The sequence below is a fragment of the Salmo salar genome, chromosome ssa01 (genome assembly GCF_905237065.1).
Source record: "Salmo salar chromosome ssa01, Ssal_v3.1, whole genome shotgun sequence".
Taxonomy (NCBI): domain Eukaryota; kingdom Metazoa; phylum Chordata; class Actinopteri; order Salmoniformes; family Salmonidae; genus Salmo; species Salmo salar.
This window is the reverse complement of record NC_059442.1, coordinates 69,025,219-69,165,736: the sequence shown is the minus strand read 5'-3', so window position 1 is coordinate 69,165,736 and position 140,518 is coordinate 69,025,219. Positions and strand designations below refer to the sequence as shown.

The 140,518-nt window shown below is 40.8% G+C and overlaps 3 protein-coding genes across 6 annotated transcripts; all 3 read right to left on the bottom strand.

Annotated features, from left to right (window-relative positions):
- Positions 1 to 1,318: 1,318 nt before the first annotated feature.
- On the bottom strand, positions 1,319 to 3,597 carry LOC106607859 (2-aminoethanethiol dioxygenase-like). Its single transcript, XM_014205301.2, is given in 2 exon segments — positions 1,319 to 2,667; positions 2,670 to 3,597. Coding segments are annotated over 2 exon segments (756 nt in total). The 5' UTR covers positions 3,304 to 3,597; the 3' UTR covers positions 1,319 to 2,545.
- Positions 3,598 to 16,758: 13,161 nt separating this feature from the next.
- On the bottom strand, positions 16,759 to 21,781 carry LOC106607841 (protein ZNF365). Of its 4 annotated transcripts, XM_014205259.2 has the most exons (6): positions 21,570 to 21,672; positions 21,208 to 21,262; positions 19,663 to 20,439; positions 19,231 to 19,402; positions 18,813 to 18,856; positions 16,759 to 18,491 (listed from the first exon to the last, which is right to left on the bottom strand). In XM_014205259.2, the coding sequence occupies exons 1-6, from the start codon at positions 21,598 to 21,600 to the stop codon at positions 18,311 to 18,313; spliced, it is 1,260 nt and encodes a 419-aa protein (XP_014060734.2). In that variant the 5' UTR covers positions 21,601 to 21,672; the 3' UTR covers positions 16,759 to 18,310. The 4 variants fall into 4 exon arrangements, with proteins under 4 accessions (XP_014060734.2, XP_014060755.1, XP_014060763.1 ...); XM_014205280.2 differs by lacking the exon at positions 21,208 to 21,262 and having other exon boundaries at positions 21,628 to 21,781; XM_014205288.2 differs by lacking the exon at positions 21,208 to 21,262 and having other exon boundaries at positions 21,570 to 21,711.
- A 22,746-nt stretch (positions 21,782 to 44,527) lies between these two features.
- On the bottom strand, positions 44,528 to 123,060 carry arid5b (AT-rich interaction domain 5B). The gene is made up of 10 exons (XM_014205248.2): positions 122,930 to 123,060; positions 122,400 to 122,654; positions 113,646 to 113,880; positions 96,452 to 96,682; positions 64,656 to 64,786; positions 63,960 to 64,200; positions 58,166 to 58,218; positions 56,522 to 56,619; positions 47,389 to 47,602; positions 44,528 to 47,246 (listed from the first exon to the last, which is right to left on the bottom strand). The coding sequence occupies exons 1-10, from the start codon at positions 122,948 to 122,950 to the stop codon at positions 45,324 to 45,326; spliced, it is 3,402 nt and encodes a 1,133-aa protein (XP_014060723.1). The 5' UTR covers positions 122,951 to 123,060; the 3' UTR covers positions 44,528 to 45,323.
- Positions 123,061 to 140,518: the final 17,458 nt, after the last annotated feature.

The following is a 140,518-nucleotide window of genomic DNA, read 5'->3' as shown; positions in this document are numbered from 1 at the left end:
TGAGATGTTACCCCGCTCTTCCACCAAGGCACCTGCAAGTTCCCAGACATTTCTGGGGGGAATGGCCCTAGCCCTCACCCTCCAATCCAACAGGTCCAAGACGTGCTCAATGGGATTGAGATCCGGGCTCTTCGCTGGCCAGTATGAGCAGTATGGCTGGTGGCATTGTCATGCTGGAGGGTCATGTCAGGATGAGCCTGCAGGAAGGGTACCACATGAGGGAGGAGGATGTCTCCCTGTAACGCACAGCATTGAGATTGCCTGCAATGACAACAAGCTCAGTCTGATGATGCTGTGACACACCACCCCAGACCATGACGGATCCTCCACCTCCAAATCGATCCCGCTCCAGACTGCAGGCTTTGGTGTAACGCTCATTCCTTCAACGATAAACGTGAATCTGACCATCAACCCTGGTGAGACAAAACCGCGACTCGTCAAATAGCACTTTTTGTCAGTCCTGTCTGGTCCAGCGACGGTGGGTTTGTGCCGATAGGCGACGTTGTTGCCGGTGATGTCTGGTGAGGACCTGCCTTACAACAGGCCTACAAGCCCTCAGTCCAGGCTCTCTCAGCCTGTCTGAGCACTGATGGAGGGATTGTGCGTTCCTGGTGTAACTCGGGCAGTTGTTGTTGCCATCCTGTACCTGTCCCGCAGGTGTGATGTTCAGATGTACCGATCCTGTGCAGGTGTTGTTACACGTGGTCTGCCACTGCGAGGACGATCAGCTGTCCGTCCTGTCTCCCTGTAGCGCTATCTTAGGCGTCTCACAGTACAGACATTGCAATTTATTGCCCTGGCCACATCTGCAGTCCTCATGCCTCCTTGCAGCATGCCTAAGGCACGTTCACGCAGATGAGCAGGGACCCTGGGCATCTTTCTTTTGGTGTTTTTCAGGCAGTAGAAAGGCCTCTTTAGTGTCCTAAGTTTTCATAACTGTGACCTTAATTGCCTACCGTCTGTAAGCTGTTAGTGTCTTAACGACCATTCCAGAGGTGCATGTTCATTAATTGTTTATGGTTCATTGAACAAGCATGGGAAACAGTGTTTAAACCCTTTACAATGAAGATCTGTGAAGTTATTTGGATTTTTACAAATTATCTTTGAAAGACAGGGTCCTAAAATAGGAACGTTTCTTTTTTTGTCAAGTTTAGGTCAAGGGAAGCCTATGCTCTATACAGTATTCTACTAGTCACATTGTCCTTCTCAGGTAATACTCAGTATGTCCACAAGAGGCCCCTAAGCTGCAAGCAATGAACTCAATAGCGCTCTGCCAAATATGAGCTAAATTCCCAAATTGATGAAGCAAGCAAAGTTATTATGGGGATTAAGTTTAATTGGTGAAGCTCGATTAACTAAGCAATGTTTAAGATAATTATTCAGTAACCCATGTCCCAATCTCAAAGAATGTAGTTTGATCCAATCAAAACATACCTATAGTAAATTATGACTTGTCATTTGATTAATCAGATTAATCAGGCTGTAATACACAATTACAGCCCCACCCTGAAAGTAATGCCTTCAAAATCATGTAAATGTTCCATACAAGCCAGAATGTTTAATAAAATTACATTTAAACTTACTCTACCGCTTGTCTGTTAGGTTTGTCCTTCAGTTGCTTAACCAATCTTTTTAGAGAGCCAGTTGATATATGGTTCAGGTTCGGCATAGAGGTCAAGTTAGGCAATGACAATTGTATATTATGGATCAGGGGAGGATGGAGGACATTGCACACTATATTTTTGTTGAAGGCTTGAAATCTGAATATAAATAAATAAAAATCTCACAAAGGTGTGGATTGCTCTCCATCTTCCCGATTCAGAATATAATTTTCATTGTCATGGCATGCTTGGTTCAACAGCTATTGACTAAATAAAATGGAAAATCCAATGTAAACTATTTTTATCTCAGTGCCCGGAACTGAACAATATACCTTCCAGCTCTTTAACAAGTTGGGTAAACAACATTTCCTTTGGATATTGTCTCAAATTTAGAGCAGCCGAAGAATAAACCTCACAGACAACTGGTTGAGTAATTTTAAATGTTATTTGATTCAACATTCTGGCTTGTAAGGAACACTTACACAATTCTTCAGGCATTCGTTTCAGGCTGTATATACCAATTAGTTGTGTATTACAGCCTAGCCCATTTAGTGAATTCTTGAATCCCTCATGATTTTCTTCTTAGAAATGTTGTTTTATGTATGATTTCAGTTCATTTCAAGACATGATAAGCTTGGTGTCATTTAAAATACATTAGAGATGATGTACAAAGATCACAATTTATCAACTGAGTAACTACTTTCATTACAGGCTAAATGCATAGTGGCTGGCCAACCCCCAAACTGAAGAGACGATTGTGAGCATTTGTCCAACTTTAGTAGAAGTGCTTTTAGTTCACACATGTTCTCCCAATACACACCCCAGTGAGTGATATCCATTCCATAATAATCCATCATTGTAGGAATTATGACCATCATACATTTACACCATGTTGTGACACAGCCCTGAGAATCAATGGTTCAATTCAGAGTTCATAGTGCGCTTCAGATGTTGACTTCAGGGCCGGGGTAAGGTTCACCACCACACCAAAAATCAGAAGGTTGCGGTACTTCCATGAGCCAAACTTCTTTTTGCCCCTGAGCCACAGCCTTTTTGTCCTCCGAGTCCGAGGCAGCTCTAGAACTTTGTAATAATGACAGTCTCTACCGTCATCTGGATCATATGGTGGTGCCAGAATATCGAGGAAAGCAGTGGGTCCCTCGACTGCGTCGATTTGATGAAGGTTGTCTCGGTCAGGGGTCAAAATACACGGGCCACTCTCTTCTGTAAACTCCCCGACCGACCGGAGTATTGACGTCCTCAGCGCATCTCTTTGGAAAGGTAGCAGGGGAGGTTTGAATTGCGTGTCACTGGCCACGTTAGTTGATTTGTCCAACCTGTCAAAACAGGTGATCCTGACCTTGCCATAAATAACTTTTAACATGCCGTGCATTCCCGGGTGGTCGTGCAAGGGGATGGAAGCACCGCTCTTCAGCAGAAACACCCCCATGCTGAATTGGTCTGTCTCGCATATGTGCATGTATGTGACCGGGGGATTGTGTGGCAGAGGTGTAGTCGCGCAGTCAACTTTCCTTGGAGCAATCTTCAGATCCGCAGCTCTGATTTCGGTCATGAGGCTTTGGAGTTTACCTTGATTATCCAAAAACGCTTTATCACCTACCAAAGATGGGTTTCTAAAAGTTACAAGCGCCTGTCTACCAATTTTCTGAACGAGGGAGGTCATGTTGTCGCGAGGCATCATAAAGCCCGTGAAGTACTGTCCTGTAATTCCACACTAGTCTCGCGCTTGCTAGCTAGCGTTTAGCAGGCTGGGCTCCAAGCACAGCTGCCGTTGATCCTGTCTGTCCCTCTCTCGGTGAGAATGATTGATTACACCTGGTGAAATATATGTTCTAACTTCACATAAAAATAACAAAAATAGAAAGTCGAATACAATTTTAAGTGAGGGGTACTCTGTATGCACAACCGCACATTTCTCTCCAACTCCCCATTTACGGATATCTTTCACACACGTCCGCAAAGGAAAACGCTTCAGTTCGTGACGCGCGGCATTGTGGGAAATGTGGTTTAATCATGTAATATTGGTATTTATCTTCACCCAAACACATCGTTATTATATAAAAATATAACTCATATGAAATGTGTATGATATTTGTTATGATACTATGTTCCATCACAAGTCTTACATTTCATATCATTGTGAGAGATTATAAAAGTATTTACTTATGTACTACAATAACCAAAATACCATTCCTCACCTCCTTAAAGGGGAACAGCAGTGAGGTTGTTGACCTTTTCATACTTGAGTCTACTGACTCAGGACAATACAGAGCCTTATAAGACTAACTCGTTTATTATTCTATCAATTGAAAAAGCAGAGCAGCATTAGGTTTGAAATAATGGCAGGACTTTGAAAGAATGGTAGAATTTTCAATCTCACCCAGCAGCAAGCCCAATGCATATTTTAATTTGAGTCGTTTAGCAGACACTCTTATCCAGAGCAACAAGAGTTAAGTGCCTTGCTCAAGGGCACAACTACAGATTTTTCACTGAGTCAGCTCGATGATTCGAACCAGCAACCTTTCGGTTACGCTCTAAACACTCTTAACCACTAGGCTACCTGCCATCTCAATGTATGTTAAGCCAGCCTAATTTCCTTTAACAATTTGGCCACCAAAAAATAATTCATGAATCACGTGTGACCTGTCATGGAAACTATTTTGCATGTTCTCTAAAAAGAGTGACAGATGGTTCCACATTTGGTAATCGTTCCTCATCAGGTTGTTTTTCTGTTCTTTTCCCCCCACAATTCTCCATCATCACACACACACACACACACACACACACACACACACACACACACACACACACACACACACACACACACACACACACACACACACACACACACACACACACACACACACACACACACAAAGGATACACTCGTGCAGGAAATGACACTAACTCCCCAGTCCATTCCTTTGTTCCTCTTATTCTTGGCTCCCGGTAAAGTGTATTTCTGTTACAGATCATTTGAGGCATAGCCTAACCACATTTATAAATGTGTTTTGCAAACTTGATTAATTAGGTGGCTTCCTGTGAGATACAACTGGATGGAAGCAGGTGGAAACTCTGGAGCTAAATTGAAAGTAAAGCTTAGCAAGAAGCATAGCTCAAGCAAGAGGACTCTGTCCTGCCTCCTTAATTCTATTGTAGTGCTTCTGTCGAAACAAAACAAACAAGATTTTTATCTGCAAGAAGCTGTTTATTTGTGGCCTTGGTTCACCAGCAAACCCCACAAACCACTTGTATATTTATCACTGTGTCTTAGAAATTCCTCGAGAGCAGCAGTAGTATCTTTCAAAACATCATTGAGTTTGCATGCTGCTGGGCCTGCAATGAGCTGTAGAGCACTCCTCCATTACTCAGGGATTCAGCTTGATTTCTTGTGACACAGCAGTATGGTAATAAGGCATTGTTGCAGTTAAATTACATAGAGATATTTTGGGTTTGATCTTAAATGGATATCCACTGTGCTTTGGAGCTAGGCAAGACAAGCCTATTTCTTCCCCCAAATTCTTCACATTGAATGCTACGCATGGCCAATAAACAGGATTTATGTTTTCCAGAATCACTCTCAAGGTCATGATGGATATAATGTGCTTAGAGTTGTCGGGTCTCTCAACCCAGAGTCATTGTGTGCTCTCCCGACACTCCGCTGGGTATTTGCAGGAAGCCAGGCTGTTGTACAGTCCCCCCACATGCTATCTTATCCCTAGGGATCCATAAGGAGTGGCTAACGGCTAGCTAACAGTCTTTTTATTTTTAAACTTCTGCTTATAGCCACAATCTTTATTACTAAACAGTTGGTCCTCCCAACTAGAGTAACATCGGCTTTCTGTCTCCTGTCACCACACTTTATATGGAGCGTATCAATTGTAGATATACCAAATTAAAAACAACTAATTGATAACAAAATATTCTAGGGTAAAGGGTGCCAAAATGTTGCATGCATATCATTCTGTCAACAAAGAAACATTAAAAAAAGTCATATTTGGCATCACTGATGTCGTTTCAAGTTTAAGAATCTAGCCCACTGGTTTCATAAAGCCACTTAATGTATTATCACAGCTTCCAATGAAAACAAAGGTTCTGGCTGGAGCCTTTGATTCAAGCTGGCCTTTCAGGGATAAAAAGAGGAAGAGGGATAGAGAGAGGGTGGCGGGGAGAAGAGTGAGCTTAGGCATTGGCTTGCAAGTGCAGGGCCTCATGGCCCCCATCCACTAACAGCCCATCCTCTCTGCTTGTTTCCTATCGACATAGGGTCCCTGCACTGTGAACAGGGGACTCAGAGGACTTGGAGTCTGTTGATAATGGGCCGTTTCTCCTTTGAGAAGTTTATTATCTCTGGCAGAGGAATCTTCAAACATTCTCTCTGGCCAGGCCTGGGCCCACTGACTTCATATGCTAGATTTCATATTGTCAGTTTGAGTTTGTGTTGCTGGGTGAAAAGTTATGATTTAACAGATATTTAATATCTTAACCAAGGTGGCTTTATGAATGCTATATTCAAGAAGCCATACAGTATAGATAAAATGATCAATGCAGAGCCAAAGAGATACTGATTTAAATAGTTATGTGGCTGGGCACCCAAATTCAGGTCAACCTTTTGAGATTTGTTTATCTTCTCAAGGAAAGATAAAAACATGCTACATGCAGTATTATTACATTGTAATGCAGCTTTTTAAATCATAATGTATGATGAGGTGTTGTCTATATCAAAGATGAGGATTGTAAAGCAGAATGGAGGATGTTTGGATTATCACTTCCAAATGGACTACAAGAGTCGCAGGGGAGACGGGACATGTACACAATTCAAGTCCCTGTAGAATGTATAAAGCAGAGTAGAGTTGATGTCAACAGCAGGCATATGGTATACAAGACTGTAAAGGTCCAGTGATAAATGGTCATACATTATGGCACCACACAATCAACTTACTTTTGTCAAGCAATGTGCAGAAACATAACCTATTTATATCTTATTCCTGTCAATCAACATTATTTATCATTGGGAATGTTATTATTAGTTACAGTTGGCCAATATGTTGGTACATCATTTGTGTGTGTGGTGTGTGTGTGGGGACATTATACAAAAATATGCGTTGTGGCATCACTGGTGTTTGGTAAGAAAACAGCCACCCGATGCATAGGGAAATATTGACATCAGCCAAGAAGCAACTGCATCCATGATGCAACAATTAACAAATGTCCACATCCTTTTAATGATGACAACACAAAGTGTCATTATTGCTCGTCTCTACGAGATCAGTGTTGTGTATTGTGTTGAGAACAAACCTGTTTTGAGATGTCATTTTCAAAACAGTAGATTTCAATGAGAAATCCAGTGTGGAAGTCTAGGATGATAATATCATTCATTTATTCTACAGCAAGCCTACAGCAATCCACACAGATTTGAAAGATCTCACTCTAAATTTCCTGCCTGGACAATTGCAAACTTTCTTTATCTTTACCATGATCCATCCTAGGGCTGACCCTATTTAGTCGACTGGTCAATTGTTTGGTCAATAGGCTGTTGGTCGACCAATCATTTTTTAATTGAGCAGTTGCAAAAAAATATTTTTTTATGGCACATCTTGATTGATGCCTGTCTCAGTGGACTAATCCAATTGCGGAGGCCACGGGGATGGCACACCAGTATCACCAGTAGTATATTTACTGTTAATTCACATAATTTCTCATCTACAATGTTTGTTTGGCTGCCGTAATTTCTGTTATTAATGAATTCAATATGTTATTATTACAGTGTTTTCCAGTTGTTATTGTCGGAGTGGACACGTTGTTTGCAGAGCTCACAACCTAGGCTACACTTATGCGAAACAAGTTTGGGTTTATTTCATTCCATTAACGATTTGTCAATTTATTCATTGTGCTTTGTTTGGAGCGCTCCTGTCAATGTTGAGTAAGGAGGCACACCTGATTATGCATAGATGTAGGCTTATAAATGTGCCCATTTGGGGATCTGATAGTATTTCTGATTGTCTTAACTCAACAACACTAATGAGCTGTGGAGCTTCTCAAAGTCATTTTTACCTTCACCTCAAACAAATCAAATCAAACAGCAAGTAAACAAAGTCTGTTTTTACATCCATTGAGAATGACAATAGTTCCTCAATGTAGCCTATTTGAAAAATCTTTCCAGCTCTCTCCCTTTGATAACCACTTGGCATGAAAGGAAATAAAATGTAATGCTCTGATTCAGTGGAAACATCATAAAATAGGCCTACCTTATTACTTCTTATCCCTTGCGCAAATACAGCTGTGTCTGTCTGGAGCTCACTGGCCAGAATATTTTATACAATGTTGTAAATTTGTTAGCACAAGCTTTAGGCTGCACCAAGTTGATAGTTGATACAATGTTTCAAGTTTCTTGCAGACAGGCCATGAGTAACCAATGTGATTCATTTTTATCTGGATATTTTCTACCTGCGGGCTCCAATGTTTTTATTTGTTGGCTTTATGTAGGCTATATTGACTAGTTGGCGATGGCAATAGAAGTTACTTTTAGATTTGTATCGTTTTCATTTAGATTTAGATAGAATTTTTATTAATCACATGACAATGATTTTGAGATATGAAGACTTGATTATAAAATAAAAATGTGCATATGAAAATCAGAACTGGCACACAGATCGGTAGAAATTGTAAGATAAATTGGCACTCCAAATGTAAAAGGTTTGCCGACCCCTGATGTAGCCTATTACCGGCAACTTCGGGAGAGTAATGGCAGAATCTGTGAAGGCCAGCTGCAGTGGGCAGCGAGAGGAGGGACAGGAACAGGTTTTTGTCTTCCAGTTAGGCTATCTTGATCTCTGGCTCCCTCTTGAGTCATTTGTGTGTTTTAATGATTGAATCACAGTGTGCTTAAAGCATCAGACAAGCTCAGTAGCCTACGTATAGTTGATTTTATTAAAATACATAGGGTGTTTCTATATATGGAAAAATACATGTTTTAAAATCGAATTGGCCGGACTCTTGGTCGACCAAGATTTTATTTAGTCAGAGACAGCCCTAATCCATCCACAACACTTTAATTCATTATGAGATGTTTGAACTTGGCAACCTTTTCATAGGAACTGAGAGAAAGGAGAGGGGACTGTCTCACCCATTGCTACCCAGAGGTACAAGGCAGCCCATCATATGAGTCTCATTCAAAATACAGTTTTGTGAATGGATCAACAATTATACGGAATTCAAGGGTACATTTGGAGACAGTGTCGACAGAGATGAATCAAATAGCAAAAGTCTACAAAGGACTTGTCTACCATGCATCCTGTCTGATTATGTTCTGGTAATGTTGGCAGTATTGCGATTACAGTGTAACAACTACAGTGCATGTTGTATTATTTTATGGGGGATGGATATATATTTTCCATATATAATTATTATTTATTTTTTTACAGTCGGTAACACTTTATTTGGATAGTCCATCTGTAGATGCTCTACAGACTATCGGTAACATTTCAACTACACTGAACAAAAATATAAATGCAACATGTAAAGTGTTGGTCCCATGTTTCATGAGCTGAAATAAAAGATCTCAGAAATGTTCCTATACGCACCAAAAGCTTATTTCTGTTTACATCCCTGTTCGTGAGCATTTCTCCTTTGCCAAGATAATTAATCCACCTGACAGGTGTGGCATATCAAGAAGCTGATTAAACAGCATGATCATTACACAGGTGCACCTTGTGCTGGGGACAATTAAAGGCCCATCTAAAATGTACAGTTTTGTCACACAACACAATGCCACAGATATCTAAAGTTTTTAGGGAGCGTGCAATTGGCATGCTGACTGCAGGAATGTCCACCAGAGCTGTTGCCAGAGAATTTAATGTTAATTTGGCAGTACGCCCAACCGGCCTCACAACCGCAGACCGTGTGTAACCACACCATCCCAGGACCAACACATCCAGCTTCTTCACCTGCGTGATCGTCTGAGACAGGACAGCTGATGAAACTGTGGGTTTACACAACCAAAGAATTTCTACACAAACGGTCAGTAACTATCTCAGGGAAGCTTATCTGCGTGCTCGTCATCCTCATCAGGGTCTTGACCTGACTGCAGTTCGGCGTCGTAACTGACTTCAGTGGGCAAATGCTCACCTTCAATGGCCACTGGCAAGCTGGAGAAGTGTGCTCTTCACAGATGAATCCCGGTTTCAATTATACCTGGCAGATGATGGTATGATTTGATTCATTAGGATCCCCATTAGACGACGCCAATGGCGATAGCTAGTCTTACTGGGGTCTGACGCATAACGAAAAAGACATTACAGTCAAAAGGCAATTTACATACATTTAAAAACATTAACATGTAGTGTGTGTGTGCATCTATCAGTTACACATACATGTCAGTACATAGACACAACAAATAGGTGTATGGTGTCATGTGGCGAGCGGTTTGCTGATGTCAACGTTATGAACAGAGTGCCCCATGGTGGTGGTGGGGTTATGGTATGAGCAGGCATAAACTACAGACAATGAACACAATTGCATTTTATTGATAGCAGTTGTAATGCACATAGATACGGTAACGAGATCTTGAGGCCCATTGTCATGCCATTCATCCACTGCTATCACCTCATGTTTCAGCATGATAATGCACAGCCCCATGTCTTAAGGATCTGTACACAATTCCTGGAAGCTGAACATTTCCCAGTTCTTCCATGGCCTGCTTACTCACCAGACATGCTACCCATTGAGCACGTTTGGGATGCTCTGGATCGACGTGTACAACAGCGTGTTCCAGTTCCCGACAATATCCAGCAACTTCGCACAGCCATTGAAAAGGAGTGGGACAACATTCCATAGGCCACAATCAACAGCCTGATTAACTCTATAGCGAAAGAGATGTGGCGCGCTGGTGGTCACACCAGATAAAGACTGGTTTTCTGATCCACACCCATACCTTTAAAAATAAATTTAAAAAATGTGACCAACAGATGCATATGTGTACTCCCAGTCATGTAAAATCCATAGAGTAAGGCCTAATGAAATAATTTCAATAGACTGATTTCCTTACATGAACTGTAACTCAGTCAAATCTTTGAAATTGTTGCATGTTGTTTATATTTTTTGTTCAGTGTAACTATAACTAACCCTAACCTTTATCCTAACCCTAAACCCTTACCCTAACTATTATTATAAACCTACTCCTAGCAAGCAGTTGCTTATCAACAGACGGTCATACTATCAACAAACTATATCGAGCATCTACAGATGGAAAATCCGGTCTATCCAAATAGTGACACATTATTATAACTGTAGCAGGGGAGACACTGAGTGGCCATCAGTGAGTATTGCACTTTTTTGTGGCACGTGTGTGTTATAGGCTACAGTACTATATATTCCCAAATAAGTTCTGATAAATTGACATCAAGGTCTAATACATTCATTTCATGTTTTTAATTAATTATTAAATAAGTTAGTGACCGCTCACTACCTTTGGTCAAGTAGTGGTTGACCAAAAGCTCCAGCCACTACTCACCGGATATGAAAGGGCACTAGATAAAGGGCTGACATCAAATGAACAGAACTGTGACGCACTGTTAAAGTGAGATGAGAGCAACCCATTCATTCTCAAAAAGACAAGCCTGTCCTCTCCCTTGTCAACCCTACTCACAAATATGCATGACAGACTAAGGATTTCAATGTCCACTATACACGTCTGTGAATAATCAAACTTTAAGATAAGTACTTCACTGATGTAGAGTAATATGGTGTTTGAAGTACAGTAGAAGTAGCTTAATATATGACCATCAATAATGCTCGAGTCTCTAAATACCACAAAAGATGACTGAAAAGACAGCAATAAATACACACTACAAAAACAACAAAATATTGTTGTTCTCTCCATGCACATATGCACACAGGTTATTATTTTCACATCTGGAATATCAATAATAAAACAAAAAATGAGATTTTTTTGTATTTTGTTCTTTACTCTTCATGTCACACAGACCAGCAAGTTTAAACAAAAGTAGTATAATTGTTCACAGTATTGCATTTTGCACAGTGTTATACAGACTACAGTGTTTCAAGTGAAGGCACAAAACAAGAGGTTATTCTCGCAAATAAACCCCACCTACAAACATAAACCAGGGAGACTAAACTTGTAGATATAAGAGTAACACATATTTAAACTAACTTTATCTCTGGTCACATCAACACCTTAATCCTCCTCTCTCTTTCTGATTGTCCAGTGTTAACAATGTCCTGATGAAACCCATAAGCCCCAAAGTGCTCTTTTGCTCAATTATGCAACTCTCTCATACCATTAAAATAAACCTCTCTCCGCTACAAAACTACAAGTTACATCATTTTAACACGTTGTATTTGCTATATAAAAGGAGCATGCTCTCACAAAAGCTATGCACCTCATGCATCTAAGTCCAATTACTTTCACAATGCAAAGACCGACAAAGGTAGTGAACTGAATACCCGTGACAAAAATGTACTTGAAGCACACATATAAAATCATTAAAATCACAAAATCTGTATAAGCATTCCGTTAACCACTTTTGGTAACAGGGCCCTCTATGCATTGTACAGTCGTGGCCAAAAGTTTTGAGAATGAGACAAATATTAATTTCAGATGTTACTATGGAATACTGAAGTATAATTACAAGCATTTCATAAGTGTCAAAGGGTTTTAGTGACAATTACATGTAGTTGATGCAAAGAGTGAATATTTGCAGTGTTGACCCTTCTTTTTCAAGACCTCTGCAATCCGCCCTGGCATGCTGTCAATTAACTTCTGGGCCACATCCTGACTGATGGCAGCCCATTCTTGCATAATCAATGCTTGAAGTTTGTCAGAATTTGTGGGTTTTTGTTTGTCCACCCGCCTCTTGAGGATTGACCAAAATTCTCAATGGGATTAAGGTCTGTGGAGTTTCCTGGCCATGGACCCAAAATATCGATGTTTTGTTCCCCGAGCCACTTAGTTATCTCTGTTGCCTTATGGCAAGGTGCTCCATCATGCTGGAAAAGGCATTGTTCGTCACCAAACTGTTCCTGGATGGTTGGGAGAAGTTGCTCTCAGAGGATGTGTTGGTACCATTCTTTAATCACGGCTGTGTTCTTAGGCAAAATTGTGAGTGAGCCCATTCCATTGGCTGAGAACATGAATGGTCTCAGGATGCTTTACTGTTGGCATGACACAGGACTGATGGTAGCGCTCACCTTGTCTTCTCCGGACAAGCTTTTTTCCGGGTGCCCCAAACAATCGGAAAGGTGATTCATCAGAGAAAATGACTTTACCCCAGTCCTCAGCAGTCCAATCCCTGTACCTTTTGCAGAATATCAGTCTGTCCCTGATGTTTTTCCTGGAGAGAAGTGGCTTCTTTTGCTGCCCTTCTTGACACCAGGCCATCCTCCAAAAGTCTTCGCCTCACTGTGCGTGCAGATGCACTCACACCTGCCTGCTGCCATTCTTGAGCAAGCTCTGTACTGGTGGTTCCCCGATCCCGCAGCTGAATCAACTTTAGGAGACGGTCCTGGCGCTTGCTGGACTTTCTTGGGCGCCCTGAAGCCTTCTTCACAACAATTGAACTGCTCTCCTTGAAGTTCTTGATGATCCGATAAATGGTTGATTTAGGTGCAATCTTACTGGCAGCAATATCCTTGCCTGTGAAGCCCTTTTTGTGCAAAGCAATGATGACGGCTCGTGCTTCCTTGCAGGTAAGCATGGTTGACAGAGAAAGAACAATGATTCCAAGCACCACCCTCCTTTTGAAGCTTCCAGTCTGTTATTTGAACTCAATCAGCATGACAGAGTGATCTCCAGCCTTGTCCTCGTCAACACTCACACCTGTGTTAACGAGAGAATCACTGACATGATGTCAACTGGTCCTTTTGTGGCAGGGCTGAAATACAGTGGAAATGGGTTGTTTTTTTTGGGGGGGGGGGGGGGAATTCAGTTCATTGCATGGCAAAGAGGGACTTTGCAATTAATTGCAATTCATCTGATCACTCTTCATAACATTCTGGAGTATATGCAAATTGCCATCATACAAACTGAGGCAGCAGACTTTGTGAAAATTAATATGTGTGTCATTCTCAAAACTTTTGGCCTCAACTGTAGACAATTAACATATTAGGCTTTGATCTTGTCCCATTGACATCCCCATGATCCATGAAAACTTCCAGCGAGAAAGGCTGTCGTGTCACGGTTTCATTATGAAATGTCAGAAAAATAACCAAATAAAAAGTTATACTTAGCCACAAAGCACAGTATAGTTCAACATTCAATATCAATGCCAGAAGGGGACTTGGTCTACATAAGGGTTGGTGACAATTCTATTTAAATTTCAGTCAATTCAGGAGTTCTGCTTTAGAAATCCAATTATTTTCCTGAATTTTAACTTGTAATTGACTTCAACCCTGGTCTATACAGCAGCACCATGTAAATAAATAAATAACTATAAAAAGATTGGGTATGTTCATGTGTTTGCTACATTGCCTTAATTTCATAAAACTACATTTCACTTTGAGACATATAGTAGCTCTATTCAAAATATCAATCAACACCAATAAGAAAACATACAGTTACAACAAATACCAAAAGAGACATTTGTTTTATATTGATTTCCATTCGAATACATTCTCATGGTTTGATGGAGTGCATTGACTTGTAAACATAGATACAACATCACAGCAAATAAGGATGCACGATTTCATTCAAATTTATCCCCACGTTTCGCTACATTCACCTAGTTTCCATTTCTTTTTCCAAGAGAAAGGACGACCCGTCACACATACATTTAAATGAAAGGACATATCTGTTATCTTTGCTTGTTAGGCATAGAAACAAATTACGTGTGTTGGTTAAAAATCACGGGCCTTTGATTCAAAGTATGCATCTCTGTACATTAAAAAAGAGGAATGTGACATGGAACCTTAAAACCCGTTATGAAATATGACATAGCAAGCATGATCAGCCTGTTCTTGATGACCACAGCTTTAGTCTATGTGCTTGACAGATACAGCTGCATGCTCAGGATACCAGAATGTTTTTATTTCATAGATTTCTATTGCAAATTACTGCTGTTCCTCAGTTTTTGCAAAGCTAGGCCTACTGTATATGATTTGTTAATAATTAAATTACACTAGTATTATGATTAGGTGCAGAAGCGCAATATAGACCTGTATACCAGGGCTGGAATAAAATACTTAGCTTTGTATTAGTTGTTTTGCGCTCCTAGAGGCAGTGCAGTCAAAAATTAGATTTTCCTGTGTATGTATGTATATATACACATATATATATATAATATATACACACATATATATATATATATATATATATATATATACACACATATAATATATATTATATATATATATACACACATATATATATATATTATATATATATACACACACATATATATATATATACATATACACATATACATATATATAATATATATATATACATATATATATATATATATATATATATAACATATATATATTATATATATATAATATATATACACACACACACACACGTTCAAAACTTTGGGGTCACTTAGAAATGTCCTTACTTTTTAAAGAAAAGCACATTTTTTGTCCATTAAAATAACATCAAATTGATCAAAAATACAGTGTAGACATTGTTAATGGGTTAAATGACTATTGTAGCTGGAAACGGCAAATTTTTTATGGAATATTTACATAGGCGTACAGAGGCCCATTATCAGCAACCATCACTCCTGTGTTCCAATGGCACATTGTGTTAGCTAATCCAAGTCGATAATTTTAAAAGGCTAATTGATCATTAGAAAACCCATTTGCAATTATGTTAGCACAGCTGAAAACTGTTGTCCTTATTAAAGAAGCAATAACATCGGCCTTCTTTAGACTAGTTGAGTATCTGGAGCATCAGCATTTGTGGGTTCGATTACATGCTCAAAATGGCCAGAAACAAATAACTTTTTTCTGAAACTCGTCAGTCTATTCTTGTTCTATTCCATGCGAGAAATTTCCAAGAAACTGAAGATCTCGTACAACGCTGTGAACTACTCCCTTCACAGGACAGCGCAAACTGGCTCTAACCAGAATAGAAAGAAGTAGGAGGCCCCAGTGCACAACTGAGCAAGAGGACAAGTACATTAGAGTGTCTAGTTCGAGAAATAGGTGCCTCACAAGTCCTCAACTGACAGCTTCATTAAATAGTACCTGCAAAACACCAGTCTCAACGTCAACAGTGAAGAGGCGACTCCGGGAGGCTGGCCTTCTAGGCAGAGTTCCTCTGTCATGTGTCCTTGTTCTTTTGCCCATCTTAATCTTTTATTTTTATTGGCCAGTCTGAAATATGGCTTTTTCTTTGCAACTCTGCCTAGAAGGCCAGCATCCCAGAGTTGCCTCTTCGACGTTGAGACTGGTGTTTTGTGGGTACTATCTAATGAAGCTGCCAGTTGAGGACTTGTGAGGCGTCTGTTTCTCAAACTAGACACTCCAATGTACTTGTCCTCTTGCTCAGTTGTGCACTGGGGCCTTCCACTCCACTTTCTATTCTGGTTAGAGCCAGTCCCCCCCAGAGGAAGGTAGTAAATCTCTCACACACACACACACACACTACAAGGTTGGAATAATACTGTGAAAATGATGAAAGAGCTGTTTGAAAAGGTCGCATGAACTTTCAGCTCGTTTTGCATGGGTGGAGTTTGGCTTACCAGGCGGTATAAGTTAATAGACCGATAAAGAGTTTCAAACCTCACTGCCAATAACATCTAGATTTCAGGTTACATATCCCTTCCATTCGGCTTCTCCCATTAGGTCCTTCACTCAGACCAGACAGTCTTAGCAAAAGTCTTACTTATAAAATGGCTTTTAGCTCAGAAGCAATCTTTTTTTTTTTTACCATTTTAATTGTAAACAATCACATTGACGTACTTAATCGTTACTGATAGATGATTTGATATTGAGATAAAAACGGCTGCATTTGACCTTGAGTTTAAAGGACTCCACCAAAGGAAGTTGCCGCCACTATATTGACGTAATCTCCTGTCCTAGAAAGGAAATACACGTTGGGTTCTTCCGAAGAATGACAAAATAAATAAAAAAAATAAATATATATATATATATATATATATATATTTTTAATTTTTTATTTATTTATTTATTTAGTCATTCTTCGGAAGAACCCAACTATGAACTATTTTTTAACTATTCAAAAGATTAGCCAGCTGGCTAATTGGCTGGTTCTGGACCTGGGTTTGTCATAAGCAATGATTTATGGAAAACTTTGCCACAGACGGAAACCACTAGCCTATTTTTGACTTCACCATCTATTGTTATCTCCAAAGTTTTGGCATCTTCCATAAATTGCGTCCGTGAATACGCGATAGAAATAGTTAGAAAGAATAAGACGAAGCTCTGCTAATATGTATAAATATGAAAAGACAGCTGATATGCGTTTTTCTACATTGTAATAGACACGGTGCAACCTTTGGTAGGTACTTTAGGCTGCTAGCAGGCTTCAGTACAGCAAAGTCATGTCAGCCCATGCTCATAAAGTGAAGTGATAGGCTACAATGTCTTTGCTCATGATCATGCACACCGCAAATGACATGAAACTATAAATTCCTTTAATTTTATTTTGCGGGTGCCTTTTCATTATCTGGATAGACAATTGTGTTTTTTTATGCTATTATATCACGCAATTATACCATTTATAAAATGGTCCGATTTTAAATACAGACTAGCTAAAAAAAATATTTAAAAAAAGTGAAAATGTATGAATTATCCAATGGATTATGATAGTTTTCTGGTAAAAAAAAAGTGGAGGTGTAAACATTTGTACCCCATATTTAAATTTGCTCAATGGCTCAGGCAGCCAATTGGACACAATACTGTTTGGCTCATCTCAGTCACAAAAAGGAATAACTTTGCAGCTGTTTCTGATTAATAAAAATAAAATAAATGTTTTTATTGTCACATACACCAGATAGGTGCAGTGAAATGTGTTGTTTTACAGGGTCAGTCATAGTAGTACGGTGCCCCTGGAGCAAATTAGGCTTAAGTGCCTTGTTCAAGGGCACAGACAGGTTTTTCACCTGGCCGGCTCGGGTATTCGAACCAGCGACCTTTTGGTTCGGGCCAACGCTCTAAACAATGCCATGATGGTGGGTGGTAACATTCAAATAAAACCCAGCCCTGAAACATAGGCTGAAAATAATTTGTATGTCATATCACAGGAAGAGATACCACATTCACACAGATTTGCAAGAAGTGGGAAGTTTGGATTTGTCACTTAAAGCCCAAATATATCGTACTTTGACTAATATGACTTAAATTGTTGTGCAACATCTTGGGTAAGCTCTTTCACCTCAAAAGTGGATTTCTATTGGTGTGGGCATTTAACAATTCCATCATCTAGTTTTTTGTTGTTGTATACAATTCTGCATTTTATTAGATCTACACCCATCAATAGTATGATTTAATACTAATTAAAACATCAATGAGGATCAGAAATACCTATCCATCAAGTTACTACAGTACTTCCAAAATTGAAACTAGGACAGTAGCAACCTCTAGGACAGAATGGAGCAAAAACTAGCGTACACATGGCCATAAAGCATCCCCTGCTCAGTATTATCTATACATTCAGTAAATACATATCATATATACATTCATTTGTCGGGCCCTGGTCAGGTTACCTAGTCCTCAAATCCAGCTGATCTGCGGCGCTGGGTCCAGGCTTCATCCCTGCGATCAGGTCTGAAGTAGCCAGAGTTACCCACTCTCTCACTAGGGCCTTTGGGGAACGCCCGTCCTAACTGGGAGGGGTGCGTTCTACCCTCCTGGGGACAAGACTGTGACAGCTGATAACCTGCTGACCTAGAATCAGGGGACAGCGCAACAAACCTCAGACACAAAACCAATGCTTCAACAGGCAGCAGGTAACGATGACAGACTCAGGATTAGTGGAGAAGATAAAACTCAGAATCATTACTAATGAATAAGGACACAAAATCTAATTTGCGACAAGGGATCCCTATGTATAATTTATATGTAACCATGTCCTAACCTTTGAAACTGGAAACTCAGCATTGTAATCAAAGTGAGACACTAAAGGCACAGGCCAAAGCTCATGGGCCCCAACTACGGAAAACGTAGATCATGTATATCAATAGTAAAAAATGAAGTTCACAAACTCGCCTGCTTTTGGTTATTCTATGAGGTCCATTTTCAGCTGTCTGGTGCTGCAGGGGAGATGAAAAGATGTCAGGTATTTATACTGTTTACACCAAAGCTCAAAAGCTGATATTATGCAGTTCTGGAATGTTTGGAAGGTTATCATGTTTCCTTTTCTAGATAAATACGGAGGAAGAAAACATATCTGAATAGGCTTCCTCTCAACTCCCCAACTGAATCTGGGAGGCCAGTTACGATCAACAGTTCTCACGAGGGTTCAAATGTGTAACAATTATGATATTCTCTACTCTCCCCTAACCGTCTTTCCGTTGCCATCTAAAAAAAAGTAAGAGCAGCTGCCACAAAATACTTTGAAAAGGAATCTGTCATTGTTAACACATTGCTGTCAGTAGTAGGAAACAGGCTTGATATTGTACAGTACCATGTAATCAGTGTAGGTTGGTGGACTGGGGGAGCTCTGATAGTACTCCAGTAGCCTCTCAGCCAGGGCGATGCGTTTGAGCAGGTTCTCAATGAAACGTTGGATCCGAACTTTACCACATATCTCATGCTGGGCTGCAGCCTCCAGAAAATTCTGAATGGTGATGACTTCTCTGAAAAAAAATGAAAAAATAAGAAACAAAACAGAGATACAAATTCAAGATTTGAGGGGGGAACAATGGGGGGAGTATCTGGTAACATGCTAAAGAATGTTGCTACTGCAAAAATTATAGTAACTTCATTAGCAACAGCAACAATCTAAGGAGTTACCAGATTAGTATACTGTCTGCCATTTGACCTCATGATTATGATTTTGACTAACAATACTGTAAGGAAATGTTAAGACTGAGTTACTGGCTCAGACACTACTCACTGTTCTCTCCTCTCCAGCTCGTACTCTGACTCGTTCAGCTGCTCCTTTAGTGTGGCGATCACCATCACGGCCATGTCCACCTGGTGGCTCAGCGCCCTCTCCCGCTCCTGTACCTCCTGCCTCTCCTGGGCCAGGTGCTGGGAGTGGGCACGCTCACACAGCAGCTCTGTGTCCGTCTGGGCCAGCTCCGTGCTGACCCTGTGCAGCCTCCTCTGCATGGTGCTGTCCGCTGCCAGCAGGACCTTGGCAAGCCTGCGCCGGACCGACACCTCCCCAGCACAGACACTCCACTCTGGGGACATTGCCTCAGGCTCGCTGCCTGGGTCTGGAGGGTTGTCAAATGGAAAGGGGATATGATCTGTCCCAGGGCTGGACTTGTGGAATTTTAAATCATCTTTACGGGCCTCTTCTTCCTCTTCCTCAGTCTGTATCTCCTCCGCTGCCTGCGTCCCCACACTATGTGTACGACACCTCTCTATGCAGCTAGTGACCTCTCGTGTGTCACTCAGGGAGCGCACATGCAGGACTCTCTCTGGGTGAGAGTGCCCCCTACGAGTCGGAAGGCTCAGCTCATGCATGGTGTGGTAGTAGCTGTGGCTGTATTCCAGGTGGTCTCTCAAGGAGGCCAGGCTATGGAACCTCTCATGCTCCCCACACCGAGGGCACCTAAATGGGAGCTGGGAGTCCGCAGATGCCCCACAAGCCTGCCCATTCTCAGTGATGAGAGAGGTCCTCTTGGCGCATACCTTCGCCTGCATTTCACCTACGACCTGGAAGCTAAACACACAATGGTCACAGTCAGCTGATATATGGCTGATATACGTAATCCAACTACAGTAGACTTACAACGGCAGGTAGCCTTGTGGTTTGAGCATTGGACTAGTAACCGAAAGGTTGCAAGATCGAATCCCCAAGCTGACAAGGTAAAAATCTGTCCTTCTGCCACTGAACAAGGCAGTTAACCCACTGTTCCTAGGCCATCATTGAAAATAAGAATTTGTTCTTAACTCACTTGCCTAGTTAAATAAAGGTAAAATAAATTTTAAAAAAAATACACAGCTATATTACTGCAATTGATTAATATTCAACAATAGGCTATTAAATCAAGCCTACATTTGTAGGCTGTTTCATTTATTCATTCTGTCACCTAACTGACAACTAAGGTTGCAAAAGCCGAAAACGAAGTGGCCTGCAAGATCCTTATCAACAACCAGCCAACAATAGATGAATATGGCAATATGGTTGACGGCAGAATCATGTAAATACAATTAAAGTATTTAGCTAAGCGATGGTACATAAGGGCTCTCGACATTAACTGTGTATAACAGCTTGTCGTAAATGTAACAGGTCATTTTTAAAAGGCTAACTATTAGCTAACGCTGCTAGAATTTCTTCCTACCCCATGCATGGCTCATCACTACTAACGTTAGCTAGCTAGTTAGCCAGGCTGCTGCTGCCAATACACAGCTCCATGGTGTTTTATATTACACCATGATCTATTTCGAGCTACTGATGCATGTAATCTCGCATAAACATATAGTTTACCTGTATTTGCATGATGATGACATGCAAAAAAGCAAGAATTCCCCACACAAATTTCCTGCGTAGGGTTGTGAAAATGTTAGTCAGCTGAGAGCAATGAACACAGCCTCCCCTACTGTAGGCCTACCTGGGAATGGTTATGTATAAGCTAGTGACGATGAGCAACCAAATATCAATGTTGCTAATTCAGTAAAATAGCTACAATATCGCGTTTACTGGCTACCAATTCGAACCAGAACAGTCCCTTCATTGGGCCTGTGGCACATGATGGCATAAATATTCTTCGCCGTCAAATACATTTTTGAATGGAATTTAAAATAGTCATAATTTCCAACTAAGTTAATTAATAAGAAATTGTTATTAACTGTTTTTTGAATTGAATTCCATAATGTGCATCTCAGACAGTGGTGAGGAGGAATCTACCGTGTCCGGAAGCGACCCTTCATTTTCTGGATACAGACAGTGCGGAAGAGGCAAAGGAAGTGGCCCAACTCGACGGAAAATCTGTCTCCCTCCAGCAGGTGGCGTTTTTTTACCCCCCAAGGAAGGACAGCAGTTTCGTAATGCTTTAGGTTGTTACAAGTGTACTCATATGAGTAGGACACGTGACTTCCCGGCAATTTGCAAAAAATAAAAACACTTTGGCTGCATTCCAAACACTTAAGACACACTGGCTGCGTTTCAAACTCATAAAAAACACCCTAGATTTATGCCCTTGGGGCAATTCCCGTCACCAATTTGGACGTTGGTCCAAACAAGAAATACATTTAAAAAAAAAAGATTAGCCAAACAAGGGAAGTTCGCAACATAAGTCCTTCAGCCCTTGTTTTTGATTGAGTTTGCAATTGTATTCACTTCGGGGCCAGAAACACCCAATAATTAAATTCGAGATTATTGTACACCCGCTAAGAAAAGACCGCAAAAATGTAAAACCTCAACATACAAGTGTAAGTAAAAACGAATGTAAATGAGTTAGAAATTGTGCTACTAATACCCATGACGCACAAACACTTCTCGTAAAAGTAATGATGTTTTTGTTTTGTTAGCTTTTGGAAATTGTAGAAATAAAACATTTTCCTTCAGAAGTTCCAGCTAGGCAGGTTAACGTTAGTTAGCTAATTAATTTGCTAGCAATCATACAGTAGGAGTATATGAATAATTATATAGTTAATATAAGTAGACATGCAATCATAATTGACTGTAGAGTATATAAAGCACCCACAAGCTAATGGTGGCTGAAAACACAATGATGTCTGATGAGTATACACTTGTAGGGCAAGGGAGGAAGGAAGGAATGATTTTTAAATGGACCACCTTGCCCGGAAATTCGTCACTGTTTATCCCGAGATTATTGTGTTTTCAGCCACGGGTAGCTTGTGGGTGCTTTATATGCGCTACAGTCAATTATGATTGCATGTATACTTACATAACTATATCATTATTAATATAGGGTGTGTCTTATGAATTTGAAATGCAGCCTTTATATTGGAGTTGTCTCGTATGGCTATGCATATTCTTGGCATGAGGCTGATAGCGTAGCATTTTTTTTAATTTTTATTAATAACAAACAAAAGAGGAATAATCACATGCAAACAAGAATATATACAAACTATTTACATTGCCAGGAATACTAAATAAACAAATCATATTCATTAATAATACAACAAGTTTAGGTTTGGATTTAGACTATTTGCATTTGTGAACAGGAAATGTACCTAATATTATCAAATCAAATTTTATTTGTCACATGCGCCGAATACAACGTTTAGACCTTACAGTGAAATGCTTACTTACAAACCCTTAACCAACAATGCAGTTTTAAGAAAATACACTCAAAAAGTGAGAGATAAGAACAACAAATAATTAAAGAGCAGCAGTAAATAACAATAGCGGGGCTATATACAGGGTGTACCGGTACAGAGTCAATGTGTCAATGTGCGGGGGCCACTGGTTTCGAGGTAATTGAGGTAATTATGTACATATAGTTAGAGTTATTAAAGTGCCTATGCATAAATAATAACAGAGCAGCAGCAGTGTTGGGGGGTCAATGCAAATAGTCTGGGTAGCCATTTGATTAGCTGTTCAGGAGTCTTATGGCTTGGGGGTAGAAGCTGTTTAGAAGCCTCTTGGACCTAGACTTTATGCTCCGGTACCGCTTGCTGTGAGGTAGCAGAGAGAACAATCTATGGCTAGGGTGTCTGGAGTCTTTGACAATTTTTAGGGCCTTCCTCTGACTCTGCCTGGTATAGAGGTCCTGGAAGCTTGGCCCCGGTGATATATTGGGCCGTACGCACTACCCTCTGTAGTACCTTGTGGTCAGAGGCCGAGCAGTTGCCATACCAGGAAGTGATGCAACCCGTCAGGATGCTGTCGATGGTGCAGCTGTAGAATCCTTTGTGGATCTGAGGACCCATGCCAAATCTTTTCAGTCTCCTGAGCGGAATAGGTTTTGTCGTGCCCTCTTCACAACTGTCTTGGTGTGCTTGGACCATGTTAATTTGTTGTTGATGTGGACGCCAAGGAACTTGAAGCCTCAACCTGCTCCACTACAGCCCCATCGATGAGAATGGGGGAGTGCTCGGTCCTCCTTCTCCTGTAGTCCACAATCATCTCCTTTGTCTTGATCACAATGAGGGAGAGGTTGTTGTCCTTGCACCACACGGTCAGGTCTCTGACCTCCTCCCTCTAGACTGTCTCATCATTGTCGGTGATCAGCAAACTTAATGATGGTGTTGGAGTCGTGTCTGGCTGTGCAGTCACGAGTGAACAGGGAGTACAGGAGGGGACTGAGCACGCACCCCTGAGGAGCGCCTGTGTTGAGGATCAGCGTGGCGGATGTGTTGTTACCTACCCTTACCACCTGGGGGTGGCCCTTCAGGAAGTCCAGTATCCAGTGTCAGAGGGAGGTGTTTAGTCCCAGGGTCCTTGCCTTGGTGATGAGCTTTGATGGCACTTTGGTGTTGAACGCTGAGCTGTAGTCACCTAATAGCATTCTCACATAAGTGTTCCTTTTGTCCATGTGGGAAAGGGCAGTGTGGAGTGCAATAGAGATTGCATCATCTGTGGATCTGTTGGTGCAGTATGCAAATTGGAGTGGGTCTAGGGTTTCTGTGATAATGGTGTTGATGTGAGCCATTACCAACCTTTCAAAGCATTTCATGGCTACAGACGTAAGTGCTACGGGTCGGTAGTCATTAAGGCAGGTTACTTTAGTGTTCTTCGGCACACAGACTATGGTGGGCTGCTTGAAACATGTTGGTATTACAGGCTCAGACAGGGAGGTTGAAAAGGGAAGTTGAAAATGTCAGTGAAGACACTTGCCAGTTGTTCAGCACATTTTCAGAGTACACGTCCTTGTAATCCGTCTGGCCCAACAGCCTTGTGAATGTTGACCTTTTTTTTTTCTTCTTCTTTTATTTCACCTTTATTTAACCAGGTAGGCTAGTTGAGAACAAGTTCTGATTTGCAACTGCGACCTGGCCAAGATAAAGCATAGCAATTCGACACATACAACAACACACAGTTACACATTGAATAAACAAAACATACAGTCAATAATACAGTAGAACAAAAGAAAACAAAACGTCTATATACAGTGAGTGCAAATGAGGTAAGTTAAGGCAATAAATAGGCCATGGTGGCGAAGTAATTACAATATAGCAATTAAACACTGGAATGGTAGATGTGCAGAAGATGAATGTGCAAGTAGAGAAACTGTGGTGCAAAGGAGCAAGATAAATAAATACAGTGAGATATAATAATAGTAGTAATAATAGTAATCCCAGTTCTGATGTCAAGAAGCTCTTGAGGGTAGGGCTGCCATCTTATCGGCACTTAAACAACCATGCTATTTTGTTTGTTTTTCGTGTTGTTAATAACTTGTTTTGTACACAATGTTGCTGCTACCGTCTCTTATGGCCGAAATGAGCTTCTTGACATCAGAACTGGGATTACTCACCTTAAATTGGATGAGGAGTTCTTCTTCAATGAGTCAGACGTGAGGGATATACTACAGACACCCGACCAGGCCCAGATTGCTTTATCTTGGCCAGGTCGCAGTTGTAAATGAGAACTTGTTCTCAACTGGCCTACATGGTTATATAAAGGTGAAATTAAAAAATATTGGTAGCATAAGTATTCAGAACAATGAATTGAATGTGGTTGACATCTACCTATAACATAATCCATCTCCCTGCATTATCTGCTTCATGACTCAGTATGGGACCCTTAAAGTTGCCTTTTAAAATAGCAACACCTGCTGACCAAATGAGAGCCAAATATCATTCTCCCACTGACACTTCCAAAACGCAGTATCTGTGGAACAATACCAAAAAAAAAGATTTCCTTTTCAAAATATTACGGATTCTGCTGGCATTAATAGAAGACTGAAATGGACATTTACTATCACAGTGACTATATGAAGAATATGAAACTTGTATACTATAAATTCATATGAACCGGGATCTCACCAAATTAAATGTTCTTGCTAGTTGCAAATAAAAACTGTCCTTTGCACCATGCAGGTGGTAGATCTAAAGTGAAAAAAATATATATATATTTTTTTACCAATTGCAAATAACATCTGCACCATGCATTGGTAAAACGAACATTAAGTGTCAGTGTGAATTTCCCTGCCATAAAAAAACGAACAAAAAAAACTTGACTCACACAAATAATGCTCTTTTCCTTGGTAAATCCAGTAGCCATCAAGCTAGGCGTCAGTGCACATTTCCCTTTCATTAACAAAAGCCTTGGCTCCCGCGAAGTATGCACTTTTCCCCTCTTTCCTTGCTCTCTCAATCATCGTCCACAAACGATTCCGAGCTTCTTTATCAAATGCTGTCAGGTCCTCCTTGAACCTCAGGTTCTTTAAATAGTCATTTTTCTTTGCACTTTCAATGTCAGATCCCTCACTGTCCTGGAGATGAATCTCATGATCACTGGTCGTGGTGGCTGGTTGTTCTCCCCATCTCTCAGCCTACTCAGGCGGTGCACCACATCCAGAGAATCCGCAACAACATTCCTCCGGGACTATTGCCCTGCAAATGTCGTTCACTTTTGCTGATGTTCTCATCATATCTTTCGAAGAGGTTCCACCATTCTGAGTGACTGCTGGAGAGCATATGTCAGGTCTCTGAATAGACTGGTGTCGTGGAAATTCTACACAGGGACACTCGAAGTCAATCTTAAATGAATCATTCTTTATTAATAGTTAACTGGAGAGGTTCCAGTCCCGTTAGATCTCTTGTATACTGGTTACAGACATGTTACACCGGCATACTGTAGTTCATAGGGTTGGTTCCGGCATGTGTCTAGCACCATCTCCTATCTCATAGCTTTACCAAGCACAGGCAGGAACCAAGGATTATTTAAGACAAGATGAACATTTTCAAGGCTGTCTCTTCACAAGATAAAATGTTCCATCACATTCCATCCTCTTATTACTTGTGTGATAATAATCATTACATTAAGGTAAGCATTAGATTTTAGCCTCTGTATCTAAATACATCATTTTAATAAATCATAAAGGTTATAGTTAGATTCATGGGAGTGAATCTAATTTCCTTCATAATCATCATACTAAAGCTCAAATCTACAATCAAAGTAGCAAGTAAACAAAATCAACGCATAAAACCACAGACACTTTCAAACCCTTCATTCTGGGTTGTACAATACAACTTGCAAAACCATATCTTAAGACCTTCACTTCATACAGTTACACATATGCTTCATTACACAATTCAATTTATGGATTCTGGCAATTAAGTTTCAGCTCAAGCTTATGTCGCGAGTGGCATGTTAATGACAGATTGGTATCCCAATGCATTTCTAGTCTAAAGTGCTATACATTTTGCAGTGTGTAGACCTCCAAAATTAACCTGATACCCCAAATAAACAATCTTGAACAAGCCTAAATCCCGGTTGACCAACCCCCTCACTCCCGGCACTCATTTTTCTGCCGTTTCAGTTCATCCTCCCAATGGCACATGTTCAAAGTGGATGGCGCTTGATAATGCCCCGATTTCTCTCAACTGTCCTTTACAGTCCATTATGTCTTGTCCGTTTTCCTACCAGTGAACCAGCAGCATGAGAGAAATTTGGATGGGATCTCTCTACATGCTCACTCCACGTGGACTCATGTTGCACTCCTGGGTTGAAAATGCATGAGAGAAAAGGCAGTTGATACAGTTGAAGTCGGAAGTTTACATACACCTTAGCCAAATACATTTAAACTCAGTTTGTCACAATTCCTGACATGTAATCCGAGTAAAAATTCCCTGTCTTAGGTCAGTTTGGATCACCACTTTATTTTAAGAATGTGAAATGTCAGAATAATAGTTGAGAGAATTATTTATTTTAGCTTTTATTTCTTTCATCACATTCCCAGTGGGTCAGAAGTTTACATACACTCAATTAGTATTTGGTAGCATTGCCTATAAATTGTTTAACTTCTTATGGGCAGGTGGGACGGTAGCGTCCCACCTGGCCAACATCCGGTGAAATTGCAGAGCGCGAAATTCAAACGACAGTATTATAAATATTTAACTTTCATAAAATCACAAGTGTAATACATCAAAATAAAGCTTAACTTCTTGTTAATCCAGCCGCTGTGTCAGATTTCAAAAAGGCTTTACGGCGAAAGCAAACCATGCGATTATCTGAGGACAGCGCCCCGCATACAAACACATGAAAAACATATTTCAACCAGGCAGGTGCGACACGAAAGTCAGAAATAGCGATATAAAAAATGCCTTATGATCTTCTTCTGTTGGCACTCCAAAAGGTCCCAGTTACATCACAAAAGGTCCTTTTGTTCGATAATGTCCTTCTTTATATCCATAAAAACTCAGTTTAGCTGGCGCGCTTCAATCAATAATCCACCCAGTTTCCCTCCATCAAAATGCATACAAAATGAATCCCAAAAGTTACTAATAAACTTTTACAAACAAGTCAAACAATGTTTATAATCAAACCTTAGGTACCCTAATACGTATATAAACGATCAAATTTAAGACAGAGAATCATTATTGTCTTTACCGGAGAAAAATACCAAAGAACGCGCTCTCTTCCACGCGCTTGGAAACACTACAGCCAAAATGTGAGCCACATAGAAAAACTACAATTTCGGGCTCATTTTTCCAAAAACCAGCCTGAAACTCTTTCTAAAGACTGTTGACATCTAGTCAGGTTTGTAGGCCTCCTTGCTCGTGCGCACTTTTTCAGTTCTGCCCACATATTTTCTATAGGATTGAGGTCAGGGCTTTGTGATGGCCACTCCAATACCTTGCCTTTGTTGTCCTTAAGCCATTTCCCCACAACTTTGGAAGTATGCCTGGGGTCAATGTCCATTTGGAAGACCCATTTGCAACCAAGCTTTAACTTCCTGACTGATGTCTTGAGATGTTGCTTCAATATATCCACATCATTTTCTCAAGAAGCAAAGCACCCCCACAACATGATGCTGCCACCCCCGTGCTTTACGATTGGGATGGTGTTCTTTGGCTTGCAAGCCTCTCCCATTTTTCTCCAAACATAATGATGGTCATTATGGCCAAACAGTTCTATTTCTGTTTCATCAGATCAGAGGACATTTCTCCAAAAAGTATGATCTTTGTCCCCATGTGCAGTTGCAAACCGTCGTCTGGCTTTTTTATGGCAGTTTTGGAGCAGTGGCTTCTTCCTCGCTGAGAGGCCTTTCAGGTTATGTCGATATAAGACTCATTTTACTGTGGATATAGATACTTTTGTACCTGTTTCCTCCAGCATCTTTACAAGGTCCTTTGCTGTTGTTCTGGGATTGATTTGCACTTTTCGCACCAAAGTATGTTTAACTCTAGGAGACAGAATGTGTCTCCTTCCTGAGCGGTATGACGGCTGCGTTGTCCCATGGTGTTTATCCTTGCGTACTATTGTTTGTACAGATAAACATGGTACCTTTAGGCGTTTGGAAATTGGAGGTCTACAATTTTTTTTCTGAGGTCTTTGCTGATTTCTTTTGATTTTCCCATGATGTCAAGCAAAGAGGCACTGAGTTTGAAGGTAGGCCTTGAAATACATCCACAGGTACACCTCCAATTGACTCAAATGATGTCAATTAGCCTATCAGAAGCTTCTAAAGCCATGACATCATTTTCTGGAATTTTCCAAGCTGTTTAAAGGCACAGTCAACTTAGTATATGTAAACTTCTGACCCACGAATTGTGATACAGTGAATTCTCAATGAAATAATCTGTCTTTAAATAATTGTTGGAAAAATGACTTGTGTCATGCACACAGTAGATGTCCTAACCGACTTGCCAAAACTATAGTTTGATAACAAGAAATTTGTGTATGTAACCTAAGTGTATGTAAACTTCCGACTTCAACTGTAGCTTCGACTGGATGCTGTGTACAGGTTGCTGGCTCGGACTCAGGTTTCACGGTAGAAGTGATGAAGGACCATAGTGAATGCCATTGTCACCATTACATCAGCCGTTTAGAGGGGGTGAGGTTCACACTGTTCTCGGCCGAATTATCCCTTCCATGCATCTAGATAGCATCTGTGGTCACCTTTGCCATAACCTCGAGAGAGGACAGATCAGAACAACAGTTTAGTTTAGGAAATCCAAACAAATTATTTACTGTATGACGAATTATTACTACTACCAATTTTCTTAGTACAGATTTCTAAGACAAATGACAAAGAGAATAACAACACACAGTTTAAAAAAAAAATCCCTTCAAATTGTCTTATTCTCCCCTATTATCTTGACGATCTCACCGCAGAGTTACAAGGTCAGGGAGTCAGAGGGATAATCCTTAGGGAGAAATCCCGATCATCCAGCAGACCCAATGTTGTGAGATTTGTATTGAAGCAAGACAAAAACAAACAACACAACAACAGCGATACACTTCTTCATATAAAACTAGAGGTGGGGAAAACTTCAATCTGTTTGGAGTAACTGTCAACCATTAACAACATATATATTTTTTCCTTTTACAGGCAGGCATGTGAAGAATATCAATTTGTACATTTACCAAAGGGCCTCTGGGGACTGGTAATTCCCCCTTTGGACACATGACTCACATTGTGATTCATGCATCCAAAAAAAACAACAACACTGCCTGTTAAATCAAAATAACAAATACAATTATAATTACAATCCTTGATGACTCCATCTTAACTTAATTGTATCCCATAAGGTAATTCAAGGAATAGTTAAATAGACTAGAGATAGGTATGCTCTCTCTCTCTCTGTCCTTCTCGTGGGCCGAATCACACATAGGACTATTGCTAAATTATAAACTTCTTCTAATTACATAGCCCATTTAAATCTCACCCAATGTCTCTACTCTTTCTAGTGAGAGTGATCAGGCCTCACCAGAAAGTCAGATCAGAGGTCATTCAACCACATTAAGTGAGTGTTTCTTTCCCTATAACTCAGACATTATTTAAAGATATTTCAAACATTTTGTGTATCAGGTTTACATTGGGTTGTTCAGTACATTTCTTATCTAGAGAATGTACATGTGTGCAACCAAAACTCTGACAATAGATACTTCAGAAAATTAAATTTGTGTGCCCTTTAACCTTTTCACGTGTGCGTTCCAAATATCTCTAACCGTCGCCCTGCGTGCGTTTTTAATGCACGTGATGTCAGAATGCTCTCACTGTTCCAAAATGTGATTGTTACGTAACAGGACAGTTAACCCGCTCTGCCCTCAAACCAAGGCACACTGCCTGCTAATTATCTATAGGTTATGTTTTAACTTGTCAATTTCAAATGATTTTCTAACAACAGTTTCAATTGAGGTGTGTTCCGCCTCCTTGTTAATTTCCATAAGAAGTAGCCCATTTCACTGTTGCGGACAGTTTATGTTTGAGGCTTTACTGAGCGGACAAACTTCTCTCTTCAACGAGAGCCCAAGCACTTCCCTATTGTTTTCCCAGATCAAGTATGAAGACATTGCGCATCTCTAGTCAGAACAGGCCATGCCCAAATGTTTTCCCCCAGCACATTTTCTGGCTGGCGCCCGCATTGCCTTCCTGGTTGTTTTTCTTACAAATTGGACTTTGGAAATGTGTGCGTTCATATCAAAGTAAGTGGCTTATTTTCTGTATATCATGTTGTCGTTTATGTTTTATTTACATGTTTTCAAGTTCTGGTGACAAATCATGCATTCTGATTCTTGCATATTGTAATAGACACATATGATGTGTGTAAAATACTTTTTTTGAATGTTGTACTAATTATGATTAGCTAATGCTGAGATATTTGCCGGCTATGTGTGGTGCCATGTTTATTGACATCTTACAATGCATTCTGGTTGTCACGTAAGTGTCTGTCAGACCAAGGATGTTATAACAAGGGATAGTTCACTCGATATTCAGGTCGGAAAGTCGGAGCTCTAGGAAGAGTCCCGAGTTCCTGAGTTGGATGACCGTTCAAAACAATTTTTCCCAGTCGGAGCTCATTTTTCCTGAGTTCTCAGTTGTCTTGAACGCACTGAAGTCGGAAGTCTGAGATTTCCCAGTTGTTTTGAACACGGCATCAGACTGTAACTTTGGTACCTCAGGATTGCCAGCTCAGACCCCCCTTTCCAGGGGTTTTAGCTTATAAACTTCTCTTGTGTTTGCTCCCCATTTATTGATAAATCCCCATCATAGTAATATTTCCAGCGTCATATCCCCCCATGATACCTTCTCCCATTTCTACCCCCCATTGTCACACCCTGATCAGTTTCACCTGTCCTCGCTATTGTCGCCACCCCCTCCAGGTGTCGCTTGTTTTCCCCAGTGTATTTAACCCTGTGTTTCCTGTCTCTCTGTGCCAGTTCATCTTGTATGTTTCCAAGTCAACCAGCGTTTTTCCCCGTTCTCCTGCTTTTTGCATTCTCCTTTTTCTAGTTCTCCCGGTTTTGACACTTGCCTGTTTCTGGACTCGGTACCCGCTTGCCTGACCGTTCTGCCTGCCTTGACCACGAGCCTGTCTGCCACTCTGTACCTCCTGGACTCTGATCTGGTTTTGACCTTTTTGCCTGTCCACGACCATTCTCTTGCTAACCCTTGGATTAATAAACATTGTATGACTCCAACCGTCTGCCTCCTGTGTCTGCATTTGGGTCTCGCCTTGTGCCTTGACACCCATGGACTTGAAAACCCCCCACAAATTAAATGAACCCCCCCCCCCCCCCCCCCACAAACCCCCCTAAAATGGTTTCATCCCTGTTTAGCTTTCGCGTTATGGTTAGGCTGTGAGGTGAAAACATTTTATTCGCTTTGTGATTTGTCAAAAACGGTAAACGACTTGTCAAGTCATGTGCTCCTTTTCTTGTATACACTCTAACAAGTACATCAATATATAATATGTTGAAAAGTGGCTAAAGTTAATATTTTTCAGGCAATGAGCGCAGCCATCTTTGACTTTGTTTATTTGCGTCATGGCAGCATCATGTTGTGGGGGTGCTTTGCTGCAAGAGGGGCTGGTGGACTTCACAAAATAGATGGCATCATGAGGAATGGAAAATGATGTGGATATATTGAAGCAACATCTCAAGACATCAGTCAGGAAGTTAAAGCTTGGTCGCAAATGGGTCTTCCAAATGAACAATGACCCCAAGCATACTTCCAAAGTTGTGGCAAAATGGCTTAAGGACAACAAAGTCAAGGTATTGGAGTGGCCATCACAAAGCCCTGACCTCAATCCCATAGAACATTTGTGGGCAGAACTGAAAAAGTGTGTGCGAGCAAGGAGGCCTACAAACCTGACTCAGTTACTCCAGCTCTGTCAGGAGGAATGGGCCAATATTCACCCAACTTATTGTGGGAAGCTTGTGGAAGGCTACCCAAAACGTTTGACCCAAGTTAAACAATTTAAAGACAATGCTACCAAATACTAATTGAATGTATGTTAACTTCTGACCCATTGGGAATGTAATGAAAGAAAAAAAGCTGAAATAAATCATTCTCTCTACTATTATTCTGACATTTCACATTCTTAAAATAAAGTGGTGATCCTAACTGACCTAAGGCAGAGAATGTTTACTAGGATTAAATGTCAGGAATTGTGAAAAACTGAGTTTAAATGTATTTGGCTAAAGTGCATGTAAACTTCCAACTTCAACTGTATACTTGAATCTGCTTCAATTCTGTACACAGTTCCATGCAATGGAAACAGATTATTGATTTAGATTTACATTTACATTTAAGTCATTTAGCAGACGCTCTTATCCAGAGCGACTTACAAAATGGTGCATTCACCTTATGATATCCAGTGGAACAACCACTTTACAATAGTGCATCTAAATATTTTAAGGGGGGGGTTAGAAGGATTACTTTATCCTATCCTAGGTATTCCTTAAAGAGGTGGGGTTTCAGGTGTCTCCGGAAGGTGGTGATTGACTCCGCTGTCCTGGCGTCGTGAGGGAGCTTGTTCCACCATTGGGGTGCCAGAGCAGCGAACAGTTTTGACTGGGCTGAGCGGGAACTGTGCTTCCTCAGAGGTAGGGGGGCCAGCAGGCCAGTGGTGGATGAACGCAGTGCCCTTGTTTGGATGTAGGGCCTGATCAGAGCCTGAAGGTACGGAGGTGCCGTTCCCTTCACAGCTCCGTAGGCAAGCACCATGGTCTTGTAGCGGATGCGAGCTTCAACTGGAAGCCAGTGGAGAGAGCGGAGGAGCGGGGTGACGTGAGAGAACTTGGGAAGGTTGAACACCAGACGGGCTGCGGCGTTCTGGATGAGTTGTAGGGGTTTAATGGCACAGGCAGGGAGCCCAGCCAACAGCGAGTTGCAGTAATCCAGACGGGAGATGACAAGTGCCTGGATTAGGACCTGCGCCGCTTCCTGTGTGAGGCAGGGTCGTACTCTGCGAATGTTGTAGAGCATGAACCTACAGGATCGGGTCACCGCCTTGATGTTAGTGGAGAACGACAGGGTGTTGTCCAGGATCACGCCAAGGTTCTTAGCACTCTGGGAGGAGGACACAAGGGAGTTGTCAACCGTGATGGCGAGATCATGGAACGGGCAGTCCTTCCCCGGGAGGAAGAGCAGCTCCGTCTTGCCGAGGTTCAGCTTGAGCTGGTGATCCGTCATCCACACTGATATGTCTGACAGACATGCAGAGATGCGATTCGCAACAACATTTAGATGACATTACCTTCTTACTTAAATCATTTGTGCTACCCAAACTATAGAACTGAGTAATAATAGTTGGAAATTGTCAAAAATGTCTCTTCAATTAGTCATACCTCTGTCCCAAATTTCCCCACAGTGTCCCTTACAGCCTGTTTGAGTTCAGTTAGTACTGGCTACTATCTATTGTTCCGCAGGAAACATATCTCTAACCCAAACACCAGATGGCGGCCTCTAATTTAATATCAGTCCCAATGCTCAATCCCTCTGTTCATCATGTGACCTTATATTGAAATATTTATTCTTCAAATTACTAAGACATTGCATTATTAGTGCTATCTGAAAGCCACTAATATTACCATTCACTTTGTTACTTTCACTAGTCTCCCTATCTGTTTCCGTCAACTAGGACTCCCTTCTTCCCAGTAGGAAAACCTTCTCAATCTCTTCTGCTTATACACTCTGTTCACTCTCAAACAATGTTCTGCTTTTCCCCCTATCGCAAGGTTAAAAAACAAAACAAACGTGATACCTTTCTCCATATTGGAAAGCATTGTTTTGATTTTAGTATACCCTAACAATGTTACTCTATATATTCACATTTCTGTTGGATATTCACTTTCTGCTTCACACTTATTAAATGTCTATTATTTTAAGATGAATGTGTAATGCTCTGAATTTATAAAATACATTGGCCAATTCAGAAGGGAAGAGAAACTTTGGAGGGATTTTCCTTTTTTAAGGTAGCTCTCGAGACTAGTCTCTTTCTGGGATCAACTTTCACAATACCTGGGCTGGCGCTGTCTAGATGGCGTGCTCTGTCCAAACTAAGTCTCTACCTAGCAAGTTAAACTCTCGTAATCCATTATGCAATCATATACATTGTTACTTTATCAAATCTAGTAACCCATTATACTATTAATTGATCTTAATACTTTTTACACCACTTACGTACGTCTATGTGTGGGTGTGCAAGTTGTATATTATTATTATTTATATTGTTACTTCTTCAAATCTCTAGTAACCCATTGTACTCTTCATATGTTACTTTATCTCTAGTAATCCATTATACTTCCTTTACACTAGTGTTCTCTAGTAACAGCATATTCAGGAATAGTACTTTCTCCTTTTACATCGCCACATGCATAACGTTATACTATCAAACTCCACTGATGAGTCATGTTATCCTCGTTATCTCTAATGAGTCATGTTACCCTCTGAGACATGTTATCCTTGATTGAGATCCTGAGACATGTTATCCTCTACCTGTAGATCTGACTGGCGGTGGTGGACCTAGGTATTTACATCCACACCCCCACATGTGCATCTTCAACGATTCTATTGTTACATCCTATGCACCATATGTATCTTCAACGGTTCTCTTGCCGCTACTTTCTATACATATAAAACACCCCGTACTCAATAACACTCGTGCTAGTAGTCCCAGACTACGGTGGATGGAATCTCTCGATAACCTTAGATAACATTATAGATCGAAAAACTCAGCTCACACAGAACTCGTTGGGGTATTAATTCACCTCTTTCACACGTGAGCTAGTCCCCTGATAGCTCTCATTCACTCTGTAATTAATAGCTCAATTTCAATCCTCTTATTATCCAAATTTAAATCGAATTATTATACACATTTCAAATTAGATTAACACGTCCTTTCCACACTCACGCAACTTTCACATCCACATTCACTTAATGCTATTCCCAAACACACTCGGTAATCTCCCTTATTACCCATGCGCATCTATGCACCATATGTATCTTTCACATACATATATAATAACACCACTTGCTATTAGTAGTGGCCGCAGACCACGTAGACATTTGTCTTGTAAATGCCTACAGACAGCTGTCAGTGGGGGCTTTCCATGGTACCGTTACGCCCTTGTGCTAGTCTTCTCAGAAGACTAGTGAATAGCCTTATAGAGATAACACTATGGGTACCTTTTATGCATTACTCACCTTCATTTTATTGGTTTTATCATTTTATTTTGTTTTTAAACAGATTCATTTAAATTGACTTACTGAAATTCAGAAGACATGTCCCTCAATTGTTCGTGGATGATGTGTCTCCTGGGCACCTCGCAGAAAGGATCTGGTCTGGGCGGGTTTCGTCGTCTTTTGGTCAGACGGGAATTTCCATCATGCTTCATAAAATGCACCAACGGTTTTTCTCGCAGACCCTCACTGGAAAACTACGAAGGCAGAATCCCTAATCTAGTTCATGAAGCCAAATTGTTGTGGAAAATCTACACAGGGACACTTGAAGTCGATTTTAATTTAATCATTGTTTATTAACAGTTAACTGGAAAGGTTCCAACAAACTTGATGCACCATAGTGAACGTCAGTGAGGAGCACTCTCGGGGCAGTCCTGTTAGATCTCTTATATACTGGTTACAGACACATTACATAGGCATAGTTCATAGGATTGGTTCCGGCATGTGTCTGGCACCATCTCCTATATCTTTGCCTAGAATATGTTCTATAAGTTTTCTGCCAGATGGTCCTGAGGGGATCATGCACCCCCTTCGTATCTTTACCAGGCACAGGCAGGAACCAAGGATTATATTATGACACTAAAACAAGATTAACATTTTCAAGGCTGTCTCTTCACATAACATTTTCCATCACACTGGGTTACAATCACCAGACAGTCAACCACAGAAACAACTTTGTTGATCCTCACACAGGATGTCACACACAACACATTGAAAGAGCGTAGCAGACAATAAAGAGGCAGTGTCACGATTCTCTAAGACAGAACCCAGAAGCAGACCAGGACAAGGTGAGTAAAATGAAGGTGAGTATTTATTGGTAGTCTTGATGTGTAATTTGAGTGATCCAGGAGACGGAGCACCGACGGCCAGGCAAGGGAGTTGAATGTAGACAGAGTAAACGGGAGTGAGTAACCAGTAACAAGCACAAAACTATCTCAGGAAACATGAGGCTGATACGCTGGCACAACATACTGTTCGTTGCTAACGATCCGGCAGGGAATGGATGTCAGCTCAGGGTTTAAGAAGAGGTGAAGATCAGGACCAGGTGTGCAGAAGGTTGATGAGATGCAGGTGCGGGTAATAATAGATCTCCCGCCTAACCTCGTTGCCTGGCAACCAGACAGGGTGCGTTCAGGAACCTTAGACCACACTCAAACAAAAACAGTCATCTCAGGCAGAAACAGACTCAGGAAGCGGGATTCCTGACAGGCAGGTCTGGAGGCTAAGGGGCAATTGGACCAAAAAAAGCATTGCCATTTTATTGAGTGTACTGGTTGGGTCAAGAAAATTAGAAAGGAGTATTCTCTCAACTCTTCAAAGACATCCGATTAGTATATCAACTGTAAGATTTTCACTCTTAGCATGCACCCCCTAGAGGAAATGGAGCCGGGAGTACCCGGTGTGGGGTACTTTGCCACATCAATTTAAATATCAGTCAATACCTGCCCTTTAAATGCACGCAACCCCTGCAAGCTGATTTCAAAACTTGATCCTCCAGAAAGTGGAGAGCAACACTTATGCAGCTCCACTACACAATACATTTAAAAAAGCCATGTTCGACAGGATTGCCAACACAGACTGACGAGCTCAAATGGACAGAAGCCTTCTATATGGCAGACCATCCGAACTCATCTCTCGGCATGTCCAGCCCACTCATTATCTCAGCCAATCATGGCTAGTGGGAAGGTTGCTCGCTTTTTCTGTGGCTTAACCAACAAGGCTCATAATTTAACAATTTTATTCATGTTTACAGATGGCAGGCAAGTTTGTTATTAAGGCACATGAAAGTTCACATGTTCGAAAAGGCATTTCTGCCCAAAAAATGCATTTTTAGAAAAATATATGTTTTACGTTCAAACGGCTCTCCTGTGAAGTCATGACTTGCGACATACGCCCAGTTTCCTGAATCGGGTTACAAAGGTGCCTGGCATTATAAATCATCTATATATATATATATATATATATATATATATATATATATATATATATATATATATATATATATAAAGACAGATCCTGTTTGAGTGTTTGTTTAATAGCCTGCTGATTCCGTGAGCATCAAGCCTCACGCAACGATATGTCAAGTAAACAATTTCACAAATTCGGCTGTTTTAATTCTTTGATTTGCTCTAATAAAGGCTTTTTATCATTAGAACAGCTTCTCTAGCAGTGCGGCTTGACAGGGTTGTGTTTCAGAGGACGCATGACTCGTGACCTTCGCATCTCCGTACGGGAGTTGCAGCGATGGGACAGTACTCTCTCTACCAATTGGATATCACAAAAATCTTTTTGAAAAATGGGGTAAAAAATAAATAAAATAAAGAACACCTTCTCTGATGTTATTTATAATTTATTTAGTGTTGTTGACACTGTTCCAAATTGTCCCCAAAATTATATTTATAATAATAATAATGCTCAATTTTCTTGATCTCCTTCTTCTTCTTCTTCTTTTTATGATCATACTGTAGGTAATGTCATTATCTTTAGTAGGTTTAATATAGCAGCCTTGTATAACCACCATTGAGCTGTAGGCCTAAGAGGGCATCCTGTTTAGTCTTAATACCGTAACTTACTTTGGCCTATATTTCAATACTTATATAGGCTACTGTATCAATCATTAATTCGTTAATGTCATCACACAGCATGCGAGTCATTCATGGTTTGAACTGCAGTCAAGCATTTTAGTTTTAAAATAAAATAAAGTGAGCCTTGGATAATTAGCTTAAACAATAAATAAAGCGGAAATTGCATTCACAAATGAAAGCAACTGTTTTTAGTCTTTGCTGTAATAAGGGCTTGACAAAAAAATGCTACAACAGACTCTCTGGTACGCTTAGAATTTATTTAGTGTCTTTTACATTGTTCCAAACAGTCAAAAAATGTATATTGTAATCTATACAGCATCTATTTGGCACACATAATATGCACGCAGTGCTTGCTCCTTACCCTCCTCTTCTTGATCTCCAGTAGTTCCCATAGGTCAAATGTCTTCCATAGATCTGACTTTCCCTTTACTTCCTGACCAACCAGTAAACATTCCCCTGTTTCGAGTTTATTTGTCACTTCCTCTGCATCCATTTTGCTGTCACGTGTTACGGTGTTCAGAGTTTGTTTTAACCAATTTATTGATGTGATTATGATATGCTTTAGGTCAGGACATATTGGTCATGTGTATGTGATGCATACATGTGCCACGTAAAGAGAGTAAGGGTTGAGGGAATAGGGAATCCTTTTCCTAAACAAATGAGGGATTTTGATAACAGAACTTTTCAGTTAGAAATGGCTGTAATTATGTTTAGCAACATGATAAACATTTTGATGTTCTGTGGTGGTCGCTGCACCAGGGAGGAGAGAGACACAATGGATGCGAGTCACACAGTCACTCACTGTTTTGTTTTAACACAGGGCAGCAAGTCTGAGCCCGGCCTGGCATAATCAAATCAATTGCTGGTCGGACTTCCTGTAGTCATTTGTTTGTCTTAATTATTTAATCAAACAGTGTGCTTAAAGCATCAGACAAGCTCAGTGAATATCGTTGATTTGATGAAAAAGCAAAGGATTTGTGAATATATGGAAAAATACACTTAATTTTTGGGGGGACGAATCGATTGGTCAAAAGAACAGATGCCTCTTGGTCAACCAATATTTTTTTCTGCATTGGGACAGCCCTAAATGTTAAAATACCGATCACCTGACACATTTAGTAATGACAGCATTTGCTTTTGAAACTGTATGTTTTTTGCACGATTGTATTTTGAAATTTGGGAAAGGCAAATGACAGCTGTAACCAACCATAGGCATATAATCCATAGATGGCAGTTCCCAATCAAGTCAAGACTGGCAGCCATTGCTAGTGTACCCATGAGTTTAACAGTCAAATTGCCAGGTTTAGAGGTTCCAAAACCCTTTGATGGATTATATGTCTATGACCACAACATAACAAGCTGTTCCACAGACAGGAGAAGCAGGATGGGAGTAGGGAAAAAGGTGTGCTGCTGCTACAGGGATGGTGTGTTGCCTTGGCAAACGAAGACTTGTTTGCTACAACATCTTGCTTGTACGGTCACTGTGGGGACGACGTCATCAATGCACTTATTGATGAAGCCAATGACTGTGTGCCATCGGAAGAATCCCGGAACATATTCCAGTCTGTGCTAGCAAAACAGTCCTGTAGCTTAGCATCTGCTTCATCTGACCACTTTTTTATTGACCTAGGCACTGGTCCTTCCTGCTTTAATTGTTGCTTGTATTCAGGAATCAGGAGGATAGAATTATGGTCAGAATTGCCAAATGAAGGGCGAGGGAGAGCTTTGTACGCGTCTCTGTGTGTGGAGTAAAGGTGGCCTAGAGTTTTTTTCCCTCTGGTTGCACATTTAACACACTGATAGAAATTTGGTAAAACAGATTTAAATTTCCCTGCATTAAAGTCCCTGGCCACTAGGAGCGCTGCCTCTGGATAAGCGTTTTCCTGTTTGCTTATGGCAGAATACAGCTCATTGAGTGCGGTCTTAGTGCCAGCATCGGTCTGTGGTGGTATGTAGACAGCTACGAAAAATACAGATAAACTCTCTAGGTAGATAATGTGGTTTTCAGCTTATCATGAGATACTCCACCTCAGGCGAGCAAAACGTTGAAAATCCTTATTGATGTCAACTGTAAATCCACTTCAATCAGTGTAGATGAAGGGGAGGAGACAGGTTAAAGGATTTTTAAGCCTTGAGACAATTGAGACATGGATTGTGTATGTGTGCCATTCAGAGGTTGAATGAGCGAGACAAAATATTTAAGTGCCTTTTGACACCTTGTAGAGACCTACCTTTAGTGGTGGTGAGAGATCTAGAATATCTCTCAACTGAAAACATGTTACAAGTCATTATACAACTACTATAAATGGGAACACAAACCTTTGAATTATTAGCAACCTTCCGTTCCAGACATACTGTAAGCAAATTGCACAGTGATTAAGACTTAAGACATTGAGTTAGACCCAACACTGGCAAAATGCCTGCAATATGCCTTGAAATACAGGTAGCTGTCAATATAAAGGAAACACTTGAGTAAATGAGCAATACAAAGTATATTGAAAGTAGGTGCTTACACACAGGTGTGGTTCCTGAGTTTATTAAGCAATGAACATCCCATCATGCTTACTTTTATGTATAAAAACGACCAGTTGCCCATTATTTTGGCTACCATGGCTTGAAGAGATTGCTGTGACTTTGAAAGAGTGGTCTCAAAGAAGCATAGGGGATTTAAAGTCTGTGTGTGTCAATCACCAGATCTCAACCCAATTGAACATGTATGGGAGATTCTGGAGCAGCACCTGAGACAGCATTTCTCACCACCATCAACAAAACACCAAATTATGGATTTTCTCATGGAAGAATGGTGTCGCATCCTTCCAATAGAGTTCCAGACACTTTCTGGCTGTTTGTGATGTGACAATGCCCTATTAAGATACTTTATGTTGGTGTCTCCTTTATTTTGGCAGTTACCTGTACCTTTGTAGTTAGTTCTACATGACATTTCAATATTTCATCATGGATCTTCTTAGAAAATGAGTTATATTTTCCAACCTCACCGATCTTTGGTATAGTACCACCACAATTAAGGGGAGAAAGACATTCGTTGATAGTAAAATATTTTAATTAAATATACAGAGGATCATATAATACAAAATGTTTTTCTTCTTGTTTGCCAGCTAAATGATTGGTAAACAGATGGCACATCGTATCAAAAACACGTTAAAGATGAACAGTATGGAAACAATGTGGGAAAACAAGCAAATAAAAGTGTCCTACAAATAGTGTTCAGATCTAATATAGTAAGGTGACCTTTGACACATCTAGATTGTATAAGCAGCTTTATGCATTTATACTATTTACAGATTATAACAACATATAACACATGATAAGACTATCAGAAGTCAACAGTATTTACATTATTATTTACAGAAGATGTCAGACAGAGAAAGATGCCAGAGAATAGTTTTGAATGTTAAGGAGCCTAAACAGTAGTTACTAAAGCTGCTGAAGCAAACATGACATTCAGAACATGTAATTGTAAATTAATGTTTATCTTAAGTGTCTGCTAAATCTCTTCTGATTGGCTTCAAGACAAAATTAAACGCCTATGTGTTACCTATATTTCATATGTCCCGAATACCCATTAAAACAGTTCTGATGGTTGTAAACCCAGACCAGGTGCTATTAGTCCTCAGGCGCTACAGGGTTACTTTTGATCACTGAGCCTGGCTGTGGCACATAAATCTATTCTAGTAGCCATTCTCTACACCAGTGCTCAACTATCCCTTTGCTAAACATTAACTATGATACTATACAATTACAGTCCAATGAGTTTGCACTGCAATGTGATGATAGAATGGAACCTTATAACTGTAGTGCTGCAACCAGTAATTGAAGATTAAGAAAGGCACATATTCACAAAGCAATAATCTACAAGACACATTTTTATTTATCATACATTATGCTGTTGAACTAAGGAGGCTGAGTAAACAGCCATACATGAAAGAATAAGTGATTTTTCAGAGCTACAATGTGTCAAGATAAGTGCTGTCAGATGTCACAGTAGGCAGCATCAGTGACTCAAATGTTAAGTGTAGTACAAATACTTTCTGTTCAATATATTAATGTATCTGGGTCACCTTCCCATCTCTCAGGGGTCAACAAAACATTTTGAGAGAATGTTCCTGACAAGCGATACGACTCGCCTTAAAAAACTGATGAAAAACGTCAAATATGGTTTCTTCACAGCTTGGGTGTTCTGATGAAAATGAGCTTTTATCTATAGTACCAGTCAAAAGTTTGGACACACCTACTCATTCAGGGGTTTTTCTTTAATTTGACTATTTTCTACATTGTAGAATAATAGTGAAGACATCAAAACTATGAAATAACACATATATAATCATGTAGTAACCAAAAAAGTGTTAAACAAATATATATATATATTTTTTGATTCTTCAAAGTAGCCACCCTTTGCCTTGATGACAGCTTTGCACACTCCTGGCATTCTCTCAACCAGCTTCACCTGGAATGATTTTTCAACAGTCTTGAAGGAGTTCCCACATATGCTGAGCACTTGTTGGCTGCTTTTCCTTCACTATGCGCTCCAACTCATCCCAAACCATCTCAATTGGGTTGAGGTTAGGTGATTGTGGAGGCCAGGTCATCTGATGCAGCATTCTATCACTCTCCTTGGACAAATAGCCCTTACACAGCCTGGAGGTGTGTTGGGTCATTGTCCTGTTGAAAAACAAAATTATAGTTTCACTAAGCGCAAACCAGATGGGATGGAGTATCACTGCAGAATGCTGTGGTAGCCATGCTGGTTAAGTGTGCCTTGACAGTGTCACCAGAAAAGCACCATCACACCTCCTCCTCCATTATTTGCGGTGGGAACTACACATGCAGAGATCATCCATTCACCTACTCTGCGTCTCACAAATACATAGTGGTTGGAACCCAAAATCTCAAATTTGGACTCATCAGACCAAAGGACAAATTTCCACTGGTCTAATCTCCATTGCTTGTGTTTCTTGGCCCAAATAAGTCTCTTTTCTTATTGGTGTCCTTTAGTAGTGGTATCTTTGCAGCAATTTGACCATGAAGGCCTGATTCACACAGTCTCCTCTGAACAGTTGATGTTGAGATGTGTCTGTTACTTGAACTCTGTGAAGCATTCATTTGAGGTGCAGTTAACTTTAATAAACTTATCCTCTGCAGCAGAGGTAACTCTGGGTCATCCTTTCCTGAGGCGGTCCTCATGAGAGACAGTTTCATCATAGTGCTTGATGGTTTTTGCGACTGCACTTGAAGAAACTTTCTTGAAATTTGAAGAAAGTTCTTGACATTTTCCAGATTGACTACTTAGTAATGATGGACTGTCGTTTCTCTTTGCTTATTTGAGCTGTTCTTGCCATAATATGGACTTGGTCTTTTACCAAATAGGGATATCTTTTGCATACCTCCCATACCTTGTCACAACACAACTGATTGGCTCAAACTCCACTGCTTAACTTTTAACAAGGCACACCTGTTAATTGAAATGCATTCCATTTGACTACCGCTTGAAGCTGGTTGAGAGAATGCCAAGAGTGTGCAAAGCTGTCATCAAGGCAAAGTGTGGCTACTTTGAAGAATCTCAAATAAAACATATTTTGATTTGTTTAACACTTTTTTGGTTACTACATGATTCCATATATTTCACAGTTTTGATGTCTTAACTATTATTCTACAATGTAGAAAATAGTAACAATAAAGAAAAACCCTGGAATGAGTAGTTGTATCCAAATTTTTGACTGGTACTGTACATACAATACCTCAGGACCTTGTGGTTTTTTACAGCACCGTGGTTTAACACAGTAATTCCTAAGAATACAGATGTAGTTGGCTTATACATGAACAGAAACAGGCCAAAGCACCACACTAGAGAGCTCTAAAAAGATATTAAAAACTTGATTGAAGGTGGAGTAGCCTAATGCTTAACAGCTGCATTAACTTTTCCAATGGCAAACTTTGCGTAAAGAGTCTATTTTAGATAGGCCCCTCATGTTTTTTGTGTATTTCAACCTGATAAAATCCACAGAACACATTTGGAGGATGAGGTTGTTGCATTGCAGTGATGTAGTCCATCCCTTTGGAGACCCAGCAAATCTGATTATCCCCGGACATGCATGCCAATGGCTTTTCTCTGTCTCCCGTCCCTCCACACTCAAAGATAGTAAGAACCTGACTGTTGAGCGAGAGAAAGGACCTGGTTGGTGAACACAAACACTACAGAGTGCAAATTGAGACAAGGTAACTTAAGTGGTGATACAGCACAGTGCAAAAACAAACAAGAAATACAAAAAATGTAACTGTGTGCCTGACTAAATCCACCAGCTACAGTTAACCAGTGTTGTCATGCTAACTGAATAATAGAACACTAGATCCACTGTCCCAGGTAGAGACAGTTAAGCTCCATGTGGGTTTGTCTGTTAGAGTCTGGTGCTGGGGTGCATGGAGGACAGCTGTGGGTGGGTAAGTGTGGACAGGGGGTACAGGTGGTGCAGGAGGTCCCCGTACAGGGCCGCCCCCCCAGGGTGCCTGTAGAAGTGATGGGGGCTGGGCTGTGAGGCCATCAGCTGCCTCTGTAGCATCATGGAGTGGAAGGCTAGTGGAGGGACCAGGGGGGACACAGCTGTCTGGCTCTTCAGGTACTGGAGGTTGTGATGGAGGGCGTCCTGCATCCCGGGGTACATCCCTGGGTAGAAGGGCGCGTGGGGAGGGTAGGTGTGGCCCTCGGGAATGTGGAGGTGGATGGCGTGCGCCGGTTCAGCTGGTTTGAGCTCCTCCCCCTGTGGGTCGCCCCTGCGGACAGAGCCGGCGGGGTGCATGGGGGTCACCACTCGCACCTTGCGGTCTGGCACCCCCTCGTTCTCTAGTTCCCCCAGGCTTCTTTTAATGGGTCTGGAGGCACTGACAGTCTCAGCGTGGCTTTTAGGGTTGAAGAAGGGCTGAGGGGGGTCTGGGTTTTGTTTTGGGGTAGATATAGTCATGGGGAGGACTCTGCATGCTTTGGGGTGATAGTCTAAACTCTGATGCATCATGGGATATGGGAGGCCACAGAAAGAGGGCTTTGTGAAAGACATCCTTTGAGTGACAGGCTTGGAAATACTGAAATCACGGGGTTCCTCGTCCAATGGTCTATCCCCATGTGTTTGTGTCCTCTCAGAGAAGTGGGGAGCTCTGTAAGCCAACCCTTCTCTGTCAGGATTGTTTAAGCTGAAGCCCTCGCTGCCCTGACATTCCCCGATAAAATGTCCTTGTTTGTCTCTGTTGGGATAATTGGCCATTCGCTCTTGACTCAGACAGTTCTCTGTCTGCCGGTAGAGGTTGTGTAGGTGAGGGGAGGAGTAGCAGTCACCTGCAAAGCCTGGTGGTGCCTGACTGGGGTGCTGCTGCATCCGTGTCTCCCCTGCATTCTCCACTCCATCCTGGTGCTCAGTCCTGTGGAGGTAGTGGTGCCAGGGGGGGTTGAGCCGGTGCTGGAAGTGGCTCACTCTGCAAGTGAAAGGCTCAGACAGATCCCCCAGAGGACTCCTCTCTTGCTGGGGTTTGACGCTTTGGGCGTGCTGGATGACAGAAGGCCTGAAGACAGGAGCCATCTCTGGGCTGTCCGGGATGGAGTCCTGCCTCAGTTTCACCACCTCCTCTACGCAGCTGTCACTCACATCACCCACGCTGGCTGATGGAGTGGGAGGAGGAAGAGGAGGGGAACTGAATGAGTAATGACTTGTCTCACAGACTTGGGAGAGGAGCTTCTTCTTGGCTAGTGGGGACATGACCCCCAGGTTGTCCTTGGAGTATGCTGTTGGCGTGTGCACGTGACACTGATTTATCTCTTTGTTTTTACTGGGGGAGTCCTGTTTGTCTGTGAGTGACTCTGTAGAGTACAGCTGCAGTGGGGGTGGGCTCTGCTTACACATGGGCAGCACCTTACCCACCCTCCCACCATGTCCATAACCATGACTGTCTGTGTCTTTAGCTACCGGAGTGTCAGGTGTGCTTGGGTCAGCTAGACTGCTATACCTAGGCTTACTGTTGTTGTTGTCCCAGTTGTGTGGATATGGGGTCTTAGAGAGGGTTCCATCGGCTTGGTCCCTTTGCTCAGGGTTAAATGTGTCTGATTGTGGCTGGCTGGGATGTCTCCACTCGGGCTGTGGACACAGGTCACTGTGGAGGACAGGTGTGGCTCGGTGGCAGTCTGTGTTGGGGGGATTCAGGCAGGATACTTCCTCCTGGCTCAATGTCTCCTCTTTCTTCAGGGTGTGTTGTAACTCTTCTTCAGGCTCCTTTCTGGGAAGAGGATCCTGCTTCATCACTGCAGGCTCCTGGTTCTCCTCTTTCTCCTCAGATACCTTAGTGGGAAAACATGCCATAATGTTATTCAATACATATACATGATGCATGTGTGACGTTGGCATATGTTATCTTTCTAAGAAAGAGTGTGTGTGAACGAGAGAGTGTGAGACAGACGGGCAGAAAATGAGTAGGACTGACCTGTGAGAGCTCCCGGCTTTTTGCTGTGTCGTCGCTCTCTCTCTCCTTCCTGGCCACCTGTCTCTGGTTTAGTCCACCTTTAGGTCGTTTCGCTGTGACCCCTTTTGGTTTGGCACCCCCCTCTTGGGCCCCATGCTCCTGTTTTTTGGGTTTGGCTGAGGGGAGGGGTTTGTCCTTCTCTCCTTTGGTGTACCTCTCATAGGGTAGGAGGAGCCTGGAAAGATCAGAGGGGAAGAGACTGAGTTAACCTTAACCTAAAACAAAGTTAAGGCTATAAATGTATCACCTCTTAGGAATGCTGTTACACACCCTGCCCATGTAGCTGCAATGAAACATGTCGAAATATCAACACATTTTTAAAGATTAACAACTACGCGGTCTCTCATAAGTGGTGCTAGGAATAAAACTGCAATCAATTTATAAGAATTCCCCCACACACGATTACCTCTGCATGTGTTATTAGGTGTCAACATTTCGGGTTTGGGACCTTTTTCAAGACATGACAGTCAATAATGAAAAGGTCCAACTTAAATTGTAAGAGGACATTCACATCTAGATAAACCAGAGATGCTAGGCCTACAACTGTGGCATAGACAAAGACACAACTTGAATTAAATCTGAAATTCTGAAAGGAACTTTCAACCTTAATTTTGACACTTGACTGACCAGAGTACACTGGTGGTGGGCGTGAGTCAGTTAGTATAGACTATAGAGCATGCTTCAACACAGAGCTGGTATGTGCTGAGAGAGCTGGGAAGCCAACTAACACCTGGCATAGGGCCCGGAGATGAGGCAAGACTGAGGCCCCCAGTGAGGGCGTGTTAATCTTTACATCACATTACCAGGGAAACAGTTAACACACTACAGCTGCTAGAGTAACTAAAAAAACATCCATTCTAACTGAGCTGTGCTGTTGATGAGACTACAGGGCGGGTTCTGACACCATGGGGGTTATTATCACCAAGGTCTTATCAAATGTGTGAAACAATATAAGGACTGACGAAAATGCTGAGAAAAACATGTGGCATACTCTAGGTTAAACACCACAAAACATTACAGTATCAAATATCGAAAAGAGGTACCAGCCAGTGATGAAATGTTCAATATTATTTTGGAAAGCCTCGCCTCACCCATTCCTTTGTGAGGCCAGCTTTCATGATAGCAATCCAAATGCTATTAGGAAACAACTTAGGCATGAACACGTTCTCATGTGTGCACATTAAGTAGTTGCTCAATTCCCTTTTTAAGGGACATTGTGGTAGAACAAACAAGGAATCATTAGTGGTTCGCTTGTTCACAAACAGAAATGCCTTTAAAGTACCAGTGCAGTCAAAAACGTGATTTTCCTGTGTTTTAAATGTACACTGTATTTCCACACTATGAAGTTGGAATAATACTGTGAAATGTTGAAAATTATGATAATGCCCTTTTAGTGTAACAGCTGTTTGAAAAGACCACTTGAAATATCAGTCTGTTTTGGTGGGATGGTGTTTTGGTCTGCCTGGTGACATCACGACACTCGCCAGAGGTAGCGCACGACACTCGCACGACAGTTGCCCCCCTTGAAGCAGGGCAGTGTAAGCAGAATTGTCTCATTGAGCTATTTTTTTTGTTACCTTTATTTAACTAGGCAAGTGAGTTAAGAACAAATTCTTATTTACAATGACGGCCTACCCCGGCCAAACCCTAACCTGGACGACGCTGGGCCAATTGTGCGCCGCCCAATCACGGCCGGTTGTGGTACAGCCTGGAGTCGAACCCGGGTCTGTCGTAACGCCTCTAGCACTGAGATGCAGTGCCTTAGACCGCTGTGCCACTCAGCAACAATAATAGCTAACACTCATACAGTATAAATGGTAATAGCAGAGCAATGTTTTTTAAAAGGCTGAAATGTATGCAAATTTTCCTAATATCTGAGACTTGTTTTATTGAGTTTTTACCTGAAATTGCAGTAACAGCCTGTTACATTCTGAAATTGTTACAGTAGCTGCTGGCTGCAATGAGCCACGTAAAACTATGGAAGCCCATCCCCACCACCAAACACATGTCAAATGCAGATCATACAAATAGGATATGTTTTTTCATTGTAATATTGTGTGGACATTTCAGAGGTGGCACCACAGGTCCCTGAGTGGTGGGGGGGGGTAAATTGTTTTCCTGGGGCCCAGAGTTTTACCCGATCGCGTAGTAACCTAAACAACTCCGGACCCTGGTTGTAGCCACTAGCGGTTCTGGGGGGGGGGGCAGTGCCCCTGTGACAACAATTTTGGACCCCCTTGTGGCGCCCCTAAATGTGGAGTATGAAATAATTTGTACATAACACATTTTTGCTATCGTTCTTTTTTTACATCAGTTATTAGACAGTGGTCTTGAACATGGTCTTTTGCCTGCTAATGCCTGCAATGCAGTGAAGAAAACGATATGACAACAATAACGTCTAATGTAACTGGCCCCTCTAACAGTACAACTGGCCCCAGCTTGGCCCCCCAGTTGAAATGGTCTTGAACCGCCACTGGTTGTAGCATACGACATAGTAATAAATCATCTGTAAAAACAACAATTTTATATGGGCTATGATTGGACCAGATTATTTTTATAATCAGGTCATCTGGTAAAAAAAAAACTGGCCCTAGGGAGGATGAAAACATTAAAACCCTTTACACAGACAGAGACAACAACTGCAATTGGACAAAAACTAACTGGGCTGAGTTCGCTGTATGCAGGGTGGCATCGTGTAGGCCTTTGCATCTGTAATTAAAAAGATACTCACACAGTATGTCATCACTGTTGATTGACTTAATTCCAATCAATCATTTTGGATTAAAAAGGCCTAGGTAGCCTAGCCACCGAAGTGTGAATATAAACCACATTTGATCACATTCACATTTTCTCAGAACAGAAATAAATGGGCCTATTTTAAGCAATAAAAACAGAGCTTAGGCTATAAAAACATGACGTTACATTTCCCCTGGCCAGGCCCAGATGGGATCAGAGTGCATAGGCTTCTCTAGGCTACCTGCAGCTGTGGTTGTTATCAGGAGGCTACAGTTGATCAGACTGAAGCACAGACTAATTGTGCACGTTGACAAATCATGAGGCATTTACATTTTTGGTGGTGGGTATGGCCTTCCATATAAAACATCTTGTTGTGGTGAATTCACTTATTCTCACGGTTTCAGTCGCCATTTGCTTTTACCACATGATGTTTTATATGATATTGATAAAAATTAAGCCTAGTTTTGGGGTTAATCGTACATTTTTGATAGGCTAACGTTAATTGATGAAGACATGCTGTTAGCAACTCTGTGCTTGTGGAATGAAGCTAAAATGTAATGAGTGTAGCCTACAGATGAGAAAATAAACCCTTTGTCTGCACATATAGTACCAGTCAAAAGTTTGGACACACCTATTCATTCAAAGGTTTTTCTCTATTTTTACTATTTTTACTATACAATGTAGAAAATAGTTAAAAAAAAAAAAATAAAAAATAAAACCTGGAATGAGTAGGTGTGTCCAAACTATTGACTGGTACTGTACATGCTTGTGAATTGTTGCATTATTCAAGAGTGTAATATGGTTTGGTTGCATTATTCAATAGTGTGATATGTTTTAGAAGAACATTTTCTGTCATTGTTGAATATTTTGTGCTTACTGTGATATTTATGGTCAATTTGAGCAGTGGACCAAAAATGTTGCGTTGCCAGCCACAACGTAAGGCAAGGATGTAATGTTATTGAAAAGTAGAATTATCCTTCACCACCCTGCTCCTCAGACTCTCCTTTACACAGTATCTTGTAATGGAAATAGGGCCTAAGAAAGAGATTTCCAAACCTCTCTGCCAATAACATCTAGTTTTCAGTTTTCCCCTCCCCACTCAGACCACTCCCTGACACTCCTAGCAAAATTCTTGCTTTAGAAATTGCTCTTTTATTTGAAAACAATCACAGTAAGGTACTTAATTGTTACCGAGAAATTTGATACTGAGATAAAAACGTCTGCATTGGTTCAAGCGGCTCAGTGGGATTTCTCAGAACCAAACTGCTGGCAGCAGAGGCAGTAAAACTAAATTTCATACAGCTGGCACCGGGCCCCAGGCCAAGAAAGGAAATGTACGATTAAATGTGACTTATTTGAAAGAGGGAGAAGGAGAAAATAGAGACGGCGAGAGAGAGAAGAAAGACAGATGTTAATGGAGTGAAAAAATTATTCACCATAAACCACTGCACCATTGAGAAATAATGCGGTGAACTCGACGTGACTTACTGTATAAATAGAGTAAGGAAAATAGGGAGCAATTTCATATACACTGACATTTCAGGTCTGCAAAGATACTGTACCATCTGCTGTAAGAATGAATACCATGCCTTTCTGAGTTTGGCGTCTAGCAATACCAATTACAAATCAGTATCTATCAGCAGACATGGATGAGAATGAAATAATCCTGCATTGAGTTTTAGGAGCTAGGCTACAGACGAAGACACACAGTTCTATCGGATCAATTCACACGGGGGGGCTCAGTCGGGGGCTCAACTTACTGTTTAGAGTTAGAATAATAGAATACACAAAGTGCAATTTCGAAATTTGGTTCTGAATCTGCAGTTTTTCTATTGTTATGTCAGTCACTAACAGTCAGTCAATTAGCCCAAGTCAGCTAATTATTTCGCTTAGGGCCCCCAAAAGGCTAGGGATGGCTCTGACTGCAAGTGTGGATATGGATGTGGGTATGTAAACGCACGAGCGAATGCGGTCTCTCATGACGAAATCCAATATTTTTGAGGCCCCCAACCCCATCAAATTTGCCCTGCACTACATTAATTCTCCAGAATGCCACTGAGAGGTGGGGGTACCGTCCATACTGGTGTGCTTGTCACATCTCAGTGGAACATTCTCCTTTAAATCCATGTTACATCACAATTGTTAAACTCAATATTCCAGACAGTCTTTTATTTTATTTATTTTTGGAAATGAAAAAAAAGTAACACTGTTCTTTTAGCACGGCAGGATTATTTTCTGCTTCTCTGTCGCTGAACAGTTAACTATGAAAACTCACATTATAAATAGCACCCAGTGACTCTGTAAAAGACCGATAATAAGTACAGGGAGAGCATATAACATTCTCCTGATCACATAATACAGCAATGATAATACAATATGACTTATGTAAGTAGTAATTTCCTGAAAGCAGGGGGCCGGGTAGGGTGTGCAATCGAGAGGCCATGAAAGGAATTCAGTCCACATGTGAATGCAGCAGGGAGGCTCTTTGCACAGTGATAGGCTACATTTATGTAAATATAGGGCTTTCTCTTATATAAATCCTTGGTTGAGTTCAAAGCAGGAAATGCCTCTCAGGAACACTTCTCGTAATGAATATCACAGGCAATACCAAAATCAAATGCAGCATACTTTCCTGCACACTAGAGGGCAGAATGAGCACAACATGACATGGAAAAGTCAATGAGGGAATTACTCAATGAGGGAAGGAGAGCTTACATTTTTGTGAGGTCAATAAATACTTAACTTCCGCTCATGGCTATTCATCATTGAGCCTTTACATGAGCAGCCATTTTCTATGATGTTCATGGTAGATTTGAGTACGTAACCTATCCACTAATAAAACATTAAAAAGTTCAATAGGCAAAAGAGACAGACAGTGATTTCTCTAGCATATTGGAATGTAATTAGGCTAAAGACATTTCTTAGTATAATGTATTGTTGTAAGATTATTTGGAAATCACTACAATTGTAATTCAGTGACATAGTCAATTAAGCATGTCTGTCCCATTAAAATAATGCACTTACATGCCAAACAAGCAAATATGTTTTTATCAACAGTTAGCTGGTCTGTCATCTGAGTTAAAGGGGATTGACCTGTGGAATCCAAGAAATGCCTAAGTCACCAAAGCGCCGGAAAACCCCTATAGGCTATTTCATTCAGTACTTTTCCTGGTGCTGAAATTTATTTGAGCTGGCGTTCTGTTTAGTTCAGAGGTTTTCTTAATGCGTTAACGGAACCCTATTTTGGGATAGTTTTAAAACAACCTCTTGAAGAGAAGAAGCATAACATAAAATACATATTCATCACCAACTGTTATGTTTAGGCTGCTTCAAAGAACTGGCAAAACAATAACTTCTGTCTGTACAAAAGCAAATACCAATCTTCAGAGCTGAGTCAGAGCGGGATAAACAGACATTGTTCCCTCAGCTTTGGAAAGATTTGGCTTCAAAGCCTCTCTTTTGTAGAAAGTCAACCACTTCAAGTGATCCTGATTCACGCAGTTAAACAGGGCAGTGAAAGGCCTTTTGTCGAGTCTGGAAATACCAGATCTAAAAATGACCTTTACCATTCCCCCAAGGCTAAACTCCATTCAACTGCACACAGCTAACCTTAATCATGACAGGTGTTGAGCAATGGATGGTAAGTGTTTGTATTAACTGCTAGATATTATGTCTGTTGTTCACTGTGTAGAACATTATGTTCTTCAATCCAATCTCAACATTAGGAACAGATTTATAATATAATGAAAAGAGTCTGTTCATCATTATACATCAACAAAAATCACATGCACTGTTCCTAAGCCAAAGGCAAGAATGTTTAAAATAATACTGTGACTTGTTATCAGTATTTCCGAATGTCTAACTCTGCAAGTATGGCACAATTTGGAAGCCCCTAAATGCAAACACTAGGTTTAAAAGCCTTGTATATTTCATGTATTTCTTTGTTGTGTCAGGTGAATGAGGAGGGAGAGCAATCAAACTTCCTTCATCTAAGTGCTATCACAGCTGTAATCTGTCCAGTAGTTTTTTCCTATAGCTTGTCATTTTAGGTTCTTACAGCAATGTGTTTTTTTTTTTACTCGCGTTGTACGATTTGTAATAAAGAGACTTGAGTGTTGCATAGAGGAACAAGAAGCAACACAGAGTAAGGGCTGTGTTTAGGATTTAGTCTACTCTAACATGATCCACGGGGTGGCGACTTGCCAAGTTGTTCCAATTTGTCATGAGTCTATACACTGTGGGATGCATTTTCAATTTGAGGTGCAGCTTGAGTGAGTGCAGAGGCACACCAATACGAGGAGGAATGCATACAAGAATCAATGATATCATCTGCAATGTATGCAAAAGAAACCAACCTTGTATCCAAACCAAATAAATATTCACAGTCTAGTGTGTACATGTGGTTATTCATCAGATAGAAAACGGACATTACCTGGTATATTAACTAATATGAGTGGAATTTATTGTTATTTGTTATCCTCTGTACAACCTCTGAGAAAATAATTTTCAATTCCCTCCACTGTTGCCATGGATATTCCCCCCTGCAATTACATAAAAAATCCTATGCATGGCAGGCATTAAATCTGCATTAACACAGGAACTATCAGAGTGACAACATGTACAGTATAAATGTACTGTTTCTGTAGCAGTAGCAGCTCACACAGAAAGTGAGAGCTTAAATAACTAACGGCAGCAAAAAGCCACTGACCTGTATAATCAAAGAATCAGCATGAAGCGACATGCAGGGAGAGAATGCAGCAGTCTATTTCAAGGTTATTGATGCCATCTTTTCATGACCTCATTTTTAATTCAGGGAGCAGAGCTCTGACAGCTAATCTTGGGAAACGGTTTAAATAAATATCATTAAAGCTTTCCCAGCTGGAGCTTTAGACCTTGGGTTGGACGTTAAATATAGATTGTTCCCTTTAAGCTAATGCACAGTAGAATGGCTGCAATGAGCAACTTTCCAAATGACAAGTACCTCAGAATGAACAGAACAAAAGATAACCTATGTTCTCTACTGCCTGCTGCTCAACGCCATAAATACAGTCATTATTTCGATCTCTATCATTGAAAATAATTTCTCCAAGGCAACCGTTTCAGATGACTTCCATTAAAGAGGTAAATGGATAATGTGGATCAGTTCAAATTGCAGTCAGGGCTTGGGGACATTCAAAGTCCCAAACAAAAGACCAAGATCAGCGCGTTCAGTTAATATAGTGCAATTACAACCAAATGTTTCCACTACTTCTGACTTAGGGGGGGTAAATCAAAAGACACTAGGATAAATGTTGCATGCTCTAGTTTAAATGACTTATTGTGTTCTCAATGCTGAGTAATCATTAAGGGAAAACAACGACGCCACCAGGGACCAAACACATACTTCACCAAACCGACAAACAGGGTCATTTATCATATACTTCCAAGGGAGAGAGAATAGCTTTGTTTCCTGAGCTAATACGATGAAGTTAATTGCCCTCCTAGCTGCTGGAATAGTGAGCCTCAGCTAAAATTCTCCTCCCCTGGCCTGTTTGGGTTCAGCTGAGATTTCCCGCTCTCTTTCTGACAGGGTGATATTCACTGCAGTGGGGATATTTTGGGGATGTATTGATTCAGCACAATTTCTCAGCTTTCTGTGGCTGTATTGAGAAAGGCCAGCGCAGCAGTCACACCTCACTGGTCCCCCCCAACCCCCTGTGCTGACACTGTCTATACCAGTCCTCCTACTCATGCAGGGCTAGGAAAGGGCTTTCAAAAGGCAGAGCAAATACAGTCCCTTCTGGCTGCACAGGAAGTTTAATTAAGCTGCAGTGCTATTTGGGATAATCTAACTACTCAACCATATTCAAGTATCCAATTTGGTATGAACTCGTACATAGACAGAGCATAGATAAACCTACACATATTGACTGAGCAATTCAGCCTGGCTGTTTGTCATTTGCCTAGATCTATAGACATACTCACTATATGCATTCACAATATTGCTCTGCATGCCCTCTTTTGACACGTAATCTGTGTGTGCATGCATAATATCCTCAGGCTCCCCCAGGATCATATCCGTTTGCTGTTTGCTTTGGTTCAGACCATCTCAATAAAAAAGGCTGGTTGGAGAGAGAGAAGTGTGAATGGTTTGGTGAATATAGCTGTGCTCTGTGTTAGTATGCATGGAGCAGCAGTGTGAGAGAGAGTCTGTGGACATGGCTAAAGACATCATTACATTTGACATCATGTCAGGAATAGGAAGGAAGCCTTACTTCCCTAAGCATGGTTTACATACACCTGATACTGGGGCTGAGAGTAGCGCTCCTCTTCCTCCACTGCATTAGGAAAATGGGACAGGGCTTTGTTAATAACTCACCTCTCGTAGTGTCTTCGTGTGCATGTGGCGGCACTTGTGCTCCCTGGGTTTCCACCCAGCTCATCATATACATTTTTCCACTGTCTGCGAACTGTGATCTGAGAGAGAAAATCATTTTAATTATGCTGTATATAATTCTGTGACAACATCTTTATAGATAGTGATTTTCCTAGTGTGAGTGGTTAATACTAACAAAGTTATTAAGTGTGCCACAGAGACCATAAAGAATTGTGTCTTTTAAGCCCAGATTGGCTGGGCACCAATTGGTGTATGCCACAGAAATAAAATACATCAAATCACCACTCTCTGATGCAAAACCATCTCCATAACATGCCACCAGCTGTAGCTGGCTACTGCAGTCTCTACCTCAGCAGGGGCAAAACAGGGAAAAGTACAGTACAGTGGTAGAGATGCATTAAATGCCTCCCAAGTGGCTCAGTGGTCTAAGGTACTGCATCGCAGTGCTAGCTGTGCCACTAGAGATTCTGGGTTTGAGCCCAGGCTCTGTCGCAACCGGCTGCGATTGGGAGAGCCATGGGTTGGCGCACAATTGGCCCAGTGTCGTCCGGGTTAGGGGAGGGTTTGGCCAGCAGGGATGTCCTTGTCCCATCGAGCACTAGCGACTCCTGTGGCGGGCAGTGCACGCTGACATTTTGTGACGTTTTTATTTGTTTTGGTCTTCAGCAATGTTTTCTTTAGGCTGTTAATGCACACAGAAAACTTTCTCGAGGCAAGCTGAAGTCGTTAGCCAAAGTCTACACCCCATTGTCGGTGATTGGTCAACAGTAGGGATTCTTCAATGAAATGTTTGTTGTAATTCAACAAGAGACAAATTGTTTATGTCCATTTTTTCACTTGAGAAATACCGACCCAAACACCTTGGTTAGATGTAAAATTGCTCTACTAAGATCACCTCGGCAAAAACATCAAAATTAACAACATTTCTTGAGTTATCTTAGATTAATTCTGACTATTTTGAGGAAGTGTATACTGACTAAGGTGTCTCAAGATGGACAAATATCTATTGCTGCTCTTTTCTCATGTTCAGGGCAAACTTTTAAAGGAGTATGTGAGCACACTCATTTGGTCAAACCGAAGCATGCAGAAGACTTATGATGCCACAGAGTGATGAGTTATACCATTAAATACATACTGTAACTACACAAACCAACCACATGGCTTCCTGCTCACAAAGCAAGCATGAAAGTGATAATCAGCTGTAGATAAAAAGACTTCAAAGGAAACGCATCCCGATTAAATGACAAGTTTCCTGTTTATAGTTTGGCGGCTCGTCTCTCTGTATGACTATATGTGACTAACGAACTAACCAATATTCACAATACATTTACTCTTCACATCAAAAGACGTAACAATTTTGGAAACACTTCCCAAATTACTACTGAACAAATGTGAGGTACACTGCCAAGCGAAAGGTCCCCATTCTGCTGTCTCACTGTATCTAATAGACACCTTGATTTTAGAGCCTCAACATGGGAAAAAAATTACAGACTTCACAAATTTCCCTGAAATGGGAGGGTAACGTGTTTTCCACTTAGAGGAGGTTTAAAACAACGGTATCATTTTGCGAAATGTGGGCCTGACCAAGATTGTGAAGTATGGCGCAGGACATATGTAAACACTTACCAACTCATATCCTCCGAGTTTCTGAGCAGCTTGAAACATAGTCCAAAGGTTTACTGTTAGAGGGACAACAAACAGGGAGATCAATGGTATTCAGTCAGATCAACAAATGCAAATATACTGTCACATACACTGCATTCGGAAAGTTTTAGACATTATTGCAAATGTACAGTACCAGTCAAAAGTTTGGACACATCTACTCATTCAAGGGTTTTTCTTTATTTTTTACTATTTTATACATTGTAGAATAATAGCGAAGACATCAAAACTATGAAATCACACATATGAAATCATGTAGTAACCAAAAAAGTGTTAAATCAAAATATATTCTATAATTGAGATTCTTCAAAGTAGCCACCCTTTGCTTTGATGACAGCTTTGCACACTCTTGGCATCCTCTCAACCAGCTTTATGAGGTAGTATTTTATTTAACCATTATTTAACTAGCCAAGTCAGTAAAGAACAAATTCTTATTTACAATGACGGCCTACTTGTAAAGCCCCCCTGGCCAAACCCTCTGCTAACTCGGACGACGCTGGGTCAATTGTGGGACTCCCGATCATGGCCGGTTGTAATACAGCCCGGGATCGAACCTGGGTCTGTAGTGACACCCCTGAGATGCAGTGCCTTAGACCGCTGTGCCACTCGGGAGGCTCACCTGGAATATATTTCAATTAACAGGTGTGGCTTGTTAAAAGTTAATTTGTGGAATTTCCTTCTTTCCTTCTAAATGCGTTTGAACCAATCCATTGTGTTGTGACAAGGTAGAGGTGGGATACAGAAGATAGCCCTATTTGGTAAAAGACCAAGTCCATATTATGGCAAGAACAGCTCAAATAAGCAAAGAGAAATGACAGTCCATCATTACTTGACATGAAGGTCAGTCAATACAGAACATTTCAAGTGCAGTCGCAAAAAACATGAAGCGCTATGATGAAACTGGCTCTCATGAGGACCGCCACAGGAAAGGAAGACCCAGAGTTACCTCTGCTGCAGAGGATCAGTTCATTAGAGTTAACTGCACCTCAGATTGCAGCCCAAATAAATGCCAATACCATCCCTATGGTGAAGCATGGTGATGGCAGCATCATGCTGATTGCAGCCCAAATAAATTCTTCACAGAATTCAAGTAACAGACACATCTCAACATCAGCTGTTCAGAGAAGACTGCGTGAATCAGGCCTTCATGGTCAAATTGCTGCAAAGAAACCACTACTAAAGGACACCAATAATAAGAAGAGACTTGCTTGGGCCAAGAAACAATGGACATTAGGAATGGACATTAGACCTGTGGAAATCTGTCCTTTGGTCTGATGAGTCCAAATTTTAGATTTTTGCTTCCAACCGCCGTGTCTTTTAGAGACGCAGAGTAGGTGAACATATGATCTCTGCATGTGTGGTTCCCACCGTGAAGCATGGAGGGGGTGGGATGGTATGGGGGTGCTTTGCTGGTGACACTGTCAGTGATTTATTTAGAATTCAAGGCACACTTAACCAGCATGGCTACCACAGCATTCTGCAGCGATACGCCATCCCATCTGGTTTGCGCTTAGTGGGACTATCATTTGTTTTTCAACAGGAAAATGACCCAAACCACACCTCCAGGCTTTGTAAAGGCTATTTGACCAAGGAGAGTGATGGAGTGATGCATCAAATGACTGGCCTCCACAATCACCCGACCTCATCCCAATTGAGATGGTTTGGAATGAGTTGGACCGCATAGTGAAGGAAAAGCTGCCAACAAGTGCTCAGCATATGTGGGAACTCAAGACTGTTGGAAAAGCATTCCTCATGAAGCTGGCTGAGAGAATTCCAAGAGTGTGCAAACTGTTATCAAGGCAAAGGGTGGCTACTATGAAGGATCAAAAATGTATTTTAATTTGTTTAACACTGTTTTTTTTGCTACTACATGATTCTAAATGTTTTATTTAATCATTTTGATGTCTTCACTATTATTCTACAATGTAGAAAATAGTAAGAATAAAGAAAAACCCTTGAATGAGTAGGTGTGTCCAAACTTTTTGTCTGGTACTGTATATAAAAAAAACCCGGAAATATCACATTTACATATGTATTCAGTACTTTGTTGAAGCACCTTTGGCAGCGATTACAGCCTCAAGTCTTCTTGGGTATGATGCTACTAGCTTGGCACACCTGTATTTGGGGAGTTTCTCCCATTCTCTGCAGATCCTCTCATGCTCTGTCAGGTTGGATGGGGAGCGTCGCTGCACAGCTATTTTCAGGTCTCTCCAGAGATGTTTGATAGGGTTCAAGTCCGGGCTCTGGCTGGGCCACTCAAGGACATTTAGAGACTTGTCTGCATTATCTTGGCTGTGTGCTTAAGGTTGTTGTCCTGTTGGATGGTGAACCTTCGCCCCAGTCTGAGGTCCAAAGCTCTCTGGAGCAGGTTTTCATTAAGGATCTCTCTGTACTTTGCTCCATTAATCTTTCCCTCGATCCTGACTAATTTCCCAGTCCCATGAAGGCCTTATTCACGCAGTCTTCTCTGAACAGCTGATGTTGAGATGTGTCTGTTACTTTAATTCTGTGAAGCATTTATTTGGGCTGCAATCAGCATGATGCTGCCATCACCATGCTTCACCCTAGGGATGGTATTGGCCAGATGATGAGCGGTGCCTGGTTTCCTCCAGACGTGAGGCTTGGCATTCAGGCCAAAGAGTTCAATCTTGGTTTCATCAGACCAGAGAATCTTGTTTCTCATGGTCTGAGAGTACTAGAGGTGCCTTTTGGCAAACTCCAAGCGGGCTGTCATGTGCCTTTTACTGAGGAGTGGCTTCCGTATGGCCACTCTACCATAAATGCCTGATTGGTGGAGTTCTTCCATCTCCACAAAGGAACTCTGGAGCTCTGTCAGAGTGACTATTGGGTTCTTGGTCACCTCTCTGACCAAGTCCCTTCTCCCCCTATTGCTTGGTTTGGCCGGGCCGGCCAGCTCAAGGAAGAGTCTTGGTGGTTCCAAACTTCTTCCATTTAAGAATGATGGAGGCTGCTGTGTTCTTGGGGACCTTCAATGCTGCAGAAATGTTTTGGTATCCTTCCCCAGATCTGTGCCTCAACACAATCCTGTCTCGGAGCTCTAAGGACAATTCCTTCGACCTCATGGCTTGGTTTTTGCTTAACTGAATTTACCACAGGTGGACGACAATCAAGTTGTAGAAACATCTCAAGGATGATCAATGGAAACAGGATGCACCTGAGCTCCATTTCGAGTCTCATAGCAAAGGGTCAGAAATACTTATGTAAATAAGGTATCTGTTTTTTATTTATAATACACTTGAAAAAAAATCGAAACCTGTTTTCACTTTGTCATTTTGGAGTATTGTGTGAGATTGATGAGGATTAATAAAAAAAAATTTTTAGAATAAGGCTGTAATGTAAAATATTTTGGAAAAAGTGAAGGGATCTGAATACTTTCCGAATGCACTGTAGCCACATAAACTACTGTAGATACATCCTGACACCTAGCTAGCTCTGTAACACTTCAGCTGAAGGGGATTTGAATAAACACCATTATGAGCATCAAGTATTACTTGACATGTTAGCACTCGTTACCAATGTTGGCTCAAATGCCAATGCCATTTTGCATAGAATTTTACATGCAAAGATCCAATGACAGATGATATCACATGGATTAGAGCGGTTGTGTAGCATAGTGATTAGGCAGGTGATCAAAATCCAACAAAGACCCTTTCAGATGAATCTTGAAATCATTCCATCTATGACAGTATATTTCCCCGCAAACAATGAACCCACTTTATTGTGCGATTTTCCAAACAATGACATTTGTATCTGCTTTCTGTAACATCATTGTAACATCATTTTTAAATGAAGACCTATAAATAAGGAAGGTTCGCCTAGGGAGAAATCCATCAAAATTCAATCTTTGCGTACACAAAGGCTTGCATTTTTCAAAATGACATTTTCCTATCTCTGCATTTGACAGCATTGATTTTTCCTTTCTCCTCTTCCGTGGCTGTTGTCAATGAACAGGCAGAATAACAAAGGAAGCTGGGTGGGTTCTATTTGAACTGCAGAGTGGCATTGTGTTTTCAACTGGATAGCAGCTAAGGCCTATTAATGGGGTTGTTATGCATAGACTGTAATTACCACAATAGCAAGCAGAATTAGGAAGCACAGAAAAAATAAAGAAAATAAGAGAATGCTTCTTTCTTAGATTACTTACTGCCTGTTTTTTCTCTAATTCACTCTATTCAACAGGGCAATTATCACAGAGATAAAGATGGCAAAACAGACTAAACACAATGTAGACAAAAACAGACAAGTTCAAACAGGTAAATACTAAACAAGGCAAAAATAACCTCTCTAAAGGCAGGCTGAAATAATGTGCATCACCTCCCCTACCCAACTCCTCATTCTCCTATTTGCGACTAATGCAATTTAAAATGTGCAATATGATGTCAAACTGTACCAACACTGACACACACTCCCAGCCCCCTCCTTGTACATTCAGAATGTGGTACCAACACTGGGAATAGCTGTTTGTTCAAGTGAATGGAATATAATGAAACCTCTTTTTGTCATGTGGCTTTTCTTCTTCTGATGTTCATTTATCTTACGTCCTGTGCAGCGAGCAGGCACACTGCTAAAGCTAAATAGATGGCAAAGAAGACCCAAAGAAGCTTCCTTTCTGGTGGAACAGATAACAAACTTTGAGCTGGAGCTATAGCATTGCCCTGTGTAGAATATGCCATTACAATAAAGGGGATAGATTGACCGATTCACTTACAGTATTTCACCTGTATCTGCACTGCTCTGTCTGCCCTACATTGTGCTTTAGAGGAAGTGGAATTGGTAGCTCTGTGTGCATTTCAGAGCCAATGGTTTAGAGAAGAATATGTCATTAAATGGCTTCTGTTAAGAATCACACAAAGCATGTAGGAGGCACATTGAAAGAGGACAGGAATACATGTGTATTACCGTTCGACAAACCAGTGCTTTTAAACAGTTGTTTTCTTAATTATAGACCACTCATAAAACAAATACCAAAAACACCATTTCCATAACAGGAAAGTTTTGCTTTGATACTTGAGGCTATTGCAGTGACTGAAAGGAATCATGAAAGCTGATTGCGTCTGAGCATATTTTGTAGTAGTTCTATTTTTTTAAACAGTCAAGTTGCCAAGGACAAGTTTAAATTGCATTATTGGAAGCTTTAATGAGAAGTCTTGCTTGGTTTGTAATTCAGAACATGTACTGTATGTAAAACAGTTGGCGTTATGCTTCGATTCAAACGATGCTATGCTGTAGACTCAGTAACTACAATATGCATGCATACTGAGTCACTATCATATCATCTCAACCACATTGGCCAACTTAAGAACAGCCTCTTTGGTGTGAAGATGACGTCTCTTTCCAAATATCTATATGGGGTTTAATCGTGAACCACAGCTTACATTTGTATAGAGAGACTAACATGTAAAACAGCTCACCTCTTTTTGTATAGAGTGAATTGCACCACAATGACGCATGGCTGTGCCGAGAAATAATATTGAATGACGGTTCTTGTATGGTTCTCTATATAAGACATAATCTTCCCTAGCATGTGAAACCTCATTGTTGTGAAGTGAAACATTCGACCTACATAAGAAGCGTTTGATCTGAGCGAGATGTGCTTCCCATGCATGCGACGCTCTGACAGTGTGAGAAGAAGCGTTATGGACCCACATATGATGCTTTTTACAGGACCTGGTGTGTGAAGATTATATATCCTATATTCAAAGCTTATATGAATATAAAAGGAAGATATTTCACTCACTCTGCTTAAATCCCAGGAAGGGGATCCTATCGATAGGTGTGTCCCTCTCTTTCATGTACTTGTATAGGGCTACTAGGAAGGCCTGCTCGTCTGCACGACTCTCCTTTGATGATTCCTCGTCCTCTTCTTTCTCCTCCTTCTTCTCCCTCTCCACCTTCTCCTCCACAGATGCCTGTTTACAGATCCTGGGTTTGGCCATTGTGCCCCTGGTGGGAACCGTCACCTTGCAGTTAGGTTTTACCTGTAGGAAATATAAGAGTGGGAGTTGAAGGGTTAACACTCAACAGGAAGTGGGGGCTATTTAATGAATGCATGATTCTGTCAAAAGGATTATCATATCACTCCATATAAATCACAACCTTTACATTTTTTAATCAACCAAACTGAAATAAAGTGAAGTGAATGGCGAAGGCACTCAAAGATGGAGGAATTCAGATATGATGTCATTGTTTTAAACTACGGCTAGTGACATGGTTCAATGTGCAAATAAACCAGCATAATCTATATATTTTTTTGCAGTCTGGGAACTAGAATTGGGATCAAGTTTACTGTGCTAATGCAGATACAAAAAAAGAGTAATGGAGAGCAGTGTATAATACAACGAACTTAGCAAAATAGTTATTTGTGGTAAGTACATGGGGGCCACCATCTTTATGCATGCCCACTATTAAATCAAATGTCATGTGACTGGTGTACCTTGGTGGGAGACTTGTTCTCTGGGGTGCTGGGTTCTTGCGGTCCCTGAGGCCCCTGACTGTGGCCCTGGGAGTCCCTTCGCTGGGACACTGACAGTTTCTTCTTTCGTGGCCGACCCTTCAGGTTAGGGGCTGAGAGTATGGGGACAAAACATGTGCTGGTTAGTATCCTAGTGACAATGTTTCTGGGGAAAGAAAGACACAACCACACACAGGGCCTAGGGAAGGAAGATAAGCAAGCTAATTCTGAATTATTTGTATAATAAGCATTTAGCAAATAAACATTTCCATTCTAGGTTTCAGGAGTGTAGCATAAAAACGATGTAAATATCTGAATAACAATTCCAATCCTCTAAAGTTAAATCCATGAGAACATTAGGTGATGTTGTTGCACAACACATACACTGATCTAATCATTATTTCCATTCTTAGTTTCCTTGTAACTCGCTGATTTGAGACCTTCAATATTGTCAGTTATAAAACACATAAACCTGTCTGATTGGAGTCCTTTGTTAGAGGTATGCAGATAATTCCACAGTACACAAAGTATTTTCAAACCACCAGAGTCTTTCTATGGTCACATTTTATGTCAACCACCAACTGTATTGTAACATCTTGGCAGACTGCCTTCCACTGTAACAATAACAATGATAAACTAAAAGGAGAGAGGAGGCACTCGATTTGAGCCAGGTTAAGTCAAGTAGTTCAGAGCGACATTCCGTGTGCAATGACAATTAAATTACGTCCAAGGTTAGAGGCAGCCAGGGGAATAATTTTTTGCCGAATCAAATTCTCATCATGGTTTGAAGAAAAAAAATGTTAAAAAAACAAACCCCAATGAAATCAAGGAGGAAGTAATTACAGTTGGTGAACGCTATTGTGACTCAATGACCTTTCACTTCACATTCTTTCCAAAACAGGCAGAGAAAAAGGCAAGGAAAATTACACCATGTTCTGTAATCAGCTTGGCAACTGCAAGTTTTCACAATACTTGGCCTGATTGTAATACAGGACAGTGCACTGTATTTTATTTTTATTTTCCCTTTCTTTCTATCTTTATTTCTTTCTCCCTCTATAAAGCTGAAGTCTTACAATACCCTGAAGTCCAATCCTTTGCGTAATGGATGACTCATGACTGTTAATACAAACGAGCTGACCTGAGCGCTACCTCATTGAGATTTGTTTTTCACCATGTGACATCAGTTTAAACAAGAGATTCCATTTCTAAAACAGGCCTACGTAGGAAAAAGTGCCTAAATAATACTCTCGGGGCTCTATTTTTCAGCTGGGGTTAAGGAGGTGCTAGTGTCAAACACACGTTAAGTTTGCAATTTCGTCATGTAAAAACTGGCATTTTCCAGCCCTAAAACCAGGTTCGGGCATTTATATGTCTTATATCAGCTCGCTTGCGCTCAGATAGGCAGGGTGGGAATGTTTGAGGTGTGTCCTTAAAAACATGATCCAAAGTGATAATTTCTGGCAGCGTTGTTAGGGATATTTAAGACCAACCAAAAGCTGGTTTTAGCGGTAAAGCAGTTGGTTACAGTGCTATCAGAAAGTATTCCGACCTCCTTGACTTTTTCCACATTTTGTTACATTACAGCCTTATTCTAAAATGGATTAAATTAAAAAAAATCCTCATCAATCTACACAAAATACCCCATAATGAACAAGCGAAAACAGATTTTTAGAAATTTTTGCACATTTATTAAAAATAAAAAACAGAAATACCTTAAGTATTCAGACCCTTTGCTATGAGACTGCAAATTGAGCTCAGGTGCATCCTGTTTTCATTGATCATCCTTGAGATGTTTCTACAACTTGATTGTAGTCCACCTGTGGTAAATTCAATTGATTGGCCATGATTTGGAAAGGCACACACCTGTCTATATAAGGTCCCACAGTTGACAGTGCATATCAGAGCAAAAAACAAGCCATGAGGTCGAAAGAATTGTCCGTAGAGGTCAGCGACAGGATTGTGTCAAGGCACAGATCTGGGGAAGGGTACCAAAAAATGTCTGCAGCATTGAAGGTCCCCAAGAACGCAATAGCCTCCATCATTATTAAATGGAAGAAGTTTGGAACCACCAAGACTCTTCTTAGAGCTGGCTGTCCAGCCAAACTGAATAATAGGGGGAGAAGAGCATTGGTCAGGGAAGTGACCAAGAACCCGATGGTCACTGTGACAGAGCTCCACAGTTCCTATGTGGAGATGGGAGAGCATTCCAGAAGGACAACCATCTCTGCAGCACTCCCCCAATAAGGCATTTATGGTAGAGTGGCCAGACAGAAACCACTCCTCAGTAAAAGGCACATGACTGCCAGCTTGGAGTTTGCCAAAAGGCACCTAAAAACTCTCAAGACAATGAGAAACAAGATTCTCTGGTCTGATGAAACCAAGATTGAACTCTTTGGCCTGAATGCCAAGTGTCACGTCTGGAGGAAACCTGGCACCATCCCTACGGTGAAGCATGGTGGCAGCACCATGCTGTGGGGATGTTTTTCAGCAGCAGGGACTGTGAGACTAGTCAGGATCGAGGGAAAGATGAACAGAGCAAAATACAGAGATCCTTGATGAAACCCTACTCCAGAGCGCTCAGGACCTCAGACTGGGGCAAATGTTCACCTTCCAACAGGACAACAACCCTAAGCACACAGCCAAGACAATGCAGGAGTGGCTTCGGGACAAGTCTCAATGTCCTTGAGTGGGCCAGCCAGATCCTGGACTTGAACCCGATTAAACATCTCTGGAGAGACCTGAAAATAGCTGTGCAGCAATGCTCCCCATCCAACCTGACAGAGCTTGAAGAATGGGAGAAACTACCAAAATACTGGTGTGCCAAGCTTGTAGTGTCATACCCAAGAAGACTCGAGGCTGTAATCACTGCCAAAGGTGCTTCAACAAAGTACTGAGTAAAGGTTCTGAATACTTATGCAAATGTGATAGTTTTTTATTTTTAATGCATTTACAAACATTTCTAAAAACCTGTTTTTGCTTTGTTATTATGGGGTATTGTGTATAGATTGATGAGGGGGAAAAAACTATTTAATCCATTTTAGAATAAGGCTGTAACGTAACAAATTGTGAAAAAGTCAAAGGGTTTAAATACTTTCACGAATGCACTTAATAGTATGAATTTTGACAGCGGAAACTGAGCTCATCCAGCTGTGACGCACACTTCCCATATGCGCATGGAACGAGAGTAGCCTAATGTGCTTTTGGTGTCTGTATACTTCGTATTTAGTAACATAAAAAACGTGTTTTTTTCCATTAAAAACCAAGCATATCCTCCCCTCCTCTCAATGAAGTTTTTTTTTGGTCTGCCCATTGCAATCGTGTTCTAGTCAAAACTGTTGATAAAAGGTTTGGCTCCTGAGACCGCTTGGAAATAAATCTTAATTATAAATTAAAATATAAAGCAGTGAGCTGACGTTCCCTTTTTATTTATTCATTGCAGGCAGGCCCACATTATTTTAGCCTTGCAAGTCCTGTTTTGGACCTGCATAAAACCCCCTCCATGATGTAGGCAACGTGTCCACACCCATCATGAAATAAAAGATGAGCCCTCCCTTAGGTCTACTATAACGAAGTCTGGTTCAACAGCAATGCGTGTCTGTTTTTTATGATATCATTATATTTTAAATGTATTTATTGTTGTTGTTTCGTTTAATTTTATTACAACCAATCTTATTAGAATGATTCACCTTCCTGGTTTTATGCTTACCACGTCCGTGGCGCGCATACAATGCAACCTCTGATGTGTGAATGTGATCTGATCTGTAAGTTGGTTCTGATTATGTTCATAAAACATCCTATTTGGGAGCAGACCCTATATCAGTGTGAATACTATAGAAGCCATGCAATTACTCAGAACAATGTGGACTAGGTTCAAGTTAACTATTTATCCAAGATTGGTCTACATTTTGTTATTTCGTTTCTGTAAGCTATTTAACAAACTATAACAGACTAACATTGGAATTGGAGTTGATTCCAAGGCAACATATAAAAGACCGTAAATACACAACTTGAAGCAACCACATATATCGCCATGAAGCACGTTCTGATTGGCCAGTGCCTCGACACACACACAACTTGTTTAGTCATCAAAACCCAGCCCTTTCGCACCAACGCCAGTAAGTACGCTGATAATTGTAATAGTGAAAATAACTAAAATATTTCTGACACACCCCTGAACCTATAGAGCTACCGTCTGCGCTTAGAGTTACCATTGTGTTAGGTTTGTTAAAATAGAGCCCTTAGAGTTACCATTGTGTTAGGTTTGTTAAAATAGAGCCCTTAGAGTTACCATTGTGTTAGGTTTGTTAAAATAGAGCCCTCAATGTGGGTCTTTTTTAGAAACCCAATCCGTAAGCTCATGACATTGAGCATGTAACTCAGACGAGAGCGTATTGTGTAATAACACTGTGTGCAGTGCACATTTCACAGATCAAATGCTGCAGATGTGAAGACTGGGAGATAAATGTTACATGCTGTTTATGATCACTATGGCTGAGATTCACTGATTTCCAGATAGTGGTTTTAGAAGTTTGTTTGATTTTCACAGCAGTGTATCCTGGATGGAGGGAGTTGACACTTGATTTAGAAACTGATAATGCAATTCAGTCTCAATTTATAACGTGTGATTTGGTTATAGTGATAAAAATAAATTCTGGGGCACAACTAATCGTGTGTGTTAACTCCTCTGACTACATCAGAGGTTTGTCTTTGAGCTGATGCCATGGGTTTGACATGGATCTGTCGACATCTGTGCTAGTTTAAAAACATCAGAAAGCCCCCCTCAGACTTTCAGCATATCGACTTCAAATGAGCCTCAAGGTCAAGTGGAGGAATGTGAGGAATCATTTTATTATTCTGAGCCTGTATGCCACTGATCATGTTCCCTGATGGCAGTTACATAAGGAAACCACCTCACAATAACACACAGGCATTAGGTCTGCTCTGGCTTTTTTGGGGGTCACTGACCTGACTTAAGGTTGAATTTGAAGGTTGCTGGTTCAAACCCCTGGAGGAATACACAGCTGTTTAAATGGCCAGCTGTAAAAAGTGGCAGAGATTTAGAGTGCAGGTCAAATGCATAAGTTACCTTGAATAAAAGCTTGCTCTCTTGGCAAAGGCATACATAAAATCACACCCTAGGGAAAATCCATCATTTCTGTCATTGAGCAGCACCCCGGAGGCATGAAAGTCACAATAAATTCAGCAGTGGTGCAAGCTGACAACTTGATCTTTTGATGCAGTCCAATGCTCCTCTTAATGTCTGACAGTACTTTGTCTAATTTCTCCAATTCAATTAAGAACTAGCACTTCATTATCATTCCGCGGACGCCTTGTTTGAAAAAGCCATTACACACCTCAGAATGGGTTCTGACATTCCACATTGACAGTGTTGCCACGGGATCTGAAGAACACGCCAGCAGGGGACGTTCATCTGACAGATTCCCTGGGATTATGCAGCAATGAATATAAAGAACACTGTATAAAAGTGAAGAATAACATTCAACCTAAATACTACCATAATGATGTCTTGATAGCTTGAAATTATAGCTTCCATTCACATACTGTATGATCCTGTTTTGAACTATATGCACTATTTAAATCTGAGCTGGCATTGGTATATACTGGAGAGCGATGGTGCAATAACACTAAAATGCTTCCTTGCTAAAATACACTGCTGCTGCAACAACGTCTTATGAAATGCTACTGTACTCAGTGAAATAAAAATCCACAACCACATATAAATGAGCTGCACTCTTTACTGAATCACTACTGACGCAAGTGCCACTTTGACTCTTGGTCCAAAATAGCAACTTCTTTGTTTTTATTCCCACATGACTTTCAACTAATTATAGGGCCTATATTTCATTGACGTCCAAATATGCTTTTGAGAGTCCGACATCTTCCCAGCAAAAGGGAGAAATGGTTTCACTACAACCCTGTGACCCAAATAAGGCCAAAGTTCATATACAGAGGAGGGAAGCACAGTGAAAAATCCATCAGGCTGAAAATCCCCTCTGACTGCCAGTTGTGTGTAAAGTGTTGGGTATTATTAGAACAATACAAAGGAGCCTCCCGAGTGTGACAGCGGTCTAAGGCACTGCATCACTGTGCTAGAGGCGTCACTACAGACCCGGGTGCTTGAGGCGTCACTTAGTCCAGCGTCGTCCGGGTTAGGGGAGGGTTTGGCCGTGGGGGCTTTACTTGGCTCATCGTTCTAGCGACTCCTTGTGGTGGGCCGGACGCCTGCAGGCTGACGTTGGTCGTCAGTTGAACGGTGATTCCTTTGACACATTGGTGTGGCTGGCTTCCAGGTTAAGCGGGCGGGTGTTAAGAAGCGTGATTTGGCGGCTCATATTTCGGAGGACGCATGACTCGACCTTCGCCGCCTGCACCCGTTGGGGACATGGCTAACACAAAGGCTAACAAGGCTAACACAAGGCTAACAAGGCAAAAAATACAAGGCTAACACAAAATGTTCAGAAAACCACAATTCTAGATGCCTCTAAATTGAAATGATACGATATATTTACAAAATAATAGCAATTGTAACAGATGACAAAGTTTTCAAAATCAGAACTATAAAAGGAATGATTTATTATTACAACCTTATTATGAATTTAAGGTTTTTCAAATGTATTTCACTTCTATACATAGACTTTGCAGGATAGACATGTACACTTCAATATTGGTAAGGTATTTCAGAAAAAAGGATTTGTTAGTGAACAGGCCATGAATAATATAATGCAACCACAGCACAAGACATCATTTTGCTGCTGAGAGCTATTCTACATTTAGTGAAGAATGTGGTTTGCTTATTCTCAGTAAACACTGGGGATGTTGACACACAACACATGCACATAATGCCAAGCATGCAAACACGCGTTAGTACTTACTGTTTCTCCTTCTCACTAACCAGTGAAAGAGAGACAGAAAGACAGTAAGATGGAGGAAGCAGGGCCGGCATTATGTGCGGGCTTTAAAGGGCCTGGCCTGCCCTACCATACCTCCTTGCCCATCCAAATAAAATATTGAAATATTGATCATATATGTCACTGAGACGTGCTCCGACAGAAAGACGCATCAATCTCAGATAAAGCATGTGAGCAAGCGAAACAGCGCCTCTCTGTCTCATTATGTTTGCAGCATGTATCTGATGTTGTCTGGACAAAAAGAGTATGGCATGTCATACTATTTTTGTCCAGACAGTGTCAGATACATGGGTTACATATAGTGAGACAGAGGGGTGATGTTTCGCTCACTCGGATGCTTTCTCCAGTGAGATATTTTCAGCAGAGTGGAAGAGGCGAAGCAACAGGGCTCACTCTCGCCAAAATCTGTCCAGAATAAGCGTTTCTATGGGATTAATATGCAGACCTAAACTTGTCGTCTGCTTTCCCGCCTTTGGGACAACCACTCCCATTGTTAAGGCGGAGACATGAGCATTTCATCATTATATACCGATCTCTGGTGTCAACCACTTGCGAATTGGAAAGGAATGTTGGCAGGTGCTGGCTTCCCCTAATGTAAATTGATATTTCACCAAAATTATATAGTTACTCCTCTCTAAATAAAATACTTTATCAGAGAGCATGACTTAGCCACAAAGGATCATGAGCTTATTTAAAATAAAAATAGCTGTTGATTGTTTCAAATCGCAAGTACGTAGGCCTATGCCTATTTGAGAAGCGTGCAATTTGGGCAGCGCACGTTGCAATAGGCCTAGCTGATTATTGAGTTGCAGGTGTCAGTGAAAAGCAACAAAATTAAGTGTGAAGATAATGTGTTTTGAGTATAATTTTAAATGTTGAGACAAGAAGAAGGGGAGGAGTGTGTGGCTAAGATACACTGTAAAAATAGAAAGTCTCAAAACACCATGATTGTGTATAGAAACCATGAAAAGAAATGCACCTAAGCTGAGATCTGGTGTTTGGAGGGTGTTTGAATTTCAACCCAATGTAAGTGTTTTAATAGACAGAGTGTACTCAAACACCTAAAGTGGTTCTTCAACCTGAATATTGGTGTTTTTAAGAGAGTGTTGTGAAAACAATTTTAGGGTTTCAGTGCATGTAATAGGCATCATATAATCAATGGTTTAAAAATGCAAATGGTTTATAATCTAAATATTTATTGATGATTAGGGCCTATGGATAATATTTTTTGTGGAATTCCACCTTTATTTTTTAAATGCTTTATTTAGACAGATTAGAAACAGGAGGGGCAGAGAGTTGGAATTATATCCACTCAACCACACAGCCACGCTGTAAGAAATTATTCTGGGGTTAATAGAAATGTACAAAAAACATCTACTTAACATTTTTTGAAAATGGTGCCTAATTCTAAATGTTTATACTTTATGATTCTTTCACACAATGGTGTATGCATGTTTGAAGTAGTGATGCACCGATATTACATTTTTGGCCAATACCGATATTTTCCTTGCCAAAAAAAACGATAACCGCTATTAAAAAAAATTGCAGCCTTTTAAGCATTCTAGTACAGTTAAGTAGTTAACACACACACCTGGACGCAATGGTCTAAGGCACTGCATCTCAGTGCAAAAGGCGTCACTACAGTCCCTGGTTCGAATCCAGGCTCTATCACATCCGGCCTTGATTGGGAGTCCCATAGGGCGGCGCAAAATTGGCTCAGCATCGTCCAGGGTAGGCCGTCATTGTAAATAAGAATTTGTTCTTAACTGACTTGCCAAGTTAAATAAAGGTTACACACACACACACACACACACACACACACACACACACACACACACTGACTCAAAAATTATTTTGTTGGCATTTACGTGTCCCCAGTACCAATAAAACATAATTATAACCTATTTCTTTCACTTACTTGCAGTGCTGTTTCGTTGTTCATTTCTTCAGTCGTTTCATTCTCAACCAGGATTTCTATGGAATGCCATTTGGGTCTTTGTGTGTGAAAAAAAGATACACGTCAAATAACACTATTTGACGTGTCAAATAAGCTTGTTGACCAATCAGGATCTGATTGGTCAACAAGCAGTTATTACACATTGACTACACTATCACTTGTACTTCATATGTCACAATGAATCATCGATACGTATGCTACGATGCTGGTAAAGTTGTCTAGCACACCTACAGTGCTGGTCACAAAAAAAATCTAGCTAGCTCATGGATGCAAACAGTGTTCTTCCCCCAAAAACATTGCAAAAATGACAATCTGTTTCAGTAGCTATATAGTTAGCTAGCTAACTATACTGCTCAAAAAAATAAAGGGAACACTTAAACAACATATCCTAGATCTGAATGAAATAAATAATCTTATTAAATACTTTTTTCTTTACATAGTTGAATGTGCTGACAACAAAATCACACAAAAATAATCAATTGAAATCCAATTTATCAACCCATGGAGGTCTGGATTTGGAGTCACACTCAAAATTAAAGTGGAAAACCACACTACAGGCTATCCAACTTTGACGTAATGTCCTTAAAACAAGTCAAAATGAGGCTCAGTAGTGTGTGTGTGGCCTCCACATGCCTGTATGATCTCCCTACAACGCCTGGGCATGCTCCTGATGAGGTGGCGGATGGTCTCCTGAGGGATCTCCTCCCAGACCTGGACTAAAGCATCCGCCAACTCCTGGACAGTCTGTGGTGCAACGTGGCGTTGGTGGATGGAGCGAGACATGATGTCCCAGATGTGCTCAATTGGATTCAGGTCTGGGGAACGGGCGGGCCAGTCCATAGCATCAATGCCTTCCTCTTGCAGGAACTGCTGACACACTCCAGCCACACGAGGTCTAGCATTGTCTTGCATTAGGAGGAACCCAGGGCCAACCGCACCAGCATATGGTCTCACAAGGGGTCTGAGGATCTCATCTCGGTACCTAATGGCAGTCAGGCTACCTCTGGCGAGCACATGGAGGGCTGTGCGGCCCCCCAAAGAAATGCCACCCCACACCATGACTGACCCACCGCCAAACTGGTCATGCTGGAGGATGTTGCAGGCAGCAGAACGTTCTCCACGGCGTCTCCAGACTCTGTCACGTCTGTCACGTGCTCAGTGTGAACATGCTTTCATCTGTGAAGAACACAGGGCGCCAGTGGCGAATTTGCCAATCTTGGTGTTCTCTGGCAAATGCCAAACGTCCTGCACGGTGTTGAGCTGTAAGCACAACCCCCACCTGTGGACGTCGGGCCCTCATACCACCCTCATGGAGTCTGTTTCTGACCATTTGAGCAGACACATGCACATTTGTGGCCTGCTGGAGGTCATTTTGCAGGGCTCTGGCAGTGCTCCTCCTTGCACAAAGGCGGAGGTAGCGGTCCTGCTGCTGGGTTGTTGCCCTCCTACGGCCTCCTCCACGTCTCCTGATGTACTGGCCTGTCTCCTGGTAGCGCCTCCATGCTCTGGACACTACGCTGACAGACACAGCAAACCTTCATGCCACAGCTCGCATTGATGTGCCATCCTGGATGAGCTGCACTACCTGAGCCACTTGTGTGGGTTGTAGACTCTGTCTCATGCTACCACTAGAGTGAAAGCACCGCCAGCATTCAAAAGTGACCAAAACATCAGCCAGGAAGCATAGGAACTGAGAAGTGGTCTGTGGTCCCCAACTGCAGAACCACTCCTTTATTGGGGGTGTCTTGCTAATTGCCTATAATTTCCACCTGTTGTCTATTCCATTTGCAAAACAGCATGTGAAATTTATTGTCAATCAGTGTTGCTACTATAGAACACCAGTTTGATTTCACAGAAGTGTGATTGACTTAGAGTTACATTGTGTTGTTTAAGTGTTCCCTTTATTTTTTTGAGCTGTGTATATAGCTAGGTGTCATCATCTAAAATAACCCTAATTTATAAGTTCTTATTTGATTAATGGTGGTCGGACCCATCTATGTGAAGCTAGCCACAATAAAGATTAGCCACAATAGTGGACTTTGCGGTTAGCCTTAAAAATAAAAGTATGGTATAATTCTACTATTTGTATTCATTTGCATCACTGTCAATGAAATACTTTTATTTTGAAGGCAAACTGCAAATTCCACTATTGTGCCTAATCCTTATTGTGGCTAGCTTCAAATCAAATCAAATTTTATTGGTCACATACACAAGGTTAGCAGATGTTAATGCGAGTGTAGCGAAATGCTTGTGCTTCTAGTTCCGACCATGCAGTAATATCTAACAAGTAATCTAACAATTTCACAACAACGAAGGAATGAATAAGAATATGTACATATAAATATATGGATGAGCAATGGTCGAACGGCATAAGCAAGATGCAGTAGATGGTACAGAGTACACTATATACATATGAGATGAGTAATGTAGGGAATGTAAACATTATATAAAGTGGCACTGTTTAAAGTGACGAGTGATACATTTATTACATCCAATGTTAATTATTAAAGTGGCTAGAGATTTTAGTCAGTATGTTGGCAGCAGCCACTCAATGTTAGTGATGGCTGTTTAACAGTCTGATGGCCTTGAGATAGAAGCAGTTTTTCAGTCTCTTTCCCAGCTTTGATGCACCTGTACTGACCTCGCCTTCTGGATGATAGCGGGGTGAACAGGCAGTGGCTCGGGTGGTTGTTGTCCTTGATGATCTTTTTGGCCTTCCTGTGACATCGAGTGGTGTAGGTGTCCTGGAGGGCAGGTAGTTTGCACCCAGTGATGCGTTGTGCAGACCTCACTACCCTCTGGAGAGCCTTATGGTTGTGGGCGGAGCAGTTGCCGTACCAGGCGGTGATACAGCCCGACAGATTGCTCTCGATTGTGCATCTGTAAAGGTTTGTGAGTGTTTTTGGTGACAAGCCAAATTTCTTCAGCCCCCTGAGGTTGAAGAGGCACTGTTGCGCCTTCTTCACTACGTTATCTGTGTGGGTGGACCATTTCAGTTTGTCCGTGATGTGTATGCCGAGGAACTTAAAACTTTCCACCTTCTCCACTACTGTCCCGTCGATGTGGATAGGGGGTGCTCCCTCTGCTGTTTCCTGAAGTCCACGATGATCTCCTTTGTTTTGTTGACGTTGAGTGAGGTTATTTTCCTGACACCACACTCCGAGGGCCCTCACCTCCTCCCTGTAGGCTGTCTCGTCGTTGTTGGTAATCAAGCCTACCACTGTAGTGTCATCTGCAAACTTGATGATTGAGTTGGAGGCGTGCATGGCCACGCAGTCATGGATGAACAGGGAGTACAGGAGAGGGCTGAGAACGCACCCTTGTGGGGCCCCAGTGTTGAGGATCAGCGGGGTGGAGATGTTGTTTCCTACCCTCACCACCTGGGGGTGTCCCGTCAGAAGGTCTAGGACCCAGTTGAACAGGGCGGGGTCGAGACCCAGGGTCTTAACTTGTTGGGGCTAGGGGGCAGTATTGAGAATTTTGAAAGAAATATGTGCCCATTTTTAACTGCCTCCTAAACCAACTCAGAAGCTAGAATATGCATATTATTGTTCAGGTTTGGATAGAAAACACTCTGAATTTTCTACAACTGTTTGAATGGTGTCTGTAAGTATAACAGAACTCATATGGCAGTCAAAACCCTGAGACAAATTCTGACAGGAAGTGGATACCTGATGTGTTGAATTACCTTTAAGCCTATGCCATTGAAACACACAGGGGCTTATTAATTGTTGAGCACTTCCTATGGCTTCCACTAGATGTCACCAGTCTTTACAAAGTGTTTTGAGTCTTATACTGTGAGATCTGACCGAACAAGAGCCTTGGAACGGTGGTGGCCGATTAGACTCTGGCGCGCGAGTTCATGTTGGGTACTCTCGTTCCAATACATTTTAAAAGAGAATCCAATCGTCCGCCTTGAATATTATTCATGTTCTGCTTAAAAAAGGCACTAATGATTTATGCTATACAACGTTTGACATGTTTGAACGAACGTAAATATTTTTTTCCCCCTCGTTCATGACGAGAAGTCCGGCAGGCATAGATAATGTGCTAACAACACGGAGCTTTTTGGACATAAATTATGAGCTTTTTCGAACAAAACTACATTTGTTATGGACCTGGGATTCCTGGAAGTGACATCTGATGAAGAGAATCAAAGGTAATGGATTATTTACATAGTATTTTCGATTTTAGATCTCTCCAACATGGCGGGTAGTCTGTATCGCAAAGCGTATTTTTCTGGGCGCAGTGCTCAGATTATTGCAAAGTGTGATTTCCCAGTAAGGTTATTTTTAAATCTGGCAATCCGGTTGCGTTCAAGAAATGTAAATCTATAATTCTTTGAATGACAATATAATATTTTACCAATGTTTTCGAATAGTAATTATTTAATTTGTCGTGCTGATTGACTGACGGTTATTGGAGGGAAACGATTTCCTCAACATCAACGCCATAGTAAAACGCTGTTTTTGGATATAAATATGAACTTGATAGAACAAAAAATGCATGTATTGTCTAACATAATGTCCTAGGAGTGTCATCTGATGGAGATTGTCAAAGGTTAGTGCATAATTTTAGCTGGTTTTCTGCTTTTGGTGATGCCTGTCTTTGAATTGACAAAACATTACACACAGCTATTGTCAATGTACCAGGGGTGGGACGCTTGCGTCCCACATAGCCCATAGAGGTTAATGACGAGTTTGGAGGGTACTATGGTGTTAAATGCTGAGCTGTATTCGATGAACAGCATTCTTACATAGGTATTCCTCTTGTCCAGATGGGTTAGGGCAGTGTGCAGTGTGATTGCGATTGCGTCATCTGTGGACCTATTGGGGCGGTAAGAAAATTGGAGCGGGTCTAGGGTGTCAGATAGGGTGGAGGTGATATGATCCTTGACTAGTCTCTCAAAGCACTTCATGATGATGGAAGTGAGTGCTACGGGGCGATAGTCATTTAGCTCAGTTACCTTAGCTTTCTTGGGAACAGGAACAATGGTGGCACTCTTGAAGCATGTGGGAACAGCAGACTGGGATAGGGATTGATTGAATATGTCCGTAAACACACCAGCCAGCTGATCTGCGCATGCTCTGAGGACATGGCTAGGGATGCCGTCTGGGCTGGCAGCCTTGCGAGGGTTAACACGTTTAAATGTTTTACTCACGTTGGCTGAGGTGAAGGATAGCCCGCAGGTTTTGGTAGCGGGCCGTGTCAGTGGCACTGTATTGTCCTCAAAGCGAGCAAAGAAGTTGTTTAGTTTGTCTGGGAGCAAGACATCAGGGTCTGCGACGGTGCTTGTTTTCTTTTTGTAGTCCGTGATTGACTGTAGACCCTGCCACATACCTCTCGTGTCTGAGCCATTGAATTGCGACTCTACTTTGTCTCTATACTGACGCTTAGCTTGTTTGATTGCCTTGCGGAGGGAATAGCTACACTGTTTGTATTCGGTCATGTTTCTGGTCGCCTTGCCCTGATTAAAAGCAGTGGTTCGCGCTTTCAGTTTTGCGCGAATGCTGCCATCAATCCACGGTTTCTGGTTGGGGAAGGTTTTAACCTCTATGGGCTAGGTGGGACGCTTGCGTGTGACTAGCATTCCCACCGAACACTGCGGTGAATTTACTAAATTACTCACGATAAACGTTCACAAAAAGCATAACAATTATTTTAAGAATTATAGATACAGAACTCCTCTATGCACTCGATATGTCCGATTTTAAAATAGCTTTTCGGTGAAAGCACATTTTGCAATATTCTCAGTAGATAGCCCGGCATCACAGGGCTAGCTATTTAGACACCCAGCAAGTTCAGCACTCATCAAAGTCAGATTTACTATAAGAAAAATGTTATTACCTTTGCTGTCTTCGTCAGAATGCACTCCCAGGACTTCTACTTCAATAACAAATGTTGGTTTGGTCCAAAATAATCCATCGTTATATCCAAACAGCGGCGTTTTGTTCGTGCGTTCAAGACACTATCCGAAAGGGTAAATAAGGGTGGCGAGCATGGCGCAATTCGTGACAAAAAAAATCTAAATATTCCATTACCGTACTTCGAAGCATGTCAACCGCTGTTTAAAATCAATTTTTATGCCATTTTTCTCATAAAAAAGCGATAATATTCCGACCGGGAATCTGCGTTTAGGTAAACAGACAAAAGAAATGAAAGCATTCGGTCGACTCGGGCATGCGCCTAAGCCCATAGTACTCTGAGCGGCCACTTGCCAAAAGCGATAAAGTGTTTCAGCCAGAGCCTGCCTCGATATCGTTCAGCTTTTTCCCGGGCTCTGAGAGCCTATGGGAGCCGTAGGAAGTGTCACGTTATTGCAAAGATCCTCAGTCTTCAATAAAAAGAGTCAAGATGAAACACTACTTCTCAGACAGGCCACTTCCTGCATGAAATCTTCTCAGGTTTTGGCCTGCCATATGAGTTCTGTTATACTCACAGACACTATTCAAACAGTTTTAGAAACTTTAGGGTGTTTTCTATCCAAAGCCAATAATTATATGCATATTCTAGTTACTGGGCAGGAGTAGTAACCAGATTAAATCGGATACGTTTTTTATCCGGCTGTGTCATTACTGCCCCCTAGCCGTAACAGGTTAATATTCGCCGTGGGTACAACATCACTGATGCACTTGCTAATAAACTCATTCACCGAATCAGCGTATACATCAATGTTGTTGTTCGACGCTATCCGGAACATATCCCAGTCCACGTGATCGAAGCAATCTTGAAGCGTGGAATCAGATTGGTCGGACCAGCGTTGAACAGACCTGAGCACGGGCGTTTCCTGTTTTAGTTTCTGTCTATAGGCTGGGAGCAACAAAATGGAGTGGTGGTCAAATTTGCCGAAAGGAGGGCGAGGGAGGGCTTTGTATGCGTCGCGGAAGTTAGAGTAACAATGACCCAGGATTTTGCCGGCCCGGGTCGCGCATTCAATATGCTGATAACATTTAAGGAGCTTTGTTTTCAGATTAGCCTTGTTAAAATCCCCAGCTACAATAAATGCAGCCTCAGGATATGTGGTTTCCAGTTTACACATAACCCGGTCCGGTTGAGCCTCACTAGCCAGATGAAGCTAGCTGGCTGCTTATAACGTTAGCTTTGGGAAACAGGGTTAACTAGCTGGCTAGCTATTTATTTTCATTAACTGAAATTCAATTTCAATAGGCGAACAACAAGTGGCAACCTAGCTAAAACTTACAAGGATTCCTAAATCATTGCTAAGAATAATGAAAATGACTGCAGTTTCTACTGGTCATTGTTTTCAGGCTGGTTGTATTGGTGCTAGCTAGGTACCAAAATAAAGCTAGCTACCCCAGAAGTTGTGGTCGAACAAATTATGCTTTTTTACCAATGCGATATTGTAAACACATCGTTCGTGGCTGGTGTTTGCTTGTTTGCTGACATTTTTGTGCAGCTTTGACTGTGCTACTGTCTCTTTTTTGACACGCAAAGACCCAAACGGCATTCCATAGTATGTATGTCGTGAAGCTAATAGCAGAGGCGCTATTACTGTGTAACTCCGGTAGGGAAACATCTGAAAAATAGCGCACTTGGTAGTGTGTACCGGTGCTTGACCAGTCGGTGAAAGCCAACATCACCCACAACAGAGAATGGTTGATTGTCAAAGGCAATGAATTGCATTTTTTTTGCGTTAATGGATTTCGCATTTGAGTTGTCTTGCTGAAATTGTGTTACTCTTTCAAATGACTGCTTGACTTATTGACTGCTCGATCCACACAGCAGACATTGTGGGCTAGATTAGGAATGCTGTGTTGCACGTATAGCGCCAAATTTTACGTGGCATCATTACGTCACGTTATATACAGTTGAAGTCGGAAGTTTACATACACCTTAGCCAAATACATTCTAAACTCTGTTTTTCACAATTCCCGACATTTAAACCTAGTAAAAATTCCCTGTCTTAGGTAAGTTAGGATCACCACTTTATTTTAAGAATGTGAAATGTCAGAATAATAGTAGAGAGAATGATTTAGAAGCTTCCACAAGAAGCTTGTAGAAGGCTACCCGAAACATTTAACCCAAGTTAAACAATTTATAGGCAATGCTACCAAATATGAATTGAGTGTTTGTAAACTTCTGACCCACTGGGAATATGATGAAAGAAATAAAAGCTGAAATAAATCATTATCTCTACTACTATTCTGACATTTCACTATTCTTAAAATAAAGTGCCGATCCTAACTGACCTAAGACAGGGATTTTTTACTAGGATTTAATGTCAGGAATTGTAGAACACTGAGTTTAAATGTATTTGGCCAAGGTGTATGTAAGCTGCCGACTTCAACTGTACAAATACATACAGTACCATACAGTTTGGACACACCTACTCATTCCATGGTTTTTCTTTATTTTTACTATTTTCTACATTGTAGAATAATAGTAAAGACATCAAAACTATGAAATAACCCATATGGAATCAAGTAGTAATCAAAAAAGTGTTAAACAAATCAAAATATATTTTATATTTGAGATTCTTCAAAGTAGCCACCCTTTGCCTTGATGACAGCTTTGTACACTCTTGGCATTCCCAACCAGCTTCATGAGGTAGTCACCTGAAATGCATTTCAATTAACAGGTGTTCTTCGTTAAAAGTTAATTTGTGGAATTTCTTTCCTTCTTAATGTGTTTGAGCCAATCAGTTGTGTTGTGACAAGGTAGGGGTGGTATATAGAAGATAGCCCTATTTGGTAAAAGACCAAGTCCACGTTATGGCAAGAAGAGCTCAAGGATAGGCATTTAAAAAGTGTCCCATACTGTTTTTATTTGTTGCTTTAGACCGTTGTATTTTACTTACACTGAACAAAAATATAAAACGCAACATTCAACAATTTCAAAGATTTTACTGAGTGACACTTCATGTAAAATCAGTCAATATAAATAAATTCATTAGGCCTTAATCTATGGATTTCAAATGACTGGGAATACAGATATGCTATTGTTGGTCACTGATACCTTAAAAAGGTAGGGGCATGCATCAGAAAACCAGTCAGTCACCAGACAGATCTCCTTCGCATAGAGTTGATCAGGCTGTTGATTGTGGCCTAAGGAATGTTGCCCCACTCCTCTTCAATGGCTGTGCGAAGTTGCTGAATATTGGAGGGAACTGGAACACGCCACAGCATTCCAAATATGCTCAATGGGTGACATGTCTGGTGAGTATGCAGGCCTGGGACTGGGACATTTTAAGCTTTCAGGAATTGTGTACAGATCTTTGCGACATGGGGTTGTGCATTATCATGCTGAAACTTGAGGTGATGTTGGCGGATGAATGGCACAAAAATGGGCCTCAGGATCTCATCACGGCATCTCTGTGCATTCAAATTGCCATCGCTAAAATGCAATTGTGTTCGTTGACCGTAGCTTATGCCTACCCATACCATAACACCACTGCCACCATGGGGCACTCTGTTCACAACGTTGACATCAGCAAACCGCTTGCCCACATGTCACCATACACACTGTTGGCAATCTGCCTGGTACAGTTGATGACTCCCAGTACAAACTGGGAGTCATCCGTGAAGAGCACACCTTCTCCAGCGGCCATCTAAGGTAAGCATTTGCCCACTGAAGTCGGTTACCGTCACGTCTGCTCCCGCTCTTCCCTCCCCCTGGCGCTTAAGGGCGCCAGGTTGCCCTGCATCACGCACTCCTGCCATCCATCACGCACACCTGCCTTCTGTCGTCACACGCATCAGCGTTATTGGACTCACCTGGACTCACTTATCACCTGCTATTACCTCCCCTATATTTGTCAGTTCCCCAGCTCTGTTCCCCGCTTCTGCATTGATTGTTTTTTGTCTTTGTTTTCGGTTTGCTGACGCTGTTCCTGTCTCGTTCCATGTCCGTTATTTATTAAATGTTTGACTCCCCGTACCTGCTTCGTCTCTGCAGCGTCAACTCACGTGACAGTTACGACACCAAACTGCAGTCAGGTCAAGACCTTGGTGAGGACGACGAGCATGCAGATGAGCTTCCCTGAGATGGTATCTAGCAGTTTGTGCAGAAATTCTTTGGTTGTGCAAACCCACAGTTTCAGCTGTCCGGGAGGCTGGTCTCAGATGATCCCGCAGGTGAAAAAGCCGGATGTGGAGGTCCTGGGCTGGCGTGGTTATACATGGTGTGCGGTTGTGAGGCCGGTTGGACATATTGTCAAATTCTCAAAAATTAAGTTGGAGGCGACTTATGGAAGATAAATTAACATTCAATTCACTGGAAACAGCTCTGGTGGACATTCCTGCAGTCAGAATGCCAATTGCACACTCCCTCAAAACTTGAAACATCTATGGCATTGTGTTGTGTGACAAAACTGCACGTTTTAGAGTGGCCTTTTATTGTCCCCAGCACAAGGTGTACCTGTGTATGTCACGTCCTGACCAGTAAGGAGGTTATTTGTTATTGTAGTTTGGTCAGGGCGTGGCAGGGTTTGTTTTATGTGTTTCGGGAGTTTTGGTTTATGTTCTATGTTAGTATATTTCTATGTTTGTTCTAGTGTGTCTATTTCTATGTTTAAGTTCCTTGGGTTGACCTTCAATTGGAGGCAGCTGTTCCTCGTTGCCTCTAATTGAATGTCCTATTTAGTAGGGGTGTTTTTTCCTGTGTTTTGTGGGTGGTTGTTTCCTGTTTTGTGTATGTTGCACTTGACGGGACTGTTTACGGTCGTTTTGTTGTTTGTTTGATTTTGAGTTAAATAAAAGTAAATATGAGCACGTCACACGCCGCGTCTTGGTCCCCATTAGATGACCCTCGTTACAGTGTAAATGCTCGCTAACAGGGATGTAATCAAATTTGTGGCCATAATTTGAGAGCAATAAGGTTTTTGTGAACAATTTATGGGATCTTTTATTTCAGGCCATGAAATATGGGACCAACACTTTACATGTCGCGTTTATATTTTTGTTCAGTGTAGTTGACGATCTTAGTTATAGGCCTACTGCTGTGTTAGCCTATAAGATATCTTTGAGTTCCATGCGCAAATTTCTTTTGTCAACAATGGATCCCAGTGTATCAATGTGTCCATATGACAGAGGCTGGTGCTCTTGCATTAGTTGAATTTTAACTTTTAGATTTGTATAATTTTAATTCAGATTTTATGATTAACCACGTGACAATAATTTTCTGAATCAAAAACTTGTTATGCAAATTAAAATCCTAACTGCCACGCAGATCGGTAGAAATGGTAGGATAAATTGTAAGCTTCCCAAAACTTGACACTTGTGCGCTGCCTATGGTCTTTACTATAACAAGAGCGTGCACACACAAGAGTTCCCATGAAAAAAACGTGCTCCTTATGGATATCGGATGCCCATCCAATTGATTTGTTCTCACACTGGCCCTGGGAGGTGGTTTAAAGAAAGATGACTGGCATACATATTTTCCTCCTCATTTCCATTATCTTTTAGTGAACACCCATTATTCATGATTTCTGTAACCCAACTAAATATGACAGATTATGAAGCAAACCAAGCACATGTACAACTTTACAGCCAACAAGCTTCTAACAAACAAAAAAACTTAACAAATAACAACACATAACAAAATCCGTACAGGCAGCAAACTTTCTGATTGTGTATGTTTTTCCTGCTGGGTAGCTCCACTGTTGTGACATTTTCACAGTCACTGAGCCTGATGTGTTTGAAAGGGGGCTCTAACAGAGGGCAGCTCAGTACTCCTGACACATGTCAGGCCATGATATTACATGTACTGTAGGATTAAGCAGACTTCTACAAATGAGCTAAATCCCCCGTGAACAACAGCCTACGGTGTGACCCACACAACCTAAAGGTCTATAACCTAATGTTTATACAAGTCTTTCTCTCTCTCCCATATGTAGGATGCTTTTATTCTTAATTTAGAAATGTCACACAGTGAGGGTAACACAGTGGGGGGGTGGAGGGGGTGATATGGGGGTAGCATTGTGATCTTCACTCATCCTCTGCCATTATGCTATTCCCCAGCCAACGTCCTAATTTCCTATACAAATTGTGTAGCAGCCCTTTCCTGCAGTCAAATACCAAATCACCCTCTAGTGTCCTCATGGGTGGAATGTTATTCATATTTTTCATAATTAATACACCTTTTTTTTTCAACTGCCGAAAATCCGGTGTTTCAATATCAAACGGTTGTGTTATATTTCAGTCTTCTGTGATGTATATAAAGTGTAATATTGGGATGCAAACTCAAAATGTAATACATTCCAACTCTATATCAGACAGGTGTACTTTTTTAAGCCCATAACCATACTGTATACTGTATGTTTCAAAGATTTATTTAAGACTACTTTCTAAATGTAATCCATTACAATTACTAGTTACCTGTTCAAAATTGTAATTGTTAACATAACTTTTGGATTACCCAAACTCAGTACGCAATCTGATTACTTTCAGTTACTTTTAGATTACGTTACCCTTAAGATGCATTAGAGGAAGACAAAAACAAATATTACCAATTGAACAACATATATTGCAGGATAAATCAATGTTAGAGTTTACATAGATCACCATAAATGGATGGTGCATTTTACTAAATGTGTTGGTTATGTAGGGTTCTTCTAACCTATTGCTGCCACTTCAAATAATACAGTTAGGCTTCATCTTTACATTAAAAACCAAACTCTGTCAGATTTCCAGTCATTCCAATGAATTAAATACTCCTTGATCTTCAAGAGTAGGACTTGGAAATATACAGTAGATTAGCCAAATTGTTTTACCTGTGCATAACCCAAAAAGTAAGGAATTGTTTGCCTACTCTGTTTATGTTGTTGTAATGGAGGACTGATTGGGCTTATTGCTTTGAGTTGAAAAATAAATTCTCCTCTCATGGAATGGCACGATCTGAGTACTGCCGAAAAGTGCTATTTGCATGTGAAAAATGTATGCCATATGCTGTTTACGTTTTTTTTTTGGTGACACTTTGATATCTCGATCATTTGCAGCTGTTTAAGTCTATCAAAAAGTATGCGAGTTTGAGCATGTGTACCGGTCGGCCTATGGATATTTGTTTTTGAATCAGTATGAATTATATTGAACAATAAAATCCTCACTCGTGGTCTTCTTAGGAACTCCCACAATATGCAGCTGTTGCAAAAGCGCATTTTTTACTGGCTGTCCACTGGTCTCAAAAAACAATGATTGATAAGCAGCTTACAATTCAATTAAACCATTATTGGGTTAAAATACACAAACATTTGTGAACAGCCATCCACAACAACCACAATCCGTAAGGCGCAAATAGCTAAATGAGAGAGTAGCAGTGTGATTAACATCAATGCTCTATGTAGATATCAATAAAAAGTTATATTCGTATCACCCGTAGGCTACACCAGCAGTCATACCATTGGAAGACATAGCTTGGACTGTAGCCTACAAAAAAATCCTATTGCTGCTCTTTCCCACGATCCATCAAACACATTTGGCGTGTCATCATTGGTCTCTGACGTGGTCAGACTCGATCAGGCAGAACAAACTTAAACTTGCACCTTTTTTCAATGCTGATTTGAATATCATTGAGAAAACGGAACGGTATCAAATAATTTTTTCACAAACATCCTGTCACGTCTTGACCTTTTGTAAGATGTCATTTTCTATAGTAGTGTAGGTCAGGGCGTGACAGGGGGTATTTTTGGGTGGTTTTCTATGTTATCTATTTCTATGTGGTTATTCTAGGTTTCTATTTCTATGTTGGGGTTTTGGGATGATCTCCAATTAGAGGCAGCCGGTCCCTGTTGTCTCTAATTGGAGATCATATTTAAGTAGGGGTTTTTTCCACTTGTGTTTGTGGGTTGTTAATTTTTGAGTAGTGTTATTTTCTCTGTGTCACGGTTTGTTGTTACAAGTATTTTGGTGTGTTGCAAATGTTTCACGGAATAAATAAATATGTGGAACTACAACCATGCTGCGCGTTGGTCCGATCCTTTGAACAGCCGTGACACATCCTTTCTGAAGTTAAAAGTAAATTCTAGAAGTAATGCGGTTTTTCAATTGTTTCTGTAATCATATTAAAATATTTTTGCTGGTAACGGAACAGATTACAGTTACAGTTTTTTTGTAATCAGTTTAATGGAACGTATTACTCCCCAAACCTGCTCACAGGGGAGGTTGAGTAATCATTATCTCTTTAACAGAACCCGGGCATCTTTGCATTCATACAGTCTTTGTAACTCGTATAGAGTTTTGAGTTGAGACTATTTCCTCATTGCCTCACGTCAGCTAGCACTGATTTGTCTGATAATTCTGGATAGCTTAAAATAATTTTGGCTACATTATGCTGTCCTAACATTTGAAAATGTTACCAAGGTGACATTGTCCACTAAACCACCTTTCATCCTCAAAAGAGTCAGAGTTAATTTTACAAAATCTGTAGCTAATATTGACTTTAGGTATTCACTACCTAATTATACATCTAGCTAAGGTGTTTTGTGGTGGTAGAATCAGTATTTATGAAATCAGTGGTGTCAAGTACTTAGGTAAACATACTTTATAGTACTACCAAAGTAGTTTTTTGGGGGTATCTGTACTTTTCTTGACAACTTTATTTTACTTCACTACATTCCAAAAGAAAATAATGTACTTTTTACTCCATACATTTTCCCTGACACCCAAAAGTACTCGTTACATTTTTAATGTTTCGCAGGACAAGAAAATGTTCCAATTCAAGCACTTATCAAGAGAACATTCCCAGTCATCCCTACTGCCTTTGATCTGGCGGACTCACTAAACACAAACTCTTTGTTTGTAAATTATGTCTATGTGTTGGAGTGTGCCCCTGGCTATCTAAAAAATAAAATTAAAATAAATGAAATTATCTGTACCATTCCTTTTACTTTTGATACTTAAGTATATTTTAGAAATAATCTTTACTTTTGATACTTAAGTATATTTAAAACCAAATACTTTTAGACTTTTAGTAGTATTTTACTGGGTGACTTTCACTTTACTTGAGTCATTTTCTATTAAGGTATTTTTACTTAAGGAACGTAGGAGTGACGCCATCTGATGTGAGAAAATGACTATTTCCTCTCATCTAAGTGGTTTACTATTACTGCAGGTGTTCAGAAATGTGAAATATAGTGTGACAAGTAGCCTACAGTAGTATGCTAGTAAGTGACAGTGGTAGTGAAATAATGTGATGGCTTGTTATACTTTCAGAGCTGAATACTGAAATGAGATGGCTTCCAATTGCCTGTGTTTATGTGAGCTAACGAGTAGCACAATGCCATGCTCTTATCATGGAAATGACAAATACAACAAATCTCATTTGAATAACAATAAAAGTAAATGCAATAGCCATTTTCAAATGCTCAAATTTCAATATGCGACTACCGACACAACACCCTCTATCCTTTTGTTTGTTGCAAGAATTTGTAAATTAAATTCTGCCACCATCCTGGATAAGTCACAAGTCACAATTGATTTTACATTGAATTTATTTCTGGGAAATATAATTACATGAGAAAATGATTGCTATACCCAACAAACGTTGACTGTCGAACATTAAAAACCTATTATCAAAGGGAACAATTTGCCAGATATATCGTGGAGGACAAATCTAGCCATATATATGTGAAGATGAAGACCAAACACCAGGTAGTAATTATCAATCATCATCAAGATCCTGTCTGGACCGCAGTACCCATGGCAACAGGCCCACATCGCAGCATGTATGTTTACAGGAAATTGAACAGTCCTTTTTCAGTTCAGCCTCTCGCTTCCCTACCTCACAGGTGAACACAGCATTTAACTGCCAGCATTTAACTACATTGCCCTTAAGTGGGCATACACACTTCCATTATGTCCACTACTATTCCATCTGGTTGGTTTAACCACAGAGCCAAACGTTAACAGCCCTGCAAGCTAATGATGCAGCTGAAGACACAAGTCCGTAATATCTCGATGTTGTTTAATAAGGACACAGAGGTTTAAGTTCCCAAGCAAAGATCAAGGCTCTTTTTTGTTGTTCATGTCTCTGTTCCTCGGTTTGTAGTTGTACATATACTAAATGCCTTAGTACAGAACTACATTCCATGTCATAAAGGCTCAAACTAGCTTAGATAGAAAAGTGTCTACTGTATGTCATTTTAAAAGGGTTGTGTGAAGAGAATATTTTTGTGACATCTTACCCAACAACCCTCTGATACTTTACTTATACTGAATAACCATGCTCTTTCATCCTTCTGGAATTAATATTCAATTTACTTAAAACAAGATCTGCTAATTAACATGATTAGCAAATAAACCAAAAGCAATTTGAGCTAAAATTGGCAGGAGTGCGGATGAATTTGCCTTGTTTATTATTGCTGTCATTTTCCACTGCAGCTTTATTTATGCAGTGTTGTGTATGCCCCCCTTGGGAGGGAACATTACTCTTTCATCATATCAAATGAAGTGAAACGGAGTTATTCCAGGAAGAGCCAATTAAACTGTTCAAACACGTTTATTATGAAATCATTCTCATTGGATGGAGTGTGTTTGAGGGTGTGAATGTGTATGCTTTGTGCTGTGCAAACTCAACGTTGTAGTGCTTGAGTGTACACTAATGTACACTAATATAAAGGTACACTCAACCATTGAATTCCCCCTATACCATTCCCACATGTACAATACAATACATTTAACTTAAACCTAGAGATAACACGTTTTCTTTACTCTTTCAGAATCAAATCAAAATGTAACTTAAGCACACCTAAATCTCTCCTTCTCTGTCTTCCATTCTTTTCACCCACTTTCCTCTTCATGTGACACACTCATGCTCTTTGCAGTGTGTCATTGGGACTCATTAACACAGATCATTCTCTGAACTCTGCCAGCTTAAACCAAAACAAGGCTGACAAGCTGAGTAAGGAATGCACTGAACTCTGACCTCAATCTTGATAACATCACCCTACTCCATTTAGATCCAGTTACAGTGTGTGATTTTAACATACAAACGTTCTGCCCCCACACCACCATCATACATCTTATCTGCCCTGTCCCATTAGCAAATATATGTAATTAAAAATATGAAAACAGATACATTGATAGTGTCATGATCTAAAAATACATATATGGAGAGTTTACATGTTGGAGAGTTTACATGTTGGAGAGTTTACAAAGTCCAGTTTCAGATTTGCCTAGTGCCTTTGAGTTGGCAGTGTCGCTTAATGGCTATTGTTTAAAGAGAAAAAAAACCTTTTAAGGATGAAAGTCAAGCATAACAACACACAGAGGGGCTGTCCCAAATATGGCATGTCTTTCCATGAGCGCCAATGTAAAACAGACAAAATTACGTAATGTGGGATTTGCTAAAAATGGGCTAACCTTCAAACGTTTCCAGATTATTGCTATTGACAGAGTGAAACAAAAACTAAATGGGTCTGGGGTTTTAAATAACCAAACAATCTGTTTCATATATAACTACCGAGCAGTGGAGGAGCTCAAGACTTATGCTATTCATTACCGGAAGGGAGAAATCACAGCGACCTATAAATAAATGAATGCACGGATAAATGCACCCATACATCAATAAACCATATTTATTCTCATAGATTACGCTCTGGTTACATTTGATGGGATTGAGTTAACCAAAGAGCTATCGTTACGACTTTATCATGTAAAATCTTCCAGCATGGTGATTATAAATAATCATATTCATTTCAAATAGGTCAGGGCATGCTTTTCCACTATACCTATTGTCTGATTGTAGGGCAATCTATTCTTCTGAGAAATAGTGAGATATTTCCCTCGATGACTAACAAAAAGGCCTTCCTCCATTGTACTGTAATGAGGATGTGAGAGAGTAGTGTAAGTAAAAATGATGCTATTTACGATACTCATAAACTATGTTCAAAAAGACCAACATGCTCCTACCTGCAAATATGAGGAGCAAAATAGCCCCCTCACAACATACTTAAACTTCAAGGGTGTATAATACCATCACTCATGACTCATGGATCTGACTCGAGGCTCCAGCATTCTACTCCTCAACCTCTATAAGATGTGTTGTGTAGGAATTAAGCCACATCAAGAGCCTGTGAAAGTCTTCTCCCTCCTCGCTCTGTCCAGATAAATGATACCTCTCCAGGCTTTTTTCTGTACAGACTAAAAGGCCTATAATAATGTGCATCTGGGCAGCTTGTCCTGTATGTTTCTAATTAAGATGAAAAATTAGGGATACTATGCTTCACCACACAGTCATGCTAATTCAGTGGACAGAAAATGCTTTTAGTTCAATACCAATGTGAGGTTCTTGCTAACATCTTGTGGAAAAACTTAGTGTATATGAGAAAATAAAAGCTATATGATTACCCAAATACATTAAAACAGTGCCAGCTATATAACCTGATCTTAGCTTAGAAAAAAAAAGATTTCAGAGCAGACATTATTCCAATCTATATGGGAGAGCACATGTTAACAGTTTAGCAGGATAAAAATGGGCCTGTCTTAGGCAATCTCCAGCTTTACTGAGATTCAGTGGAGGGGAGTGACACAGGCACACAAAGGAAATCATTCCTTTATCAGTGTGTTTACATTCTGGCCTCATACTGGCCATGCTACAGTGCTTTTACAGGAACATTAACACAGTTTACACTCCAGAGCAAGTGTCCTTCATTTCACAATACGTTAAAAATAGAATCTCTTTAGGATCTATGCATCTGGTAAGCATTAATATCCAGCAATAAATCCCCCCCCCCGGGGATTACTAAAATAATTCAGATGGATTCCAGAAAATGCTCCTCTTTAATGAACATTAAAACAAATATGAGTGGAAACATCTCAAACAGGCAAACAATAACAACCATTTTTGCATAAATAGATAGATTCTATTTCCTTTCCAGACATAGCAGCTAGAATAAAAGACTAAACGAAGGAACGAGCCTGTAGTTTCACCTCAAACATGAGTGCCTCATCAGCTTTCAAAACACTGTTTGTTTAAGCAATGGGTATTATGTTTCTCAGAGGTGGGGGCAGGGAGGGTAAGCAACATTATTACTTTGTTGCAGGAAAAGAAGAATAACATGACTCAAAATTTTCTGAAAGCATGGTTCCACAGTTGTCAGGCAGGTAATTATACCAATGTTCAAGATAACAACATGTTCTCGGACAGCATATTCTAACCACAGAATTACAATTCTAGTATGATTGCCAAAGAGCAAAGGTCATCATACTGCCTCTATCTCTCAGTGGAACTGCCTTGGAACACTAATATTACTTCAAACTTTTCTTCCTTGTTTATGTAATTCATCATTTTTGTTCTATCATATCTGTGTGGTTGTACAGAAGAGTATTTTCACAGAAAATGTGATAATAATATGTGATAGTCACATTGTAAATACCCTCTCTGCAGTTTGGTAGAAATTAGGCTACATGAATATGGAAATAGGAAGAAAGTTGTCTGACATCATGTCAAGTTGCCTTGCTATTACTAGGGCCTTGAGTAACCAAACCATAATAAACCCTCAAGTTTATATAAATGACAGTGTCACTTATTGGCCCCCTCTAGATAGCAGAATTGTAATTATCAGCAGTGTTCCAGTAAGTCTGCAGTGACACAAATGACATTATGTCCACACGCCCTGAGGTGGCTGTTTGTCAACAGAACGTCTGTTAAAGGGGCAACCCTAGAAAAAGATTTGGCCAATGATAAAGGTCAGGATTAGCGTTGGAAAAGCATAAATACAATCGTTTACGGTCACTTCTAGCTATAACAACGGCCCATTATTCACTGCCCCTGGCACTTGACCTAATAAAAATCTGGATTAAACATGGGTGAATTTAATGTTTCCTAACATGAATAAAACACACATTAATGTGGCGGATTGAGAGAACTGGTGTTTACATAAAGGAATTTCAGTTAGAGTGTGAAAAAGGCTTGTGCCTGAATATGGTGTAACACTAACAGGGGCTGGCACTATGAGCCAGTAGTATGAGCCAGTAGTATGAGCTAGAGGTCGACCGATTAATCGGAATGGCCGATTAATTAGGGCCGATTTCAAGTTTTCATAACAATCGGTAATCGGTATTTTTGGACACCGATTTGACGATTTTTTAAAAATGTATTATTATTATAATTTTTTTATACACCTTTATTTAACTAGGCATGTCAGTTAAGAACACATTCTTATTTTCAATGACGGCCTAGGAACGGTGGGTTAACTGCCTTGTTCAGGGGCAGAACGACAGATTTTTACCTTGTCAGCTCGGGGATTCGTTTTTGCAACCTTCCGGTTACTAGTCCAACGCTCTAACCACATGCCTTACATTGCACTCCACGAGGAGTCTGCGTGGCAGGCTGACTACCTGTTATGCGAGGGCAGCAAGAAGCCAAGGTAAGTTGCTAGCTAGCATTAAACTTATCTTATAAAAAACTATCAATCTTAACATAATCACTAGTTAACTACACATGGTTGATGATATTACTAGTTTAACTAGCGTGTCCTGCGTTGCATATAATCGATGCGGTGCCTGTTAATTTCTCATTGAATCACAGCCTACTTCGACAAACGGGTGATGATTTAACAAGCGCATTTGCGAAAAACGCACTGTCGTTGCACCAATGTACCTAACCATAAACATCAATGCCTTTCTTTAAAATCAATACACAAGTATATATTTTTAAACTTGCATATTTAGTTAATATTGCCTGCTAACATGAATTTCTTATAACTAGGGAAATTGTGTCACTTCTCTTGCGTTCCGTGCAAGCAGTCAGGGTATATGCAGCAGTTTGGGCCGCCTGGCTCATTGCGAACTGTGTGAAGTCCATTTATTCCTAACAAAGGCCTTAATTAATTATGACATAACATTGAAGGTTGTACAATGTAACAGCAATATTTAGACTTAGAGATGCCATCCGTTAGATAAAATACGGAACGGTTCCATATTTCACTGAAAGAATAAACGTTTTGTTTTCGAAATTATAGTTTCCGGATTTGACCATTTTAATGACCAAAGGCTCGTATTTCTGTGTGTTATTATGTTATAATTAAGTCTATGATTTGATAGAGCAGTCTGACTGAGCGATGGTAGGCACCAGCATGCTCGTAAGCATTCATTCAAACAGCACTTTTGTGTGTTTGCCAGCAGACTTCAACCCTATCAACTCCCGAGATTAGGCTGGTGTAACCGATGTGAAATGGCTAGCTAGTTAGCGGGGTGCGCGCTAATAGCGTTTCAAATGTCACTCGCTCTGAGACTTGGAGTAGTTGTTCCCCTTGCTCTGCATGGGTAACGCTGCTTCGAGGGTGGCTGTTGTCGATGTGTTCCTGGTTCGAGCCCAGGTAGGAGCGAGGAGAGGGACGGAAGCTATACTGTTACACTGGCAATGCTAAAGTGCCTATAAGAACATCCAATAGTCAAAGGTATATGAAATACAAATCATATAGAGAGAAATAGTCCTATAATTCCTATAAAAACTACAACCTAAAACTTCTTACCTGGGAATATTGAAGACTCATGTTAAACTCAGGAACCACCAGCTTTCATATATTCTCATGTTCTGAGCAAGGAACTTAAATGTTAGCTTTTTATACATGGCACATATTGCACTTTTACTTTTTTCTCCAACACTTTGTTTTTGCATTATTTAAATCAAATTGAACATGTTTCATTATTTATTTGAGGCTAAATTGATTTTTATTGATGTATTATATTAAGTTAAAATAAGTGTTCATTCAGTATTGTTGTAATTGTCATTATTACAAATAAATACAAAAAAATCGTCCGGTATCGGCGTTGAAAAATCATAATCGGTCGACCTCTAGTATGAGCCAGTAGTATGAGCGCTGGCACTATGAGCCAGTAGTACGAGCACTGGCACTATGAGCCAGTAGTACGAGCGCTGGCACTATGAGCCAGTAGTATGAGAGCTGGCACTATGAGCCAGTAGTATGAGAGCTGGCACTATGAGCCAGTAGTACGAGTGCTGGCACTATGAGCCAGTAGTATGAGAGCTGGCACTATGAGCCAGTAGTATGAGAGCTGGCACTATGAGCCAGTAGTACGAGCGCTGGCACTATGAGCCAGTAGTACGAGCGCTGGCACTATGAGCCAGTAGTACGAGCACTGGCACTATGAGCCAGTAGTACGAGCGCTGGCACTATGAGCCAGTAGTACGAGCGCTGGCACTATGAGCCAGTAGTATGAGAGCTGGCACTATGAGGCAATAGTATGAGCGCTGGCACTATGAGCCAGTAGTACGAGCACTGGCACTATGAGCCAGTAGTACGAGCGCTGGCACTATGAGGCAATAGTATGAGCGCTGGCACTATGAGCCAGTAGTATGAGAGCTGGCACTATGAGCCAGTAGTACGAGCGCTGGCACTATGAGGCAATAGTATGAGCGCTGGCACTATGAGCCAGTAGTATGAGAGCTGGCACTATGAGCCAGTAGTATGAGCGCTGGCACTATGAGCCAGTAGTATGAGCAGCAGCAGAATGTGAGCATGCTATTCATACAGTGTTTTCCTAGGTATGAAACTGATTCCCCTCACCTCCTCGCTTCTCAGTTTAAAATTCAATTACTCACACTGACAATCTCTCCAAAACATTTGACCTGTTCCTCAATTACTATGAGTTAAGCTATACAACAGTGCTCTTTGTGGAAACGCACAAAGTTAAAGAAAGACTATCTTAAGGGCCGATGATACTCAGTCTGGTGTGTTTTGAAGGGTTGGGGTCAGTTCAATTTCAATTCAGTCAATTTAGGAAGTGAATTGAATCATCTCAAGTCCATAGGGCATTTTGAAATCATGAATTGAATTTCAATCCATCCCCTGAAGTGACTTGAATCAAAGTAGAAGTGACTCCACCCTGGGTGGTGTTTAGTCGGCGCAAAATTGGAGAAAACCTTTTGAAACTGAGCAGTTACTACCTGCACCCTAGCGCTTTGGGATTTACCGAACTCTTCGCAGATGCTCTCATTCTGCAGCAGGGTGGGGTGTTCGAAGGTGTCCCTGCAGTAGAGGATGCGTGTGGTGTCGTGTTGGGAGACGATTCCGCCCAAAGCCAGCACGGTGTGGTCCGTCAGCAGGGCAGACGGCTGCTCTCTGAGCCGGGCCAGGACCGAGCGGTACCGACAGTACTGGGGGTAGCTCATCACCAGCACCTTCTTGCCGTCATCTTCCTGGCCTGGAACAAAACAAATGTAGAAACAAACAGTTAGCCCTAGTTTCAAACAAATATAGTTTAAATCCACACACACACACGCTGATAATGACACATTTCACTTGGATAGGGGAATTAATAATACTTTATGTATGACGTAAACTGATAATAGCAGAGGCAAAGGGAAAGCAAATGTCTAGGCAACAGAGATTTTCACATCTAGATTGACAGGTTTTAACAAGCAACTTATAGGTAAATTCAAGCAGCAGTTTTCCCAGGATTGTTCATTTTAGGAAAACAAGCATGTAAGAAATGCCCCTTAAGGCAGTCTTGTCATTCAGAAACAGGCAGTTTATGTAGAAAATGTTGTAACCTTCTTAGAGAAAACCACAGACAATCCATCAAAATCTACCAGCTGATATGGCTATGTATATCATGCAATATATGACAGGAAAAAAACATATACTTTATGGTGGTGAAATATACTAGTATTGAGCCCAAACCGTGTACTGTTAGACATGAAATAATAAAATATACCACTTGGCCCATATAAGCATTAAAATCCACCATGTATGCATTGCAACACATCTACAGAAATGCAAGGTTGAGTTGGCAAAACTGCTAGACCAGGGCAAGGGAAAGATAAATCATAAAGAAATGGAACACTCCCTCATTCACCCTCCCTTCTCCCTCCCTATTTCTCTTGTTCTCTCTCTTTCACTCTGCATACAGTATAGACCGAATATTTAGCTATTAGAATTTGTTGAACAATCCCTGGGTAGCATTACTTGGCACATATCCAGCCGGAGGTGTTATGCATAATGAGGTGTTGAATGCAGGCATTCTGTAGTAGCACCTACTCAAACATTCCATAACATAACAATGGGGATTTTTATATGAGGTACTGTACATGTACTAGGTTTTGGGTGATATGGATAATAATTAATATCATGATTGTCGATGATAATCATCGATATGAAATATGATCTGAATAGTTCTACAAAAATGAGTATTTCTATCGTACAGGGTCAGGTGGCACACCTCTATTTGACACCATTCATTTGCAGCCCAGCCCTACTTGGTACCATAGTCCAATAGAGCCACCCTTCACAGACAACCGAGCCAGTTAACTACACATGACTAATTCTTCAAAAGGGAGGGGATGAAAGCCCCCTCCTCAAACACACACACCACAGATGTGTGTTTCTGTGGTCGCATGCAATTACTGCTTGGTGGCACTTGGTTTTTATCCAAATGTCAAGGATTTTATTTGAACTAGCCAACCCTGGAACCTGGCAATCTCCTGAGGGCCCTCCCAGCATTCTCTTGATTAGATTCAACTTGCTGGGGAAGAAGCCATGGGGCATTTACTGTATAGTAGCACTAAGTACCTGTGTGTGCATGAAAGTGCGAGTGTGTGTGTGTGTATGTGTGTGTGTGTGTGTGTGTGTGTGTGTGTGTGTGTGTGTGTGTGTGTGTGTGTGTGTGTGTGAGAGAGAGAGAAAGTGCGTGTGCATAATGGTATACACACTTTATGTCCCTTTGTTCGTAAAGTCTGACCTTTCCAAATAAAGGACATTGTTATCTTTACATAATAATTTTAATTGGCTGGGGCCTTAGCTCTGTCACTAGAGAGTTAAAATCCGGAGAGAAAGGACATTATGTAATTGATCTCTCTCTGTTTTTACTACTTTCGACTAAAGCAGCTGGTTTTTGACAAGAAGCTTTTGTGTAGGACCTAGAGGCACTTCTATGATGATTAAACTACCATGTAACAGATTTTTATTTATTTTTATGCATCGTCAAGCCATCTCAAAACTAATAAACACAACACAGTGTCTGTATCATCAGCATAAACACAATGTGACAGGTTGTAATCAAAACCATTCAAGACAGGTGATTACTACTCATAACCGAGGACATATAAGAGTGTATTACACAATATGCAATTCAACTGTAACTATACAGTAGATGGATTATAGTGCCTCCATAAGCAATCTAAGTGCAGAACTCAATTACAAGGTAACTCAAGGACAAGGTCGATGAATCTGGGATACAGGCCTACTATTTATAATACCGCTGCTTCCTGCATCACCATTACTCTGAACAACCATAGGCAATGAGCGCATTTTTGCTTTTCACTTCTCCGGTCATTGATAACAACCCTTTCAAACCTACTTGTGGGTTTCCTTCCATTGAGATTGCATGGTGAAGAGTAAAGGAACATGCATTTTCAAACACAGACTCCAAAAAACGATTTTATGCTAGGAAAAACCCAATGTATTAACCAAATTGCTTTTGTAAACTGTATGGCTTACATTTCAAACAAGCTTAAAATCATTACACCAGGCAAAAGAACTGACAAGATCTTTCAAAAGACTGTGACTGAAGTTCTGTTCACTGGGGCAAAAATGCGGACATACATCATTCTCATACAATCTGTCAGTCGCTAAGTCCTAAATCACTCACTCAGCTGAAATTTGCTGTTGTCAAAATGTCCACATTATCTAACCAGCCAAGGAATTTACTGAAGCTTAATGTGATAGGGTTTGAGAGAGGTAATAAATGTATGAGCCAATAACGTCACTTTGATATCTGTTCTTACAGTAGGTACCCCACAGATATCAAAACAACATGTAAAGCTTTTCAAAGTAGAGGGAATAAACGAGGGAAACTGGAGAAGGAGACTATTTTGTATTCTCTCTCCATCCACTACCTTTTTGCTGTTCAGCTCTGTATTGATTTCAGAGGTTGCCTTGTTTCCATTTACCAAAGACTTCTTTCATAATGTATAACACATAACGGATTCATCCTACTCTCTTTCCTGCAGCATATACACTTTTCATATAAAGGACGACACAGAGAGCTATATGCATGCTGGCTCTCAAGCTGTTTGTTTTTATTGAACCAAAAAAGCACAGCATCTGCCAGTAATAAATATTGGATGGAATGCAAAAAGACAATCATATTTCAGTAACGACTAGCTTGTCCTCCCTAAGGGGGGAAAAAAAATCAAAACCCCTTCATATTCATGACGCATAATGTATCCACCATGATTCAATGGGCTCCAATCACCACTGCTACATTACACTCAAGTATTGACTCGCCTCTTCACAACAACCAATAATATCAGCTGCATCAAAAAATGGCCCGGTTTAGATCAGCCCTAAGAGAACTATTAGTCCCTGTTATATTCACAAGGCATGTCCGTAAAGCCTTCAAAGCGAATGGTATTCTCACAAAAGGCCACAAACACCCAGAGGAAATGTTCTATTGAAATGGTATGAAGGGCAGCAGAGGGCTGCTCTCTCTGCAAGTTGGTTCCTGTTCTTAATTATCTAACAGCACTAAAGTGCCTCTTTCTGTTCTAGATTTTTTAAGGAGTGGAGAGGGGGAGGGTGTCCTCCTGAGACAAAAATAAACATTTATATAATTTTCACCTCCATTTATTCAAGTGTGCTGCGCAAGAATTCAGGCCAGCTATATGCATACAGAAGAAAAAAACTGCACAATTACTCTACACACTGTTCTTAATTTGGTTCCAGATGTTCTCACAGTTCACATCATTTTTTTGTTGCAATAAACGACATTTAAAAAAACATACTCCTATTTCAAAATGGTTTAGAAAAAGAACGCAGCACTTTCCCTTTGTTGATTTATGTGATTCTATTACATTAAACATTCCTTCCCCTAAGCGGGCTCTGCTCCCTAGCAACAAGCGCTAGCAGCTCTAATGTCGTTGGCATGGGGCCAGTGTAAGCTGTCTGCGTTATTGATTGCTAGATTGAAAAGTTTGCATTTAATAGGCTCTGTAATACATGATGAAATTATTCAGAGCTCCTTGCGCCAAATTGGTTCCTTTGACTATCAAAGACTATGGCTATTACAAATAAGGCAGCATCCCAATGTTCCAGAGGTTTTATGCCTCCTAAACCAAATTATAGCTCCAACCCTGCATCACCACAACCATACTCCAAACATAAGACCCATAATTGCCTATACCAGAAAGGTATTATTGTTAGGAACAAGAAAGTTGACTTAGACAAGCAGAAACAGAGATTTTACCGAACTGACAGTCAATATCTTTTGTCCGTGGTAAACAGGCCCCAACAGCGTACCTTGGTCTTTGTTTTATTCATCCAGTGAGATTAATGGCTCTGTTTGCCTTTCCCAATCCAGATACTGCAGTATAGCACTACTCCTCATTCACAAATTATTAACAGTGGCCAGGCTGTTATATGAAAACCATACCCAAAGGAGATTATCAGTGTAAATGACTGGTTCTAAGGATGAAAAGAAGGCCAGGGAAAATCAGAGGCATTTAATTCCACTACTTCTACAGTACCAGACAAAAGTTTGGACACACCTACTCATTCAAGGGTTTTTCTTTATTTTACTATTTTCTATATTGTAGAATAATAGTGAAGACATCAAAACTATGAAATAACACATACGGAATCATGTAGTAACCAAAAAAGTGTTAAAACAAATAAAAATATATTTTATATTCTTCAAAGTAGCCACCCTTCGCCTTTGACAGCTTTGCACACTCTTGGAATTCTCCCAATCAGCTTCACCTGGAATGCTTTTCCAACAGTCTTGAAGGAGTTCCCACATATGCTGAGCACTTGTTGGCTGCTTTTCCTTCACTCTGCAGTCCAACTCATCCCAAACCATCTCAATTGGGTTGAGGTCAGGTGATTGTGGAGGCCAGGTCATCTGATGCAGCACTCCATCACTCTCCTTCTTGATCAAATAGCCCTTACACAGCCTGGAGGTGTGTTGGGTCATTGTCCAGTTGAAAAACAAATGATAGTCCCACTAAGCGCAAACCAGATGGGATGGCATATCGCTGCAGAATACTGTGGTAGCCATGCTGGTTAAGTGTGCCTTGAATTCTAAATAAATCACTGACCGTGTCACCAGCAAAGCACCATTACACCTCCTCCTCCATGCTTCACGGTGGGAACCACACATACTCCAAACAGTCTCCCGAGTGGTACAGCGGACTAAGGCACTACATCTCAGTGATAGAGGCGTCACTACAGACCCTGGTTCGATCCCAGGCTGTATCACAACCAGCAGTGATCGGGAGTCCCATAGGGCGGCGTACAGCTGACCCAGCAATTTCTAAGGCTGGTAACTCTAAATTAACTTATCCTCTGCAGCAGAGGTAACTCTGGGTCTTCCTTTCCTGTGGCGGTCCTCATGAGAGCCAGTTGCATCATAGGGCTTGATGGTTTTTGCAACTGCACTTGAAGAAACTTTAAAGTTCTCGAAATTTTCCGGATTGACTGACCTTCATGTCTTAAAGTAATGATGGATTGTTGTTTCTTTTTGCTTATTTGAGATGTTCTAACCATAATATGGACTTGGTCTTTTACCAAATAGGGCTATCTTCTGTATACCACCCCTACCTTGTCACAACACAACTGATTGGCTCAAATGCATTAAGAAGGAAAGAAATTCCACAAATTAACTTTTAACAAGGCACGTCTGTTAACTGAAATGACTACCTCATCAAGCTGGTTGAGAGAATGCCAAGAATGTGCAATGCTGTCATCAAGGCAAAGGGTGGCTACTTTGAAGAATCTCAAATATAAAACATATTTTGATTTGTTTAACACTTTTTTGGTTACTACATGATTCCATATGTGTTCTTTCATAGTTTTGATGTCTTCCCTATTATTCTACAATGTAGAAAATTGTAAAAATAAAGAAAAACCCTTGAATGAGTAGGTGTGTCCTAACTTTTGACTGGTACTGTAAGTTTAAAGGGGTTTTCTCCCAGGTGACGATATACAATCTCTTCTGATGGGCCGGCCTTTGCATTTGTCATGCGGCATTGTTCGACACAAACTCAATTGAGCAGCTGTAATCTTGGATCATAACGATCATGAATGAGTTCATGGCCTATACATTTTCCGTGCATTCTAGAATATAATTGATGAGAGTATTCCTTTAAATATAACTTTAATGGGACACAGAGTTCCCATTTGAGCCAAGATTTGAAATTGGGTCAGAGGGAATTACATGTCATTCCTGATGAAACTTGCTGTGTATATTTCCTCAAAGCCCCCCCCCCAATTGAAAAATCATGGTAGATCACTGAGGGCATACAGAGTATAAAAAAGAACATGACTTAATATTTCAGTTAAAGACAGAAAGAAAGGGGAGTAAACTACAGACTATTGAGGACATGCATGTTTCCTATTCTACGGACTATAATGAGAGAAGAGGGGGTGGGGGCTGTCACTCAACAGAGCCCATTGTGAATTCCTGTCATTATGTAAGAAACTCTCATATTAGCAGATCTGTACAGGGAAGCTTAAAATAAACAGTAGATAGGCTAAGCCAACTGGAACTAATTAAATAATTACATCCAGTACAATGAACAATTTACATGGATGAATGTAAGAACAACTACTGGAACATTTATTTCTAATAACGGAATAATGATATTAGTGCCATATTGATGAAACAATGTTGTTTTTTGTCCCCAAAATGTAAAACCTTGAACAGTTACATATAGAAATATTCATATTGTTGTGCAAAAATAATATTGTTGTGTAAAAATAAGATTGGCATAAAGTGCCTCCAAAAATCCATGATGTATGCCTAAAAGAAACTGTTCACTCTCCTTTTTAATTCGTTTTCACAACAATAACTGGGATAAATGGTGGAGTAACAGGGCTAATGAATAAAACTGATCTTAACAAGTGGCCGACACATAGAAGATGGAAATGAAATAACTCCCAGGACAACACGATGGAAAAAAGAGTCTATGAATTATTAAGTCTATGAACTAGCCCTATGTCTTTCTTTGTTCTACCTGTGAGAAGTATCACACTTTTTAGAAACAACAAAACATTGCTCATACTGTCTAAAGGTACTTCCCAAACGTAACACTTCGTATGGGTAAACTAACCGTAACATTTTAAAGGTAGACTCAGCGATATGACGCAGGTGCACAAAGTAAACAGAATAGTGGGTCAATTTCCGCAACAACTAAGAGCATTGAACGCAAGGCTAAACTTCTTAGCTGTTTTGGTCCTGTACCTACCACGCTCTAACAACATGAAGGGAACCCATGCACATGCGCAGATAATGTGTGTGACTGTGTGAGAGCGGAATCTTGCATCTCGCTCATCGGAATATCTGTGGTGCTGCTTGTGGCAACGTCATTTCGCTGAGTCCACCTTTAAATATCCACATTATTCAATATGATTTACAAATACTGAAACTTTTCTTAAACAATGTCAGTGGGAAGGCAATCATTGACCCTGAGTTTGACAGCACTAACAACCCCCCACTGACAAAAATGACTTTGTTCCTGTGCAGTGAATATGAATGGCAAAGCTGTTTTTGCAGTGTGGGTTTCTCGCAGTGCAGTTCTGATTGAATTCCAGCGTGTAACTGTAATCTGCACAAAAAGACTGCAACTGGAGCAGCATGAAATGCATTCATAACGAAGATAGACTAATATATGTTCTCATGAAATATTCAATGATATTATGGTGGGATGATGGGCTGGCAATAAAAACTAAAGGGCAAGGCATACTGACTCTACGAGCCTTAGCAGCCTATATAATAAAAGCCACATTGTATATTCGCAAACAAAGTGAATGCCCTCAAGTTGAAATTAATAATGTCACTATGATGGCTTTAAGAAAAGTGTGTGTGTGTGTGTGTGTTTGGTTCTGTGTATGCGTGTGTCTGTGTATCGTGTCTGTGCATGCATGTGTGCATGTTGACGTCTATTTATCCTGTCTTTTTCTGCTCAACTGTAATGAAACGAATCCAATAAAGATAACTTGATTAGGGAATCTTTGAGTGGAGTAATGCTCCCTCTATGTGTCTAGCTGTTTGGGATGGCTTTCATGTTATAGGAGAGGTCACATCAATAACAGATATGTTGTTTCAGAGCTGGTTAATGGACAGACAAAACCCTTCATTTCCTCTGTGAGATCACCCCTGGGTTCCCATTGTTTAACAGTCCACCAGAAAAGCCTCTCACCCCCTGAAGCACACAGGTGAAAAACAGCTTGAAATTACAAACATTATCTGACATTTTGAAAGAAAATGAAATGAATAAACTGGTTTTGCCAACGGAATCCAAATTTGATTACAAAGCACATGCCTGCTAGAACGTGTTTTTCTGGCCCATTCAAATTCCAGGCATGCTCAAACGCTCCCCACATCTAATAGATTTTTCCACCCCGCCACACAATTTACTGCTTACAGATTTAGAATTATTTGGCTTCCGGCCAAACTTCAGTCATAAGGGAATTAATGATATGAGCAGATCAGTGAGCGAAAAACAGCTTGTGATTCTCTCTCCAACAGGTTTGAAAATAATGAAAAGGACATGCCCATAAACCAAAACCCACTGCTATCAGAGTCACACAATCAATAGAACACTCCATTGAATTACTTCAAAGCTTAGGATAGTTCAAGAATTAGTTTGAGGAAATTGCATAGGGAGAGAAAATGACAAAGGGAGCGTATGGCATCTATCTGATTAACACACAGTTGAATGAAGAATATGCTTTACAACAAGACATTCTTTGATTTCAAATCCATGCCATTGTCTATAGGATCACAATATATGTGTCATCATCTGTTTCCTCCCACAGTATAATAGAAAAGCTACATAAACTACAATCATATGTTTATTACTGGGATAATTCAAGCTAGAGAAAGAAATCTGGTTTCTATTCTCTTATCATTCCGCTGAGCTCTCTCTGAAAGATAATGCGAAGGTTATAATCTATAGGCTGTATCAATTCAAAATATTTAAACTGAAACATTTTCTGAAGATTGCCAGTGGCAGCATCTGGACAGTTATAAATAATGTATAATGCTTTATGCACTGGATTAATTATATTTATATGGAGCACCTGTGAAACATACCATTTTCATTCAAATAGGAATGTACATGTTGTTAACTAGAAAGCAGCATGGTTGAATGTTCTTCATGTAAATAATTTAATCATCGACCTCCAGCTAGGTGAGAAGAGAGGGGGCTAGAGAAAGAGTAAAAAATGTGACCTTGCACAATTCATGTCATCATGTCACAGCACAAGTCTTTCTGGGTGAAAGAGCTGCAGTTGTGAAGAATGAATCATGACCCAAATGATCCACACATGTTCTCTCTTTCTTCTTGCTCTTTCTTCTCGCTCGCTCTCTCTCTCTCTCTCTCTCTCACTCTCTCAACCCTCATTTCCTTCCTCAACATCGGGGCTTTTCTTAATTGTTGGAACATACAGTAGATGGCTAGATGCAGATACTGATGTCACAGTAATATACTGCATGTAAAAAGCTTGAAGTGAAAAATATATATTAAAATAAACATCTTAAGCCATATATCTTTTACCAGATGTCCTGTATGGTAGAGATCCCATATCATATTATTCTTGTAACAACACATTGAGGGTTCTCCTATATCTTCCCCAGAAATTACATATTTGTCAAATAGAACACAGGTAGTCCGTTCAACACCAGATTATATTTGTACAATCTCTTTATTCCTCACTGTATTACACATCTATCCGTCTCCTGTCCAGTCCACTGGAATAGAACAAGAAGAAACCAATTTTGACAGGCCCAAAATTGGGACAGTTCTCTTGGGGATCGATGTAAACTTTCCCTGCTAAGGCTGCATGGTGGAATTGCTCTCTTTACACCTGCAAGTCCAGATAAGTGTAATTTTGCTCTTAACCCCGACCATTTAGTATGTGGAGAGCCTTGAAAACAGTTAATTCTTCCTCAAGTCGGCACTTGAATTATAATAGCCATCTCCACTCTCGCTTCACGCTGTAAAAAAAATCACTGTGGTCGATGTGGCGCTCTAGCTAGCAGGCAAGGCAAGGGCACTGTTTTTGAAATTAATTACAGTGGAGATCTCGGTTTTCCTATCCTTTGTGATCAGAGCACATAGCTTAGTTGCTATAATATCACATCATATAATTCACATAAACAATAGCACTGTGATTCTGCTATTCATGACACATTTGTAGAGAGCATTATTTAAGCTTTCCATGCACTGCACTTCTCATTGACTGTCTGCCAGGAAATATTTGGATGCACTAGCATACAAAATGTTTCCCTCGAACAATAGAACAGTGTATTACTATTTAGCGCACAATTGATTTCCATGCAATCTCTGTCAGTATCCTGTTCTTTCAATGAATAAATGGCCCTGATATATACTGTAGATCATCCATGTTATGAATAGAACTGATAAAGCACGAAAGCTCTATCCAACAATAAGAAACTCAATGAGTTATAAATAATAATTTCCCCCAAATATCTAAAATCAAATAATGATTCAGAAGCTTTTACAAAACCTACTTTGCTAGTGGCAGGACACTCGAGGAAAGCATGCAATATCTCTTGTTGATTCATATTTAATTTCAATCATCAGCTCATCACAGCCAAACTGCAGCTCACTGGAATAGCGTGCCTTTGTTGAATGATTCCTCTCTTATCGTTAGAGAGCCAACGGCAGGCAAGCGAGGGAACACATGCCACAGGGCTAGGGCTGCTGGTGCCCTGCCAGGGGAGTTCTGCTGACCCGGCACATTCAGCTGGCAGCCAGTGAGAGACTCCACTGGAGGGACAAGTGCATTTACACAGCCTGATGGAGTCATTAATGGCTACATCGCTCATTAGCATCACACAGACACAGACAATATTAGAAGGTGACGAGACTGACATCAGAAAAATCGATACAGCTTTTTTTGTCCCTCTGATATTTTCTGCTATTCCTATTACATAATCACCACAAACGCACATATAGAGAAGCACTGGCGCACACGCACACACACACTCACACACACACACACACACACACACACACACACACACACACACACACACACTATTGATTCCTCATGTAGTAGAATGACAAAGCGGCCATTATTGATTCTCCAATCCACTTTCTGTATGAAAATGTAATGATATAGAGTGTATTCAAGGGCAATGTAACACTCAAATGAAAAAACAAGCAAGCTCTCCAGCTACTGGAGGATATATGCATCATATACAACACCCAAAACAATACCACCCATCAATAGCCCATTCTGAAGGGCTTTTTCTCAATTTTCTTTGTCTATGTTGTACCTTCTTTCAGTTATTCTCTAGTCAAATGTTTTTGGTAGTGGAAAAATAATTTTTTGCAAAACATTACAGCAGTATCTCTAGAAATCCCAAATTGATACAACTATGTGTGACAAGACCTTCTACTTGTATTGACGTCAATAGGAGATTTTTATATGAAGACAGAAAGGACTCTGTTAACTACGAATTAAAAGAAAAAACTAAATAGAAAAACATGAAATTGGAGTTAGAGAATGCGGAATGTGTCACTAACATTCTATGACAATTATGCTACTTCATCTGAAGGGGTAAAAACTAAAATATACTCAAAGTCCTTCACATTTCTTCTGTTTAAATAAACCAGCAAATATTTAATATCTGCAAGGATTAGCATGACTCATCAGCCTCCTTTATATCTTGTGATTCATGTTCTGTTCAATGCAGCAGTAAAATACCACAATGAGCAGTGTTGAACCATGAGGGCCTTCTATGCCTTAAGAGAAGGCCTAAGGATTTATGAAATAATTGTCCTTTTTTATTTAATCTTTTCAATCATATTTTAATGATGTTCTGATTTAAAGATGCAGTCCGGGATCTTAATTAAAACCCCTTACACTGGCCTCCCGAGTGGCACAGGGGACTATGGAACTGCATCGCTGTGCTTGAGGTGTCACTACAGACCTGGGTTTGATCCCAATTTGGGAGAAAAAAAGGGAGTAAAATACAAAATAAAATAAAATAATTCAAACCCTTACACTCATGGAAATTGGCCTATATGGATAGTTTGAAATGTTTCTAAAATAACTATAAAAAGCATATGCATGACCATGGTAGCAATTGAAAGAGAACACTTTATCAGACCAAAAAGTGAGGACACAACAGTTCAACTGACACACAACTGAATCCAAACATTACACTGTTGATTTTATGTGCATTTGACATTTAGTCTACCTTTCACAGCATTTGTCAATAATCAAATCTGAAAATAGTCTGGATACATTCAGTAACATAATAAGAATAGGGTTTGAATGAAAGGTCTAACTGATGTCTCAGTTAGGCCACGCACCTCTCCAAACTGGCCACGCACCTCTCCAAACTGGCCACGCACCTCTCCAAACTGGCCACGCACCTCTCCAAACTGGCCACGCACCTCTCCAAACTGGCCACACACCTCTCCAAACTGGCCATGGACCTCTCCAAACTGTGCACAGTTCCTAAATAATTTCAATGCACTTTTATGACTCAAGGAAAGAGCCTTCAACTATAAGGTGCTTTTTTGAGCTCTCCTAGCTTTTCCGTTGAGGAACTGAGGCAAGCACACATGTAGTTTTTTGTTTGAAACACAGCCCCCACCATCAATCAAAAAATATTATAAATCACAATCTGGGTAAGGTGGTCATCATTCGAAAGCTTATTCTATTGCCAACATGGCTAGCTAAATCATAAAATATGATTTTACAGTGTGAGGCATTCACAAGGCACTTCAGACAAACAGACTAATTTTGGTGCGCATAAAATGGAGTCATGACTGCATTGAAGTATGTGTTCCGCAACAAAATTTCATCACAATACGACAAACATAGGCTCCTTCTGTTCAAGACAACTCAGGCTATACAGTTGAAGTCGGAAGTTTACATACACCTTAGCCAAATACATTTAAACTCAGTTTTTCACAATTCCTGACATTTAATCCTAGTCAAAATGCCCTGTCTTAGGTCAGGTAGGATCACCACTTTATTTTAAGAATGTGAAATGTCAGAATAAAAGTAGAGAGAATGATTTATTTCAGCTTTTATTTATTTCATCACATTCCCAGTGGGTCAGAAGTTTACATACACTCAATTAGTATTTGGTAGCATTGCCTTAGAATTGTTTAACTTGGGTCAAATGTTTCGGCTAGACTTCCACAAGCTTCCCACAATAAGTTTGGTGAAATTTGGCCCATTCCTCCTGACAGAGCTGGTGTAACTGAGGCAGGTTTGTAGGCCTCCTTGCTCGCACACGCTTTTTCAGTTCTGCCCACAAATTTTCGATAAGATTGAGGTCAGGGCTTTGTGATGGCCCCTCCAATACCTTGACTTTGTTGTCCTTAAGCCATTTTGCCACAACTTTGGATGTATGCTTGGGGTCAATGTCCATTTGAAAAACCCATTTGCGACCTAGCTTTAACTTCCTGACTGATATCTTGAGATGTTGCTTCAATATATCCACATCATTTTCCATCCTCATGAAGTCCCTCCTGCTGCAAAGCACCCCCACAACATGATGCTGACACCCCCGTGCTTCATGGTTGGGATGGTGTTCTTCGGCTTGCAAGCATCCCCCTTTTTCCTCCAAACATAACGATGGTCATTATGGCCAAACAATTTTTGTTTCATCAGATCAGAGGACATTTCTACAAAAAGTACGGTCTTTGTCCCCATGTGCAGTTGCAAACCGTAGTCTGCCTTTTTTTATCTCGGTTTTGGAGCAGTGGCCTCTTCCTTGCTGAGCGGCCTTTCAGGTTATGTCGATATAGGACTCGTTTTACTTTGGATATAGATACTTTTGTACCTGTTTCCTCCAGCATCTTCACAAGGTCCTTTGCTGTTGTTCTGGGATTGATTTGCACTTTTCGCACCAAAGTACAATCATCTCTAGGAGACAGAACACATCTCCTTCCTGAGCGTTATGACGGCTGCGTGGTCCCATGGTGTTTATACTTGCGTACTATTGGTTGTACAGATGAACGTGGTCAAAACCTTTAGGCGTTTGGAAATTGCTCCCAAGGATGAACTAGACTTGTGGAGATCTCCAATGTTTTTTCTGAGGTCTTGGCTGATTTATTTTGATTTTCCCATGATGTCAAGCAAAGAGGCACTGAGTTTGAAGGTAGGCCTTGAAATACATCCACAGGTACACCTCCAAAAGCCATGACATCATTTTCTGGAATTTTCCAAGCTGTTTAAAGGCAACGTCAACTTAGTGTATGTAAACTTCTGACCCACTGGAATTGTGATACAGTGAATTATAAGTTAAATAATCTGTCTGTAAACAATTGTTGGAAAAATTACTTGTGTCATGAACAAAGTAGATGTCCTAACCGACTTGCCAAAACTATAGTTTGTTGACAAGAAATTTGTGGAGTGGTTGAAAAACGAGTTTTAATGACTCCAACCTAAGTGTATGTAAACTTCCGACTTCAACTGTATATAGTTGATACTGTAAATGACATGAGTTTTCAAATATGGAAATGTGAAGTGCACATGTGTTTGGCTTGCTTGTATGACATCAAAGCGGTATTTATTGTAATCATCAACGTCTCATCTTTCAGAACAAAGACTCGTCTCGATTTACAGCATTTCCATTACTCAGACAACAGCAAATGTGCAAAAGTAGCCAATTAGAGGGAGGAATGGGGAATATTCAAGTCGCGCGGCGCTCAAGTTTATAACAGCTGTCAACACGAATACAGCGCTGTGAAATGGAGAACCTGCGCTCTGACATGTGTAGCATGTTACTCTACAGCCAATGCGTTCCAATTCAGGCGCTTATCAATCACAAAATCTGTCATTTTTAACATGTATACTGGATGACAGGGGTCTTCAGTGGAAAAGGCACAACAAAATCGTAACATATTGTACAAATTGGTATAGTAACATATCATACGAATTGCAAAAAATAGATATATATACATTACATTTTTTTGCAGAATGTAACATATCATACGAAGTGGATGACGTAGTACACAATTGGATGAGTGTACAAAAAACAGGGACCTGTTTTGGCTCGTGAGTACGACTTTCAAAACTACTGGCTGAAATTATAGAATCATTTTCATATCTTCAGTTTGTGTTGGAAAAGAAAGGATTATTAACACTGAAAAGAAAAAAATACCTAATCAGGATTTTTCTTCGGCAGTCTCTGGGGAGATAAATCTAGCTATCTAAGTCAGCCATTGGCTGGGACCTCAGAAGCTACACTCTTAGTAAAAAATTAGCTATCTAGAACCTAAAAGGGTTCTTCGGCTGACCTCGCAGGAGAGCCCTTTGAAGAACCCTTTGCCGACAGGTCATTGCGCAATAGCAAGCACGATCTAACTAGCTAGCTTTTGTTGTAGGCTAGTGTGCAGCGGCTGCGGCAGGTGTTATCGAAGAGGACGTTGTTGCTAATTTGTTAGCTTTGCCCTTTTCAAAATTTTCACGTTTGTCGTATGATGAAGGAGACCAAGGCGCAGCGTGTGTATCGTTCCACATTTTAATATAACTGTGAAACTATGCAAGACATACAAATAAACTACTAAACAAAATAACAAACCGTGACGAAGAGGTGAAACATACACTACCTCAACATAATCTCCCACAAAACCTAGTGGGAAAAACAACAACTTAAATATGATCCCCAATTAGAGACAACGATGACCAGCTGCCTCTAATTGGAGATCACCCCCCCAAAAAAAACCACATAGAAAAACAGAAACTAGAAGCACACAACATAGAAAATTTAAACTAGACAAAACCCCCTGTCACGCCCTGACCTACTCTTCCATAGAACATAAAAGCTTTATATTGTCAGGACGTGGCAAAAATTAACTTTCAACAAGATGTTAAGTTTCAAATTATTGTCATCTGGTAAGTGGAGGGCTCCTGAGTGGCGCAGCAGTCTAAGGCACTGCATCTCAGTGCTAGAGACGTCACTACAGACACCCTGGTTTGATTCCAGGCTGTATTACAACTGGCCGTGATTGGGAGTCCCATAGGACGGTGCACAATTGGCCCAGCGTCGTGCAGGTTTGGCCGGTGTAGACCGTCATTGTAAATAAGAATTTGTTCTTAACTGACTTGCCTAGTTAAATAAAGGTTAAAGCTCGCTTGCTGTTGTTAGCTCTCTTTGAAAACAACTTTGTGTGAAACATTGTTGCATTTAAACATTGTTGCATTTAAACTTTAGATTTTGTGTGCTGAACGTGAAAAAGGTGTTTACAATGGGAAGTAATAGTTGTACATATCAACTGGGAAACACTCCATGGTGCGTGCTGCATATTACAGTCACTGTCCTTTCAGCATCACAAACCTGTTTAATCTCACATCCTTTTACGTGTCACTGTTTTCTCTTTTGATGATAGTGTGACAGTGATGGCATTAGGCTACCAGTTTGGTTGTTGTTGCTGGTAGCATTGTCCATGCGGGTGCTGCCTCTGTGTGAGTGGCATCCCGAAGCATGGCTCAGCCTTAGGCCTGTTTGATTCAGTTGGGCGCATTAACTGTTGCTATATTGGTACAACGTGTTGGAAGATTATTTTCCCCCACTGAAGACCTAGGTCCAATAGCCACGTTTCGCCACTGCTACAATGCAGCTATCAAATACCTCAATGACATCAATGATACAAATTAAGGATGTCAGAGGTCTGAGGCAATTATACAGAATGTACATGCAATTATAACTGTACAATTATGTAACAGGAGCAAAAATAAATGCATAATGAAACCATTTTGAATTGGTCATACATGTATTATTGTGCATGTGTGGCTCTTACAGTGATGTGTAATCCAAACTGGTAACTATTTATACAAAGCCTAGTCATTTATTTTAGTAATTTAGCAGACGCTCTTATCCAAAGCGACTTACAGTAGTGAATGCATACATTTCATACATTTTTTTTTCTTTTTTTTCTTCTCCGTACTGGTCCCCCGTGGGAATCGAACCCACAACCCTGGCGTTGCAAACACCATGCTCTACCAATTGAGCCACACGGGACTACTACTATCTATAAGAGGTTTATAATTACACAGTTATAATTCCATGTATAAATTATTTCAATCATAACTCAGAATTCTAGTGCTTGTTCAAACTACAGATCGACAGCCAAACAAAATAGCTTGAAAGACAGGAAAGCTGCTGTCCTCACCCAGTTGAGACCTCTCCCTTTGGATGTCTCTGAAGTTGAGGCCGCTGGTGAAGGTGCTCTCCCTGTATCTGTGGAGGGCCTCTCTGTGTCCGTTGGTGCCCAGCTCCCTCAGGACAGAGGGCTTCAGAGGCGCTGCCCGCAGCCCGTGGGACCATTCCGAAAACTCTGGGATTGTCCACTTCACCAGGTCCTCCAACCGAACAATCACCTTCTCTGACACAGCAATGACCTCATGCTATAAGAGAGACAAGAGAAGGAAAGGGAAAGGGGATACCTAGTCAGTTGCACAACTGAATGCATTCAACCGAAATGTGTCTTCCGCATTTAACCCAACCCTTATGAATCAGAGGTGCGAGGGCAGGGAGTGTGAGGTCAGGAGTAAAATAACTACCATGGATATGTCAACTCCTAACACCACCTTAAGACTAATATAATAGTTACTATTAGAGATGGGGTCATAGCTTGTAATGGTAACTAGGGTGAACTTTTCTAAACAACCTTTTGTTTAAATGTAAAATTCTAGAGTCTACCACCCTTGAACAAGTTGTTTTCCAGGTTGTTTCAACCCTTTGAGGCAAACTAAAATAGCTTTTTCAATCTTTCCCTTTTGAGGAATTGCAATGAAAAAATTGTAACATAGAAATGTTGAAATGTGGTTTCATTTTGAGGAGTAATGGGCGCTGTTGTGCTTGTTATCGGGCCGGAGTGGTACGAGATTGTTATTAAGCTGCGGAATCTGGAGGACAGATGTGTCCATCTGGAGAAACACACTTTTTAACGCTTACCTTGCATCTGTCTGTACACCTTTCCCTTGAAGCTACCTTTAAGCATTCACACACACACACACACACACACACACACACACACACACACACACACACACACACACACACACACACACACACACACACACACACACACACACACACACACACACACAGGATCTTTTAATTTGACCACTTTCTCACAGCAGGAACATAATCCTGCAGCAACAGGAAATTAGAATTATTGTGTGGATTCTAATTTATGTAGGGGTCGATACATTATTTGTTAGGGCAAATCAAGTCTAAAATTTTAAAGTGGAAATTACAAACTTAAGAAGCCTTTTTAAACCTCAAACACACTACCAGTTTGCATTTCCTGCAACAGGGTGTCAAATTAAAATCCTACATCTGTACAGTGCCTTTACTACTCTTCATACAGAGTAAATTTGCATAATCCTCGTTCCACTGCTAACAAAACTGAGATAATCAAAAACAAATCTGTAAATAAGAAAAGCTGTAATGGTTAGCTTCCTATAGCAGTGTCTTCTCAGTAAACGGAAACATAAGACATTCGCTTTTTTCACTCCTATAATGAGCTGTCAAGTGGTGGTTGGTTGGTGGTTGAAACTGTTTGCGTGCTGGCGTGACGCAAGGAAGACTCTTTTTTTTTTAGGTACACATTTCCATAACATAGACCTCCATTTTAGTAACAATCAACAGCAGATAGCTGAAATTGTTAAGCAGTGATGCCAGCAGCCAAAAATCCTCTGGTATTCTTACTGTGCTTTGAAGCAATTGCCTACGTAAACATACTAAACCGGCAAATTATAAGGGATATATTATATTTGATACTACGTCACTCAGAAGATTTCACAATGGATTATGTATTTTGAGTGAGTGTATTCATAACATACTTTATAGTTTTCCTCACAGAAAGTATTCTCTAACATCATTTCATTTTATGTGACAGGTGTGGGTGCCAGCATGTAACCAACTATCCTATTTTGTAACTTGATTTACTTGAGTGACATGAGTTAGTTAATGAACAGACCACACATTCAAATGCAGTAAAACATCCACATTGAGTTACCATAAAGAGTTAAGGTACTGATAGTGGAAGGAACTGGAAGATAAAACTACCAAGCTGCATATATAGGTCAGAGGTCTCGTGAGGCTACCAATGGAAAGAAGTGACACTTCAAATAAAACAATTCACAAGAAGTTGCTGCTATATCATTTCATGCTCTTTATCATACGATACAATAGGCTTACAAGAACCATAGATGTTTATGGAGCAATAATATTACAATGTGATTTATTACAAAAGGTTCATGATTACTAATATAGGACATCGAGAGTGAAAGAATGGCAATACGGTCTGTTACAGAGTCACGGCAAAAGAAATAGTGGAGGTACGCCGTACCGGTAAACGTGAGCCTATCACAATTAATAAAACATGCCCAAAAAACGATAGGCTATTACACCTTAATTTAACATTACTGCATGTCAGCCACATGAAAAATGTGCGAATTGACTGGAAATTGGGTGGTATACGCTCCAAATTGCGTTGTGGTTTGAGAAGAACACATTTTGTCAAGGTGGAGATGAGTGGCCGAGACCGAGGCGTGCATGGACAACAGTCGATGCATCAATTCAGGCCTAATGTAGGCCTAATGTTAATCGCAGAATGGCATTACAATACACATGGTGTTTTGTAACTGATGTCTCTTTCCAATCATCAAATTGCGGGTGCACTGTTGGGGTTTGGATGTTGAAATTATTTTCTGAGTGAACGAATGTGCCCAGGTAGCCTACCGGAGCACATTTCTTAAGTGATAGTTTGATAATCAGTTGAAAATATAATGACTGGTTGTGTTTATGCCACATTAAAAGGCATAGGCAGCAAGTCCATAAGGCTAGGGGAAGCTAAACTTTCTCTAAAGTAAATGTAAGTGCCAAAATTCTATAGCCTAATTAGCTTACCCCTGTCTATACATAAATAAATAAAATTCAAAATAGGCTACTACACCAGAATGCATGATTTGGCCATAGAGGATCGTTTGCTTCCAAAAAAATTGCATAGCCTACAGTTAGAAGGGCCGACAATATGGGCAGCGCACGCTGCAAATACTAAATAGATCCTTGTTGAGTTGCGACTGTCAGTGAAAAGCAGAGAAAGCATATGGCTATTGCTGTAAAGAGATGACAATGAAAAGACTGTCTATTAGTTATCAAAATTCATAACTTAATTGAGCGAACAGTAGCCTATCTTAGTAGCCTATCGGTTTTTATTGATCTGTTTGTCAGTGTCAGCAGAGAAGGCTACCCTATCATTTTTGTAGTAGGATATATTTTTTTAAATGCCTGTAAGAAATGTAATCTACTTTAACCCCTGCAGGACATACTGGATATGACCCCTTTTTTTAAAACTTTAAAACAAATAATATATGAGCGCTTATATGACATGTATGGAATGTCAACTGTGTAAGAGCAATTAACGTTCCCAGGACTACTAATAAATGATACAGGATATAAATTAGGTGATAATGAGTCATTAGCCAGTTTCAGATGTGCTTGAAGCTCCAGATGCATTGACATGAAGCAAAGGTCACAAGGGATGTCTATATGTAATGTTAGGAAGACTAGCTCTAAAGAGCAATCTCAAAGCAATCTAAAGTAGCGTTAAAGGCCCTATTGACTACAGAGAAACAGTGTGCTTTTATGACTGTTAAAATTCAACAATTAATGCTACTACACAATAATTGCATAAAATCCATATCCATATCCATATCATTCCATAAAAAGAACACCACCGTTTTTGAACTGTAAGGGACATTCCTTAATGTCACCATTGTAGGGCAAAGTGGTACATTGGTTGGACAGGTCTTTCAGTTAAGAGTCAAGAGTCCCACAGACAGCCCCTGTCATGCTGAGAAGGTTTCAGTCTGGTGGCTCAGGGGGTCAACCCAGGAATTCCTTGGGCCAAAAGGAGATTAGTAATTGAGTAATGGGCATGGTGACATGAACAATGCTCCATGGTGCGCTCGGCTGAGGGAGTGAAATGCAATATGAGTTCATTATCTTTCCTCCTCAGCACTGACCTTGGCTACAGTGTCTCAAAACAAACTCAACTATCTAAAAAAAAAAGAGGCCAGGAGATGCTAAGGGGCTAATATATTCTACTGAGACTGTTTTAAAATGGAACTGGGTTAAATAGTTGTTTTATGCCTGCAATCTATATGCCTGCAAGATATTGGCGATCAGATATGCTATAAACTATAAGCAGCTACCATGTTGTTTTGTACAGTGTGTCATTTCAAAAATACTTAAAACACACAGTACTGAATACTATCTGACTTAGTTTGACTGTGGGGTGTGTAATCAAAGACTAAATCATATCAGGTTGAAGCAGTGCTATGAGCATTCACTAAAGAATGAAATTATGCTAAGCACATTCAAACATCTCATCTGTGGTTTCAGTCCTCTAAGGTTATAATGATCCACAATAGCTTGGGGCTTAGAGTCATGCATTATGGGAAATGTTTGATGTTAGTGGTTTGTCAATGACAAGGTGTGAACCAATCCAAATACCACCAATTTCTCATGTGTGGAGGGAAAAGTCACTGTTATAACACATCCTTACATACAGTATATCAAAGAATAGCAGAATATAAAAAACTAATTTATGTGGATGGAAATAACATAAACCAAAATGATGTGTTTTTGTCTTTGAAGTGCATGACATCCAGTTTAAATTACATTTTAAATTACCACCAGTAATGCCATAAAACAAGATAATAATTTACATGTATTTTAGAATGCAAAAGGAATTCACTTGAGGGCAACGTTCAGACTTAATGGCTCCTCCCTCCCCCTCTGCCTCAAATTCCTGCCATTGTTGAATGAATAGGGTGATTTGGTGTCATGCTCACTAAACAGTAAGCATCTCACATACACTATATATACAAAAGTATGTGGAAACCCCTTCAAATTATTGGATTAGGCGATTTGTGGTCCCGTGTGGCTCAGTTGGTAGAGCATGGTGTTTGCAACGCCAGGGTTGTGGGTTCGATTCCCACGGGGGACCAGTACGGGAAAGAAAATGTATGAAATGTATGCATTCACTACTGTAAGTCGCTCTGGATAGGAGCGTCTGCTAAATGACTAAAATGTAAATGTATTTCAGCCACACCTGTTGCTGACAGGTGTATAAAATCAAGCACACAGCCATGCAATCTCCATAGACAAACATTTATGCAGTAGAATGGCCTTAATGAAGATCTCATTGACCTTCAATGTAGCACTGTCATAGGATGCCACCTTTCCAACAAGTCAGTTTGTCAAATGTCTGCCCTGCTAGAGCTTCCCCAGTCAACCTTAAGTGCTGTTATTGTGAAGTGGAAATGTCTAGGAGCAATAACAGCTCAGCCACGAAGTGGTAGGCCACACAAGCTCATAGAACGGGACTGCTGAAGTGAGTAGTGTGTAAAAATGGTCAGTCCTAGGTTGTAACACTGACTACCGAGTTCCAAACTGCCTCTGAAAGCAACGTCAGCACAACAACTGTTCGTTGGGAGCTTCATGAAATGGGTTTCCATGGCCGAGTAGCTGCACACAAGCCTAAGATCACATGCACAATGCCAAGTGTTGACTGGAGTGGTGTAAAGCTTGCCGCCATTGAACTCTGGAGCAGTGGAAACGTGTTCTCTGGAGTGATGAATCACGCTGCACCATCTGGCAATCTGGCGGACGAATCTGGGTTTGGTGGATGCCAGGAGTACGCTACCCGCCCCAATGCATAGTGCCAACTGTAAAGTTTGGTGGAGGAGGAATAATGGTCTGGGGCCGTTTTTCATGGTTCGGGCTAGGCCCCTTAGTTCCAGTGAAGGGAAATCTTAACGCTACAGCATACAATTACATTTTAGACGATTCTGTGCTTCCAACTTTGTGGCAACAGTTTGGGGAAGGCCCTTTCCTGTTTCATCATGACAATACCCCCGTGCACAAAGCGAGGTACATACAGAAATGGTTTGTTGAGATCGGTGTGGAAGAACTTGATTGGCCTGCACAGAGACCTGACCTCAACACTATCAAACACCTTTGGGATGAATTGGAACGCAGACTACGAGACAGGCCTAATCGCCCAACATCAGCGCCTGACCTCACTAATGCTCTTGTGGCTTAACGGAAGCAAGTTCCCGCTGCAATGTTCCATCATCAAGTGGAAAGCATTCCCAGAAGAGTGGAGGCTGTTATAGCAGCAAAGGGGGGACCAAATCCATATTAATACCCATTGATATTGGAATGAGATTTTCGACGTGCAGATGTCCACATACTTTTGGTCATGTAGTGTAAGTTGTCATAACACCTTCTATTGAGTTACTGTTTGAATATCTGGACCACCAGATAACATAACTGGAAAATTACTTTTGCAAACATACTCCCTCCAGGAAAATCTGAGAAAAAGCAAATAAACAATATATCATCTGATTTCCCTACAAACATGTCCCAAGCACTCAAACACAACCAGTATGGATTTTTGCCTTGAACCAAAGCTGATTCTGGACAGATTCCACCATTTATTTCTACTGCAATCAATAAAACTGCTGCAGTCACTGCTTTCCTACCTCACTGCTTTGTCATTTATAGTAATAGAGTGGAGAAGCAGTGACATCCAAGATAATAACAAATTATTAGCTTATGATGCAAAAATACCACACTACTTGCCAATTTTCCATTTCCACGAAGGGTACCTAGAGTACTGCAAAGATAAGGCCTAAGCAATTAGCTGTAGCAGCACTTTGGCGGTTGTAGCTGTAAGTGTTATCTAAAACAGCTCTCTTGAAACATGAGCCAAATAAAGACAGTGCATTGAGCCAACATGTACCGGAGGGGGGCGTTGAGGGCAATACCTAATACTGTGTCACTCAATAAGTAGTTTAACGCATGTGACTGTTTTGCAATAGGCGGTTCTCAGACCACAGAATGCAGAGTGACAAATAGAGGTTGTATGATATTCACAATGGGTGTGCCACACAACATAATGCCTTTTCACATTAGCATGCAGGCATTTTTTAGCTAGTGGAGTAGAGGGGTTGTCAGCGAACGCAAAATGAGCACAGTAGGACATGGGTTTCTCTTGTCCCTGCCTACACTGGGAGGGGCGAAGAGCATACAAATACCCGAGCCAGAGGGGAAATGACATAATGCGTTGAGCATTGAACTCAAGAAGCGATATCCAGAGAGATTTATAACCTCCTTTTATCACACTGAGGAAAACACTTATTGTACTCATGACATGTGTACATTTGTGCTGTAGATATGTAGTCTTAGACATACCTATTAGTCAGAGGCTATAACTACGAAGTAAATCTTGGAAATTGAAAGCTGTCTCAGGCTATGCAGATTTGCATAAATATAATTAACTGACTAGTAATAACTGCAGCCAGTTTACCTGTTTGAGTAAATGTCCAATGTAATCTAAGTAGAGCAATTTGCTTTGAGGGTCAAGTTTAAAATCACATTTAATGGGGTCATGATTTTGGCATCAACATCACAGTTTTAGATATCATTATATGTTATGTCATACTCTACTTCAGCTGTGCTGTAGGCTATAACTATCCATTTACCACTACCAACACTCTAGAGTCACTCTGTCGTTTGATCCTGGAAGGAGTCAAATAATATTGTCCAGATATCCAATCATGTGGATGTTACCGCTTTCCAATGCAAATCAGGCTTCTCAAGGGGTGGGGCTGACTTGTCCTTATTGCAGAAGTGTGTTTCTAAATGATGGACTGTGCATGCACTCAATGTAATTACAAAGTCATTACATTGTGTTAACTAAAGGATAATGCAAATGAAGGATTTGGATGATCCTGGTTGAGTAAAGAAGAAAAAAGGATTAAGTTACATTTATTCATAGCAACATCCACTATAAATACCTTTCTCATGAAAAGGAAATGTGATAGCTACTGTATTACTCAAGAGGAAAGAATGCTTACCATCAGCAAAGGAAAAGATGGTTATGTTTGCATTGCTAATCAAATACAAACCAGGCTTTGTCCTCCCTAATGGCAACTGCAGGCATATTTCATGTGACCATAAAATCAAGTGATCGAAAAATATTTCAACTTGATGTTGTGTCGAATAGAGTATTTGGGTAGGTTACAGTGGCATATAGAAAATATGTGATTGTTTTATATACCGCACAAGAAAAGCATATACAAAACTAACCCAAGCTTTTTCGCTCTCTGCCACGCGCTTATGAAATGTGATACAGGCGTCATATTTGGCCACTTAGCAAAATGCCTCAGTTAATCATATTGCTAATGCCAACATATCGGACTACAGTAAGTGTCCTTTTGTAATGCTTTGGCATTTCGACATGTCCTGATCCTCGGGTAAGAGGGCAGTACATTTGATCTGACAACAATATCATATCGTTAGGAATGCGAATGATTTCATTGACATTTTGAAAATGATTAAGTAGTTAGACATGTTAGCACTCGTTTTCAATAGGTCGTGTGCGCTTATTCAGCAACCATTCATATGCTATGATGAAAGACTGTTGTTGAATGTAGGAGTTATGATCTCATGCTTTACCATTTCGCAATTTCCTCCTATATGTCACCCATCATGAAATAAAATGACAAACGCTGGATTCGTAGGCTATAGGGGGTTTTCTTCCCCTAATACAATTATCCCCGCACGAGAGTTATTACGCACAGCTGGATAAGATTGAACTGCACATTCAGCAGTCGACACAATGAACAAATAGGCTAAGTAGACAATAACACAGTAATAGACACATGCCGTTTGTGATGGATCAATGTGGGAATCACATAATGCATGCGCATATTATACAATTAATGACCAAAGAATGCAGAAAATGCCACATTGATTTATCAACACAGAATATTTGTTAGTCTATACGCTGTTATTCATTTGGGTGCATAAGGCACGTCGTGAGAGCAAAATAGGTTATTACCTCTCCATGGTAAACTGTCCTTCCCGAGGGAGTATCTTCGGGTAAGAAATAAAGTTTTGAGCTTGATAAAAGTTGCTTAGTAGTCCTTTCCTCCCACAACAGCTGTAGCTCCGCTATGCAAATCGGATCCCCAGGCTTACATCTCACGAAGAAAAAGTCTCCGAGGGACAGAATTCTTGGTTTACCGTCCCGGTGAAATTTAAACGCCTTGTAGAATATATATGGTCCGTGTAAACCGCAAGAAGAGCCTACCCACTGTGGAGAAAATAGCAATAAACAACTTAATTAATGACTTATTCATATTCAATAAATGAGGAAACCGATAAAATAGCACGACATGCGCAATAACTATGGCTTGCCAAAACCTTAAATAACGCACTAATAACACCTGACTGATTTAGAACCATGTAACTATATATGTAATATGTAAAAACAATAAAACATACAAGTATTGTAAATGAGCTGTCTCCAAATTGTTAATATTATGCGAAAGTAGAATATGTTGGTGTATGATTATGTTAGTACGTTACCTTCGGTGAGTTGGGCTCCATCTCGACGTTCTGAATTGATTAAACTCAACACGCTCTCCAAACTTGTTGGATTGAATGGATTGCCGAAGGTCCTGTAAGGACCCTATATTTTTTAAGTTCAAAAACAGTTTGTTGTCAATATAGAACACTTGTAAAAAATATTGAGTTCCTCCCAAATAAAAAAAAACTGCATGGCTTTTGTTGCTGTGCATCAGTTAAACTAATACAACTCCACAGTAGATAATCGTGTACCAATACAATCGTCCGTATTCACTTAGGAAAACCACATATGCCTATTACTATCATTGAATTCATGGAATTCGACAAATATAACTATGGAATTAACACTGTGCATCAGTCCGATAATTCCTCAATAGTGTATTTAAGTTATGCGCAATGGAAACATTTTTTGTTACCATATAATTGTTTTTTTTTAAATATGAAAAAATATTTATTCCAGGACCTGTGTAAAGATCGTTTGTATGAAAGAACATTTCTCACAGTAATGATTAAGGGCGCTCGCTGTGGATGCCTTCGAGAAACAATGTTACACTCTGAACTACTTAAAAAGGCTATCAAATGTTTCCTCAGATGTAGTCTAATGTGGGAACAAAGACGTCCGATTGTGCTCTCGAACGACGTAGTCTATAAATAATAAGTGACATAATGTTCAAACACAAATTTGGCCAAGCGTCACGAGAGCCTATTGAAATGTATGAAGCATGCGATTATGCTGAAATAACAAGCAACTCTCTAGGTTATAGGTAGTGCATAGGCTAGTCTACTCTCAATTGTGCTGATGAACCGATATACAATAATCGATTAGGAGGACTATTAATGTCAATGGTTTTAAAATTAGTTAAACCTTTAAACTGTGTAGGGGACCCAGGGGATAACATTTTTGATAGTATTCCCTTTTACACAGTTTGAGGTAGATATTTCTTAGGATCTGTGCAAGTTTCAAACAAATTCTAATTAACACGATTGTCAATGGTGACCGTGATTTGAAGTATGTTAATGAAAGGTGCTTATTGAAGGGGTCATTCACCGATAGAGCCTTTTCCAGTCGCCAACTGTGTTTTTTTCATTCGTTATCCACCCTTGCCCTCCCTTTACCTGAGAAGCAACAACATGACTGACACAGGCTATTTTTAAATGCAGTCTTATGCAATAAGCTTTTTCAAATTATGGCGGCAGGGCATATTGATCCCATTCCAGTTATCACCATTACTTAAAAAATAAAAAAAATGTATTGGGGAAAATGACAAAGAATTATTCAGTGGATAAAAAGCCACCAACAGATAAAAGGATTGACATTATACAGTAGGCCTATGCAAGATGAACCTATAAGTGTGATCCCCTAACATTTTTGGACAATATCTGCTGGAAATGGGGTATGGCCTGCTTCAGTATCTGTGCATTATAGATGTTGAGAATGACCCGTCAGAGTATTTTTTCCCCGTTGCTTGTACATTTTTGGGGGAAGTACATACCGGCTGTAATGGGATTAAATTAAGATAGTTGCTTAGCGAAACTCCATATTTGGTGAGTTACGAACATATTTTTACATTATAAAGCTTGCAGAGCTGTCTAATAGGAGTTTGAATGAAGGTTACTCACATAACCACGGATCTATGAGCTAGGGACTATGCTGGTCACTCAATGAGATACACTATATCTGGAACTAAGCACCTCCCTCTGCAACTGGATCCTGGACTTCCTGACGGGCCGCCCCCAGGTGGTAAGGGTAGGTAACAACACATCTGCCACACTGATCCTCAACATGGGGGCCCCTCAGGGGTGCGTGCTCAGTCCCCACCTGTACTCCCTGTTCACCCATGACTGCATGGTACATCACTGGGGCCAAGCTCCCTGCCATCCAGGACCTCTATACAAGGTGGTGTCAGAGGAAGGCCCTAAAAATTGCCAAAACACTCCAGCCACCCTAGTCATAGACTGTTCTCTCTGCTACCGCACAGCAAGCGGTACTGGAGTGCAAAGTCTAGGTCCAAAAGGCTTCTTAACAGCTTCTATCCACAAGCCATAAGACTATTGAACAGCTAATCAAGTGGCTACCCGGACGATATGCATTGTCCCCCCCACCCCCATTTTTACTCTGCTGCTACTCTCTGTTTATTATCCATGCATAGTCACTTTACCTCTATCTACATGTACATATTACCTCAATTACCTCGACTAACCTGTGCCCCCGCACATTGGCTCTATACCGGTACCCCCTGTATATAGCCTCGCTACTGTTATTTTATTGTTGCTCTTTAATTATTTGATCTTTTTATGAATTTTTATTTGAGTTATTTTTTTCTTCCGTTTATTTTCGTAAATAACACTTATTTTTCTTAAAAATGCATTGTTAGTTAAGGGCTTGTAAGGTAGCATTTCACTGTAAGGTCAACACTTGTTGTATTCAGCGCATGTGACAAATAACATTTATTTTATTTGATATATACAAAAGTATGTGAGATGTTTGACGAGCAGCTTATTAATATCAGAGTATTTCCGTCCGACGGGTGTGATGCGCGTGACCCCACCCCCTATAAATACCTGGGCACGTAGCATCACTTCCTCAAGACTCTTCCCGAAGACCCTTACCGACATCTGGACTAGCATAGTCCCCAGCATAGAACCGTGATTAAGCTTGAGGGACTATGCTAGTCACTCAATGGGATGACAATACCAGAGTAAGTCAGTTCTCGTAGGGCACAGCCTAGAGTAACACATCACCATAGGTGTTCGAGGCAGAACCCGGCCGAACTAAAGGATACTGTTGGGAGGAAAGGGCAGCACCAAGCACAGCTGAGCTCACACCGTGAGGGTCAGACACATTCACCCGGTAAAACCTTGCAAAGGTACTAGGGGATGCCCAGCTGGCAGCCACACATATGTCAGAGAGGGGGATTCCCTTAAGCAGTGCCCAGGAGGTGGCAACTCCCCTGGTGGAGTGTGCTACCACAGAGGATGGCACTGGGCAGCCAGCTAGGCTATATACTTGCAGGATAGTGTTTACAGTCCTATGTGACAACCGTTGTTTTGAGAGAGGCTTAACCTGTATTCTAACTCCAAAGCACACAAACAGCTGATCAGGGTGACTGATCGCCTGAGTCTGCTCCACGTATGCATTTAGGGATCTCATAGAACACAGAGCGCACACATCAACATCATGAGTCCCAGGGGGTATGGAAGTGGACAAAGTTGTTAGCACCATTTCCCTGTTTACGTTACCTTGGGGGAAGGACCTTTGCTAGGAAGGCAGGATTTGGCTGCAGAGTAACGCTCGCCTTACCCAGGCCTAGACGATAAAACTCATCACTAACAGATAAAGCATGTAGCTCGCCAACTGTCTTGGTAGAGGCGATGGCCACCAGAAACACAGTCTTAAGAGAGAGAGAAGTTTGAAGTCTATAACGTCTAACGTTTCGAAGGGAGGTCTGGATAATGTCCAAGAAACAGATCCAAATCCCATTTGGGAACTGAGGGGGCACTTGAGGGGTGCAATCGACGGACTCCCTTAAGAAAACTTGCCATGACTGGACGGGGCCCTGGCACTCTGTAAGATGTTAACAACAGAGGGCTCAAGATCTAAACCAGACCATTTTCCCTGTTCAGCGGCCAGGCCCATAGCTGCAGGCAGAAGGGATTCAGATGCCACAATGTGCCCTCCACCTTTGAAAATAGGTCTGGCTTCGAGGTCATTCCCATGGTGCCCTCGCTAGGAGTGACAGTATTGTGCTGAACCAGTGGCGTCTTGGCCATCTTGGGGAAATCAGGAGGACCTGGTGGCCCGCTTCTGTCCAGAGTCTCTGGAATTAGCGAGATCGGGGGGGAAGGTGTGTAGCCTCTTCCTAGACCAAGTGACCAGATTGAGAACCAGAGGAGGCACTCGCTGTATGTTCCTCTCTGAGGCAAACAGATCCACCTCCCCTTCCCCCACATGAGACTCATTATTTGGGGATGTATTTGCCACTTCACGGTCCGGAGGGCCTTCCCTGGACAGAATGTCCGCTGCAATGTTCTGGAACCCTGGGAGGTGTACAGCTCTTAGTGAGGCCAGATTCTTATGTGACTACAGCAAAAGGGTATGTGCCATCTGGGAGAGGTGGATGGAACCCAGACCCCCTTTGTGGTTTATGTACGCTACCAGTGTGGTACTGTCTGTCTGTACAGCACATGTTTGTTGGAGAAAATTTAGCAGAGCTAGTTGGAGTGCTCTCATCTCCAGCATGTTGATGTGGTGTTTGGACCTGCTGGTATTCCATGTCCCGCTGGCCTCCCTCTCCCTCAATATTGCTCCCAGCCTGTCAAGGAGGCAAATGTTTTAACGTTCCCTCCGATGGACTCTGCCCATGCGTATCCCGCCTGACAGGAATTTCAGGGATCACCATCTGGCCAGTGCTCACTTGCATTCCTTGGACACAGTCAGGTGACAATACCTGTGTTCCTTGGGGTGTAAACCTTGAGCATTGAACCACCTCTGCAGGGGCCTCAAGTGTAGAAGTCCCAATAGGGTCAAAAGAGAGGATGCAGAGAGAAGACACATCAGTCTCTCACACTGAAGAACAGTCACCTTCTGGTCTTGGACAAAAGGATTGAGGTGAACTATAATTTTCTAGACTCGCTCTTCGGTGATGTGAGCCCTAATTAGAGACGAGTCGATCCGCATGCCCACAAACACTACAGTTTGTGTGGGGACAAGGTGGCTGTTTTGCATGTTCAACCTGAGGCCTAGCTTTGAGATGTGCTTCAGGAGAGATGTCGTGTCTGCTGCTGCCTGTTCTCGTGACTGAGCGCAGATTAGCCAATCGTCTAGGAAATGTAGTCTATCATCCCTTCTGATGTTAGCGGTGCTAGTGCAGTATCCGTGCATTTTGTCAATGTTCTTGGTGCCAGGTAGAGGCCGAAAGGTAACACTTGGTACTTGTATGCTATCCCTTTGAATGCAAAGTGCAGGAACTTCCTGTTAGCCAGGTGGATCAGTACGTGTAAGTAAGCATCTTTTAGGTCAACATTGGTGAACGACTGGCCTGGGCTGATAGCCTGTAGAATGCGGGACAGAGATAACATCTTGAAGGGGAGGGTTTTCAAGCACTGGTTGAGAGGCCTCAAGTCCAGGATGGGGCAAAAGTCACCATTCCTCTTGGGGACTAGGAAATATATTCCATAGAATCCACTGTGCTGTTCTGATGGTTTGAGTTGTCTGATTGCCTCCCTGCTGGAGAAGAAGGCAATTTCCAGTTAGAGAGCTTCTAACTGGGGCAAAACCCATCAGGATGATGGGCCCGTCCTTCTTCGGAGCAGAGGGATGGTGCTTGTTATGCCTCTGCCTGTGCTGCTTGTGCCACTGCTGACCCTGAGCTTGTTGAGGTGGCTGATTATGGCAAGGGCCCAAATGGCCTTTCAAGGCAGGGGAGGGCTGAGGTCTAGACTGCAATGGTCTCTGGGTAGGGTAATGTGTTGCAGGGGGACCCATGAAAGACTGCAGGGTCTCTGTCCTTCCATAGCTTCGCCGTTTGGTCCAAAATGTCATCCACACCAGCACCAAAAACTTGGCCTGGGGAGATGGTTAGCTCCATAAAGGGTTTCTTCACGGAGGCTGACATCTTTTTTGTGAGAGCCAAAGCTGTCTACGTGACAAGATGACCATAGACAGGGCTATGCCATTAGCACGTGATATCTCAGCGTTTAATAGGGAGAGGAGTGTGTACATCTGAGTCATTTCAGCCATCAGCTCTAGAGTCACCGTCGGTGGACAGGCCAGCTATCGGACCGTGCAGGTATGCCTGCAGCAGAGGGGTTGCATTCATGAGGCGAGCCACCATGGCCAAGGTCAGGAACGTGTCCTTTAAATGGTCGTCAGCAGCCCGATGAGGTCCTGGAGGACAGAGGGAAGACCTACCAATGATCTCCTTGTCTGGGAGGACTATAGCCGCAACAATAGGGTCCATGGTCCAGTCCCAACTCCTTGGGAGAAGCCATGATGGTCCAAGGCTTGAAACATGGAACCTTGAGTTCACCTTAGGCCAAGACTGACACAGTTCTTTGGAGAATTTGGGGCACTGAGGAATGTACAGTTGCCCGGGCTGCTGTTATGGTCTGAATTAATATCCAGAGCTTTCAGAACCCTAGAGAGGAGCTCCTGCATATCAGCTGATGAACAAGGTACTTCACTCTCAGCCCTCTCTGAGCCATGTTTTCGCTGACCCAGAACCAGCCTCAGAGGTCTCTTCATCTAGGTCATAAACAACAAGGATGGAGATATCATCAGGATCCTGTCTTAAATCTTCAATGGAGTCTGTCGGGCTGAGAGAGCGGAGCTGTGAAGACAGAGGCTGCCTGGGCCTCCACTCATCCAGAGTAGGTCCCCTGTCCTTCTTGGACTGCTTGGTGGGGGGTTGTTTATGCTTGAGGCCGCTCCCGGAGCCTCTAGCTCTTGCCTCCATCATAGTTAATCGTGCTTTACATAAGCATGGGCCAAGAGTAGCATAATACATGCAGCTGAATGGGGAATCCACAGCCTGAATGGCATGCTCTAAGCCTAGGCACAGCATACAGGTGGAATGTGCATCAGCCGAAGGCAAACCAGCATTGCATTTATCGCAGTAGTATGACATGGATAATCTTCTCCCTGTCTAGACAGAAGCAGAAACACAGATATGTCTTATAGACCAGATAACCTGTATACCACCCCTTTAATACTATACCAGGAGTAAGTATAAAGTAGTTCTGTTCTCAGGTAAATCTGTGAATTAAGTAATAATATATTCTATGGATCTCAGAATATATTTGAGAAATTCCAATTATAATCTCCAAAAAGGTATGGATGTGAGGAGCTAAACTCAATTGACACTCTTACGAGATTAGAGAGGCACGCATGCTTTGACTCTCACTCCGGCAACAGCTGCAGTTCGAACCAGTAAGAGAGTATCCTAGCTATGATGCGAAGCCTGGACGTTAAGGTGCGACTCGGAGATCACCCGTCCTACTTCTGGAGAGCAACAGTGTTTATCTAGAGCTACAAAACACACATTCTCCCCTAGACTGGGTAGGCGCAGTACCCATCCTCAAATTCCAGAGAGAAGAGGCTAGCATCCAGCTAACAAGCAACAGGTAACGCAATTAGCCGGGAGACTAACAAGCGGACAGACACAAACAAGACAACTAATCTTCATGCTGTGCTCAGGTTGGCCCAACCTGTTCATCCTACTTTGTAGTACGGCGTCGACCTGTAAAACAAACAAAAAAATGACGATGACAAAACACTGCAGAGCACTCCTGGGAGGAGCAAGGTTCACCCAAAAATGGAGTATACTCTACACGCAATGAAAAACTCACCAATGGAGTCGTCTACATCCACTTCTCACTCACCTGCGTAGCCAAGGGAAGAAAATAGGAAGTGATGCTCAGGTATTGATAGGGAGTGGAGGCACACGCATCACACCTGGGGCATGGAATTACTCTGATATTAATGTCTCGCCTCATCCTGCCGCCAGGTGGAAGGATATCCCATTGAGTGACTAGCATAGTCCCTCAAGCAAAATAGATTCGTAGCTTCCTGGGCGTTGGAGGAGACACGTCATACTCATCATCGATATCAAATGGTTCCCTGTAATTAGGCTATAATAAGGCAGTCCAACTTGTACTGTGGTTAATAACCCACACTTAAGAGAAATTCCATTGTTCCTGTGCCATAAAAAGCATGTTTTAAGTGTTGCTGTTAGACAATAATAAACATGTTTATGACATATTTTGGATTTTAATGAATTGTTAAAACTTCGCTGTAGGGAAGGTTTGACTGAATCCTGCCCATAAGTCTTATTATTATCATCATATTTCCCAAATCCCTAACCTGTTTAAATGACAAAATCAATGGACCTACTTTAATGACAGAGGACATAATGAATTCCTAGTCAATCAATAAGATGACTTTACCCCTTATCTAGTAATTGAATGTGCCTGTTGTCAATAGAGAAGAGTTAACAGTTATCACCACAGTGTAAGACAAATTCTTTCCCCATTTTATTTGCTTTGTAATGAAATGAGTCATAAACGTACATCTTTATTCACAGCAGTTATGAATAATGACTTGATAGGCAAGATACATTTGAGGGAACAACGCTGTCTTATAACAATTCCAACCTTAATGTAATCACACTGGCACTAGAACAGAACACTTATGGTTATAGAGCTAAATTAAATTGTGGAATAACCATTAAGGACATTGACTTTGGGACATTTCTACCATGCTGGCAGAACATATGATATCAATCTCCAGCATTCTGTAGAATAGAGTGTGGGAGCTACCGATTGATCTTGCAGTGTTTATCATAAAACACTGCAGTACCTTCTTTAGCATATAATACTACAATAAGATGGCACCATACATAAATGGTTTACAGGGGGTTATAAGTAGTTTATAATGACGCATTATTTGATAGCCTGCTTTATAACACATTTGTAAAGTTATTGTATGGTCTTTGTTGTGTCGATAGATTGTTGATTGAACAACTCTTTCATTCAAGGACCCTACATAATCAGAACATAACTTCACAAATCTCTTATGTCAATAACCTCGAATGTGCTATTGCTACTGCATCTGTGCAGGTTATTGAAATAAGCTGACAGTTGCATTCATGAATTATGAATGTGTGATGTAGTTAAGCCATGCCCATGACACTAAATTGTTTGTCATTGACAGCTAGTAGCTGCTATTATAGACTCCCTACTGTTACATTTCCCAGCAAGAAAACCAAAAATTGTCTCTCAAACAGAAGGGGGAACTAATAAAGAGTCACTAACAACAACCAAAGCGAAACAGGTGGGAGTTTTAGGAGAGCTTCTGAAAGACACACATGGCGGTGTCCACTGAAAGTTGACTAGCAACAACAACTCGGACCTAAAAGACACCCACCATGAGCACCCACAAAATTTGCCCATGAATAGGCAAACAAAAGAAAAACCCACACCAAACTAAGACAGGAAGCAAAGCAAAAAGTGGAGCAAATCAACAATAAAGAAGATCAGATAAAGGATAATTTGTCTAGAAATCAAATAGGGAGAACGAACTAAAAATATGTTAATCCGCCACATCCCTCAAGGCAACTGGAGCACTAGGCCAGCCACTCTTAAATATCACCCGGGCCAGCACAGGTGAAACACCTTCCGACTAACGAGATGGACAAGCCAGCACAGGTGTATCACATACTGAATAACAAGATGACACCAATCGGTGCGCTCTATGTGCTAACATCCAACCTCGTTAGCACATGGGGTGCATATAAATGGAAAAGCCTGTAACACTACCAATATTAAGCATCATATGGACCACATACAGTAGGCTACATTTACACAAATCTTAGTGATAATATTGTGTTTAAATTAATTGTGATGATTGCCAAAGTATTGGGTTTGGACTCCAGTATGACAGGTCTCTGTGAGAATAGGTTCATTTTGGAGTGTGGTGTTTAACACTTAAACTGCTGGGCCTACCCCCTTTACAATGCCAATGAGAAGCCATTTTGATTGCAACATTATGACAGTCAAATAAATACATTTCATATACAGTACCAGTCAAAGGTTTGGACACCTACTCATTCCAGGGTTTTTCTTTATAACACATATGGAATCATGTAGTAACCAAAAAAGTGTTCAAGAAAATACAAATATATTTTATATTTGAGATTCTTCAAGTAGCCCCCCTTTGCCGTGATGACAGCTTTGCACACACTTGGCATTCTCTCAACCAGCTTCATGAGGAATGCTTTTCCAACAGCCTTGAAAGAGCTCCCAAATATGCTGAGAACTTGTTGGCTGCTTTACCTTCTGCGGTCCAACTCATCCCAAACCATCTCAATTGGGTTGAGGTTGGGTGATTGTGAAGGCCAGGTCATCTGATGCAGCACTCCATCACTCTCCTTGGTCAAATAGCCCTTACACAGCCTGGAGGTGTGTTTTGGGTCATTGTCCTGAAGAAAAACAAATAATAGTGGGACTAAGCGCTAACCAGATGGGATGGCGTTTCACTGCAGAATGCTGTGGTAGCCATCCTGGTTAAGTATTCCTTGAATTCTAAATAAATCACAGTCAACGTCACCTGCAAAGCACCCCCACACCTCCTCCTCCATGCTTCACAGTGGGAAATACACATGTGGGGATCATCCGTTCACCCACACAGTGTCTCACAAAAACACGGCGGTTGGAACCAAAAATCTCCTATTTGGACTCCAGACCAAAGAACAAATTTCCACCGGTCTAATGTCCATTGCTCGTGTTTCTTGGCCCAAGCAAGTGTCTTCTTCTTATTGGTGTTCTTTTGTATTGGTTTCTTTGCAGCAATTCGACCATGAAGGCCTGATTTACACAGTCTCCTCTGAACAGTTGATGTCCTTTTAAATCGACTTTTTTTTAGGAAAAGTCAAGGATGGAGGGGGCCATGACAAAAAAATTGCTAAGATTTTTCTATTTGGAATTCATATGCAGACAAAATGACTGCCTCGGTGCTCTTGTGTTAAGCATCTCCCTCTCCTCACTGCCTCATTCAGAAATTCACTGCTGATTAGATATCCATTTACAATGGGCACCTCCTTTAGTTTAGGACTGTCATTAAAATTCCATCAGGCAAATTTGTTCCTCTGCACACGTTTCAGCTGTAACCTTATGCTTGTCTTTGTGCTTGCATAATTATATGACAATGGCAGGGTCAGCAAGATGCATTCAGAACAGGTAACAGGAGACCTGAATGGCGTTGCAGGCTAAGTTTAGCACATAAGAGCTTTCTTATGAGGTGCTTTAGCATTTCTTACTCAAGCATATAAGAACTGTGCATGCTTATGCGGTCTCTTATTCCCCCTCCTTTGCTTTGGGGGCAGCATGATGAGTTGGATTGATATACTGTAGCTAGCATTTTCCAATTGCGAAACATGTTTTGCGTTGGGGGGGGGCTTTTAACCTTGGTTGACATTACATCAGTGCACAGACTCAAACAACTTAATCTACTATTTCTTACCCTGAACAATAAGATACACTATTTCTGCATACAGTTCCTTTTCTTAATATAACAAATTCAACTCATTATATTTCACTGTTCAAATCCAACCTTGGAACTGAAAAGGCAGCATGCACACACTCCAGCCACGTTTCACCAACATGGCCATTGCATTCCCACTAGAGTCTGTAGTCATTGAGCATGCATGATGTCGTATGTCGACATGCATGTTAGTTACAAATTATGATAACACAAACATTGGATGAAATTATTCAAAAATGTTGTCTGAACGGCTGCCATTAGAATGAATTAATTGACTGCAAAATGCAATTTCATATTCACAGCTCTTATAACAGCTGAATTGTTTGATAATGACAAGTGAGTCATTTTACTATGTGTCACAGGAACATAATCATGCATCACAGAACACATATTGAAGTGAATATGTATTAACATAACTGCAGATATACTGCAGCGATATCAAATGCAAATTGCATCAGGAATGAAAGCACTGGATAAATCTGAATTTGCAAACTACCTACAGAATTCTCCCCAACCATAGACAGTATCTCTCCATCTGAAAATGGAATTAGCGGAATGATGAATAATGTATTGTGCAAATATCTGGTGTATAACTCTGTTGCCTTGATTTATAGCTGCTGGTAAATTGATAATTTACAATAGACCCTGATGACTCAAAAACCTCAACTGTGAAAACCTCATTAAAAGGAGCTGGAGTAAAACCATCAAAGTTGACTTCTGAATGTTGCCTTAGTTGCATTTTCACTACTCTCTGGCGGCTAATATAATATATAGATCATTAGTGGTAGGACCCGCAGAGTCCTGCTGAACTAGGAGGTTTTGGGATGTGCATTTGGCTGTAGATGAAGGCACTGGTGGCAAGATGCAATGTCTTTTCCATTCTATATTATATGTTCCATAAAGTACAAGTGATGAAAAAGAGGGGCCTCCTCACCTTCAATAGGCATGTCACACCTCTGCAGGTCTTTGTGGAATCAATTAAGGTTTTTGTAATAGGTTTTAGAGTATTTTTTTTGTATAGTTGTTTGAATTTTTGCAATGGTTGTACATCTCATAGACCCACTGGGTACAGACATCAATTGAACGCCTATTCCACGTTGGTTCAACGTCAATTCATTGAAATGATGTGGAAACAACGTTGATTCAACAAGTGTGTGCCCAGTGTTGAGGAAACAAGTTAAGAAAAATAGTTAGGTATTGTTTCAATGCAGTGGAAAGAGAAATATTGTGTTCAGAACAAAGCACATAAGCAAACCTCTCAGCATTAATAATTGATCTCTTTTTATATGGCAATTTAGGACTCACTTGAAGTTGCTATGGTGACAGGATATTTTGAGACAGCCAATGACCTATGCAAAAACCAGTCACTTCACTGGAACTAAATTAGATTGGTAGTACTGCTGTCTAATATATGGTTGAGAAGAACATAATCCCTTCTTTGCTTCGGTTTTTCAACAGAGGGCAGATTTAGGTCGTTAATATCAATGTAAAACATCTGTGAGCTGTTTACTGTGAGGGAATATGAGCCAAGTAGCAACCCACAGCCTTGTTTTGATTTCTAATGCTGACAATATAAGAGTTGTCAAGTTAATAATGATACAACAAGGAGTTAAGGAAAATACATGGAACACAATATTCTTTACAGCAAATCCCCTGTAAGTCTCTTTATTTCGGATTACGTAAAAATTCCACATTTGAAAAGCTTTGAGGCGTTGCTTTGAGGCAAATCATGTTGTCCAATAACTCTGGAGCCCATGCAGCTGTTGGCCTTGGCGAATGAGTCATGTGTTGCCCATTTATGTCCAATTTCTCCCATGCAAATGCTTGACATGTGTGACTTACAGTTTAAACACAGCCCTTTGACTAGGCAGAAGATCAATGCCAGTGCAATCAAACCATTAATGCCACCTGTTCAACCTTGACCCTGCTGTTTAAAGAAAGGTAATAAAGAGCCAGCCTATTATCTTTACAATAATAATTTAGTTAATATAGAGATAGACAAAAGGGTAGATGGTTCACTAAAAGGATCATCATTATGTCAGCAGCACGTGTTGTTATTCTTTTGGAAACATGTGTGCTCTAGATTTCCTTTCATGGTAATGAGAAACGAATGTTGTTCATAATGTCCTCAGAGGGCATATTGCTGGCACAACTAATTCACATCAATCCAACTGACAAATGTGTTGTGGAGAAGCTTTGCTGACTATAACATGACAGTCAAGATAATTGAAATGGAATGCCTCCCATTTCCCAACCACTCACCTGGCAGACCCCTTTCCGTAAAGTTCAGTGATCACTGCCACCTGTTGGATCACAGTAGAATTTCAACTCAGAAGGAAATGTACGTTATTATTTCTCTGAATATTTATGTGAAATATCAATGAAAATGTGGTTACATTCCACAATCATATTTGGATGTGCTATTCAGAATATGATCAGAACTCTCCCTGTAATACCCCTGTAATACCCCAAAAGAGTATTGAAGAGTGACAGTTATAACACAAATACAAAACATATGTGCAGATAGATTGTATTGTAATTCAAACCTCAGTACATATTTTTCTGAACTACCCTGACCAATACCACAGAGTGTTAAAACCACACAATATCCAACGAGACTTCAATAAAATGGAATCTCCTGGTATTTTCTCCTTGAGGCAAAAGCCCTTGCACAGAAACGAGTTAGGTCAAGAGTCATGGTGGTGGATGCCCTTTGCTCCCAAGGCCAACGGGCCAAGAGGATTAAAGTAACTTAAGTATCTCACAACCAAGTGAAATTAGCAATTAGTTGCTCAAGTTCCTTTACATGCTGTCAGAAGACTGACAAGGTCATTCAGTTCATCCCTGACACAGCAAATGACAATCTTCATTAGTGGTGTCATTATTATTACTGAATGAAGCGCAGAGGAAGCCTTGTTATTGCAGGTGGGAATGTGGCAGCTGGGAAATCTATTTCTGTTTACATATCAGGGGGTTTGTTTCCTTGCTCTGCTCATGATCTCTCCCAATGAACTATGTACACTGAACAAAAAATTTGAACGCAACATGTAAAGTGTTGGTCCCATAATTCATGAGCTGAAATAAAAGATCCCAGAAATGCTCCATATGCACAAAAGCTTATTTCTCTCAAATTTTGCACACAAATGTCTTTATATCCCTGTTAGTGAGAATTTTATCCCTTGTCAAGATAATCCACCCCCCCCCTGACCGTTGTGGCATATCAAGAAGCTGATTAAGTAGCATGATCATTACACAGGTGCACCTTGTGCTGGGGACAATAAATGGCCACTCTAAAATGTGCTGTTTTGTCATAACACTATGCCACAGATGTCTCAAGTTTTGAGGGAGCGTAAAGTTGGCATGCTGACTGCAGGAATGTCCACCAGAGCTTTTGGTAGAGAATTTAATGTACTTTGCTCTACCTTATGCCACCTCCAACGTTTTAGAGAATTTGGAAGTACGTCCAACTGGCCTCACAACTGCAGACCACATGTAACCACGCCAGCCCAGGACCTCCATATCTGGCTTCTCATCTGATGATCCCGCAGGTTTAGGAGGTGGGTTGCTGAGGAGTATTTCTGTCTGTAGTAAAGCCCTTTTGTAGGGAAAACTCATTCTGATTGGCTGGGCCTGGCTCTCCAGTGGGTTGGCTTTCAAGTGGGTGGGCCTATGCCCTCCCAGGCCTAGCCATGTGACATCCATAGATTATGACCTAATGAATGTATTTCAATTTACTGATTTCCTTATATGAACTGTAACTCAGCAAAATCGTTGAAATTGTTGCATGGTGGGTTTATATTTTTGTTCAGTATATTTATTCCAATGGAAAGTAGATACCAGTGCTAAGTAGCTACCAGGCAGGACTTGAGATGACACTTTGGACTAGATCTACGTGGGAATTTTGTTCACCAAACTGTACTGTAAATTTCACAATCAAAAACTTATCCAAATGGGAGGTCCATTTCACTTAAGTTTATTCTCAACCATTTTGTGAATACTAGCAGATACAAGCAGTTTGCATGTGCCGATCCGCATGGTGCTGCAATTATCATTGTAAAGTCATATTATAGAAGACCAAGCAGACAAAATATCTGGAACAGAGACAGAAAAAGTCTGTCCCATTTCCAAGGTCACTGCCCTTCCTACTGTTTCGTCTTTTACTGGCAGGGAAATTGAATATAAACACAACATGTAAAGTGTTGGTTCCATGTTTCATGAGCTGAAATAGATGAACCAAGAAATGTTCCATGCACACAAAAAGCTTCTCTCAAATGTTGTGCACACATTTGCTTACATCCCTGTTAGTGAGCATTTCTCTTTTGCCAAAATAATCCATCCACCTGACAGTTGTGGCATATCAAGAAGCTGATTAAACAGCATGATCATTACACAGGTGCATCTTGTGCTGGGGACAATAAAATGCTACTAAAATGTGCTGTTTTGTCACCCCACACAATGCCACAGATGTCTCTAGTTTTGAAGGAGCATGCAATTGGCATGCTGACTGCAGGAATATCCACCAGAGCTGTTGCTAGAGAATTGAATGTTCATTTCTCTACCATAAGCCGCCTCCAACGCTGTTTTAGAGAATTTGGCAGTACGTCCAACTGGCCTCACAACAGCAGACCACGTGTAACCACAGCACCCCAGGACCTCCACATCTGGCTTCTGCACCTGCGGGATCATCTGAGACCAGACACTCGGACAGCTGGTGAAACTGAGGAGTATTTCTGTCTGTAATAAAGCCCTTGTGGGGAAAAACTCATTCTGATTGGCTGGGCCTGGCTACCCAGTGGGTTCCCTGCCCAGTCATGTGAAATCCATAGATTAAGGCCGAAGGAATTTATTGAAATTTACTGATTTCGTTATATGAACAGTAACTAAGTAAAAAAAACCATTGCATTTATATTTTGTGTTCCGTATAGAATCAGCTCTGCAGCCAAATAGGCATAGAGAACATTGCACAATCCTGTGGGCCTTACCATCCCTGGCTGAATTGAAAGTAGTGAATAATTTCTTGGGGAGCTCTACCGATATTGAATTTGTGTTTGTACACATCAAATTGTAATCACAGTCAGAAATATCAATTTGTACATGTAATTCAAATATAGCTTCAAATGTCAAAGTGGGTTTAGAGTAGAGCTATTTTTTGTTATTGGAGGAAAACATCTAACCAAGGGCATATTTTTTGTGTTTAAGTGGTTTTAATATGTAATCTGTATACAGTATATTCATGCATGAATAAATCTAATTAATGAAAAGGACCAAAGGGACTTGATGACTCATAACTTCATAAAGAATGATTGCAAGCTGTTGATTTGAATCAAAAGTCTGTGCAACCATAGCTGGGGGTGCTATATATATATATATATATATATATATAAATTAGTTTCCCCCCCTCAAAGTTTCCCCCCTCAAAATTTGTGAACTAGGCCTTTATTACTCTTTTATGAATGGAGAAAGATACTTGTCAGGAGAGCAGAGAAAAATACTATTAGTAGGCCTATGTTTTTTCCTTTATATAACAGTCTAAGTAGAGCATATCTCTATTTCATTGTGGAATGTGTGTGACATAGATATTGAATATAGTGCTAACCATTTCTTAAGAACGCCATACTGCAAATCTACTCAATGTGGTTAAAATAGATGTGTTATGTTAGGTCTTTCTCAATTCCCTCTCTTCCCTTTGACCATAAATGTGACAGTTTACAGCACTGGAATTTCATGAAGCACACATGGTCACTTTGATGAGGCCTAGGCTATTGTATGCTAAATTTTAACATCTGATGAACAGTTCCAGTGAATAACAACTGCCTTTGAGCCTGTGTATAGCCTCATTGTATCCATCAATCATAATCTAATAACGTATTGCCTAACAGAAGCTTATACCATGTTAAGCACTGCAGTGCTGCCATCTTCAGTACAAAGTTGCACATTTAAATCCCTTGACGTTAATAAAATGTGATACAATAAATAAATAGCCTTTTAGTTGTGTGCGCAAATGTAGCCTTATCTTCCCTTGGCTGCATTAGAAAATCACTATTGTCATGCAACTCCCATCAGTCAAAAACGAGACCCCATTTGGGGAGAAATGTGGCTCCGAGCGGGAGTTTACACTAGTTACCACAGCCACAATATCACAATTCATTAAAACAAAAATATGATTTTTAGTCTTAATTTAAAGGTAGTGTTAGGCATAAGGTTAGCAGTGTGGTTACGGTTAAGTTTAAAATACAATTTTAAGAAAATAAATTGTAAAATTGGGCGTGGTTTATAACTTTGTGGCTGTGGTAACTAGTTACGACCGTGTGTGGTAGAGTAAGATATTCATTGTCGCCGGTCGAAAGGAGTTTGAATCTTCATGAATAACGAAACACTTAAGATGTCGAATTTTTACCATTAAACGTCATGGCATTTGTTAAATGTTCATGTGCGATTGTTACTAGGTTACTATTTATTCTCATCTCATTCAGAGTTTGGAGATTGCTTAAAGATGACAATACTGGTTTCTGACATTCCTCTTTCTACCTCGTTCTCGAAATGATCCTAAC

What these genes read in the sequence shown, in the direction of transcription:
- arid5b (XM_014205248.2), bottom strand. Translation starts at nt 122,950, where the DNA reads ATGGAGCCCAACTCACCGAAG. An exon ending in GGACAGTTTACCATGGAGAG is followed by an intron (nt 113,881 to 122,399) that starts GTAATAACCTAT and finishes TCTCTCTTATAG; the next exon opens with CATGAGGTCATTGCTGTGTC. An exon ending in ACACGAAGACACTACGAGAG is followed by an intron (nt 47,603 to 56,521) that starts GTGAGTTATTAA and finishes TGATCTTTCCAG; the next exon opens with GCTCCTCCTACCCTATGAGA.
- LOC106607841 (XM_014205259.2), bottom strand. Translation starts at nt 21,600, where the DNA reads ATGCACATTATGGAATTCAATTCAAAAAACA. An exon ending in GGAATTCAATTCAAAAAACA is followed by an intron (nt 21,263 to 21,569) that starts GTTAATAACAAT and finishes AACCCTACGCAG; the next exon opens with GAAATTTGTGTGGGGAATTC. An exon ending in CATAGAATAACCAAAAGCAG is followed by an intron (nt 18,492 to 18,812) that starts GCGAGTTTGTGA and finishes CCCTGATTCTAG; the next exon opens with GTCAGCAGGTTATCAGCTGT.